The following is a 123,442-nucleotide window of genomic DNA, read 5'->3' as shown; positions in this document are numbered from 1 at the left end:
GGTCTCCAGCCTGCCTGTGGTTGCACGAGACACGGGGGATGCACGATGCGACGGGAGCAAACACAATCCGTGAGAGATCCAATAGAAGGCACTAGTTGGTGGGACGGTTGGAGCCCAGGATCACTAACGTGGCGTTTAGGTCAGGGCTAAGGGTGGAATCGAGCCGAGCCTCGACTTTTTTCGAGCTTTCTTCGAAATCAATATATTCGTATTTATTATAGTCTCCCGCGTTGTTTGATATGCAACTTCAAATCGAGCATAACGAGCCAAGCCGAGCCGAGCCTGCCAAAATTGACTTTTGTTCCAAATCAACTAATCTTTATTTTAAAAAAAGAACGAACGTAATCGGAGCAATTTTGAAACGAGCCACCGAGCCAGCTTAACGAACTTTTTTTTCCAGCCCTAGTCAGGGCCCGGGCTGGCAGTGACCAGTGTATTACTGCGTGGGTTCAATTTTTTTAATAGACGTGAGGTTTTATCGATAAATGGATGGATGCATGGCTGTAATTTCTACATGATTTTACTTCACAATTCTTACGAAAATAATATCAAGCTCATATCAGAAAATAATATCAAGTTCATAAAAACTCAAGGACAGGGAATTATGAGAAAGAAGAAGACGTGTCATCTCAATCAAACTAGGTACACACTGTTACCCAGACATACAGCCGCTTTGATAGTGGTATTAGGGGAGACTACTTCCATTTCATTCAATAACCATCCAATTCCATGCACCTTGTCCCTAATTTTCAGCTTTTGCTACGATTTAGAGGATGCATGATGCATATTTTGCCTAGGTACTAAGGATATGTTTAGATCCAAAAAAATTTCAGCGCTACAGTAACTTTGAACGTTAGAACACTAATTACAAATACTAAATATGGATAACTGACAAAACCCATTTCATAACCTCCGGGTGTAATTGCAAGATGAAACTTTTAAGCATAATTGGATTATGATTAGACAATGTCATGCTATAGTAAACAACCTCTAATGACGCTACAACGGATTACTTAGGCTTAATAGATTCATCTCGCGATTTTCCGTCCATCCGTGTAATTAGTTTTATAATTAGATCATGTTCAGTCCTTCTAATCTTTTAGTTTGAAAATGCTACAGAAAATTTCTTCCAATTTTTTACAGAATCTAAACATACCCTAAGTTTTGCAACGGATTAAAGGATGCATATTTGCTGCATATTAGACGACGCATATTTGAAGTGCATAAATTTAACCTGTCAGATTCTGTTCAAAAAAGAATGTCAGAAATTTATTTACGGTGCACTTGAAGTACTTGGCCAATTCTTCGAGCACTATTCAATTACGTTGGACCCCCACAATAACTCAAATTTTTCATATGAAAAATATTTAATATTTTATTACACAATTTCCAAATTGAAATTAATTGTGTCTCCAATTAAATGAGGTTTCTACAAAACGTGACAACAAGAATATTAAGACGATCCTACTATGTGATTTTCTGAGGTCTACATATCACTGCCCCGATCCGGAAAAAAAAATATTAATTGGATTCTTCATAAAATGGAATGGTGCCTGCACAGACAGATAGCTAAACACAAAGACATAAAAAAAACGAAGCAACACACTACTACACCAGCACGTCCACTGGCCACACGCGGCAACGCCGCGACCATTTCTAGTCTTCTATAACTAAATCGGGTGTATTTCCCTACACCAGAAGGTGGTCAAGTAGGCCAGAATTCCTCAACCGTTGGATAGGCTGATCCGACGGCTAGAAACCATTGGAGATGTAAATTTTACTAACATACCTTAAACTATATCTTAAACTTTAGTGAAATCAATATGCAGTCCATGGATGACAATTTTACAAAAGAGGCATTGGACTTTGTGAATGTCAATTTTACAAACTACCCCTTGAACTTGAACGATTTTGTGAAAAACCACCTAAACTATGGCAAAATCAAAAAGACCCCTGAACTTTAACAAAATCAACACGCACTCAATTGATGGTAATTTTACGAACCCCCCCTGAATTTTGGCGAAACCAATCTACACTCCAGGAACATCAAATTCACACAAAACCCGTGTATCGATTACGAGTTGAATCGCCTCGCACATTTGCACATTGCATATACTGCAGCATTGACATCTATGATGACCGCGACATACAAGTTTTTTCGCTACGGAGTACGTACGCATGGACGATCCATGGACATAATTCAATGGTCCACACCTCACAAATATATTTAAGAACCCAAATCAAATTTGACCGAGCCCACAACACAACTCTATAAACACGGATCCATACGTCGGTGACGGGCCTCTTGGGGGCGCTAATGGCGCAACATTTTTCTAGTCATTCCCAAATTCCATCACGGGCGGCAGTCGTCTCCAGTGGCCCTAGCTTCCTGGCACTCTTCGACGCTCTCCCCGACTTGCGGCTACTCCACGGCCGCAACACACTAGACGCCATGCTCGTTTCGCTACTGGCCGCTCCGGGTTCAGGGCATCAGGCCGCACTACCGGAATCCCACCTTTGTCGTGTGCCAAAGGCATATGGCAAAGGCACTTATACACACGGCAAATCGTTTGTCATGTGCTGCACACGGCAAACAGGCATTGGCAAAGAAGATCTTTGTCGTGGGTCATTTTGGGCACTCGACAAAGAGTCTTTAATGTGTGTTAAACTGACACTCCGCAAAAAAAAATCAAAATAAAAAAGCCAGCATGTCCGCCGCCGCCGCCGCCACTGCCACACCACCGCCGCCTTGCAGCCGCCCTGGTCGCACCCCCGCTGCCCCGTCTGTGGGCCGTAGAGGGAAGGCCGGAGCCGCGCCGTCGCCGCTGCTCTCGGGGAGAGGCGGTGCTGCCCGCTCCACCGGAATCCGCCGCTCGCCGTGGCCATGGAGGGAAGGGTGAAGGCCGCCGTGTCGGTGTTTAGCTGCCAAGCCTGCTCAGGGATACCCTTAGCAGTAGAATTGTAGGCACAGGATTAACTAGCTCTGGAAACCGATGGTGCAAGAAATACAAGAATTTCGGTAGGTTTGGGCCGCGAGGTGGGCATACCCTACGTCCTGTGTGGTTGCTTGTATTGCCTTAGATTTGTTATGTTTCGAGGGGGTCCCTACCCGCTCTTATATACTTTGGGGGGGATAGAGTTACATGGAAAGTCCAAGTCGAGCACTGTTGGAGTCCTACCTCAACCTGGTCGGGTAGTTTCCTTGTACTACAACTAGTCCTACGCCTATTCGGGTAGTTACAAAAGAGATAAGGTATATCCATGCGCTATCCCTTACTCTAGAACATTCTACGCCTGTAAGCAGTCCCGCTGCCCCGGGTCTGACAGCCGCCGAATCCGCCCGCTCCGCCGCCCGCTGGGGATGGATCATCCTTCACCGGGGTCGGATCCGCCCGTGCCGCCGCCCGCCGGGGACGGATCTTCTCTCGCTGGGGTCGAATCCGCCCGCGCCGCCACCACTGTCCGCGATGTGCGGGAGGAGCTCCTCCAGGCGGCCGTCTTCCACGGCGGCGTGGACGCGGCGCCAGCTAGCTCAGGCGGCAGCCATGGCATGCGCACGCGGTGTGGACGGCCAGAGCATGACGGCGGCAGCGAGGGGTGGCGCCGGGGCATGGCTGCGACGGCGAGGGGTATCGGGGCGACGTATGGAGGTGGAGAGCACATGCGGCAACCATGGCGGGCGGTGGTGGCGAGCGTAGGCGCAGGCATCGAGGTGGAGGCAGGCTGCGCGGAGGCGAGGTGGAGGCGGCGTGGCGACGGTCCGATGCGGCGGCGCCATGGATGCGGGGCCTGTAATAGAACCGCCCAAATTAAACCGACTTAAGTGCGCTAACTATCATCTTTAGCATAAATCAAGTCACCGCGCACTTAAAATGGTGTAATCCGACAGCCTGCGCACGACGACGAGCATAAATGATTACAAGCAGACAGTGGTTTCAAATTTAAAATATCAAGTAGAGCTTTTACAAAGAAAATTTAAAATAATTATCAGAGTTCAACATGCAGCGGAAATTAACTAAAAGCTTAGTTTGAAAACGATGATGTCTATGAAGTTGGGAGGACGTCACATCGAGCACACCGATATGAATCCTGATTAGCTTCAACCAGCAACAGCTACCTGCTCCCTGTGGCCCTGCTGGTGCAGCCGCACATCTCCCTGCACTGCCTTTGCCATCACCACTGCGTTCGGGGCAAGGGAAAACGAAGCGCCATGGCACGCGGGTCCGAGGAGGCCATCGCCACGAACAAATCTCATCTCTAGCATGGGTTTTATGTAATATTGATGCTTGCTTCTTCTTCCTTAAATGACATCACGGCGCTCCCGCAAATATTTTTTTTTAAAAGGAAGATTTCAATTGGAGCTCCTGAAGTATCCGAAAGAATGGAGCTCCTGGAATCGCAGGGGTTAGTTATTACGATTACAAAAATATCCTAAAATCCATCCAGGCCCTGTTCTCAGTTGTGAACACGTACTGCAACCGGCTGGCCCACTGCTCAGTCAAAAGTCTTCTGTAGTTCTAGAGTGATTTGTTTTTTTTTTTTGGACTGATGGAGTATGTTACAAGCGTCTTTTAGAACCAGCTATATAGACGATGAACAAAAGGATATGTTACAAGCGAGCTGGCAAATGGCAGGAGACCCGTACTTTTCGTGTTCTATTCGGATTTGAATGGCGGTTTGGTGGTGCCTTGGCGCTGACGGAAATCAACGTAGAGCACGGCGCTAGCTCGCCCTCTCTCCACGAACTCTACTTCGAGTAGAAGACGCATTTTGAACCCTATATATATCTGGAGGCGCCCCATCGCCGGTGCCATATATATACTACCATCTTTCTCTCGGCGTGCAAGGATCCATCTATCCGTCTTGGATCATGGCTGCGGCGGCGGTGACGACAGCCCGCAAGCGTCCGGCGGCCGACGTTGCCTGTCCCCCGCCTGCAGCCACCAAGAAGCGGGCACGCTATCAGTTCTCGAGCATCGACGACTACGACAAGCTCGAGGTGATAGGGGAGGGCACCTACAGCGTCGTGTTCAAGGCGCGTCATAGGCGCACGGGCGAGAAGGTCGCCGTCAAGTACATCCACGGCGGCGGAGGCGGGCCCGACCGCGCCGCCGTCTTCCGTGAGGCCGGATGCCTTGCCGCGTGCCGAGGCCACCCGTCGATCGTGCAGATCAAGGATGTCGCCACCAACGAGGAGACCGGGGACCTGTTCATTGTGATGGAGTTCGCCGGCTCCAGCCTCCGCGACTGGCTCACGCGGCCCTTCTCCGAGGATCGGACGCGCGCGTTCATGCGGCAGCTTCTGGACGCTGCTAAGAAGTTGCACAGCACCAGGACGCTTCACCGTGACATAAAGCCGGAGAATGTCCTCCTTGTCCCCGGCGGCGTGCTAAAGATTTGCGATTTCGGTTGCGCGACGCCAATGAAACCCGCTGGGACGCCGTACCCCGAGCGGTGCGTGGGCACGACGCAGTACTGCTCGCCGGAGCAACTGATGGGCAGCAGGTGCTACGGGCCTGCAGTGGACATGTGGGCGTTGGGGTGCGTCATGGCGGAGCTGCTGGCTGGCCAACCCCTGTTCGAGGCCGACACGGAGGAGGACGTGCTCCAGCAGATAAAGGACCTGCGAGACGAGTTCAGTACGACAGGATTGCATGTGTTCGACGTCCTACCGGAGCTGTCGCAGGCCGGGCGCGAGGTCCTCGCCGGCCTTCTGAGATTCGACCCCGACGAGAGGCTTACCGCAGCGGACGCGCTCAAGCACCGGTGGTTCACGGAGGATGCCAAGTCCCCTGCTGTCGTAGAGGCAGAGTACCCTGGCTTTGTTCCTCTGTTCTCCGTAGCATAGTAGCAGTTGACTCTTTGAGTCTTGACAGCTTTGTTCCTCTGTTCTCCGTAGCATAGTAGCAGTTGACTCTTTGAGTCTTGACAGCGGTGCCAGATGATTACTGGGACAGCGTCTGGCCCAAATTCATCCCGCCTTGTTTTGTTTAGATGCAAAAAGTTTTGGGTGTAAAGTATTGTAGTATTTTCGTTTGTATTTGGTAATTATTGTTTCGTCATGGGTTAATTAGGTTTAAAAGATTTGTCTCGCAAATTATAGTCAAACTGTATAATTAATTATTTTATTTAACTATATTTAATACTTCATGTATGCGTTCAAAGATTCGATGTGATGAGAAATCTTATAAAATTTTGAGTGCATCTAAACAAGACCCATTGCTAGATTTTGTACCTTCAAAGCACTGTTTCGTAAATCCGTCCTTCCGTTCCCAGGTATCTGGTTTACTTGTCAGGAACCAGAAAAAGGAAAATGCATTGTTGCTCCCTTGCCATGAGCCCAATGGATCTGCGACATGGAATGGAAATCTATCTGCCAGTATGATAGATAAGCTTTGTATTTGCAATGTATGAACGCGATGATCAGTTCCATTGTGTCTTTCCTGCTTCATTCAAACATACAAGACGAGATAGAAATTCTGCAATTAAATAAGAAAGACGTGTATTAATGTATTATTTTTTTTTTATACACATATTTTTCTTTGCACATATGTTAACCCATAATTCATGTCATTTTTTAGAATGATAATAATTGACATCATTGTTTATAGAAGGAAAAGAAAAACATGTATTATTTTTAGAAGAAAAATAAATGGCATGTTGCTTGATGGTTTTGGAAAAATATTAATTGGCATCATTGTTTTTTGGAAGGAAAAAAAGATGTGTATTATTTTTGGAAAAAAATAAATAATATTGTTGCTTGATGAAAGAAAAAATAAATGCGTACCTGTGGCATTCTGTACCGTATATTTTCTCGACGCATGCGGCAAACGGCAAACGTTTTCTTTACTGTGTGTCCGATATAGTGAACACGGCAACTATGCCGTTTCCGGTAGGGCGTGAGGTGGACCGCTGGAACGTGGCACACTCACGAGCACGAACGTGGACGCGCGCCACGCGACAATCTTCACATCCTGTCCAAACTGCTTGGACCGATAGACAACAAAAATGCGGTGCATTAATCGGGGCCGGTTCTGGCCAATCAGGTCGTTGGTTAGTCTCTCGGTTTCAACGGATTAAAGGGGCCATGTGCGTGCGTGCATGGCATCCAATGGCACGACAGCGACCGCGCACCGTGCCAGGCGCTCCACATCGTTACCGTTTTCATGTTTCCGATCATCCTCCATGCAGATGCAGCCTGCAGGTGATGTAACTGAGAAACTGAGGCTGAATCCTTTCCGTCCAGCACGTTTCGGTCGGACCAGCGGGTCAATGACCTGGCGACTCAATTCTGGGGCGAGTTGGTTGCTGGTGTGTGGTCTACTAGGAGTGCCCTCTGAACCAGACAGGAACGAAACAAGCGGATGATCAGTGTTGCGATTGCAAGCTCAAGCAGAAATTTCTTGGAATCCTGCAGGAAATGCTGGGCCGCAGGGATCGCAGTAACCGGCGCAGAAGGTAGGGGGCTGATGACCCTTCTTCCTCCTTAATCTCTCTTCTTTCATCAATGGCCTCCAAAATTTTAGGGGGGAGGGTGCTGTGGGGGGGGGGCTCCATGGCATTTTGGGCACTAGGGGGGCTGGAGCACCCCCTGGCTCCGCCACTGGCTGTGTTTAGTTCATGAATTTTTGTGTTTGGGTACTGTAGCACTTTCATTGTTATTTGGTAATTAATATTTAATTATGGACTAATTAGGCTTAAAAGATTCATCTCGTCATTTCCAGTTGAACTGTGTAGTTTTTTCAACTAGATTTAATGCTCCATACATGTGTCCAAAGATTTGATGTGACAATACTGTAGAACACTATTAGAAAACAAGCCTTAGATCCACCCCAAAAGTACCAGTATGAAGATGAACAGATACCAATGGTAGCATAGGTACCAGTTCATCTTCATACCGGTACTTTTGTGGCGGATGGAATCTATGAATGAGCCTTAAGTACCGGGTGGTAACTTTTACATTAGTACCGGGTGGTACCACAAATCGGTACCTATAGACGAGGCTTAGTTACCGGTTGGTGTTACCAACCGGTGCCTTAGACTCATCCATGTGTTACTTTAAAAGGAAAATATCTTCTTCTCAATTAGAACGGTTGCGTAGGTGAGATGGTAAAAAAACAATATGCAAGACTAGAGGTTGTGAGTTCAAATCCCAACTAAAGGATATTTTGGTACCAAAGGAGCCTTAGGTACTGGATATTTTGGTACCAAAGGAGCCTTAGGTACTGGATATTTTGGTACCAAAGGAGCCTTAGGTACCGGTTATTTTACTCGGTAGCAAAGACTTGAGCTTTAGATATCGCTTTCGGGGTACCGATTCTTGGTACCGGTTCAAGAACCGGTACTAAATGGCACTTTCAACCGGTGCCTTAAACTTATTTTCTAGTAGTGGAAAAAATTGTGGGAACTAAAAAGGGCCTGAATTCTATGGCTGCATCCATGAAATAATGTACTAGTATTTCTGTAGTATCGCAGAAGCATCTTTAAACGCAAGCATACCTCTATCTCTCCGTGGTGCAGATGCTGCAGCTAACGAATGGGTATCAAAATAGTCTTTTGCCATTTATGGTGTGTTTAGATCATTTTGTATTTTTATGTTTTTTTGAAGAGAATATTCAATATTTGAAGTATTAAATGTAGACTAATTACAAAACTAATTATAGATCGCGTCTGTAAACTACGAGACGAATCTAATGAGTCTAATTAAGCAATCATTAGATTATGTTTACTGTGCATTACTGTAGCAATTTAGTGTCTAATCACATCATAATTAGGCTCATTAGATTCGTCTCGCGATTTACAGTTCATTTGTGTAATGCGATTTATTTTTTGACTATATTTAGCATATCATGAAAGTGATTTACAAAAAATTTACATTTTGTGTTTTAGATCTAAACAAGACCTTACACGTGGAGTGAAGAAGATACGCAAACGCTCGCATGCATCTGGCGCCCTACCTCAGAATTTCGCAATCCACACTGGGTGTGTTTACATGCCCCAAAAACTCTCCCAAAATCCAAACTTTTCATCACATCTCCATCACATCCAAACATTAAATATAGTAAATGACCCATGCATAGAGTACTAAATGTAGGTAAATAAAAAAACTAATTGCATAATTTTGATGTACGTTGCGAGACGAATCTTTTGAGCCTAGTTAGGTCATGGTAGGACAATATTTACCACAAACAAATGAAAAATGCTACAGTGTCCGATGTGATTTTTTCTCCCACTTTTCCAGATATCTAAACACAGCCACTGAAGTCACCGACCAGTCGGAGACATGCAAGCACACAAGAAATCTTTAGGCGGATACGTCATTCGTACATGCGACGCAGTACGCGTGTCGTGGGAATTTGCTCAGCGACCATGCCGACGACGTGCGCGCCTGCCGGTGACAGTGTGCGACGCCGTCGGCCGTGGACCTCGCGCCGACCGGCGATCCCTGTCTCTCTGTCCCAGCTGCTGGGCTGCTGCAGCCAGAACAGAGTCACCGTCGCATCATCACAGATTGACAGATGAGTAGATGACGGCCTCTGCCCCACCTCAGCCAGAGCGCCAGAGCGGGGATTTTTTTTTAATTTAATCTTTTTAATCTAATATTTTAATAATAACTCATACAGATCTTGGTCAAGTATGATTTTTTTCATTTGAGCTTAAGGACCATGGCCTTTGATTGTATCTGTGTTAATCATTTTGAAAAAAAATGTGATCTTTGATTTTTGTTTGTTTTTTAAATGTAGATGCCACAGCACCCATGGTATCCCCTCCTACAAATGGTTTATGATGAGCGGCACCGTGGCAAGATACTAGAGGAGCGTACGGAGGTGAGGTGAACTTGTGATTGATTTTTTTGTGTGAAATTACTAATTCGACTTTAGTTGATTACAATGTTGACTGATATATTTGTAGGTTTTGAGGCATCTACGTCCCCGCCTTCACAAGACTCACACTTGGAACGATAGGTACGCACCGTACCTTAAACGGGCTAGATTCCTCCCGTTGGCGTGGTTGGTCGAGGATGGGCTCCCCAGGATGGATAATGCAGCTCTGACAGCACTTGTTGACCGATGGAGGCCTGAGACACACACATTCCACCTTCATGCCGGTGAGATGACCATTACACTACAAGATGTGGCTATGCTCTTTGGACTTCGTATAGATGGAAGAGCTGTGACCGGGAGCATATGTCCAAATGGATGGAGAGATAGAGTGGAGTTGTTGTTTGGAGTGCACCCACCTGAACCACCAGAAGACACGAAGGACAAGAAGCCTACAGGAGTGACGTCAGCATGGTTGTCCGATCATTTTGGTACGCCACCTCCAGCTCATGCTCCGGCAGGGGTGGTTGCTAGGTTCGCCCGAGCGTGGCTATGGCAATTGGTCGCAGGGTTTCTATTCCCGGATTTGAGCGGGAACACAATCTCGTGGATGTGGTTAGAACTAATTGGTCAGGAATGGGACAACATTGGCAGTTTCAGCTGGGGAAATGCAGCACTTGGATGGTTGTACCGTCAGATGTGTGATGCGTGTAGGCGGAGCGGAGATAATGCAAGCCTTGGGGGTTGTGCTTACCTTTTGCAATTGTGGATGTGAGAGCGCATTCCTATTGGCAGGCATAGTATTGGGGTAAGGACCTGATTTGTGCAGTTGTTTGGCTGTTGTCTGCTTCATATAATCTTGAATATTGGATAACATAATAACTTATTGTCTTCAATAAGGTTGTTCCATCATACGAGGAAGAGGCGGTGGGTATTGTGGGTTGGCAGGGTGGCATGACTCTTCATAGAGTCGCGCCGACCGTTTTGGCGTGACTCAATGAAGAGTCACGCCAAGCCAAATGGCGCGACTACTTCAGTCACATTTGACCCCCGGCAAATCTGGTTTGGCTGGTATACTGGCGGGAATTTCATAGAGTCGCGCCGACCGTTTTGGCGCGACTCATTGAAGAGTCATGCCAAGCCAAATGGCGCGACTACTTCAGTCACATTTGACCCCCGGCAAATCTGGTTTGGCTGGTAGGCTGGCGGGACTCTTCATAGAGTCGCGCCGACCGTATTGGCGCGACTCAATGAAGAGTCACGCCAAGCAAAATGGCGCGACTACTTCAGTCACATTTGACCCCGGCAAATCTAGTTTGGCTGGTAGGCTGGCGGGACTCTTCATAGAGTCGCACCGACCGTATTGGCGCGACTCAATGAAGAGTCACGCCAAGCCAAATGGTGCGACTACTTCAGTAAATCTGGTTTGGCTGGTAGGTTGGCGGGACTCTTCATAGAGTCGCGCCGACCGTTTTGGCGCGACTCAATGAAGAGTCACGCCAAGCCAAATGGCGTGACTCTTCACAGAGTCACACCAGATTATGTTGCAGACCAGACTTGCCTGGGGCCAAATATTGGCCAACTAGTCATGGCAAGCATAGTACATAGTTTGAAAGATACAACAACATAATTGGTAGGACATCACAGAATAGTTGATAATGCATCACAAAGAAGTTCATAGTGCATTACAACATCGTCCAAATGTCTAATTGTAGTAGTAACATTCCATGCCTTGAAAATGCACATTAGGTACAAGTAGTTAAGATTACAATATTGCACACATTATTCACGTACACCAAAAGCCGTTGTCATCACTTAGTCGGAAATGCCGTCATAAAGCAACTCGTCATCACCCCAGTCATCATCATCATCATCAACTATACAAATAATAATAACCTAATCTGAATCGTGGTCAATCGAAAGCTCATCATCTCCCCAATCATCATCGTCTGCATCATCTTTGTTTATGGGTATTTATGCAGGATTTGCCTTATTTGCCTCAACTTGTGAAGCAATCAGCTCTACTTCCGCTCCATTCATTGCCCACCATTCATCGTCATCATAATCATAGTCATTGCTACTTTCAATGGCTACTCCCTTTCTTTTATCGTCGACTTAGGATTTGCATATGGACAATTCATGAACTAGTGCCTTCTTTGCCTCCGTCTGAGCCTCCCTTGCCGTCTTGTCGCTGCACATCTCCGATTTCACCTTTCCATGCCCTAAGACACCTTGAGCACCCACAACATCAGATATGTCAATAGGCTGGTCACGAACTAGTGCCTTCACGGATTCCATTTGAGCCTCTTTTGCCATTCGACGTGCACTTTCCAAATCAATCCCCCTTTCTCTTGCCTCCGTCAACTGGAAGTATTCCTCCCATGAGCCTCTATGATATACCTTCGTAGGATCAAATTGATAAGGCTGACGAACTTCCATGCACCTCAATCTTTCTGCCTCTTGCTTCCTCCGCTCCTCCTCCTTCTTTTGCTCTTGTTGCCTCTCCTGCTTTGTGAGAGGTTTAGGATACTTCATTCGGTTCTTCCTCCAATAGGAAATGAGTTCTTCCTCAAACGCCATGCATGTTTTGTCGAACCTGCGCGATCCATATTGGGAGACCATATCTGCAAATATGGGGCCCCACAAAGTGTTATGGTCTGGAATTGGAACATCGTACTTGGACCTTATAGTCTCTTTTTTCTTGATTGTTTCTTCTATCTTCAATGACTTCGAGCACCGGGCCAACTGTATCCTCAGCTCTTCTCTACCCGGAAAGGTCTCCCAATCACATGTCCTCCCCTCCTGCAACATGAACATGATATTCAACCAAAAGTATGCACAATATCAAAGTTTTTCCCGAAAAATAACAATGCAAATAGTACAAATTGCTTACCCAATAGTCTCCGTACGAGTTTCCACAAAATCAGCCATAGCCAAGCTCCGTCGGGACCACACCCCTACGAGCCAAGATGCCACACTTGCACCGAGGCCGAGGAGTCCTTTCGCATGGTCATTTCTCTTTCCCACTCTCGAATGCTTGCACTTCCTCTTCGGTTGGCCAATGACTTTTCGGACCGTAGATGTACTCTTCGAAATCACATAGTGGCCACCCGTCCTAGAGCGGAGTTAGTATTAGTAATGCAAATTTGTGAAGAAATAGGACAACATGGTAATGACACAGGTAGCAGACAAATCTTACATGTGTTGTTAGTTTGCAACGGAAGAACGGTGTGAACTTAACAGGTAGTTCAAGGTTAGGTCTTTGAAGCTTGCAAGGGACTCCACAGTGGCACAGTGGCCGATTTGTAACACGGATGCTTGCAGCCTCGGCCTTTTCTTCCGGCGTCATCGAAGGAGGATTTGGTGGAGGAGGCACCCATCGCTTGAACTCATGGTATGGCTTAGTTTCATTCTCATGATAAGGAAATAAACAAATTCTAGGGTCAAACTTCTCAGGTCCGTCAATCCATTGAAAGAAGTCGCATGGGTTACACGTGATCGGACACCCAAAACACATGGTCACACTCCACTCCCGAGAGCACGTGTAGTAAGGTCTTGCAGCTGTTTTCGGATGCCTTGATTGCTTCACCTCTGCTGGAATTCCACATTCACAATTCGGGATTGGCAACGAGGAAGGCACGGGGGCATTCTCATCATATTCGGAGTACACAATTTTACGCTTCCGTGAAGACAACATTCTGCAAAAAGGTAGGAAATAATCAGAATACTACTATTTGAACATAAACAATATAAAATTACAGGGGTTCACACGGTATGAAGCATTAATCAAAACACCTTATTATGTACAACTATTTTCTTACCACGGCTGAACTATTTCTCGACACTCTATTTCTTTGGTTTTTGGGCAAATTTTTTGGGCCCTCCTTGTGCTTCTCCATTCGGTGACCCACTTTATGGCAGATGCTACACCAAACCTTCGAACTTTCTTGGTTGAAATCACCATAACCATAGATATCATCACCGTAACCACTAATTTGATCCATCTCATTACGGAGCCGTTTTTTCTTCCTCCTTCCAACCTTATCTTTGAGCAATCTACAATCTGGAATGTACTCAGCACCATTATACTCGGGCCAATGTGCCGGATCAAGAATCGGTTCAAATCTAGTTTCCCATGTCTTCGAGACAGTGTTCTTAGAATATAACATTGACATGTATGCTGGTGATAGGTGGGACACACCTCTAACGCGGCATGCTGCAATCATATGCGAGCATGGTACATGCAACAACTGTGGAACACAACAGGTGCAACTGACGCTTGTGAGGTCCACTTTGTACATGCGGCCACCAGTCATCTCTCCTCCTACAGTCAATGCGGTTGCTGTCCTAACTAAATACACATATGTTGTCGGATCAAACAGCTCAGCTGACATGCTTGCAGCTGCCTTACCTGCTTTGGTTAGGAGCTTCTTGGCACTTTTCCCCCATAGATCTTGGTTGGGCCTAGAAGTTATTTGTTGCCTTGCTTTCTCCCATATATGCACAAAGTATGAATTGACCATGTAGAAGGTGTACTCCACAATGGCAGAAACGGGCATAGCACGTACCCCTTTAAGAACCTTATTCAACACTTCTGAGATATTTGTGTTACATACACCATATCTAACCATCAACATAGGTAAGAGCCCACTTAAACTTATTTTCCATTTGGTCCTCCAACCACATTGTTGCCGGTTCGTTCATCATACCCCTTAGTTTTGCAAGCCTAGTTTCAAATGTCTTCTCCGCCTTTGATGCACATACTAACTTTAGTTGTTTTATGACCTTTTACTCTTTTGTCTTTGCCATATATTAGCGGCAAAGTGTCTCATACACCACCTATGCACGACTGGTTGGTACCCTTCCATATGGTACTCAACTGCATTAAGAATTCCTTGATGCCGGTCCAAAATAATGCACACCTTACGGTCCGGTCCAACAACATCTCTACGGACCATATGCAAGAACCATGACCAGCTGTCATTGTTTTCACCCTCAACCAACGAAAATACCAGGGGGATCAAACGATCCTCGCCGTCCATGCCTGTTGCAATCAACAATGCCCCTCGGTACTTCCCGGTAAGAAACGTGCCATCCACACTTACAACAGGTTTGCAATGCCAGAATGCCTGTACACATTGCGGGAAGCACCAATATGCACATTTCATTATAGGCTTCATGGAACCCTTATGCATCTCTTGCCTGCCAGTGGTATGAGAGCACCACTTTGTCCCCGGGTTGAAGTGTGCAATTGCACTTAATATTCTTGGAACTCTTCCATAAGCTTCCTTCCAATCGCCCCATAACATTGCTATAGCATGCTGCTTGGCCCTCCAAGTCTTTCCATATTTTACCCGATAATTTGTAAAACCATGAATAGCTTCAATAATAGCTACCACAGAAACATCAGGGTCAGCATGAACCATTGCGGCAATGCGTCTCCCAATGTAACGTGCGGTACATTGGGAGTGCTCTTGAGAAACCTCAGATGTCCCACATGTGTGAGGTTATTTAATATTACTGAACCTCCATTTCACCCTATCATCAGCGACAAGACGTGCCCAAACCTTCCAAGGACACCCCTGCTGGCAACGAACCGTGTACCTCAATTTAGCCGACGAATGCACCACGTCGTACGGCCCATGGTGCCACACAGAGTAGTCCCTCAAGAAAAATTTAAGATCCTCAAGGCTATCAAATATCATTCCCTTCTCTATCAACTGCTCACCACTATCGGGCTCAATACATGCATGACGCAGACCCAAATCACAAAAACCCCCTTTTGGTATAGAATGAAAAATAGGGACCTCTGGAACATCAACATGCACAGCCTTCAACTGCCTCAACTCAACTGTAGTCAATTGGGGTATACGTCTTCCAAACATTGTTGATCTATATTCTCTAACTATCTCTTCTGCCATTTCATCTCCCATTGGTGTTCGTGCCACGAATGGAGTTGCTTCGATTCTTCTTGAAACGAATGCAGATGCTTGGGACACCCTAACCGACAGCAGCCCATGTGTTTGTTGCCCAATATGTGTCACATCTGTTTCTGGAAGTACCATATCATTGTCGTCTTCACCACCCTCATTTTCTTCCGAGCCCTGAGATATGTCATCATCATCGACCTCCTCATTGTCAAAGTCGTCTTCATCGAAATTATTGTTTACACGGCATGTGTCAAACCCAATTTCATCACCACTGTCATCATCATCTGAGTCATGAGAAAGATCATCACCATAACTTTTATCTTCCTCCTCGGGTGCATCGGAATCATGATCCGCTCAAATGGCTTCTTGAGTTAAATGTTCAATGGGGTAATCATCACCATCTTTAGCAGGGGCATCCATACTACGATTGCACAAATCAACCACTATCTCTGCACAGCTCACTTGCGAACCTCTGACCAACTCTTTGTAAAACAACCAATCATTCTCACAACCAATTGGCATCATTACATAGTGTGACCTTTCCTTTCCAGCATCAAACCTACCACAAAGCCTTAACCCCATACGCTTATTTTCTACTTTGAATAATGAATTTACTCGACACATTATATCATCGAATGAAGGTGCCACATCAGATCTTGCTACTCCTTGCCTCATTCTTGCAAACTCTCCATTTTCTTTAATCGTCCCACCCGAAAATAAACGAACTAAACGATCCATCAACACATATACATATACACAAAATAAAGAAGATAATATAACTATATATGGCATTACTTCATTATAAGTACCACACACTTCATTACTTCATACATGATTAAGATAATATAACTATATATAGCATAGCATAAGAATTTTTACCAAAATACACATAAAATAGATTTGCTACTATGACGATTATTCACACTTTATAGCTCTTTGTAACAAAAAAATGTAAACAACACTGTCACCTCCAAATTGATACATGCAGCAATTATTACACGATACAAAAGTGTCACCATCGTTCAATTGCACGATACACCACAACTAATCCTACCCGATTCGTACTCAATCCCCCATATCAACTCAAACCCTACCTAAACTCTAGCCAACTCAAACCCTAACAAAACCAAGAAATGGAGGAAAACCAATCGGATAGAGTGGAGGAGCTACGTTCAGGGATCGATTTCCCTTCGTTTCCCCTTTGAATCGGGTGGAAGATCGAGTGGATCTAGAGGGGGACCGCGACGGGCGGCGCCATGGAGCTCAGGTCGGGTGGGGAGTGAAGGAAAAAAGAAAGGGAGGTGGAGGAAGAGGCCGTCCAGCGAGTGTGCCTATATTGAGCTGAGTCACGCCACGGCGCATGGCGTGACTCAGTCGCGCCAACGCATGTGGCGCGACTCAGTCTTGCCACGTCAACTGCCTGGCCGCGGGCGTTCAGCGTGGCAGCTTAGTCGCGCCAAAGCATGTGGCGCGACTCTTCAGGGAGTCGCGCCATGGAGCTTGGCGCGATCAAAAGGGATAGTTTTTGAAAATTTAGATCTGCCTGAGTTATTATTAGAATATTAGATTAAAAAGGATTAAAAAAATTCCAGAGCGGGGCAGCAAAAGGTTTCTGGTTTTCCCCTCCACTCCACGCCGCAGGCCCCAGCGGCCAGCGACAGTCCGAGAATCCAACCGGAGATATATTTCCGGCCGGCCAGAGCCTACAGAGAAAGGTAGCTGACAAGCCCAGGATAAAGGCGTAAAACCCGTCGCTCTCCTTATTATAAAGCTCGCCGCGCCGGCCCCTCTCCGTCCGCCACCCCAGTCACCCACCACCAAGGCCCAGCCAGCTCGCCACTGATTCCTCACTCCGCAGCGCCCGCGCAATGGCGGCGCCCGAGCCGCGGCGGCTGCGCCTGCTGCCCCTCCTCGCCGCGGCCGTGGCGTGCTGCCTGCTGCGCGCGTGCGGCGGCGGCGCCGCCGCCGCCGGGGCGACCACCGGCACGCTCGGCCTCCGCCACAAGCCGCCGAGGCAGCAGCACAACAGCACGCGGCACGCCGGCGGCGGGCGCCCCCGGGGCCGCGCCGGCGCAGCAGGCGGCCCCGGCACGGGCATGGCGTCTTGCAACCTGTTCCAGGGCGGCTGGGTGTACGACGACTCGCTGCCGATGTACGACGCGGCGGGGTGCCCCTTCGTGGAGCCGGAGTTCGACTGCCAGAAGTACGGCCGCCCCGACAAGCAGTACCTCAAGTACCGGTGGCGCCCGGCCTCCTGCGAGCTCCCGAGGTACGTGCGCGCGCCCCCGTCTATCCATCTATCATTCTATCTGTGCGGAGCAACGAGTGCCGCGCTGAGACCAACGGCGGCGCGCCGCCATTTTCGCCGGCGATGCCGCAGGTTCAACGGGCAGGACCTCCTGAGCCGATGGAAGGGGAAGAAGGTACTGTTCGTGGGGGACTCCATCAGCCTGAACCAGTGGGAGTCGCTGGCGTGCATGCTGCGCGCGGCGGCGCCGGCCTCCAAGGTCGCCTACACCAGGGGCAACCCCGTCTCCACCGTCACGTTCCAGGTGCGCACACGTACCGCGCCTCCCCCCGCCGTCCCGCCCCGTGCAGCCTACTATATACCGGTACCCCGTGTCTCGTTTGGATCAGCGCGAAATGGAAACGAAACCACAACGGCTGGACCCAGTACAGTTCCATTCCGTTTTGCTTCTCCTCATTCCATTTCAGTGAGAGTTGCACGGATGGAATGGATAGCCAGGCCAACGTTCCGGCAACTTTTTGGGCGAAAAGAGAATGTATGGGCCGGAAGGTTTTAATTATATTTGTTAACGGAGCTTGTGTTTATCAAGTTATTTAATGGCGGCGCGAAATAGGCAAAGGCGCAAGCTTTTGGAAAGGCTTCTTTGTGCCTCTCTGCCTGTGGCCTGTGCTGTCCTTTTGGGAGCTCCGGCCGCAGGTGTTCGGGCGATACCGGTATGGCTGGGCGTTCGGGTTACCCGAAAAATTCGGGTCGGGTTTTTCGGGTTTGAAAAATTTCGGGTTTTGAAAACTACAACCCGAAATTTGCTAAAAATAATCGAAACCCGACATTTCGGGTACCCGATAATTCGGGTTCGGGTTCGGGTTTTACCCGAACAACCCGAACTATCCTAGACTCTGCAATACACCGCGGCTCCTCGCTCGCGGTTGACCAAGCAGGCAGGCAACCCGCGCGGCCGGCTCGACGCCGTCCCTCCCTGCGTGCGTTGCGGCCGATTGGCGCTCGCGGAGGGGGGGCGCGTACTCGGGCTGTTGCCGCCGCCGAAGCCCCACCAGCTCGCGGGACTGCATGAGCAAAAGCTGAGGGGCGTGGAGGAGGCAGATCTGGCGAGGGAATCGGAGAAGGACGCGAGGGCGAGGAGGAGGAGATTGGAGAGGCGGAGGAGCTTCAAGATGCGCCTGGGCGGTGGGCGCGGTGGCGGCGGCCGGCGTGCGCCCGGGCGGGGGGCGTGATGGAGGCGGCCGGCAGGCGCTTGGGCTGGGGCGCGGTGGCGGCGGCCGGCGGGCCCTGGGCGGTGGCGGCGGCCGGCGGGCCCTGGGCGACGCCGGGGAGAAAGGACCCTCGCCGCCTCGAGCTCGGGGGCCTGCACGGCTGCACCTGCACGCTCGGTCGCTCGGTGGCGGGCGGTGGCGCGGTGGGCACTGGCGCACTGCCGGTGGCGCCGGGCGGTGGCGCGGGGCCAGCTGGGCGACGCGCCGTGGTGTGGGGGCGGCGGCGGGGCACTGGGGTCGGGGGGTGTCGTGCTGTGTGCGTGCGGTGCGGGGGCCGGGGTCTTGGGCTTGGGGCGCTAGGGTTAGTAGCCTGGTGGGCTGGTGCCGTGGCCGTGGTGGGCTGGTGGCCTGTTGGGCTGGGCTGCCTGCAAAAATGAACAAACATATTTGAGTTGGGCTGTTTTTCGGGTAGTTCGGGTACTGTGGCCCAATACCCGAATTACCCGTAATAATTTCGGGTACCGTGGGTTAGAACCCGAATTAAGGTTCGGGTTTTTCGAGTTCGGATTTTTCGGGTTCAGGCTCAAGTTTTTCGGGTTCGGTTTTCGGGTTTCGGGTATTTTGCCCACCCATAGATACCGGTGGAGCGGCGCTCTTGTCTGGCGCGGATGGAGACGGGTGCCGCCAATGGCACCGCGCCACCACCACCCACCGGCGGCGGCAGAGAGCGCTCGCGCTCACATCCGGACGCGCGCGGCTGCTCGCTCATGTGCGCGGGAGGTGGCGGCGGCGGAGGGGGGGTGTGGATTGGGCGATCATGGGCGCTCGTGGGGGGTCCGTGACGGCAGAACACGCCATGGCCCCGGGGGGGACAGCACCGAGCGGCGCATGCGCATCATTGCCCCGTGCCGCCTTTTTCGCCTGACGTTTTGCTGATCCGTGATCCGCGAGCAAGGGTCAACCTGCTGGATGATCCTGCGTCCTCGGTCCTCTAGTTGCAGCCTGTTTTTATACATGCGCGTGGATCGAGTAGACTAGCTGCAGAGAATCGGCACAGGGAGTTCATCGGCCGACCAGATTGGTTGAGCAGGGTGCGTGCTCTCTGGATGTTAGGCCGCTTTTAGTTTGCGAAAAGTTGGGTGAAAAGTCACTGTAGTACGTTTCGTTGCTACTTGACAAATAATGTCTAATCATAAACTAATTAGGTTTAAAAGATTCATCTCGTGCTAATTAGTTAAACTGTGTAATTATTTATTTTTTTAACTACATTTAATACTTCATGCATGTGTCGAAAGATTCGATGTGACGGGTACGGAAAATTTTTGGGAACTAAACGGGGCCTTAATATAGACTTGTTTGGTAGCAGCAGACATGGCATCTGCCCTACTTTAACCGGACCGTGTTTCCATCAAAGCCAAGCACTACTAGTAGTGCACTGCCGCAGTGAACCACCATATTGCACGCCGCACTGGCCGGTGATACACGGAGCGACAGACAAAGCAGGATTTATGGATGGAGATGCCTGATTGTCTGAATCGTAGTACGCCTAAGGGATGTGATGTGCAGCGGTGACTTTCGCTGGGGAGCCTGCAGTTTCTAGCTTGTGTCCAAAAGCAGCCAACCAACCCATCTAGACGACGTGGTACCGAAAGTAACCGGTGCCGCGCTTACATCGTACTGGGGATTCGTATACTTCGGTACAAAACCGAAGCAAGTAGCTGATCTTGCAGGCGTTGCTATGAACTAGAACTACCCTAGAGAAACATTGTAGCCCGCGGCGTCTGTTCATTGCATCGGACGTCAACGTAGTAGCATTTTTCAGATGGCCAGGACAGCTCAACCACTCCTTCCTGTCTAGTGGGATTGCAGTCGTTCGTCCTCTCCCGCCAATAATCTCACATTCTGACCTGCCTTTTCCTATCATGCCTAGCACACTATTCCTTTAGCGCACGCAAGCCGAGAAAAAAAATTTCCATGAAGTTCATAATAAAATTTATTTGCAAAATTTTTTTAGTGATGGGTATATTTTTTGCAATGAATCTAATAACGGTAATTAATCTAATAACAGACAGTAAAAAGAAATGAAAACAGAAAATATAGCAGTTCTCCTGCCACTTCGTTTCAAAAAAAAATATAGCAAAGCTCAGTACGGCCATGCGGGCCTCACAGTTCCTTGCCATCTGCCGTCGCTTGGCCCCATCCGGGCATCATCGCCGTGCTACGGCACGGCAGCAGTGACGTCGCATCCGCTGCTCCAGTCCGGCGACGCACAGTTTAGTAGCCGCCGCAGACGCGGACCAGCAGAGATATTTCTCGCCAACGGCTGCAGTACTGGACCAGCGCTCGCACCCGCCAGTGTCCGCTGCACCGGCGCCGACACTTTGGAGCTTTGTGCATGCATGCCGATCGGTTCGGTACGGTGCTCCGGCGACGTACACGGTAGGAGAAGATCGGCGTCTCAATGCGGCGCGCACGGCGGCGGCGGATCCGGCCAAAAGTTCGCTCGCCGATCGGCGATCGCCGGGGCCGCACCGCACGCCAGCTAACGTGCGGGTGTCTGGTCGCAGGACTACGGGGTGTCGGTGGCCTACTACCGGAGCACCTACCTCGTGGACATCGCCGAGGAGCCCGTCGGCCGGGTGCTCAAGCTCGACTCCATCACCGCCGGCGGCGCGTGGCTCGGCGCCGACGTCCTCGTCTTCAACACGTGGCACTGGTGGACGCACACCGGCAGGGACCAGCCGTATGTGGATCGAGGGCACCCCCCTGCTGTCATTTGAGTTTTCTTTCTTTCCTTTTTTTTTTTGTTTAGAGAAGAACTGTACTGACATTTGCCATCGTTCTCATGGTGTGATCATCCAGGTGGGACTACGTGCAAGACGGAGGGCAGGTGATGAAGGACATGGACCGGCTCACGGCCTTCTCCAAGGGGATGTCCACATGGGCCAGGTGGGTCGACTCCAACGTCGACACATCCAGGACCAAGATCTACTTCCAGGGCATCTCTCCGACCCACTACAAGTAAGGAACCCATCAAAGCCCAACTCAACATCGAAGCCCAAAACATGAATAGCCCAGCTGGACCGACCCCGACACCGACGCGCTGTTTGTTTGTTTGCAGCGGAGCCGACTGGGGCGAGGGCTCGCGGAGCTGCGCGCAGCAGACGCAGCCGGTAGCCGGGTCGTCGTACCCGGCGGGCCCGGTGCCGGCGCAGGCCGCCGTGAGGGCGGCGCTCGGCCGCATGTCGAAGCCGGTGTACCTGCTCGACGTGACGCTGCTGTCGCAGCTCAGGCGGGACGGGCACCCGTCGGCCTACAGCGGCGGGCACCCGGGCAACGACTGCAGCCACTGGTGCCTCGCCGGCGTGCCCGACGCGTGGAACCAGATCCTCTACGCGTCGCTCCTCGTATAGGACCCCCGGGAAGAACAGAATCGCATACTATACCGGCTGATCCAATTGGTGGCGCAAGCTATATAGCCATTTCCCATTTTCTTTTGGTGCCATTATTGTTTCATAATCTTGTTTGGGGAGTATTTAAATTGGCGATTCAGCATCAAAGTCATGTACTACTACAGAGGATGGATTTTCTTTGCTCTTCGATAGGACAACCGAAAATGAGATGTCTGATGGCAGCAAGTGGTCACGACTTACGGACAGGCAAAATCCGCTGAACGTGACGAGTTATGCCTGAAGCTCGATGCAGCTCCAAGACAATATTCAGAAAGCACTGAAACTGAGCACATTTCCTGGATGTGAATAGAATCTAACTAGCACCATATAAGAGGCGATGACACACAAATAGCTTCAGGGTTTGTAGAGCTACTAATCACAACTTTTGATAGAAACAGGCATCACATTCAGAGGAATGAAAAGATTTCTCAAAAAAAAAAAGAACAAAGGCTGCCCATTAGCTACAGTACCGAAGCATTTTTACAGCAGAATTGGCATAATCCTCGCAAAAAGGAAGGAAAAAAGAGCAATCAACAAATCATACTATGCCGCTGTGGTGACGACGAGGTGATGGGTGTGTGTTACACACACATCGATCAACCATACGAGGACGTAATGCTCCGATGTTCAATTCCTAGCAACGAGCCTGTGCTGCCGCAGATGACGGTTCTGGCTCTGCCGTTGCATCCGGCACATGGACGCCTTCTCCTTGAGCTCCTGGAAGGCTCGCATGGTGTCCACGTCGAATCCACCCGCAAACTGCACGAAGCAAGGACCAAGGGAGTGTGGAGTGTTTTAGTGCGGCTGTAGTGATACAAACATTGATGTATGAATTCTTTTTTCTGGTATACTGCAGTGTGTGTGTGTGTGTGTGTGTGTGTGTGTGTGTGTGTGTGTGTGTGTGAGAGAGAGAGAGAGAGAGAGAGAGAGAGAGAGAGAGAGAGAGAGTATACTGCTTATTACAAGAACCAAGCATGCATGTTACCTGGTGTACTCTGAAGGCGAACCGTACTCCTTGCAGCATCAGTTCCTCCTCTTCGGGGCCTCCCTCGATCGCCTCGAGCTCAGAGGAAACCCGTTTCAGGTACTTCCTCGCCAGCTTCACCGACTGGAGTTTGATCTGCATGCATATCACAGTACGCGATCTATTTGGAATCATGTGGCCACAATAATAAGCCCGGAGTATGCCCATGTGGTGCAAAAACAGCAGCAGCTACGAAATGAAACTCTTGGCCATATTTCACCTAGCACCATACTGCACGTTCAGTCAAATGCAAAGGCAGCATGCTGAACTTGCAGTGAGATGCAAGACAGGAGAGTACGCCCCATCCACGAATTCATTTTGGGTCTGGGAGATGGTCCAGGTCGAGTGGAAGGAAGCAGATGCACAACTACCCGGCGTAAGTACGGCGCAACCAACCTAATTCAGTACAGACGTACAGTGGACCTGCTGACCATGCATCACTCCGGAACCCGGGTGCAGATCCAAGGGGTCATTTTTCTAGTATTTTCGTTGATGAATCGAAGGGTCACGGCACCGCACGACTTCACAGCACACGCAGCCCATCCAAGCAAACAGACCAGAGTCCGTGGCACACCAACAGCTGACGCGGTGGCAGGGGCGCATGCCGCGCCACCGCTGTCCATGGCGCCCTGCCGAGCCCGGCAGTAGCAGCGGACTGGAAACAGCAGGGCGCGCCGCCGAGTCTCTCTACTCTACCACCGCTACCGCTAGGCGCTAGCGCCATTGGCTGCGCATGGCTCCTTCGCCGGCCGCGAACAGATCGGGCGGGGGCCACGTTTGACGAGGCCCCCGATTCCCGCACCCGTGCCCCGCCCGCCCCAGCTCAGCCAGCCGAACCAACCGACGCCGCGCGGAACGGACACGGCCGACGGATCCCGCGGCGTGGCGGGCTTTTGTTCCCTAGCTGTTGCCGCAGCGGCAGGCGAGAGGCGAGGGCGGAGCACGGGCGCTCGGCGCGGCACGCTCACGGGATGCCGCCGCGCGCGGCTCACGTGCACCGTGGCACGCCCCCACGCCGGCCGAAAGCGACCACGCTTCCTCCTGCTGGCGCCCGGCCCCGACGGGCGGCCCTGGCCCTGGCCGTACGCGAGTGGGGAGAACCGGAGAATGCCGACGCATCCCAAATTTCCACCTCGTGTTGCGTCTACGGGCACGTGAACCAGCAGTAGGTAGCAGAGGCGTGCTGGATCACGCGCGGGCGGGCGATCTCGCCGCCACGACGCTACTTGCGCGTACGTGACACCCCGACATACATGTGCGGGCGGCATCCCAAAGGAAAAGTTCTGTGCCGCGTAGTACTAGCTTGTGTTTGTCCTCTCGAGAACGTAGAATTCACTCTCCAGCGCGCTCTGCGCTGTACTACAGTGTCTACTGCGAGGCTGCCCCACGGCGAGTAAATGGGACGACGGGAGGAGGTCAGTTACCTGGCTGACGATGCCGGCGTCCTGCTTCATCCACTCCCACGGGATCTGGAACCGGGCGTACCGGCTCGTGGCGGCGTCCCGGATGCGGGCCAGGTTGTACACGCCGTGCTCCAACCTGAGATTCATTCAATCAAAGAAGAGCATTAGAAGAAGCGAAAAAAACACCGTGGCGCCGCCGCCGCGATTCGTAGCTACGGTAGCTTACTTCTCGAAGAGCGCCTGCATCTTCTTGAGCGCCGCGGCGCAGGGCTGCCGGGCGTCGTCGCGGAAGGCGGCGGCCTGCCCCTCCAGCTTCTTGAGGTCGCAGTAGCCGAACGCCGCCTCGCGGAGCGCGTCCGCCTTGTGCTCCGGCCACTCGAAGTGCTTCAGCACCGCGCGCTCGTCCACCTGCACGCGCGAGTGGATCAGCAACCGCCGGCCGGTGGAAGGATGATTGCGCATCAGCCCGATCGCCCGGGCTGATGATAGTAAACGCACCAGGCGCGAGAGCTCGTCGTCGAGCCACTTGACGAAGCTGACGACGTCCTCGATGTCCACGAACGCCGCGCCCTCCACCTCCTTGATCAGGAACCGGATGAAGTCGCCCTGCCTCTCCACGTCCGACTTGATCTGCCGAGCAAAGTCAGTCACCGTCAGTTCCCCAGCATTTAGCACTGGATCGTTTTCTACGATCAGCTTCGAATCACTAGCCGCGTACTGCTAACTTCATTGAGATCCAAGTCAGCCGGAGCGAAGCACTAATGCATGGCAACACTTGAGTACGATTAACCTGAGGCCGTATCTAACGCATCTAGGCCTCGTTTGGTTCGAGCTAGGATTTTAGTGTGGTAATGAATAGTGACATTTTGACTGTTAATTATGATGTCAAACAAAAACAGTTAAAAAACCAACTCCAGAACCCCCACGCTAGTGACCATGAAGAATCTAATAAAACCTTTGACCGCGCAATTAGAGGATGGTTACTGTAACATCACTATAGCCAATTATCGATTAATTACCGTCATTAGATTCGTCGCGAAAAATTATACTCATCCCTAAAAAAATTTTACAAATAGACTTCATTTAGTACTTCATACATGCAAGATTCTATTTTCGGAAAACTTACACGCTATTTTTGTAGAATGACAAACACGACCCTAGTAAGCTCATGCTCATTTGAATGGAGGCATATCCGGTGCAATCACCGAACTGGTGAAAGCACCGTGAAAGCAAACTAAAAAGGTCTTCAAAAAATTCTGAAAAATCATGAATGTACATCTCGGTCTACCCCATCTACATATAAATTTCCACGATCAAATTCATCTTACACTTGCAGTTACAAAAAAGACAAATTTTCTGACAATCATTAACGTTCAAATGCAGTCCAAATTTGTCTTTTTTGTAACTGTTAGAGTAAGATGAATTTGATCATGAAATTTTATATGTAGATGGGGTAGACCGAGATGTACATTCATGATTTTTTTCAGAATTTTTTGAAACCTTTTTAGTTTGCTTTCACGGTGCTTTCACCAGTTCGGTGATTGCACCGGATATGCCTCCCATTTGAATGATGCAGACCAAGCCTTCACGGCGTTCCGGTTGGCCCCACCTGGCAGCATGACCCGTCCACCTCAGGTTCCGTACACCTGTTCCTGCTCCAAGTTTAACTGCTGCCTGTACTCTACTACTACTACCACCACACTACCACACTAACCATTCCTTCAGACATTCAGAGGAGCTCGCCATCGCTGCTTCATATCAGCATCCAGCGGGCAACGCCACGTCGCCAATGCAGCCTGGAGGGCATGGGCATCAGAACAAAATCTAGGGCTCTTGCAGTCTCGCCTTTGGAATTTCTGACATGGACATCGAGGATAGCTCGACAGGGTGTGAGAAGAAAACGGGTGGTCTCCGGCTCTCCGTTTCATTTGCTGCATGGATAAAGTCCTAAAGATTTGGCAGGAATGGCAGAGCATGCACGCGCTGCGTTCACCGCCTAGGCTATAACTAACCGTACCCGCCAACCAAACCGCTTGTAACCTTGCAATTAACGACGGAGAACGACGCCTCCACTGTTGCATGACTGTGTTACCAACCAGTAGCCTCTCCTCCTGTACCACCACCACGAAGCATCCTTCGAGCCGTTCCAACAGTGGTTAGCCGCTGGGGAGGACGGCAACCTAATGCATGGCTTTAATGTAGCTGCGTACCGGTGGTTGTCGCGCGGTTCTTATACTAGAAAGCGAAAAAAAATGCAGAGGTGATGCTTCAGCTGTACGCACCGCGAGGAGGTGGGCCGACCGGTTCTCGATCTCGCCGATCATGTCGCGCGCCGCCGCCACGCCGCCGCCGCTCGCCGCGTCGCAAGCGGCGGCGCCGTCCCGCTTGGACTCCCTCCGCATCAGCGAGTGGTAGAACTCCACCACCTCCGGCACGCGCCTCACGCATTGCCCCGGCGACGCCCCCGCCGCGGGCGGGAACGCCGCACCGAGCGGCCTCCTCGCCGGAAGGGGAGGGGGAGGGGGAGGCGGGGGCGGGGCGGCGGGTGAAGAAGCGGAGGGCGAGGGGCGCTTGGTCGTGCCGCGCGGCGGTGGAGGTGGAGGAGGAGGGCAGGGCGGGGGAGGCGGGGGTATCGGGGGCAGCTTCGAGAGCTCCGGAACGCGGGGTCGCGGCGCGGCCGCTGCGTCCGAGGACGAGCGGGAGTACGATGATGGCGAGGCCGACGTGGAGGACGACGGCGAGGGTGGCGACGAACTTTCGGGCGAGGGGGTCGACGAGGCCGAGAAGTAGGACTTAAACGGCGGCTGAGGCGGTGGCGGGATGCACGGCCGCTCAGCTGCCGGTTGAGCTAAAGTCGCGTGACGTGGCGCGGCGCTGGAGGTCTCGAGATGCTCGTTCGACGCCGAAGCGGACGAGGAGCAGTCATCGGCCACAGCCGCCGCTGCCGCTTCTTCCTGCTGCCTCCTCAGCTCGGCCACCTCCTTCTCCATCTCGACGATCCTCTGCTTCCTGCTCGTGACCTCGAGCGCGGCGGCGTCGAGATCGGCGCACAGGCGCGCGTTCTCGGCCTCGAGCCGGTCCGCGGTCTCCCTGCACCTCTCGAGCTCGGCCCTCTTGGCCGCGAGCTCGGCCTCCAGGAACGGCACGACGGCGACGGTCTCCTTGAGGATCTTGTGCTCCAGCAGCTCGACGCGGAGGCGCGCCTCCCGCTCCTGGAGCTGCTCGATGGCGCGCAGCAGCTCGGCGACCTGCGGCGGCGCGCGGGCGGCGGGGCGGACCTGCGCGGACGAGCGCGGGAAGTAGGAGCCGAAGGACCGCGCGAGCGCCGACGCCTTGGACGGCGCCGGGCCGCAGGGCGACGAGGGCGCCCGCGACGGGGACGCCGGCTCCGGCGACTTGGGGCTGCGCTGGAAGCCCATGGCCGCCTTGACGCGCCCGGCCACCATGGCGGCGAGCGAACGAGGACGCGAGCGCGGCGACTGTTCAAACCGTGCAGCACGAGACGTGCGCTGGTTTAGTGCTGCGGCGGCGGTGGCGGTGCTGCTCCGCAGGGTTACCGCTCGCCGCGGGGTATAAGCGGGCAGGCGCGGGGGCTCGGCGTCCGAGGAACGGGCCTTTGGGTTGGGTTTGGAAAGGGGGTGGCGCGGGTGTGAGCGCGAATACGCAGCAGCGGCCGATGCCCGATGGTGTATCTGTTATCTAATCCGCCGGGGACGGGCATGTGGAGGGGACCAACGGACCAGCGTGAGCGGAGCGAGTAGGGACGCAGGAGTGACAGCGAACGCAGGCTGCGCGCCGCTACTGCGCTACACGTCAAACGTCCGTCGACGCGCGGGCATGCATGCGATCGGTGCACCTCCGCCGTGCTGAGCACCAAAAGCTCTGAAAAAAAGGAGAAAATTTCGGTATCAACAAGTCGATGACACTGCTATCTGTCTCCTAATAAAGGCCGGTCGACCAAGCCCAGCAGCAGGGTCCAAAAGGAAAAAGGACCAGTGCACTGTGCACCTTAGACCTTGTTTTTTGTTTTATGTATTATCTCGAAGAAAAAAGAGATGTGGTTGCATGTCAGACGCTAGCGGATGTGAGAGCGCCGGCCTCCGCCATCGAGCATCGGATTTGGCTAGTTCACGGTCGACTCTAAGGAGAGGTTCGTTACGGGGTCGACCTTCCGACCATTATTTTTTTCTCTTTTTATTAAGTTTTTTGTCGTTTTGTGATAAAAAAATTTAAGAAAAATTTTCAAGGAAAACTTGAAGGGGCAGAAAAAATTTCAATTTTTTTTGGAGAGATAGAAAATTTTTCAAGAAAAAATTAAAAAATGGTTGACAAAATTTCAAGAAAAATTTGAAAAAGATGGAAAAGAAAAAATGACGGAAGAAAATTTGAAAGAAAAAATTTACGAAATAAATTGAAAAAAATTGAAGAGAAAAAATTTGCATAAAAAAAAGAAAAAAAGGGGGAAACCTGGATCTCGCCGCCGCCGGCGCTGGGCGCGAGCGCCGGCCTTCCCCGCCGGCGCCGGGGACGAGCGCCGGCCTCCCGCCGCCGGCCCGCCGGATTCGCCGTGCCGGCCCGCCTCCGGTTGCCATGGAGCAGAGGAAAGGATGGGAGAGAGGAAAGAGGAAAGGGAAACGGGAGAGAGGAAGGGGGAGGGAAAGGGAGCCGCACTGCCGCCACTCTGCACCGCCTCCCTGCACCGTCGCGCCTCCCGGCCATCTACCCACGACGCCATGCCGCGCTGCTCCGGCCTGCCGTTGCCGCTCCACACCTCCCCGCAGCCGTGCCAAGCTGCTCCGACCTGCCGTCGCCGCTCCACGCCTCCTCGCAACCGCCGCCGCACCGCCCAGCATTGGCGGACCTATAGGGTAGTCCATATGGGCCTTGGCATACCCTAAAAATTAGGTCAGGTCCATGTAAAAAAATCCTATCTTCAAACCCATTAGCCCACTATAACTTAGCTGGCAAAAATCCTCTCGTGAGAACTGAACTCCAGTCTCCTCCGAGTCACGCATGACTCGTTGAATGGGTATTTTCAGCTTGAGTTTAGTCAAAACCAAGAACATGAATAAGATTGGTGATAATATTTTGGATGATTGTCTTGTCACATTAATTGGGCTGGATATTTTCTTTGAAAGGGATGAAGATGATATAATGGAGACTTTCATGGCCATGACATTGTAGGCTGGATAGGCACAAGTAGTACAATATTAAGTAGTATTGGAATCTTCTTTGGACTGCTTTTACTTGACGAATTCAAGACAATTTGTTATTTCTTACTTGTATTCCGAAATGCTTGGTGAATTTTTACTATCCTTTACCGAAGTAGAAAATGGATTATTCTGTTTTGTACTTGAAAATTTGGGCACGGCATACCCTATATCAAAAGCCTAGGTCCGCCACTGCCGCCCAGTTGCCGCGCACGAGCTCCGCCAACGGGATGCAGCAGTAAAACAAGGAGACGGAGGAAGGAAGACTAAAAGAGAAGAGAGAAGGATGAAACGAAACAGAAAGGAAAGAGGATATGGATGATATGGGGCCCACCACGTGATCACCTCCGCACAGCGCGATGGAAAAAATCGACCGTGAGATGGCTTAGGGTCTGTTTAGTTCATTTTGCAAAATAATTTTGGTCATTTGAAGTACTAAATGAAGTTTATTTGTAAAACTTTTTGCATAGATGGGTTGTAAATCGAGAGACGAATCTAATGATGCTAATTAATCCATGATTAATTAATAATTAGCGGATGGTTACTGTAGCATTACTGTTGCAAATCATGGATTAAATAGACTCATTAGAATCGTCTCGCGATTTACAGCCCATCCATGCAAAAAGTTTTGTAAATATATTTCATTTAGTACTTCAAATTAGCAAGATTCATTTTCACTTTAATGCGTTTACGGCTTTTTTGTGTTTATATGTAAAGAACTAAACAGAGCCTTAGAAATGTTCAATGGTTAGGTGCATAGGAAGGTGGTAAAAAGAGTCACATCGGATACTGTAGCACACTGTCGCACTTTTCGTTTGTTTGTGGTAATTGTTGTCCTACCATGATCTAACTAGGCTCAAAAGATTCGTCTCGTCGTGTACATTAAAACTATGCAATTAGTTTTTTTATTTATCTACATTTAATGCTCCATGCATGAGGCAAAAGATTTGATGTGATAGATGAATAGTGAAGTTTGGATAGTGAAATTTTGGAACTAAACACAGCCGTTGGATCGCACATCCACGCTGAGACTCGACAGCTCTATCCAGGCTACTACATGGAGATATACTGATATACTACCTCTGTCCCAAAATATAAACATTTGTTGACTTCTCCTGATCATGTTTGACCATTCATCTTATTCAAAAAATTTATGAAAATATTATTTATTTTATTATGATATGTTTTATCATCATATATATTTGAAGTATATCTTAATTGTTTTTAGTTTTTCTCAAATTTTTTAAATAAGACAAATGGTCAAACATGATCAGCAGAAATCAACAAATACTTATATTTTGGAATGGAGATAGTAGCAATATCCGGTTCCTATAGTACACATCAACTCGCAGTTCATACGGACAACTATATTACTATACTGATGCACTCGTTCCTACAGGCACATGCTTATTATATCAAACTTAAGCATCCCAAGTGCACCAATTTGAGTCTTGATCTAGGAACCCTAGGCCTTCAACCACCGCTACACTTTGGGTCTTTGAAGAAGCCACGGAGGTTTGAGCATGTCTATAAGGTGTCCTCCCTTCGTGTCCACGGGTTAACATGTCCCTGAGCACCTAGGTCATCAATAGAGCAGTCGAGTCACCCTGTGAGTTCGTGTATGACGTTGGAAAGATTTCTCCAATGCTCTTATCCAAGCTCAGACCTCCCCTGCCTGTGTATACCTACAAATACTCCTACATGCTGCGCTTTTCTCCTCTGTGCCATCCAACTAATTATTAGATACTGGACCAACATGCACAAAAGCGACAATCAATCTGTTCGCTGTGCTGGTGCTGGTGGCTGGTGCTGGAGTGGTATGAGAGAAAAATATTGTTGGCTGGAATTGTTTCCACGTCCCACTTCCGTCTTCAAATTTCAGCTCCAGCTTGAATTTTCAAGCTTAGTTTCAACTCTGATGAGGCTCGTGTCGAAACTTGCAGAAACCTCATCTCAATAAAGCAATACCGTTGCTAAAAAGAATAAAGCAATACCAGAAAAAGAAACTGAATTCACAGCAGATAGCGCCGGAGGCAGTTCCATCCTGCCCCATGCCCCCATGTAATGATTGCATCATGGTCCCTGCGCCCGGTAATTAGGACGACGACGTCGCGCCAGGTTGAGTCGAAAAATTGACACTGGCACGTTGGATGGATCTCGTCCTGTCGCTTCCTCTTGGCGTCTCCCCTTCGTGGGTACAAAACGGGTGGACTGGAGGAGGCACCGGACTTTTACAGGTATGCTGAAACCGGGGACCATGGCAGACCTCGCCGTGGAGAAACGCGAGCACTTCCGCTGACACGACGACCCTGTAAAGTTCTGGGCCCGCAAATCAGCGTCAAACATTTTCATAGCCCGTGGACCCTGGAGGAGACACACGTTCTCTCTGCACGTGGGGCCATGGGATCTGCACCAGGTGCCGTGGACCAGGTGAGTGACTGCTGCTCGCCTGCCTACAACGCTCGCACCGCTCGAGTAAATGACTGTTTGGTGATAAACGTGACACGAAGCGCTCCCGTTCCAAAAGATCTTCTGTCTCTCTCTCTTTTTTGCAATGTGCAGTTCAAAACGAAAAATGAAGACCAGTAAAGAAACGAAAAATGAAACAACATAGTATTCAGAGGTTCAAAACGCCGACTCCATACGGCGTTTTCAACCACCACCTACTACTCAAGTCAGCATACAGCAATCTAGACTCTCAAGTCGTTGTTTTCGTTTTAAAGGACAATAAAACCGTTTGGAGCGCAGTCGACCGTCCATCAAAATCATCGAGACCGCGTCGAGATACGGTCCTCCTCGAAATCAAATTCGGTTCAAAACCGGGGCCGGCGACGCGCACGGACGGAACGGGACGGGACGCGGGCGACGGATGGTCCATGCACGCGAGGGCCCCGGAGTTCAATGCCACGGCGGGGCGCAGGCGCGCCGTACTGTCATCGGCTCCTAAGGGCAACGCCGTGTACTGTCATTGGCCCATCGCGCTGCAGGTGCTGGAGCGGTGGCGCCCCCGGTCCGGGCCGGCAGGGAGTCGATCGTGGCGGGTACGCTTGACTTTTTGCGAGGACTGCTGGAGGTGGAGCCACGATCGGCGCGCCCCGGCGCCGGCGGAGGCAGAGCCCGTCCTCGCGAGGCTGGATTTGGAAGCTACGCCCCGGCCGCTCATCGGAGTTACGCTCGCACCCACCCGCCAGCACGCCGTCCTCGGACGCCGCTGGCCGCTGCTACCGCGGGCGCGATCTGTCCCTTTCCGTGGCCGCGCCGCCGTGAACGCGTCGTGTGCGGCGGCAGCGTAAGCCCGGGGGCGCACGCGATCGGTATCGGTCTCCAGTCCTGTGTCGGCACTCGGCCACCGGCCGGCCGGTGCGCGAGGAGCAGCGGAGGGAGATGTGATAGCGTAGCCTGAGCCTTCAGCAACCAGTGACCGGGAGCCGGAGGGAGGGGGTACGCATCGCCCTGGCTAGGATCGCGTAGGCCAGTTCACGAGCCCGGTACGCGCGAGGCCGCGCGGCGGATGGGTGGAATTCATTGCGTCGTTGGGATCGACGGAGCGGAGGGGGGAGACGAGCCGAGCCGGCGAGGCGAGAGGCGACCGCAGCGCCACCATCAATGCGGGCGCGCATCTCAGATCCGTCAACGTGGTGGCGCCCATCCGTGGACGCGACGCAATGGCTCGCGCGCGTGGTCAGCCCCACCCACCGTACTGAATGTGTACTGACGACGCACGCGGACGCATACGCACAAGCACACACACAGCCGCGCCCGCGCCACGGCCGGCTGCGGGAACAATCTTGCTGGATCGATGCCGCCTTGTTGCCGAGCCGGGGGCCTTCTTTTCATGGGCACGCATAGGGCCGATCTTTGCAGCGGAAAACGACACCGGATGACGATGGTCCGAGTCCGTCTGGCGGGCCGGAGGATGCAGCCGAGCTCGTACTGACACGTGGGCCCGGCCGGATTGTCTTCGACGCCCAGCGCTGCCACCTGCCCGTCCATTGGTCTCGCTTCCCACGAGTCCCGGAATGAACTTGTTGGTACCCATGGTATGGCCGGGCCATGGCAGCGCTCGTAACAGAAGGCTTTGGCTGTCGAGGGGGACCAGCTTACGCGCGCGCGCGTGGCTCTGACAGGTCAGGGAGCCACGAGACAATGAAACGAACGTGGCACCATTTATACTATTTCAAGTGATTTTGGTGATTGAATGACAACGCAATCAATGTGACTAATGGTATTGTTAAGTGAACATTTCTAGATCTCAGGGATGAAGTAAAAAGGCCATGCAAAGCAAAACACGAAGAAAGAACTCAAAGAAACGCTGAATTGGACGAGTTCTACTGAAACCAGTAGCACCGGAAGAACCGATGCCCCTAGCATCGGTGCATCCGATGGTTGTCGGAAGATCTGACGCCCTGCTGTGTGGCCAAGTCTGTGCGCCTCTGGAGATTAAGTGAAGCAACAAGTGAAGCACCGGATGAACGGATGTTCCAGAGATGATGTCAAGCGCGCAGGAGCCAAGTCTTCAGCACCGGTTGAACCGGCGATGCATCGGAGCATAGCACCGGTGTAATGACGCCAGCAGAAGAGTTGAGTGCTGTGAGTGACCGGTTTAACCGACGGCTAAACATCGGATGAACCGGTGGTCACTGTGGCAGCTGACAGAAGCTCAACGGCTACTTCGAGTCTGAGAGTGACCGGATGAACCGACGCTACCCCAGGCAGAGGCATCGGTTCATCCGGTGATACGCAGATTTTCTGCTGACCGTTGGAACAACAGCTACAAGACTTGGTGGCCTATATATACGCCTCACCCCGGCCATTTGAAGATTGCTGGAGTTGCTGGACATCCCACACACACCCAAGAACATCTCCAAGCCATACAAGAACATCAAGATAATATCCTTAGCCCTTAGCACACTTTGAGAGTGTTGTGTAAAGGATTAGCTCTTAGTGAGTGAGATTGCAAGGCTTCGAGCCTTTGTGCTGTGGTTCATTAGCGAACTAAAACAAGAGTTTGGTGTGCCGGCACCTTGGAGCGTGAAGCTCGCCGGCAATGTCATCGACCCTCCGACTTGGTGTGGAGCGGCGACGACATCTTTGTGCAGGGGACGTGGAGACCCACATCCTTTGTGGAGAAGCTCCTTAGTGAAACCCGGGGCCAAGGTGACCGTGATTGTGTTCACGGAAGAGACTTGGTGGCCGAGTAGCAATACTCTTAGTGAGTGCTGCAACAACGTGGATGTAGGTGTGCCTTTGTGGCTAACCGAACCACGGGATAAACACCCGCGTCAAGAGTTTGCTATCTCCTATCCCGCTCTTTAAGCTTCCGTATTTCATACTAGCAATTTGTATGCCTTTACTTTCATAGAGTAGTTTCTTGATAGGAAAGGTTATAGGTTGCTAAACTCTTTTGGGATAGAGGTTTCACACTAGAACAATCTAGTTGCACATCTAGATAGCATGTTTTAGTTTAAGTTTTGTGCAAACTAGTTGGAGCGATAGATTTGAGTTTTTATTAGTGCTTAATTTACTCCATCTTCCTCTTAGTCTAGAGTTCCCGATCACTTTCAGACGAGGGCAGCGGAGGACGGTCGATTCCAGCTCGACGTGAGGTGCGGACGTGGGATCTCACTGCCTCAGTATTCTGTAATCACTCGTAACCAACGCCGCGCGGGAGCGGACACGTCAAGGACACACCGCGCGGTTCGGACAGGCGTACTGGACGCCGGGGATTCCCTTCCCTTCCGGCCGGCCGGCCGGTCGCATCACCACCACGTCCGACGCCGCGGCGTGCGCGCGACCGGCGGTCACAGGGCCGGCCCGCGCGATCGCCGCCCGCATGCTTGCTCGGGTTGCCAGTTTGTCACGGCTCGCGAGCCCCGACCGGAGGCGCCGCGTTCTTTGCCGCCAGAGCGGACCAGCGGCCGAGAGCTCTCGCTCGGGCGCGCGGTGAACAGGACGGAGACGGAGCCCCCCACCCACGCAACGGTTGTAGATGAGACCTGTGTGGTGCTGCCGAACGTGGCACCACCACGAAATGCCCCCCAAGATGAATAAACTCCGCGCGCCGCTCGTGCACCGGCGTGGCCCTCCAGGATGGCAGTACCGTGCACGCCTGCACCGTGGGCACGGCCGTCCTAGGGCCCCGGGAGGCAAGATGCTCTCTCTCTCTCAGCACGCCGCCAACAGATCCCAGAAAGGCGGAGGGGGACACCGGCCGGGGTCCGTGGGGAAGGGGACGAACAATCGATACGGCCCCCAACACCAACACGAACCGCACCAGCAGAATTGGCGCACCCTTTCTTCTCAACGTGGTGCCAAAGTCTAGCGCTCTAGGCTAAGCTGGGGCCAACTTTTCGCCTCCTTTTTCATCTTCGGGCAGACACGCCGAACTTGTACGTGGCAGTAACAAACTTTCGGCTGCCTGAAACCGGCGAGCGCGCGTGGGCGACTGTCTGCGCGTCCTCGAAGTCGAAGCAAAGGATCTCGCGATCTCTTTCGTGCGTGTTGCGCTGCCTAGCTAGTAGCTAGTGAGCTGCATCCATCCGCGCATGAGAATCTGCGGCGTGGAAGTGGCTTGACGCCGAGACCGGCGGTGGAAAGGGGAGCAGAGCTTTTGCCTCTTCGAGATTGGAGTGGCTGGGCCGGTTGAGTACGAGTTGGTGCCATTGATCCTGACGTGGCCACCGCTTCTCAGGAATGCAGCTCGCTGTTTGCAGATGTGCAGGCATTATGTGGCAAGCTGCATCGTATAGCTGCAGATGTTGCCGATGTACAATCTCGCAGAAAAATGTTGAAGCATTGGACGAAGAATGCAGCACACCGGCGGTAGCCTGGTAGGTAACTAAAACTAAAAATGCAGGTTGATCTCCATTCTCGAATGTGTTTTCAAGATATTGTTGGTCCTGCTCATTTTCAGCCCAATACCTCGTGGATCAAAGGGTCATCTTGGGCACTGGCGGAGCTAAGTGTAGACAAAAGTGGGCCATGGCCCCTCTTGTCATGCAAAAACTCCATTAGATGAATAGTAATTTTAATATTTTTTATTAGCTTAGCACCTCAATTACCAAGGCTACCCCCTAATTCTCAGGTCTAGCTCCGCCACTGATCTTGGGCTCAGTAACACAACTCTTTCTCTTACTCATTTCATAGCAGCGATCGGGGAACCTCATAAGAGTGATTTTCCTCCTTTTTTCTCAAATAGTCGGCGGTACTTCGGAGGCCTTTTACCACAAGATAGAGGTGTCTGTCAGTAGTTGATTGAGATGATTTTCGTAGAAATTATTTGGAGCAAAATCGTTTCTACCGTTGGTTTGCAGTGAAATTGTGTTTTTCTCCTTATTTTTTAAACTTTGTGATTTTACCCTTACGATTTCAAAACGAAGGCTGATTTTACCCCTGGTCTGTTAAGTCCCTCTAACGGTGTTAATTTTTGGACAAATGGACAACTTTGCCCATGCGTTTTTACCTCTATTTCTTATGATAATTGAATTTTTACCCCTATATTAGATCAGCAAGTTGACATTTCGAATACGGGAATCGTAGAAATTTTCGACAACATTTCAATTGACAATGCATACAAACATAATTAAGTATCACACAACAAATTAATTTGACAAATATTACATTAACAACAACAAACAAAATACAAAATCCATATAATATGCCATCTTGGTATCATGTTTGATGACAACATAAAGGTCTAGAAAATATATCAAGCACCAACACGTAGATGCGCTCCTTCCTGTTCCCCTTGCTGATGCAGATGCACTTTATATGAAAAAACAATAGAATTATGTTAGTAAAGTTACTAAAATAGTAAAATATGTAGTAAACAAAAGCGGGGGGGGGGGGGGGGGGGGCACGGAAGAATTTCAACCTGTTTTCAGTGCTTACCATGGCGTAGAGGTTGGTGAATCTGAGGACGAGGGTGGGGAATTTGGTGAAGCGCTGCTGGAAGGTGTCGCTGAGGTTGTGTGCGGGGTCGGTGGAGATGACGAGCACGGACTGGCGGACGGAGGCGAGGAGGACGGAGAGGATGGAGCTGCAGGTGGTCTTGCTGACGCCGCCCTTGCCCCCGACGAATCGGCAGTGACACGGACCAGCGTTGGCCGGGTGGGGCCCAAGGCCGACCTCGCCCAGTCGGCGACGACGCACGGAGGTTGGGCCCCCCGTCCTTTCCGCGAGCTTTGCACTGGCACTGGTGGCGCCTGGGGAGGGGTGCGACGCCTGGGCATCGTCCTGGCCGCGCTAGCGCCTGGGCGGCGGCCACGCGAGTGCGACAGCGCCGCCGGGTGTGCGCGCCGGCTCCTGGGCCCGCGCGTGGGAGGGGCGCGACGGCGCCTTGCTGGCGGCCGCGCGCGGGAGGGGCGCGCGCCTGGGGATGGCCGCGACGGCCGTGCGCGGGGTGGCGCCGCCGCCTGTGCAGTCCTCCAGACCCTATCTCAGACCAGGGTTTTTTTATCCGACCGACCGGACCGAACCGCCGGCGCCCGGTTCCGGCTAACCGGTCCGGTTTGACCGGTTACCGGTAAAAACCGGTCAAACTCAAATTTGAATTCAAAACCCGCAGTTATACCGGTTTCGAACGGCTAACCGGCCGGTTAGACCGGTTTACCGGTCCGGTTTGACCGGTTACCGGTCGGTTTGACCGGTTACCGGTCGGTTTGACTGGTAACCCGCTAAATTCAATTTTTTTTTCTTTTTTTGTTTAAATTCAAATATCCGCAAAGTATACTAAATGAATGTTTGTATAACATGTTTTATTCTAAATGAACCCTCCAACTCTTTTTTGTACTACTTTTACATTGTATTTGTATACTTTTGTATGCACGTTTTTTTTGTTTAATTTCAAATGCTCGCAGAGTATACTAAATGAACGAATATTTGAAAAAATTTGACATCATTAAATTCGTCACAACTTGAAGTATTTTTAAGATTTTTTGGGGATTTTTCCATTTTTTAGAATTCAAATTTAAAATTTGAATTTGGGCTCGGTTTGAACCGGCCGGAACCGGAACCGGTCCGGGCCGGTTAGACCGGTAACCGCGGTAACCGGTCCGGTTCCCAGCGGTTTTTTTAACCAGGTTTCTTTCAACCAGGTGAAAGAAGATAAGATAAGGGGTAGTACCGTCTTTTCCTGTATTTATTTTTCCTTTTGCATTTTTTTCCTCCCATTTAATCCTTGCAAATCTAACGACCCTACAAACTAGGGGTAGACGGCTCGTTCGTTTCAAAGTTGCAGGGGTAAAAACACAAAATTTATAAAGAAGGGGCAAAATCACCATTGATGTTTAAAATAGGGGTAGAAATGTTTTTTTCTCAAATTATTTCGACTGTGGTCCCAATATTGGGTACATTGCCTTCTTGCCCTTTTTACCCTTGTGTAGCAACGCAATAATTTCATGGAAAAATCTTACCTTAACCAGCTAAGGGGTTGTTTGGTTCGAGGGGCTAAACTTTAGACTATGTCACATTCAAGAGAATCTTGATATTTATTAATATTAAATATAATCTGATTACAAAACTAACTGCAGAACCCTGGAGCTAAATTGCGAGACGAATCTAATGAGGTATATTAATTCGTAATTAGCGGATGATTACTGTAGCACCATTGTAGCAAATCATGGATTAATTAGGCTCATTTGATTCGTCTCGCAAATTAGCACACATCTGTCAAAAAAATTTTATAAATAAATTTTATTTGATATTGCTAAATGGTAAGATTTTTTTTATGTGACAGGAGCTTAAAGAAAGCTGATGAAAACAAATAGAATCTAAAATTACCATGCTGCATTATCTACCCGCAAGTCACCAACCAAAAGTCATCACATGGCGAGGTTACCCTCCTCGTGATCCTGCAAGACCCACCGCCCGCTCCCGTCCTTGACCATGCCCTTGTTCCCCTCCACCCACCACGCCGCCGGCACGGGGTACTCGTCCGCGAGCGCGTCCACCTCCTTGTTGACCAGCGCCAGGTCGCGGTCCACCTCCAGGCGGAACCCGGCGGCGTCGCCGGCGCCCTGCGTGCCCGCGACGGCGTGCAGGTAGCACTCGAGGTTGTGCCACGCGCCCGGGCCCGGCCCGGGCTTCTTGAGATACGGCGACTTGCGCGTGTCCAGCAGCAGCTCCACGCCGACGTCCTTGTAGAAGGCGGCCGGCAGGATGGTGGGCACGACGTCGGGCGCGTTCCGGACGCGGAGCAGCCGGGCGCCGGGCGTCGACTCGAACGCCTTCTGGAACTGGTCGTCGCCCACGCGGGGGCTGCCGAAGACGATGGCCGTCACGGGCACCGTGTCGTTGGCGCCGCGGACGTTGAGGCCGTTGCCGACGATGTCGATGGCGGCGAGCGTCGAGAGCGCGGCGCCCAGGCTGTGGCCGGTCAGCGTGATGCTGCAGTTCTCGCCCTTGTACGCGTCCAGCAGCCTCCTAATCTCGGCCAGCGCCTGCGTGGAACGATTTAGGTATACATAGCTTGCTTGAGACTACCGTTAACCGTTGCACTTGAGCAGAGTAGCTGAAACAGATTTGAGCAGGAAAAAAATAAACAAGAAAGCTCTGAAGTTGGGCTGTCAGGAAGCGGACAGAGGAAAGAGTGATTGGGCTGTTCGGCCCGACCCAAGTTCATGTCTCCTTCCGTTCCAATCAAAGGCCGGTTTGTCGTATCGTGTGCTTCCTTCGAAAATTCCTGTGAACACCAGATGCTCCAAATCCTACGGACTCTATTCTAGCTATCCTAACTAGTTAGGCCCTCTTTAGATTTACCCGTAAATCCTTAAACACGAAAAAAACATTACATCGAATGTTTTAACACATGCATGGACTACTAAATTAAGTCTATTTATAATTTTTTTTGCATGGATGGGCTGTAAATCGCGAGACGAATCTAATGAGCCTACTTAATCCATGATTTGCAACAGTAATGCTACAGTAACCATCCACTAATTACGAATTAATCATAGATTAATTAGCATCATTAAATTCATCTCGCGATTTACAATCCATCTGTGCAAAAATTTTTGTAAATAGACTTTATTTAGTATTTCAAATTAGCAAAATAACTGAACACGACCTAACCAAACAATAACACAAAATTCCCTATCAACGTGGCTACCGACAATGCAGAGTAAGCCGACAAATCATTCGCCAATCCCTACAGTGTGTGAAACACGGAAGCGTGTCGCTACGCGTAGCACACTGCAGTTCCGGGACCCTATTTAAATCTGCTCGTGTCGGTATCTTCAGGCAGGAACATAGCGAGTACCAGCTAACTGCCTGTACCGTCGCAGTCTACACAATTTATTGTCAAGGACGAAAAAGGTCCAACATTTGACGTATCCTCTTGCAAATGTGTGAACGGGTCGCGCCAGAGCGGCACACGCAGCAGCATATTCAGAGTGCGGCGCAGCCCACAAGCAGTCATTGTGATCTACGTCAAATAATTTTTCTCGAACATGCAGGAGAGCTGCGTATCATTACACTGATATATTAGAAATCTGCGACAAATATTCAGTATCCTATTGTACGCTGGAAAAATAGTACTAATTAAATAATTAATAATATTACCATGGAAGGACACGGAAGCAATGCAGATTAATATAAGTCAGGAAATGACATGAGATCGAGGGGGGGGGGGGGGGGGGTGTCAAAGCTAGATTACCTGTTCCCTGGCGCTCTGTTTGTTGAACCGCGACGTGGAATTCCGGGACGTGTAGACGGACAGGAAGCCCCGGTGCACCGCCGGCTGCGACCACCCGGGGCCCGGGCCGACGACGCCCGCCGCCGGCACCAGCGTGATGTCCAGGTCGTTGGCCCACTCCACGGCGCGCTTCGTCCCGCGCCAGGCCACCACGATGTCCCGCCTCCCGAGCGCCGCCGCGCCGGCGTCCGTGGCCACGGCCACGTACCCCATCCAGTTGGACTCGGCGCTCCACGCCCCCGGCGGCGCCGGCCGCGTGAGGAAGCCGTCGGGGAGGCGCGCGCCCGACGTCGCGTACAGGAACCTCGTGACGCGGTACGCGCCCGCGCCGGGCCCCGCCTGCGCGCGGCGGAGGAACGCCCCCGGCGCGTACCGCGACGCGCCCGCGTAGGGCGACGCCGGGTCGGCGATGAACGCGTCCGAGGTCGCCTGCGCCAGCTCGCCGTACCGGATGACGGCGCGGCGGAGGTCGGCGTCGAGCGGGTCCAGGAGGCCGTCCCAGTTGTCCCGCCCGCTGAGCTCGGCCCATGACCTCTGGCCCTGGGCAATGGCGGTGTCGGCGGAGAGCGAGGTGGCTGCGACTGCGACCGCGCAGACGAGGAGGAGGAGAAAGGGGCGGTGCATTTTGGAGACTTGTGCTTGCAACTGCTGATTGAACTGGATGTCGCCGATTTATGGAGCTGTGTGGAGTGTGGACATGTGAATGGCAGCGCGTGCTGCAGGGTGGACTGCATGCAGCGGGCTGCAGGCCAAGAGGTGGATGCAAAAGCTACAGGTGGTGGAAAGCAATAACTTCTCGAGGGCGAAGGTGAGAGAGAATCAAGGAAGGAATATGTAACATGAGACAAAGCTATCTAGATAATTTTTGGATTAAGAAACAAGAAATCAGTTCTCACGACCCAAGTGATGACCTAGCACATCTCTCTTTACGGTGTGCATACCGAGCACTGCAAATAAATGTTGAGCATACTGAGGGCTGCTGCTGTAAGAAACCTCGAAGTGAGAGTCACAGTGGTGCCACGCAGCCACAGGCTCGCTGTTTGAGAGCTCGAAATCGTGAATGGATTTTGTAAGAAGGGGGCAAAAAAAAAAATCAAACCATTGTCATGTAAAAATGTTGTGTTTTATTCACCGTCAATGTTTGAATAACATGTTCCTATGCATGTCTCTTTTATTTCACTATCTGCGGCACGTGCACCATGCTTAGCAACATCAGTCCGCCAGATGCTAGAGTAGCAGAGCTTTGCTAGACTATCTCCAGCGACATTCGTTCCACGAGGAGGAAATGTCCGTAATTTGCGGAGCGACGGTTTTGGCTACTCCGAAGGCGATCTCGACCCCGACCTCGTCCTAGACCACCGCCGCCGGTGATCTGGACAGCATACGCCGTCGGCCATCCGGCCTCGGCGTCCACACCCCGTCACCAACACTGCAGTTGGTGCCGGCCACCGCAATCGTCGGTTAGCCGTTCCTGGCGCCGCCGGCCACAGACTGCCCCTAGGGTTTTGCCACTTAGGGTCCTAGGTCGGGTTTTCTCTGGTGGCTGTGTGAGTTGAGGCATAGTGCATCTTGTTGTTTCTCCCTGTTGATCTGCCATGGCGACGACATGTGCTGGCAATGAGGGGATGGGTCTGCGAGCCCTAACCCGAGTGTTGTGGAGATGCTCCAGAACCTCAACCTCACGGCGGAGGAAGGAGCGGTGATGGATTTTGCCGATGATGAGGAGGAGGAAGCCCTAGCGCCGACTGAGTGGGCGCTGGTTGGTAAAATTCTTTCTCCATCGCCGGTTCATATTGACTCCGTGCGATTGGCGATGCGACCTGCTTGGGGGAATCCAGTAGGACTTAAGTTTCGATCAATTGGAGAGAAAGGCGATAATCTGTTTGTAGCAGAGTTCGGTAGTGGCCGTGACAAGGAGAGGGTTCTGTTAGGCACTCCGTGGCTTTTTGGGAAGTATGCTGTTCTAATTAAGGAGTTTGATGAAACCCTCAGCACCTCGGAGATTGTATTTGATCGTTTGGAATTGTGGATTCGAATTCTCAACCTTCCCCTAGGGTGGATGAACCGCACAAAGGGTGCCAAAGCCATGGGTTTAATTGGGAATGTTTTGAAGATGGATGTTGATTCTGATGGTAAAGCCAGTGGTGCTTTCCTGAGGGCGCGTGTTGCTATTGAGGTGGAAAAGCCAATCCGGCGAGGGGTTCTCCTGCGCATGAATAAAAATGAAGAACCGAGGTGGTTCCATGCTCAGTATGAGAAACTTCCAGACATTTGTTTTGCGTGTGGCAAGATGGGGCATTCGGAGCTGGAGTGCCCGACTCCGGTGGGACGGGATGATAAAGGTAAACTCCCATACGGCGTTCAACTTAGAGCACCAGATGAGCGCCGGCGGAGGATTCCGTCTTTTGCTGCTGCAGCTGCTGAGTCGTTTGGCAGCGGGTCTTCTTCGGTACCAAATCCTCCAAGGCACAACAGCCGTTTGGAGGAGAAGGGATCTAAATCCGGTCCTCGTCGGTCTGATAATCTTGTTGACGAATCGGAGGAACCGGAGGTGCAGTCCCCTCTCAAGCAGAACCTGAAGGATGATGGGATGAATATTGAGGTGATAAAGGTCCCGGGTGCAAGCAGATGTCTTAATCTTGATGGTGAGAGCGCAGGCTCTCTACAACAAGCGAGGAAAAGGAAATCGAAGGGGGCATCCCTAACCACGCAGACTCCAGACCTCAACATTCCTGTGGGGGAATCGAACGCTATCGTTCCCTCGGGCCTGGTGAGTGCTCAAGTAAATCAACTTGGTGCAGGGGCTGAAAGCGGTGGGAACAGTATGAGTGAGCTCTTGAAGAAACAAAAGAGGGGCAACTCTCAAAATGACATATCGGCAGCGGCTGCGGATGGCAGTCCCCGCCGGGCGCCATGAATCTTCTCAGTGTGAACTGCCAGGGCTGCGGGCGGCCCGAGGCAGTTCAGGAACTCCGCCACCTGGTGGAGGAGAGGAGACCCAGTGTGTTGTTCTTGATGGAAACAAAGATGGGGGAGGAACGTGCTCTTGGCTTGAAGCGTGACCTTGGTTTTCTGAATGCCATCATCGTCAAGTCGGAAGGCTTAAGTGGTGGTCTAGCGCTGCTGCGGCACCATGATGTCACGGTGGCTGAGGTAAGCAAGTCGAGGTCGCACATTGACGTCATGTTGTCGTGTGACCGGTTGAGAATTTCGCAGCTGAGGCTTACAGGTTTCTATGGGGAACCTAGACGCGAACGGCGAAAAGAAAGTTGGTACTTGATGAGATTCCTCCGAGCACAATCGTCGGTCCCTTGGCTTTGTGTAGGGGACTTTAACGAGGTACTGTTGGTTGAAGAACAATTTGGTGTCAATGAGAGGGAACAGTGGCAAGTGGCTGCTTTCCAGGATGCAGTAAATGATTGTGGTTTCACTGACCTAGGTTTCCATGGCCTCCCTTTCACTTGGGATAATCGCCAGGAAGGAGACCGAAATGTTAAGGCTCTGTTGGACCGTGCTCTGGGAGACAATAGGTTCATGGCCAAGCTGGGGGACTCTGAAGTGTTCCATCTACCGCTCGCGGAATCGGACCATGCTGGTCTTCTCGTGGAGGTGAGACAGCGGGAGACGTCTGACCGCTGGAGTCGGAAACAACCCAAACCGTTCAGGTATGAGAACATGTGGAAATCCCATGGTGAGTATACCGATTTTGTTAATAGTTCCTGGAATCCGGGTCCTGGACCTGCTGATCTCTCTGCAGCTGCGAGAGCCCTTACTTCTTTGCAAGCATCCTTAAAATCTTGGGATCATGAGGTTTTTGGATCGGTTAAGAAGCAAATCAAGCAGCTCAGGAAAGAACTAGAGGAGGAGAGGGGGAGTACTCTGTACCGAGGGCCTACAGTCAAGGAGAGGGAGATTATGGCAATGTTGTCAGATGTCCTTGCTAGAGAAGAAACAATGGAACGACAACGTTCGCGTATTTCTTGGCTGAGAGAGGGTGATCGGAATACAGAATTTTTCTAGGCCAAAGCGAGGGCAAGAGGAAGAACCAACCGCATCAAACAGCTAACAGCTGAGGATGGCCGGGTATTTACTAAACAAGAAGATTTGGAGAGGTTAACGTGTGACTTATATCAACACTTGTTCATAGCGCAAGATGCTCTGCAACCGGAGCTTATTTGTGCTCATGTGCCGAGGAAGGTCACACCTGAAATGTGTGATTCGCTCACAAGGCCGTTTACTGAAGAGGAGGTGGAGACTGCTCTCTTCCAGATGGCACCGAGCAAGGCTCCGGGGGTTGATGGTTTTAACGCCGGGTTTTTTTCAGACACATTGGAACTTGGTGAGGCCTAGTGTGGTGGCGGCGGTGTTGGGTTTCCTGAATGGGGGCGAGCTTCCTGAGGAGGTGAACAAGACTCTACTTGTTCTCATTCCGAAGGTGTGTAACCCACAGAATTTATCACAATACCGACCTATTTCTTTATGTAATGTCCTCTATAAATTGTGTTCCAAGACTATGGCAAATTGTCTTCGGTTAGTCTTGGATGAGGTGATTTCAACTGAACAAAGTGCCTTTGTACCCGGTCGGCTGATTACTAATAATGTGTTGATTGCGTATGAATGCATCCACTACCTGAGGAACAAGAAAGGAAAAACTGGAGGATGTGCAGTTAAGCTAGATATGGCAAAAGCCTATGACCGAGTGGAATGGCACTATTTGGAGAGTATCATGAGGGCGCTGGGGTTCCCTGAGTCTTGGTGCTCGCTTGTGATGAAGTGTGTAACTTCCGTCTCCTTCTCGGTCCGGGTAAATGGTGTTTTTTCAGAGGAATTTAAACCATCGCGTGGTATTCGGCAGGGTGACCCCATATCGCCGTACTTGTTCTTGCTTTGTTCAGAGGGCTTGTCTTGTATGCTCAAGAGCATTGGTCCTCTGTATGTTTCAAGGGGCGTGCGGGTCAGTAGATACTCGCCTTGGATATCACATCTTTTGTTTGCTGATGACTGCTTGATCTTCACACAGGCTTCGAAGAGGGGTGCTGACAGGGTGGCGACTATCCTTGAGAACTATAATCGGGGGTCGGGCCAACTTGTCAACAAAGCTAAATCAGCCGTCTTCTTCAGTCCGAATTGTGATCAGCAGTGTAAAGTGCATGGAAGCCTTGGTATTACTACTGAAGCTTTGGGTGAGCGCTATTTGGGTTTACCCACAACTGCTGAGGGAGGCGCTGCTGATGTGTTCAATTATGTGCCGGCAAGAGTGCGCGGTATGGTGGGGGGGGGGGGTGGGCTGAAAAGAGCTTGAGCTGTGCGGCAAGAGAGTTTTTACTAAAGGCCAATGCGCAGTCGGTGCCCACATACTCTATGTCCTGTTTCAAGTTGCCTCCTGCGGTATGCAAGAAACTTACTTCGGCAGTGTCAAATTATTGGTGGGGAAGCTCTCTTGACAATCACAAGATCCACTGGATCCGCTGGGAGAAGCTAACCAGGTCAAAGAGGGATGGAGGAATGGGTTTCCGAGATTTTGCTCTTTTCAACAAGGCAATGCTTGGGAAGCAGGGTTGGAGGTTGATCATGAGGCCGGACTCACTATGTGCCCAGGTGCTGAAGGGGAAATATTTTCCAAACTGTGATTTCCTCTAGGCTACCAAGAAAAGGCGTTGCTCGGCCACATGGAGATCAATTTTATTGGGGAGAGATGTTCTTGCCCAGGGGCTGATCAAAAGGGTTGGACTGGGTGATATCAGTGTATGGAAGGATAACTAGATTCCTGGTGTGCGCACTCTTAAGCCCTTGGTTCGGTTACAGGGGGCAAGGGTAGAGAGAGTGCATGAGTTATTCTTGCCAGGTATTCGGATGTGGAATACAGAAGAAGTCTACAAATCATTCTTATTTCTGGAGGCGAGGGAGGTGCTAAAAGTCAAACCTAGTTCCTTCTCAGAGACGGATGTCCTGGCATGGGCTTTTGAGAAACATGGTGTATACTCGGTTAGATCGGCCTACAGATTGTTGAAACAAGAGCAGATGGAGAAGGCACTGAACACAACCAAGGAGGCCTCAGGATCAGAGGACAATCATGCCTGGAGCTCTCTTTGGAAACTTGAGGTGCCACCTAAGATACGAGTTTTCTGGTGGCGAGTGCTGAACAATTCATTGCCCTCGAAGTCGGAATTGAAGAGGAGACATGTGGCTAGGGAGAGTCAATGTGAGATGTGTGGAGGTGAAGATGAATCGTTATTTCACATTTTCTTTGATTGCCCGTTTGCGAAGCTCTTTTGGAGAGAGGTCAAGAGGATTATGGGAGTTAATGTCCCTGATTTGCACCCGGCCTCATGGGCCTCGGATATTCTCCATCCAAGTGTGTGCCCAACATCAACTGTGGCGACGGTCATCTCTGGAGCTTGGGCGCTATGGACAGGCCGCAACGCTCGTCGTCACGGAAGGAAGGTGTGGGAACCAGGTTCTGCTACTCGGTTTATCTCTTATTTGATGGAGGATCTTATCTCGCTGAAGCAGCCGGCAATGCCGAAGGCACAGGTGTTGAAGGCGAAGTGGGAGAGACCGGAACCGAAATGGTTTAAAGTTAACACGGATGCGAGTTTTGATCAAAGTTCATGTACGGGCAGTGTTGGTATAGTCATCCGTGACCATTCGGGCAAGGTGATTGGAGGAGCGGCAAGGTGGTTTGATGATGTGCCTGATGCCTTGACGGCGGAAGCCTTGGCAGCAAAGGAGGGGCTTGAGCTTGCGGCAGAGCTTGGGCTGAACAAGATCCTTCTGGAAGTTGATTGTCAAGCTCTGTCAAATTTTCTGCAGGGGCCGCAGCCGTTTACATCCTCTATTGGGGGTCTATGCTTCGACATATTAGAGCTAGGCAAGAGTTTTGCTAGTTTCAGTAATAGATGGATTCGTAGAGATGCGAATTCGGTGGCGCACGCTTGTGCGTCTTTAGTCTCGGCCGCCGAACGAGCTTTCTTTTGGATTGATTGTATCCCGAACTGGCTAGTCATGCTAGCAGCTTCGGATTGTACTCTTGCTGGAAATTAATGAAAACTCTGTTCTCAAAAAAAAAAACTATCTCCAGCGACTAGACAAATACCATATCCGTATATCTGGCTAGTTACTCCTTAAGATCTCATTTCTCATATCTATATTTATACACTCCAGTAGACTAACCAAATCTCTCTCACTCTCCATATCCCATCCATCTATACTTGATTGATACACGATATCTTTAACAGATATTATTTTTATAGCAGGATTTTGTCACATGCACAATAGCACCGATAATCCACACAATTACTCCATATATATTTAAATAGAGAAAAGAAAAATAATGAAAAGAAAACAGAAAAAAATTGATATGGCGTTTCTTCCATATATTGGGCCATTGGCCCACTCAGCTGCTGAGTGCTGACCAGTGAAATGGGTAACCCGTACCGTACCAGTGCGAATTTATTTCTATACGCGTGGGATGCGTTTGCCAAATTTCCGACCGACTAGCCAAATTTCCAGCGGACGTGTTTTTTCCCGATATGGTAAGAATTAAGATAGCATGGAGGATAATGACAGCGAGCCTTGTGGCACCGCCGCTGGAGATGCTCTTGCATAATGGGTCAATTGCAAAACTGCTCTTATTTTGAGCTGTAACTGTACGTTTGCCCATATTTTTTTAACTTTGCATGTTTGCCCTTGTTTTTTGAATCTAAAGACTCCAGTTGCCCTTGTTCCGTGAAGGAGAGCTAACGGTGTTAAATACAAGCTGAAAAGACAGAAATGCCCTACATGTCAATTGCATAATTGCCTTTATCTTGAGCTGTAACTGCACGTTTGCCCTTGTTAAATGCTTCTAAGCTATAACTACACGTTTGCTCATATTTTTTTTAACTTTGCAGATAATATATAATCATAATATTTGCAGACAATATATAAGCATAATATTTTTTTAACTTTGCAGACAATACATGAAGAGAGATCCAGATAATATATAAGCATAATATTTGCATCATAATGCAAGAGTTGACAGTAACCACATTAAGTTTCTCATGTCTCGATCACAACTAAGCACACCAAAATAAAGGCAGCACATGCCAAGAACATGTCCAGGGCATACATGCACAACAAATCAGTGACTAGTTATTACATATCCCAAGCGGTGGTCATTTCTACACATTAAGCAAAGCAGCAAGCCTTGAAGCACCTCTACCTCTACCTCTACCCCTCCCCCTCCCAGTTGGTGGTCTTCCTCTGCCTCTACCTCATTTGTATCATAAGAACAATCAATATGTGCAGTACTCGGAAGGTTCCGAACACTAGGGTGAAGCCTGCGCTTGGTCGGTGAGAACTGCAATGGCCCTTCAAAGTCATTGATTTGACCAACAATATGGACTTCCCCCTTGTCTTTGTTGAGCTCAAACCACTCGGACAGCAGTTCATCAGATGTAATCTCAATACAATCATCCTCCACTGCCCGCCACAAAGAAATGTATTGCTTTGAACCCCATACAAAGTTTTCACCAATGAAATCTAACAACTTTAGCAAGCTATAGTCATGGCGGTCAACAGTTGTAGTCAATGTTTCCCTCTTTCTATATGTCTTTGGTTCCCCATCCGGCAAGCTCCAATGTGCCCGAACCATAACAACAAGTTTTATGTGATTGTCATTTGTCCTACAAACCAGAGCTTGTTCTATAAGCTAGTTCATCCTAAAGATCTAATCAAACAACCTAATTTGTCTACTGCAGAAAGGATGAAGTTGAAAAAACTTACCCAAGCTGTTCCATGGTCGCCGAGTCATCGCGTCGGTCTCCTGGTTGGCTCGCAGGCACGCAGCGCCCGTCACCGGCTGGCTGCTGGGGCCGCCTGCCGCTGGGGCCGCCCGGCGCCGGTCCCCCTGTCGCGGCACCGCACCCGCCCGCCCTTGGGGCCGCCCGGATCTGCGGCCACCGATTGCAGCACAGCGCTGCTCTGCCCAGCGCCGCGACCCGCGAGGGGACCCGCGCCACCCTCCCCCTGCAGCCTCACGCCCAGATCCGCACCATGAGGGGATCCGCGCGCGCGCCCTCCCCCTGCCGCTCTCCTGCTGCCGACCTGCCTCTCGCCGCCCTCCTGCTGCCGACCTGCCTCCCGCCGCTGCCAGGGAGAGAGTGAGAGAGAGGGGATAGGATGAGTGGAGGAGGACCCGCCAGCCGGCCGCCGCCAGCACGCCGCGTCCCCGCACCCGCCAGCCGGCCGCCGCCAGCACGCCGCGCGCCCCTAACCCTAGCGCCGCCCGCTCCGCGTGCGAATGGGTGGGTCACGGGAAACAGAGGGGTCACGGGTGCATGGGGGGAGTGTTGTGTGATTTGGATAGGGGGTAGTATAGTCTTTTCCGCTTTTTTCTTTTCTTTGCGAAATTTTTTTTGGGACCATTATTGAAGTCCAGCTCACGGTGTTAAGAAACAGGGGCAGACGACGCCTTCGATTTCAAAAACCAAGGGCAAACATGCAAAGTTAAAAAAATAGAAGCAAACATGCAATTACAGCTCAAAATAAGGGCAGTTTTGCAATTGACCCTTGCATAATAGTTCCACTGAAACCAGCTCATGCTGCCTCTCTATTGTTCCTTTAGACCTCGAGGTACATCCACCAAACTTTTCAGCTTGTTTTTCCTTTTGCCGAGCCGAGCCTGTGCGCCTCGCAAGCTCTGTTTCTGCGCTAGGAGTACCCTCATCGGAAAAGTGCAGGATAACCAATCTGGGGCGCGATTAGCCATAGCCAGAAGCGATGGAATCCATCCCTATCATCTGAAGGATCGGAGTTAATTGGACCGTTTTGTGCCCAATTAACTAATTCCGCTTTAACGATTGTATGGATGTATATCAAGCATGCTTGCTTTATAGGAACGATTACGAATCCACGGTACTACAGGAAGAATAGAGATTGCATATATGCATGCAAGGTAAAGACATAATTGACGATATCATCATGCATGCATACAAGCGCAAACCTAAAAAAAGTTATAGATCCTAAACTAAGAATCAAAATTAAATTTCAATTGCACTATTAAGTTTCTAGCAACAAGATCTTTAAAATAAGACCACACTTGTCTATATTTGCTTAATTTTTCTATAAAATATTTTTAATATTAAATAATTAAATTCGAATACGGGAATAAATAATTATTTTCTATGAACAAAAATTAAACATGACGAACAAAATAGTAATTTATTATGAATAAAAAATTAAACATCACGGACATTTGATTGTATAGGATAAATAATGAAAAATGGATATCGTGAACAAATGAGTAGGCATCATCGAACAATTTAGGCTACAATAGGAACAAATAATTTGATATTATGAACAAATTAGATACACACGGATAGATAATTTTACACAAAGAATTACAAGTATATACTCATATGAAATGAGAAAAAACTAAATAAATAAAAACATTAACTAAATAAAAAATGGGGAAGTAAGAAACAAAAGAATGAAATGAGAATATCAAATAGGGAATAAGGGGCAAACCCTAATAAATTATAAGAAAGAAACATTAAGTATCATTATATTTATCGAGATATCAAAAAAAGAAAATAGAGAATACGGACGAAAATATTAGCAGATATAGAAAATAAAATGAAAACAAAATATCTACCAAGAGCATGGCAAATAAATAGTAAAAAATATACGAAGGAAATTATTATAAATATAAAAAAAGAAATAGAAAGAAAGAAAAGTCCGTTCGTTTGCATGCATGTGGACACCGCATGCAGGTGGCTCAAACACCTTTGCATGCGAACGTGGTAGGAGGAGGAAATCTATCTTCTAAACAATTGAAATTAACATGTATCAAAATTAGTTTACCCACTCACCTCACAAACTACCACTTTGAGACCCATGTATAATAAAGTACAAAGTTTGACAGGAGAACCTGGTGAACGGATTTTCATCATCCCACGTCAAAAAAATCCCACCCAATCTTATAAATTTTTTTCACCGCGCCAGAGTTACCCGCCCGCACGTACCCCACCCAATTCCGCCCTTCCACCTCCGCAACCCCCCCCCCCCCCCCCTCCCCCCATCGCCTTCCTCCCTTCCGCAGGCCGCAACGCTGCTCCTCCCCTCCATCGCCTTCCACCCCATCGGCACGCCGCCTGCTCCGCCTCGGCGGACGGGGCCGCAACTGGATCCCCCCATCTCGCGCCGCGGCTTCCTCGTCTCACACCAACAGCGGAGAGAAGCGACCGCGGCCGGCGCGGGCTGGTGGAGCGGGGAGCGCGCCAGCGGCGAGGGGTGGTGGAGCGGGGAGCGCACCTACGGCGAGGTGCCACGCGCCGGCCGACGGGGGATAGGACGGGGTCCATTGGCGTGCGGGGATTTGGATCCTAGAAAGCGGACTGGCCCATCTTCAGCGTTCGCACGCCTGCCTCCTCCGCCGCACCGCGCGCCCCTGCCTCCCGTACCGCCACGCCTGTCTCCTCCGCCGCGGGTCGCGCCCCGATCTCATCCGAATTGCTCCGGCCCGATCTCGGCCGACCTGCTTCGCGTGGTTCGGCTCCGCCCCTATCTGCGGCCGCTCCGAACTGCCCCGCAAAGTTCTTCTCCGCCAGATCCTGGTCGGCCGCGTGGTACTCCGACCACGGTGAACTGCTCCGCTTGAACCCGCGCGGTAGCCTGCAACTCCAACCGCGGCCCTGACCAAGGTAATACTACTTGTTCTTCTGTTGTTGGTTTACCAATTTTATCATGACTGCTAATTGACACAGTGTGGTGAATAGTTTAGATTCAGTTCCATTTTTGGTGCAAATTCATGAATGTGATAGTTTAGATTCAGTTCGGTTTTCACGCAATAGACGCGCCATTCCTTGCCCTCTTCATGGCTTTCCTAAATAGATGCTGGAGTACATGCTTCATCTTTGAAACATGACATGGGACAAGGACTGTTCAACTAATTATGTCATTAATTTAAAACCAGTTACATGCTTTAGAGTGCACATGAAAAAAAATTCAATATATACGTTTCAGCTGGGATAATTAAGAAAAGTCTGAATCTGTTTTGAGAGAGTTTATCAATCTGACATGTATATATTATAAAAGGCACCAGCAAATTAATTACAACTTTATGAATTGTTTGATGAAGGATAGCTTCTGATTGCAGTATTGCGCCCATCCTGCCTGTTTTCTTTAAACTTCCTCGACACAAACAAGTAGGTAGCCCCTCCCGCCTGTTCTCATTTCGGTAAATAATGAAATAAATGAAGGGCTGCTCCATGTGTATTTACTGATCGTTTTCTTACAAGCCAGTGGAACTTGACTGTGGATATTTCTGGTTCTAAATAGGATAGGTCTGTAAAGATCAGTCGACTGAGATATTGTGACTTGCATCTCTTTCAGGAGAGTGATCTGTATCTTCTATATGTTCGTTTCTTCTATTAATCATATATATTCTATAAGCCTATCATTGTCACCAGGCGGGCTGCTTTGCTTGGTCGCTGCTGCCCTGCATCGGTGGACGTTTAGTTGCCATTGATCTTTATTCACAGCATGGTTTTTTCTCCTCCTAAGGTGCAAATATTGTTGATACAGACACGAGTTTAATTGAAGATGCCCGTCATCGTAGAAGAGTACGGGATAGAGCCCGTGCTGCCTTGATGACACTATGACAGATGAGCAAAGGGAGGAAAAGAACAGGAAGCGGCGTGAGGCGTATAAGAGGAAGCAGTGTCATGCGCACAACAAGGAGAATGTAGACCACTATTTCCAATGTTGTCTTCTGTAGTTGTTTGTTGTTGTCCCATTCAAAACTACATCATCTTTCTTTCGTGTCGTAGCTGACAAACATGGTGCACCAGATGAACATGGTGCACCCAGCACCAGCGCTCCTTCAATCAACGAACATCTCGACGGTATGAACAGATTAATATTTATGTTAGCTGTTTATGCAACTAAATATCTATTCCATCTTTTTTTCCCCATTTGGTGCTAAGTATCGGTTTGTCCAGCTGCATCTGATTTTTGTACTATTGCGGCACTCCATGTCACATTAATTTGATTTTCAACTGCAGCGTGCTCGAAATCAGTTGGCACATACTTATACGGGCTTTAAAGAAAGCAAAGCTTTTTGGTATTTCCGGTATTACATATTTTGACTCAGGTTTGTTGTTCTTTTATTGGCCAGGCCTTACGTGTGGTTTAGTCTTATTTTTGTATCGTAATATATTTGATTTTGGAATGATGTATGAGTTGTGGTCAAACCAAATTTATATTTTTTTTCTCGGGGTTATAGTTCATGGTATTTAATCTTTATTGGTTGTAGGGATACTAAACAATCTGAATATGTGATATTAGATTTTATATGTTAAAATAAGCTAGCAATGTGGGCTTGTATGTAAGAAAAATGACTGAGGAATGGCTGTCTTCTACCGTTGCTGTTTGAATGATATAAAAAACTAAGGTCTCAAGCATATGCAGATATGTCTCATGATCTTTCAGCTTGTTTCATGGTTTTGTGTAGTGCTTCTCGGAATTTACATTGATAGGAAACGATTTACATATTCTAATCTGTTTAATCTTGTTTCCAGGAATCTTCTTTACCTTCCTGTGAACTTGCTGAGAAGGTGATAGGCGTGTGCAGTGAAAAGCTACAGTATTTCTTAATCCTTCAAAGAGGACACCCAAATTGTGGCATATGAAATGGAAAAACAACATTACTGGTCCATCAAAGGGAAACTGGGGAATCAGGATGTTAGCCGTCCTGAGCAAAGATGGTTCTTTCTATAATTGGTACTAGATGTACTGTTATTGGCAATGTTGCAGTCCCAGCTCATACTGACGACTCTAATCATAAACTACCTTCCACATAAGATAAGCTCGAACAACCTTTCTGTGCTGAAAATGTAGTATGTACTGATCAATTGAAATGTGGCCACAATGAAAGGGGCATAGTCCATTGCTGCAAAGCCTAAGAAGAAGGCCGCCGTTGATTCAGACAAAATTCTAAGCTCAATCCTCCAGACCTATCTGAAGCAGTTTCACATTGTGATGCTGATACTGAAAAGGAAAGTCTTGTAGAATCTTGAGAGGAGACCAATGGAGCACCTGCTGATAAATTGAGGCCTGTTTATATTACACCTGTCAAACAAAAGCGAAGCTGACCTTTTGGGCCAAGTCATCATATATAGTTTCTTAAAAATGCTTGTTGCAAGTAAAATTTAATGCGATTGTTTTTTTTCGTAACATTATTCTTTAAACATGTGTGTGCCGCACGTACATCCTACTAGGCATACGTAAAAGGAAATTGATGTACACAAGAGCCAATGCTTCTTGTTAACAAGGCTGATCTGTTGCCGTTAAATACCAGGTTTACCTTCTCCGTGTGATTTGATTGCATACTACCTTTATGGGTAATTGCCTTATAACTGACATCATTACTAGGTTTATTTTTTAAAAATATATATCATTGCCACATGTCAACTTTTACTATAACTATCTGGATTTTTAAAATATGTGCGTGCTGCACATGGGCATCTGCTAGAGTGCTAGTAGGATTAAAAAAAGACACCAAATAGTCCATACCTAACAATAGCTATTGGGCCGAATAATAACGGACAGTCCAAGAGGAGGGGGTGGGGTCTTCAGCCAATGGTTCCACTTTTTGCAGCGCCGGCGATGTGCAGCTCCAGCGACCAATCTGTTTCACATTAATAAATTCGCAGGCCATAATCACTTAATCTTCCTTATTATACCGTGTAAAACACAACGATACAGTCAGTATTTTAACCACTAAGCTGCCCATAAATCGATCCGGCGCACGGCCCAAAAAGAAATCTGGCCTGCCTACCGGCCTCTAGCTTGAAGCTACTCCAGATGGACGACGGATCAGATGCTTCGCGGTGCTCCAAACCATGGCCACCAGCGCCGTGGTCTCCTCCGTGAGGCGCACGTCCGTGCCGGCTCTCACGAACGGCCCGAAGAACATCTCCGAGATGGTGACCACCATGAACACGGTGACGAGGAGGTACGCCGCCGCCTTGGGCGGGCGCCACAGCCCGGCCGCCCTGGCCCAGCGCTCGGCGATCTGGGACGCGGCCTGGAACATGAAGAAGAGCAGCATCTCGCCCGTGGGCCGCCGCAGCGTGAGGTACCAGTAGAGGAGCTCGTGGAGCAGGCCCGACATGAGGAACGCGGCCAGCACGCCGGCGTCCCGGCCCCACCGCGCGCGCACGGGCTCGTACGCCGACGCGCGGAGGAGGTCGACGGCCATCAGGTTCCACTGCCGGCCCCAGAAGTCGTTGAGCGACGTGACGGCTAGCGGCGCGCTGAAGTGGCGCTCCATGCTGGCGCCCAGCACCGCCGCGGAGGCGAGCGCGACGGAGGAGAGCACGAGGTCGAGCGTGAGGAAGATCTGGATGCAGTAGAGGTAGTGGAGCGCGTAGAGCGGGAGCCACCCCGTGTAGGGGTACGCCGCGGCGAGGCAGCCGAGGAGCAGCGCGCTGCGGGAGCAGGGCCTGAGGAACTCGGCGACGGGTGGCGGCGGCGGCGGCGGCTGCTTGCCGGCGGGCGGGCGGCTCTGCACGAGGCGGACCTTGATGGGGAGGCCGGCGCAGAGGACGAACGGCAGCAGCGGGAGGCCGGGGTGGAGCGGACCGCGGTCAAGAGCGAGGAGCACGAGCTTGTTGACGGCGAGCCAAGTGTGGAAGAAGGTGGAGAAGAGGCGCAGGTGGAGGGAGGCGAACGTGCAGGGCAGGTACGCGAACACCGGGAACGTCGGGGAGAGCGCGGCCAGGCGCGGCAGGCCCGGGCGGAGGCGGCGGGCGGCGAACCGCGCGTACGCCGCGCACGCCGGGGTGAGCAGCGCCGCCCACGCGAGCGCCCGCAGCTCCGACTCCATCGTGGGCACGGGGAGGCGGCCTTGCATGGGCATGGCTGGCGCACGCGATCAAGCAGCAGCCGGCCAGCTCCCTCCAGAGCGCCACGAGCACACACATATATATACGCGCCGCGCGCAAGAGGCAGAGGAAGTTTGCGTTGCGCGGCGCGCGGTGTGCGGGGTCATGTGGATCGCGGCAGCGTTTGGATTGAGAGGCAGGGGCCAGAGCAGGTTGGAAGGGGATCGCGGGGACACGCCACGCCACAAGCGCCTGGATCCTGGAGCGCGCAATCGCTCACGGAAATGCCGTGATCGCAGCCCAGAGACACTCCCAACAGGCAACAGGCATCAAGCACTAACTTCACTCTGAACGTATGTAGTATTAGCATGATGTTTCTGGGTATCGTATCGACCTTTTCGCCCCTCCAAAAACACACATATTACAGACGCAAACGCTCACGGAGTCATGGATCACATCAATCAATCTTTGTACTGCTACAAACCCAAATTCTCACTGTACCACTTCTGTTCTAGTGAAATCTGTCAACCTTAGCTTACTGTACCCTGTCCCTGAGACCAAGTTGCCTGTAACGTCATTGCAGCTACACACGTAACTCCGATGTGTTACCATTCTACAGCTTAATAACAATGGATCTTGTAATAAGGATCAGCGGACCACCCGGAGACAGAGAAGTCTGCTTCGATTGTCAGCAGGTCTCGGTGAGAGGGACCGGGGACGCGTACGGTCCGTGCAGCACCCCGTCGGCGATTACCTTGTACACCGCCTCCGTCGGGTGCGTGCCGTCCCAGGACCCGTACGTCGACGGGTCGTCGCAGACGCGGCACCCGGGCTTGCCGCACGGCACCGTCTGGTTGCCGCAGCAACTCCGCAGGGCGTTCGTGAAGCCTGCAGGCGCATCCATTCACCAGCAGTCACAGCATCAGTCATTCATGGCATGTGGTTTCCCGTTTCCTACTCCACTTTGTTTGGGACCGTTAATCTTTTTTTTAAAAAAATCATGACCGTTATGGTGGCCTTAAAAAGATGAGAGCTATTATGTTGGTTGTCCTGTGCTAATATTTGGTTCATGACCCAATTAAGATCTGTACCAGGCCCAAAACAACTAGCTCTTGGGGCTTGCTAGCTGCACGTGAACCCATCCACATGGCCTAGACGCTCCTCTAATTTTGTTGGCACGTGCAGCAGCTGAGCTGGTGGTGGCCACAACTCCGCAGAGCCTTTTTGCCATAACTGCCTAACTCGCCCCAGTAAGGACAACCCTGTCCCTGTGCTCGCCTTGCCTGGCAGTGCTTCCAATGGAACAGGGCCCTGGTGTACTAGTACGTGCCAAGACACTCCGACAGGAGGTGTCTCGCCTCGCCGACCGGTGCGCCGTCGCCGTCGCCGCGACCGGAGCCAGAAGGGCAGGCAGACCGTGCCGCGGGCGGTGTCGCTCGGTCGGATGAGCAATGAGTCTGATGTGCAGGGGGCGCGGCGCGGCACGGCACGTACCTAGCTCCCGGGGTGCTCGGAAGATGCTCATCATGGCGCCGTACCAGTCGGCGTAGACGATGGTGACGCCCGGGTGGCGCCGCCGGAGCCTGTCCAGCTGCTTGGTGAGCACCCGGTTGTGGTACTCGGCGAAGCGGTTGAACCAGGCCAGGCACCCCGTCGAGGCGTCGTAGTCCCAGTACCCGGGGTCGCCGCCGAACCGCCGCAGGTAGAGCGGCGCGCAGCCGAAGGGCAGGTTCCCGGGCACCACGAACGCGCGCGCGCCCATGCCGACGAGCTCCTCCACGGCCGCCGCCAGCTTGCCCACGACGGCCGGCACGAAGCCGCGCACCGTGTCCCGCGGCACGCCGCCCAGGAAGGCCAGGTTGTAGTCGTTCCCGCCGATCTCGCCCAGCGCCACCAGCGCGCCGCCCAGCAGCGCGCCGGTGCTGGCGTTCCGCTGGTGCCCCGGCCCCGCCGCCGCCGCGGCCTGCGCGAGCTCGCGGAGGTGGGTCCGGAACCAGAGCATCTGCGTGTCGAGCGAGAAGGGGTTGATGTTCATGCCGTTGCCCGCGAAGAAGGTGCCGTTGTTGGCGGTGGCCGAGATGATGGCGAAGTTGGCGCCGTTCCGGAAGTCCGCCGGCGCCGTGCCCGTCTGGATCGCCGTCACGTTCGCCAGCCCGAACTCCTCCGCTGCGGCGGCGGCGGCACCAGGCAATGCAACACAGGAGAGAGCGTCCGGTTAGTTCGTTCGTTGCATTGGCTACAGTGCGTCGTCGTCGGTAGAATAGAGAATGGAATGGACTGCACGCAGTTCGCGGCGGCGCCACGGCGATCGATTCCATGGCTTTCGGTGACCGCCTCCTTCGCTTTCGGTGACTACTATGCGCTTCAAAATGCGCGCGCGGCGCGGACTATTAGAAAGGGGCAATAATGGCAGGTAAACTGCTGCCATTTTGGGGATGTCTACAGGAAAGCACACGGGTCAATGGCTTGCAGTTGCAGGTTTGCGATAGGTTCATGGATGGCAGAAGCTTGCACGCACGTACAGGGCCGAGCTGATCTCGGCACCGATTTTCATTTTTCTAACCTTTCCCCTGACTCCTGTGGAGGAAGAACCTGACGACTTTCTAGTGCCTCTTTAAGTGAAATAGCACCCATTTGTATAAATTTTTTTTATAATTAGGTTATAAATAGTAAGGTTCTCTTTAATGTGATACACCTGTTTGGCCCCGGGGCTTAAGCACTGGATTTATAGTGCAGGAGTCCACGTACCGGTACAGCTACAACTGGTACAGCTACATCTCAGCCTTGTGCCTGGACTAGGGGACGGGACAGAACTCAGGTAAGATAAAAGCGCCACGCACGCACTCGCCCAGAAAAAAGCGAACTGGACTGGCACGTACTCAGATCATAAAACCATGTTGTTTCAGGGGTTCCAGTTCATATGAACACTACTATACTATTAGATAGAGAAAACCAAATCAAGAACATGTTTACCATCAAATTTGCCATTGACTCTTCCATTAGATGAAGAATCAAATCGAGAGCGTGTTTACCATCGAATTTGCTTTGTACACTTGCAGACACCCACCCAGCGCACTACATGAGTTTTACTCTACTATGGCTTTCTATAACAGCTGTGCTCAGTTGCCCCTCCCAAAAAGAGGGCATTTACCACGTTCATTTGAGCGCGGCAGGGCAGCAATGAGTTCTGACGACAACCGTTCCCTTTCTTGTATTAGAAAGCAGTAACCTCCGGGCATTTCGGCAACCCGTAAAGGTCGCCCATCATGCTGCCTTATTACTGAAGAACAACAGGATGGCAATTCGATCGGGGTCGACACTGACGTTTCTTTTGAGGTTCAGCGTGCCAAACAGAGAGGAAAATGCATGCTCGGGCCAAGCGCTGGCAGGCAGGCAGTGTGTGTGCTCACCGATGAAGTCGATGACGAGGCGGCCGTCGCTGGCGCGGCCGGTGGGGCGGCCGAAGAACGTCCGCCCGTACGGCGGCGCGCCGTAGGGGCTGTGGCTCGTGGCCGTCAGGCGGACGTAGTTGCCCGTGTCCGTCAGCGAGTCGCCGAAGCTGAAGATGCGCGTGTAGCAGCCGAGCGCCGCCGCCGGCCCGCCGCCGCCCCCGAGGACGGCGGCCAGGAGCGCGAGGGACCACCGCGCCGCCAGCGAGGGGGAGCAACGGTTCCTCGGCAGCCTCATGGTCGTGCGAGCTAGGCACCAATGCGCACGAGGAGTGTCTGATGGAGGAGCAGAAGCAGAGTGGGAGGGAGCTCGCGTACGTAGCTAGCTAGGTCTCTTAAACGGACGAATGGAGACGGCGGTGCGCGAGACACCGGCCGCTCACCGAGCTCTGTGGTGTGCGATGGGCTAACGGGGTGAACACTCAACAGCCAGCCCGCCAGCAGGTATTTCTTGTTGAGCGTCTGTGGAGCTCCGATCCACGCCCCATAAATTCAGTCAGGCATGGGTAGCCCCGTCCAAGGATTTTGCGAGGACACTGGGCAACAAAGGTAGCAGACACAGGCACACACAGCACTGTGCGCGTGTGCTGTTCACACAAACTACAGCCACCACGCCTGTGAAACCCTGAACTTACCTGGTATGGTAGCAATCTTTGCTTCTGAACGTCCCTGTAACAGTATAGTAGTACCAGACCAGCCAGTCACCTCGTTTTCACCTCACCTTTTTTCTTCTTTTTACCAGCACGATGTTCGTGACTCGTGAGCCAGTAGATCAACGTAGCAGCAGCCAGCAACAGCTAGCATCTGCAGCTCCGGGAACTTCCAGGCATGTCGCTGGCGCGAAAGGACCCCGCGCGTTGTGCGTACTTGGGAGCCGCTGGGCCCTGCAAGAACAACGTGAGAAACCGGCCAGAAGGGCATGAATGCTCGAAGCAGATTTGGTGTCGTCCCTGAGATCGGTAGCTCGTGGACTCTAGCCCTCCCCCCGGCCGTTGTATCTTGCTCCTGTCCGCGCGAGGAGATTACCGCCGATGTGGCGCGGCCGCCAAGCACACACATGATGCCCCGGAATGCCAATGGGGTCGCCGGCATTTTCCGTTGTCAGTTTGCTAGTCCCCGGCGCAAAACGGCATGAGCGGGGTCGTTTTCAGTGGAAATGTGCTAGATTCTCTGCACTATAGATGTCCAAATGGGCCGGGTTAGATGGGCGGCACGGAAAACGGCACTAAAAACACGACACGAACATGGAACGACACGGTGGGTTTAGTGTTAGTGCCAGCACGACACGGGCGTAGTGTAGTGTGTGGGCCGTAATCCCAGCACGCAGTGCTGGCACGGGCACGATACGGATAATGGGCCGGTACGGATCTGGCACGGTACCTATTTGATATTAGCCGTTAGACCTGATCTACTAGTCGTTAGCCTTACAGGTTTACTGGACCGGGAGCCCATTTAAGACCCGTTACAGCGACCAGCGTATATATGCCACGAACGACGCCTCTAACGCTCACCTCTCGCCTCTTCCGCTCCGGCCGCTGATCTGCGCCGCCGGCCGCCGATGGTCATTGTCCTGAGCCATTTAGTCTTCCTGTGCTACACCTTGTCCTCCCGCTCGACTCCCCTTCTCTTTTCGTCCTCCTGAGCCTTTTTGTGGTGGTAGTGCCTGGGCCGGCACTAGCACGGCGTGCTAACCGTGCCACCGGCACGACACCGCACGGTTAAATATCTATAGTGTAGTGTCTGGGCCGAGTGGTCAGCACGCAGTGCCGCACGGCACGACCAGGGTTTTAAAATCCGACCGGTGACCGGTAACCGCCGGCCTCCGGTTCCGGTATACCGGTCCGGTTTGGCCGGGTACCGGTCGGAACCGGACAAATTCAAATTTAAATTCAAACTTCCTAGTTCAACCGGTTCGTACCGGTATATCAGCCGGTTAGACCGGTATACCGGCCGGTTTGACCGGTAACCGGTCAAATTCAATTTTTTTTGGTTTAAATTCAAATGCCCGCAAAGTATACTAAATAAATGTTTGTATAACATATTTTAGTCTAAATGAACCCTCCAACCCTCTTTTGTACTACTTTTACATTGTATTTGTATACTTTTGTATGCACGTTTTTTTTGTTTAACTTCAAATCCCCGCAAACTATACTAAATGAATGAATTTTTGAGAAAATTTGACACCATTAGATTAGTCGCATCTTGAAGTATTTTTAGGAATTTTTTGAGAATTTTTCATTTTTTAATTCAAATTTAAATTTTGAATTTGGACCGGTTTCATACCGGATCAAATCGGAACCGGTCCGGACCGGTTTGACCGGTTACCGGTCAAACCGGACCGGTTACCGACGGTTTGGTGAACCCTGGGCACGACTAAGGGTTAGTGTCGAGTAGTGTAGTGCCGAATAGTATCAGTGCCAAATAGTATTAGTGCAGTGTCGGGTCGGGCTGCACGTTTGGACATCTATACTCTGCACCAAGGGACTCTACTATTTCTTGTGGGAAATGGGGAAATGTAGCGCACAAGGACCATTTGTGAAAGAAAGTGCCCCGAACACACAGCTGAGTGAACACATCGACCTGCATAACTCATGAGCTATTATATTTATATATATGAAACAATTATATTTTCAAAGCAAATCTCTCCCTCATCAATTGACCGAGAAGTGCTGACTTTTTCTGTGGGAAATTTATGTTTATGCATAGTTTCAATTGCACTTTCGTGATTTGCTATTGCTTTACACAAATTTGGTTCATGCCAGTATATATGATGCACCAATGCCGTCACAATCAAATTCTTCTGAGCAACAATGGCGTGATTAAGGTTAATAAAGTCATAAATGCCTAATTCATTCGGTCAATGGGCTACCACGTACGGTGCCAAGGGCTAGCCAGCGACTTCACTTTTGAAGGGTAATAGTAGTGCAGGTTGGGGTCAGCGTAGAGAGAGATAGAGATAGATAGATAGACAGAGAGAGAAGGTTGGCAGCAAATCTCACACTATGCGTAATAGCCAAGGAGAGGTGACTGAGGGTATTTTTTTATTTTAGTTTACTCTAAGTTAAATTTCTCTAAATTTGAACAAATTTATAGAAAAAAGTATATATAAACACAATTTACTTTTATCACATCCACCATGAATTCTTGTTGAGGTACAGTCGTTTGGAATTGTAGATGAGATTGTAAATTCATACAAATATAGTAACTTTTAGTATGTTTATAAATATATTATAACAAAAAATGGGGTCAAAGTAGACCATAAAAATCAGAAGTGCATTTGCTTTTTTTTTTTGTTTTGTTGGGGGGGGGGGGGGGGGGGTATGTGACCTAAGCATGAGCATCTGAGAAAATGTATTGGAGATATCTCTGAAGATGAACTCAAGTCTCAAGTACAAAGGTGCTCCCTTATAGGAGTGATGATGATATACATCGCTCATGCCCTAAGTCATTCTTACTCTGACCCCCTGTTTGTGTTTAAATGGCTTCATGAAATGTATTAATCGACTTTCAATCATGTGAATACTATGTTTTTAGAATAACAGGCAAGATTGCCCAGCTCCATTCAAAAGAGAACAAAGCAACATAGTTTTAGCGTGTTTTCAGCACCCTTACATTCTGAGACAGCCACGCAGCAACACCAGACTACCCAACGACAGGCTAATGCTGAGGCGTCGATACAGAGTTTTAAAGCAGAGTACGATACAAAACAGGACACACACCGAAAACAGCCAAAGCTCCTAGGACATGTCTTCAGTACATCTTGCAATCATCATCCAACTTCTTCATGATCACCTTCCTTGCTATCAGGCAATTGCCAAGGGGGTCTTTAGCTGACCCTCCAAGAAGCTGCAGCAATGGGTAACTTGTTCTGCCAGTTCCTGCTTGAAGATTGGCATCCAGGTTTTCATGCTTGACTAAACTCTACTCACCACCATGTTGATACCCTGCCACTGAAGATTTCAGAACACAAAATCATTTCTCATTAGCCATAAGCCCCACATAACTCCTGTAGAGATACCATTGACCATCTCAATTTTTTTCTCATTAAGCCATCTACTAGCTAGACTAAGATAATCATCAGTTACCAAACCAAAGAAATGATAAACTAGGTTCCACATATATCTAGCCACGCACAATAAAAAAAGAGATGCTGCAAGAGGCTACAACCCACTCATTACATTCACATCAAACTGCAGCACCTCCGTCTGCAAACACACTCATAATGTTTACAAAAGTAAATAGGAGACACCAACAAAGTTCACATGGGAATTTATTAAGCAGCAATCCTATTGCTAAATCTCCATCCATGGTTGGCGAAAATTTGCATAACCGTTGTCTACAGTGATCGGCATGCATCCTTCAACAAGTTGGTGTCATCATCACACTTTTGTAGCAGCGACCATATCCGAAGCCAATGTGTGGCCCTGAACAATACCTGCATATAAGTTTTCATCGGAGAATTATAAAAAACAATATCATTTCTGCTCAACCATAGAGCCTAGCAAAGCGCAGAAACTCCACATAATAATTGTGCTTTATATTTACAGTCAAAGCGAAGTAGCCAATCATTATAGAATTGAGCAACACTCGTTGGTGGTATAAAGCCAAAAGTGAACTATACCACTCCCAAAGAAATTTTGCAAAATGACAATCAAATAATAGGTGTTGGATAGTTTCATTATGTGAACAAAAAACACATTTCTTGCTACCATTCCAATTACGCCTAGCTAGATTGTCTTTAGTTAGCACAACTCCTCTATGCAAGTACCACATGAAAATCTTAATTTTAAGGAGAATCTTTGCCTTCCACAAAGTCGTATTCTGCCTTACATGACCATTACAAATTAAAGCACTATACATTGAATGGACAGAGAAGATTTCACTTTGGTGTAAACCCCATTTAAAGACATCTTCCCTCTCATTCAATCTTACTTGAGCTATCCTAGCAACTAGGTTATACCATGATACCAAATTATTCCCTACCAAACCCCGTCAGAAAGAGATATTTAAAGGAATGGAGTTGAAAACCGTTGCAATAGAAATATGCTTTTTTCTTGCAATGTTATACAGAGAAAGATAGTGTTGACTAAGAGTGAAATTGCCCAGCCATTTATACTTCCAAAACCTAATGTTCTCACCATTATTTAGTTGGAAGCTACCTAAGTTAAGGAACTTGTCTTTAACCTTCATTACCCGACCAAAAATGTGAGTCACCTGGTCTTTTTTGAACTTGTGCAATTGGTTTATCCTTTATGTATTTTCTTTTTAGGAGATTTTGCCAAAGACCATCCTCATTGATCAGTTTAAACAACCACTTGCTTAGCAAACATTGGTTTTGAATGTCTAAGTTTTTTATGCCCAAGCCCCCTTGATCTTTTGGTTGACACAGATGCTGCACATATTCATGTTCAGTACAGAATTGACATTCTAGTGGCTTAGTTGCCCCTCTCTTCAAGAGGTTATCGATTGTCATGATCTTTGTTCTTGGCCAGCAGCCAAAGGAAAACTTGAATATGAGGGGAGACAACAACCTTCCAAACAGCCGGAACATACATAGGCTGAACCCCTCTGAAGTTTATTACTGCATACTAGTAAGGTGCCCGTGCTAACGCCACGGATAAATTTCAAACGTACACCAAACAACACATAATTCATAGTCTAAACTGAGAAATATATGTTTCACACAAAGATGTAACAGAGTTATTATGTTGATTACACAACCATATTCATAGAGCAAAATCAAATTTAATGCCCATACTAACGCTACGGCGACATCATATAATCACCCAACCAAACCAAAAGATGATATATGTTATGGTAATCAGCCAACTTCTAATCATAGAAATAAGCATAGTGACATCAACCAAAACTGAATTCCCCTCTTTTATGAATGGAAGTGATGCAATATAATATTCAGATTATATTGCCAAGGAACATATTTTTGTTGACATGCCAATTATGGCAGGAAACATAATTGTATTTATCCCCTCTTTTAGTGAACAGAAGTGATGCAATATAATGTTCAGATATTGAGCTGCAATATCTGAAGGTTCCTACCCTGCATTTCTTTAGCTCATTTTGTACTGCTACCTGCCTTCTCTTCAACTTAATCATGCCTCTTCATCATTGTGCTGCTTCAAGAATGACCTGACAAGAAAAATGAAGAAATTTAATTGACTTGATTTAATTGAATCTGATGGATGTTGTAATTTCACCGTTTCATTGAATTGCTGGAGGGCTGCTCCCATCCGTGCAGGGTGTGCTTCTCTGCCGCACCGCATGCAACCAGCCTGCAGGGAGTCATAGGCGGAAGAATCTTCATTTGACCATTCAAATTTTAGAGATGTAAGCATTTGCAGATGAAGCTAAAAAGAAGCTGTAAGCAATGCCAGCCTTATAAACTGTAAGCATTCAAATTTTAGAGATATAAGCTGTAAGCAATGTCAGCTTTATAAAAAAGAAACTGCGTACAAGAGAAGGAATCAGTGATTGGGAATGGAATCAGTTATCAGCAAGCCACCATGAAGTTGCCCCTCATCATTTTAGAGATGTAAGCATTTGCAGATGACGCTAACAAATGTCAATAAGACCATAGGCCTAATCTTTTATTGGTCTACGAAGTAACACTTCATAACTACCTTGTTGGAAACATGTGGGGCAGACAGGCAGCTACACCTCAAAGTAGGCAGCTACACCTCAAAGTATATAATCTGATTTCTGAATTAACCAATCTGAAAATTGTGCACTCTCTGCTTCCTTCCTAAGACAACTAAAAGTTTCAAAACTAATAAATGTGAACCAGACCACACAATACACCTAAATGTGCAAGTCAATGTCCACAGCTAGTTTAGAGCAAGTATTATGGATCCTAGTCAGCAGGCTAAATAGTTGTCCATGTCACAGAAATCCTAGGTGGAAGAGAGAGAACGGAAGAGAGAGATGAGGGCGGGCGACTGCTTACTCGCCTGCGTAGAGCAGCGTAACCAAGAAAATGTCTCAGCGCAAAAAGCGGGTACCATGCATTTAATAGGCAACAGTGAGCGATTTTATTATACAAGCATCCGTTTGCCGCAGGCGTTGAGTGACGTGGCGTGCCCATGCGCCGGCTGCCAACTATTTCTATTATCCTTGCTCTTATTCTACAGCAGAGAATCAACGACAACCAAGAAACTTAACCAATAACTCAGACCCTTTTAGGACCCTAGCCCCCAAGCAGTCCCCTAGAACTGAGCACACAATCCTTCACCTCCCGAGGATTTTAGCGATAAAACATTCGGCACTCAAACCTAATAATGTATCATTTTTTCTTCAAAGAATGTTTCTAAAATTCCTGCATAAAACCAGCTGTGTTTTCATTTCTATTTTTCACAGAAACTAAATTTTGAGAACATATTAATCCAATGTCGTACTGGCAAAAAATATACTTTTTTAAGGGAACAGGGAGAAACATACTATGTAAAGAAGACTTAAGCCACAATGAACTTAATGGATATTTTACTCAGACCATTTCAAGGAGGTGCCTTTTGATCTCTTAGTTATCAGCTAACGGTGAAAGGAGAATCTACAACTTGCCCTAATAATCTGTGGCGGGCACATCTCATTTGAAGCAGACACTACTTGAAATAAATGAATTTCAAGTACAAGCTGTCATGACAGCAACTTTATTCATAAATTTAAGATGTCTTCTGTTTCACAATAAATTTGAGATCAGTTAACCATGTCATGATAGGAACTTACGAATGAACTTGGTTGCAATGTGCAGCTGAGTGAACCATGTGCAGATGAGTGAAAATTCAGTAATATTAGAACCAATGTGGCTTAACACAAGGCATACCATTTGTATGCCAGCAGCCAAGTAGTAAGCAAAGATCCATTACCACACAAATTGGTAAGCCTGCAAGAGAACAACACAAATATCAAAATACGAAATGGAAGTTTAATAATTCCCTCTATGCATGTAACGAGAAAATTGCCCATGTTTAACTGCAGTCAAGAGAACAACACAAATATCAAAATATGAAATGGAAAGTTTAATAGTAGGAGTTCACAGATATTGCTTTGATTATCATTATCCTACCTGACAAGGAGGTAGCTAGAGGCGCAGCATCGTGATCACTGATCAGCATAGATGTCAGAAACGGCAGCATCTACAGCACTGCCGCCACCCGCCGCCCAAAATAGATGATCAGATCGACAAGCAAACGGTCGGCCTTCTTCCTAGACCGGGTCAGTGCGCAGGCCATGATGTAGGACGAACGTACCTGCACCGGCGGATGCTGGTTGTTGAGTGCCCCAAATCTCCTCAAAAGGGCACATCGCGACCGGACCGGATCCATGGCGGGGATGGCCAGGACAGTCGGTCCTCCGCGGGAAACCCCATCGCCGCTCGACCACGTCCCCGCCGCACGGTGGGGCGTCATTCGACGGGACCATCTCCAACTCGCCGCGTCCGTGGCCGGCGCGCCCCCGGGGACGGCACGGCCATCCGCGTCGCGCCCCATGGCGGATGCGGTGTTGATGGCCCAAAGGAGCGCAGCAGCCGCCGGCGGCTCCACGGTTGCCTCCTTCGGGGGGACGGGGGCAGTCGGCGCTGGCCGCCGGCGCCGTGTGCATCCTCCTCCTTCGCAGCGCGAGACAGCAGGCGTCGTACCTCGACCAGGGCGGCGGTGACGACGGGAGAGAGAGAGAGAGAGAGAGAGAGAGAGAGAGAGAGAGAGAGAGAGACTCGGGCGCTGATTTCACTTTCACGCACCTTGGCAGGCGGCGGCGAGGTGGGCGCCCCCGGTGCGCAGCCCCCCGCAGGCGGTGTAGAGCGCGAGGTTCGAGGGCTCGCACGCCGGCTGCGCCATGGCCCTCGTGGCGGCCGCCGCGGCCAAGGCGAGGAGGCCGAGCAGCAGCGCGAGGCGGCGGAGGGGGCGCTCCGACCAGATCGGGCAAGGTGGCGGCCGGATCCGGCTAAGGGGCCCCGGCGACGACCGGCGACTGGCGGCGGCAAAAAACAGAGAACGCCGAGTTTTAGAGGCTGGGGGAAGAGAAAGGAAGCGAGCCGTGCAGGCTGCGGGCCGGCGGCGGCGGTCGCAGGAGGCGGGAAACTGGAGTGAATGGCCGGCGATGAGAGAATCGCGGACCGAGATCCAATGCAGTTGCTATGGAGACTGTAAGTTTAGCAGTCGCTAGTTCGTAGCCATTCAAAAAACCATCCAACGACCCATATGAGTTGAGTACTACTTCTTGCTCTCCTTCCCTGAGGTCTTGACAGCAGTTCAGCTATAAGCCTTTGCGCGCAAATGGAAAGAGAATCTGCATATCCGCACATCGGCTCTTGTAACGATGATAATGCTCATTATCCTTTTCCTTATTTATTTTTGATAATTCTAAAGCTCTTTATTTTTGTCGGTACCCTGTAACTGGGCACCCACTCCTACTGTGCCAAGACTCGCGCACTTATCCGTAACTACACTCTAAGGAGCTGAGCAGCTGAACCCCTGGGGTCCGACTCCATCTCACCAGACCAACGGTCCCGGACCCGCTTCCCGCTCGGGGACGGGTCCGGTGTCACCACGTGCGGGGGTCCGGGACATCCACGTGCCATCCGGACTCCCGCAGATGGGTCCGGGACCTCCACGTGCCTATCCGGACCCTCGTGAGCTCTCGGCTCAGCTAACTGCTCGGGAGGGGTCCGGAGCCGCCACGTGTCATGCAGACGCGGGCGCGGGCGCAAGCCTTCCGCTGGAAGCTCCCTCACCCACCCGCATTAAGTGCGAGTGGTTGAGGCGTGCTCTGCTGTCGCTGGGTACGTGGCAGCTTTTGTCAGTCCACACTGTGGATCGCCAGTTACCGAGGCGTGCGGTCAAATCCCAGCGCCACACATGGACGGCAAGTCATGATGACCTACTTCTGACAACTCGGTAACAGTACGCCGCAACAGTGACAGAGAGGGTAACGCGGCGCTGCACCCTACCCTCTACGTTCGTAGCTGCCTACACCGACAGGACAGCTCAAGACCATACCCAGTCGGAAGCTACGCACGGAAGCCGCCGACGAAGATCTCCGGATCTGTAGCATTTAAGGCTCTGCTGTGTACAATATCAAATATATCGCCGAGCCCACCTGTCGGGGCCCCGCTCAGTGTACGTGCTCCCCTTGGACATATAAAAGGGAGAGCACGCCCGCTAGAACTCACACTGAACTCAGCACTAGACACGCCAAGACTCTCAGACTCTCTCGAGACTAAGGGAACGCAAGCAATACACACACAGTGGACATAGGGTATTACGCTCCGGCGGCCCAAACCACTCTAAACCAGTTGTGTTCATCGTGTTCTTCCACTAAGACCGAACTAACCCTAGCTAACTCCAGAGTACTCACCTTTTGGGTTTAGTCGGGTGCACTACGCCACTCGGCTGTGGGTTTGCACACCACGACAATTTTGTTGCTGGTTGTTACAAATGCTTCTTGCTTTATATGGTTTGCAAAAATAAAACAGAATTAGAATATAAATGGCAAAACAAGAAAACATCAAGATGCCATCCGACATCAAGAGAAATTCAACTGATTCTCCAAACTGATAATTTTGAGCATCTAATATGTACGAGCATGATGAAATTGGAGGAAATAATTGTGAGAATAAACTGATGATGATGATTTCCACTGTACACATATTAACGTTAGTACGTTACCGGTTACCATCTGTAACCACTAACCAAATTCCATCCTAATTTAGAGCAGAGCCATAGCAACATCGGCCCGCAGCCCGCTCCAAGAAAGGGCACCTTCCACCTTGACCTTGGTTATCCAAGTGCTGAACTGCTGTCAAGATCTCGCGTGAGGAGAGCAGGAAGTAGTACTGAACTCACATGGGCCGTTGGATGGTTTTTGAATGGCTACGAACTAACGACTGCTAAACTTACAGCCTCTATAGCAACTGCACTGGATCTCGGTCCGAGAATCGCTCCCGGGTCGCCTGGGAGGACGACCGAGGTTTGGAGGCCGGGGAAAAAACTGCAGCCAGTGGGAATCGAACCCTGGTGGCGGGCTGCGGGGGTGGGGGGGCGAAGCGGTACGCGTTGAAGCCGCGAATCCATATAACGTGGACCGTCCGATCGTGTTGATTCTTAGCTAGTTTAATTTTGAGCCATCGATTTCAATGATGTAGGAAATCTGGGTGCAATTTGTTGGGTTGAGTGGTCCCAGGTATCTCAGCGGGGGGGGCATTTTGTGGGTGGCTCTAGCATAGATTTTTTGGTGCTTTAAGGGCAGAAGAAGAAGAAAAGTGATTTGGAGGAATAGGAATACTCCCCCTTAGTCTCGTAGACCCAAATTAATCAATCTCCATCTAAATTATATACTACTTGCTACTTTGCTAGTAACTACTGTTATGAAGAAAATAGTAAATTAGTGCAATTATTTTTATAACTATATAATTAGTAGTCAAATGGTGCGGCCATCCCAAAGGAACATGTCCTTTGAAATAGTGTCCGTTAGTCTTGTATATAAACAAGAATCAATTAATGAGAACACAAGGATTCACTCCATTTCATTCTCTCCTCACTTTTACTCTGCAACACGTTATTAGTCACGTTTGTCTCTTCACTGGGCGCAAGAACCAAGCGTCGCCACCGCAAAGAAGAACTCGCCGAGTTGCTCTCTACTGGGCAAAAACGAGAAACAGGACTCAACTCGCCGGAATCGATGAGTAGACAAGAACTCTTGCAAAGAAGATGCTCTGCACCATCACGGGAACTCGACAAGGCCTAAACTTAACAAGTAAGACTGCGTGCTCTTACATTTCTTTGCAATCGACGATGGATTTCTGGCCCTCCTACTGCATGGTCGCCACCACCGAACCAAGGCCAGCGGCCTGGTCCCTTGCCGCCCTTCTGCAACTCGGGTGGCCCATCGCCGGCGGCCGCATCAGCGGCATTGGGGGCGCTGACTTCGTCATCCCCGGCAAAGGCGCCCTCGCCGAGCGGCGGCTTCCGCCCGCCGCCTTGGTCGCATCGTGGCCATGCACCACCATGGTGGGGCTCTCTTCGGCCGGCGGTGTCCGGCGACCAATCTTGACCGGCGCTAGAGGCGCGCAGGTGGCGGCGCACACCGGCAGTGGCCGGCGGCCGGCGAGGAGCGGTGCATTTGAGGGAGTAGAATCGAATCAGAAGAGAAGAAGGGAGGCGGCGGCGCACTTGCCAGGGGCAAGCAGCGGCAGTTTCCAGGAGAGGCGCTCACCCCTCTGCCCTTCTACGGGCCAGTCACGATGGACTGGTGTGGGCCTTGCAGGCCGGATTTCATTTTCCTTTTCTTTTACAGAAAAGCTTCCTGAACTTTATCTTAATTATATGTTTATAAGTCTCTAGATTGTTCAACATTGATGTATTATATTGTACATTACTTACTAATACCTTCAGTATTGGAACAACTATATTATACTAGATTTATTAGTATTGAGCATTTTGTGATCATCAGATCCTATATTTGTTGTGCAAATTTTTCCCCGAACAATCTAACCATGTGCCATTATTTCTCGGTATATTTCAATTTGTCACTTGCTATTCTACATCAGTAGAATATTTATACAAAAGGGCCCCAGATTATTAAATATTTACATGTTTCAATATATATTCAGTACCACATGTTTTAATTTAAGCCCTAAATTGTTCTATTTTAATCTCCAGACTATTCTGAATTTGCATAATTTTTGAAAATTGCTATATAGACTATCAAGTTTAGAAATTAGCACCAATATAATATAGATGTTACAATTACCGCAGTAATTGTACATATATGATTCGCAGATCTCATATTGGTTATGCAAATATTATTTGAACAATCTCTTTATGTGCTATTTACTTTATTTGTATCTTTACAAATGTAGCACTTAATTTATATTCTACATCATGTAGAGTTATGGAAAATTAAAATTAAGGTATATAAATATGAATTTTGGAAAACACAAGGTAATAGAGACCTAGACATCGGCTGCGATAAATTCTTTACGAATTTATTTGTCATGAGACCATGCTTTTAGGCAGCAAGTTACTTCCCATTACTAAAGGTCTACATCTCTTGATGATTACCTATAATGTGTATATCCAAAATATTCTACACAATTAAATTTGTATAAATATGACTATCAATTCATTTATTCCCACAGGAATATTATAAAAAATATAATTACACTATTCAAAACAATATACCTTAAAATTATGATTCAAGAATCATCTTGATTTCAATATTTTGCATAAATTTACACACAATAAATTTTAATTTACCACAGTAAATTAATTTTATATATGTTATTTCATATAGAAAAATGGCTTACCTAGTCAATAAGGATTTCACTGAAATTGCAGCAGATGGTCACAACTATCTGCTCTGGGCCATAAATATCAAAATAATGCTAAAGGTTTTATTGATGATATCAATAAACCTAATACACAAGCTCATATTTCAGACACAACTAAATATAATACATTACTTCTTGAGACATCATCTTCACGTATATCTCCAGATATTGGTAAAGAATCCACGTAAATTTTGAGTTGCACTCAATATATACATAGAGCAATCATTTTGCCAGAAGCATGGCACGAGTAGTCACTACTTCGCCTTATAAAATTCAAATCTATCGCAGAATCCAATTCTGCAGTATCAAAGATTTGTTGCAAGCTTCAGCTTTATGATCATTATAGATGATGTAGAAATAATTGAAAAGTCATTATCTATATTTTCTCTTTTTTAAATAAGTTATTGCAACAGCAATACCATTGGTACAACTACGCCAAATATTCTGATCTCATACTTGACTTACTGCAACGTCCCGACTCGGGATAACGGTTAAGATTCACTTTACACATTGAGTGAACCACACCTGCCAATTAACTCTCTTGCGCTTTCGTCCTCGTTTCACACAAAAAGTTGCAACCGGAGTTAATAGCCTTCCCAGGCTCAGCTATTTAAGCTGGTCTGCCTCAGTATCGGTAACCGAAATGGCCTCAGTATCGGTAACCGAAATGGGACTAAGCCTCGGGTGAACAGTGTCCCGCGCAGCTACAGTACCCCCGGCGTGCTACAATACCTGAGCTACAGTACCTGACATTAGGCCCGGCCCAATTCGGCGTCCCTGCACTCACAGCTATAGTAACCCTGCTTGCTACAGTATCCGCGGCCCAACACTATTCAATTTGGCCTACTGGCCCACTTAACAAGGCTAAGATGTCACATTTACTCCAAGCAGAAAATCACTATAATGATCAGAATACCAAAATAAAATTTTGGTGGCATGAAATTCTAAATGAATTTCAAGGGAACACAAAGGATCATCATAAAACAAGAGTCCTATCAAAGGCAAAAGCATTTTTAGAAAATATTCTATATGACAACTTTCAAGTTTATCAAAGGTGTGATTGTCACAGTCACTAAAAGTGAAACAATGCCAAATATTTGGTTAATTTATATCTAAAATCGGTTGAAAAACATGTTTAAGGGGACAAGTTTGAAGCTCACTTCAACAATCGACCTATAAATATTAGTGCTCACAAGATGGTCCTACGGAACACAATAAAGATGTTCTACAGAACATGATAATGAGGAGATCCCAATACATGGAACTACCTATTGAGCACTGACGACATGGTCATGAAATTTCAATCCAACGACATATTTTGGAGACACAACCTGATCTCCATAATCCCCAGAAACTTTATTATCTAGCCAAATTTATATTGTGTTGTGAATATTTGTTGTCAAGGATTATCCTACAGGAACAATCCAAATCAAGGAAGGAATCCATTTAGTGGACATGGTAATACTAACACTCATACTTAGGGAAATTAAATACTTCCAAACTCTCACAACGAGTAAAGGAAATTTCACACAAATCGTATACTACAATATTGTGATCAATTGATTTTTTGGTCGAGGCACATTAATTTTCCCTATGGGTACCCAATTAGCAATTGAGGATACACTCTTATATCCCAATTCAACTCGTATCGTATTGAGTTACAAAAATATATCCATCACAATAGTTTCCATGTGGAAACATATAATGACAACAATGAAGAATATCAATTCATCTTAAAAATGACTGATATATCTTGAAAAAGAATTCCTTCAACATCAACGGGATTGTATATTACATACATCAAACCCAAATGTTGCGTACATGATAATTTTCAGAATCTTGATATCCTCAAAATATGGTATCATCGTCTTAGTCATCCTAGGATATGGGTGACTTCGAAATTATCAGCAATTCAAATGGTCACCACATAAATAATTCATAATTTCTCAAATATTTAGACTTTATGTGCACCACATGTGCCATAGGGAAATTAATCTTGAGAACCTCTTATCTTAAGATCAGGGCTGAACCACTACAGTTCCTTGATCAGATTCAAGAAGAAATTTGTGGTCCATTCATCCATTAGTCAGACCAAATTGGTACTTCATGGTACTTATTGATGCATCAACCAGATTGTCCCGTATGTATTGTTATCCACAAGAAATCATGCTAAGCATGATTATTTGCTCAAATTATAAAATTAAAGAGCATATTATCTGGAACCCACAATCAAATCTATCAGGATTAACAATGCCGCTAAATTCTCCTCAAAAGCCTTCAATTATTATTGTATGGCTCTAGACATTAATGTGGAATATTTTTGTACATACACAAAATGGATTAGTCAAATCTCTTACCAAGAGAATAACTTACTTGATAGACCATTATCATAGAATTGCAGTTAACATCATGTTGGCATCATACGGTCTTACACACCGTAAACTTAATTTAAATTCATATAACTGCAATCAAAACGGTACCCCTCGTTGCAGTAAGTACGTGGAATCTTGGCCTCAGCCAAATATTTCCCATCTGCGTGTCGGTTATATTTCACACATACCGATATCACCACCGCAGCATACATCCATGGGCATTAACGATCCACATAAAATATTTATCAGTCACTCATAAAATATCTTGGATCACTCATAAGGGATTAATTCATTCGTTTACAAGCCCACATGCTGATTACATTTTTGAGGAAAATTCCAGACATTAGGGGGAGATTAATACCACACATAGAATGCCAAGAATTATTAATTATAGAAGAATAATATCACATTCGATCCTCATATGTACGTATATACAAATAATATCTGAACCAATAGTTCAGAATATCTTTATTTGCAACACATTGCAAATAGTCTGCCAAATGCATTAATACATGACTTCTATGAATGATTAATTTATGATTCATCGAATCATTGAATATTATCTATAAATGATAATTAATCTTGTAAATTTACTAGCTCATACATAGCACAGCTCCAACGAAATGCCATTGGACGTGAATTAAGAATATCTTCAGATATTTCCAAGGCACAAATGATCTTAGTTTCAGCTAAGACAAGACCATAGTTGGTTACACTAATGCTGGCTAGATGTCCGATCCCCATAATACTGGACCTTAAATAAGTTCTACAATTTTACATTGTGGAACAACTACATATTAGAAGTCATCAAAGCCGGCTCTTGTAGTTACATCCACAAATTATTCTGAAATAGTTACATTTATATGAAGCTTCACGTGAATCATATGGCTTCACAGAATGATCAACCACATACAACAGTCATGTAGCATTGGTTCAATCGTGAAACCAATAATTATCTATGAAGATAATTCACCTTGCATTTGTACAGAAGAATGCAGGATATATAAAGGGCAAAATCATAAAATACATTGCTCCTAAACTATTTTATGGGGAAATAGAAACCTTGCAAACCAAATTATGAGATTTGCAAGGCTCAGGGGGAGATTCTCTCTGAATCATAATCATACAAGCAACCATAATCATCAGATTATATAATTGTACTCTTTTCCTAAATGAGTTTTTCCTATCAAGGTTTTTCTCATATATATGGGTTTTAATGAGGCAATATTTTATGTCATATCTCTAATTTTCCCCACCGGGGTTTTTAAAGAGATATTCGAGACATGTTAGATATATCATATCTTCTATTTTCTCATTAGAGTTTTTAAGAAGATATTTAAGATATAATTTCTCCTCATATTTTCCCACCGGGTTTTGGGGGAGAATTAATTCAGATATGATCCACAGATCATAATACATTCAAATTTACTTATGAGTTTTCCCTTTTGAGGTTTTCTCATATAAGTTTACAATCAGTGATATTCCATATCATTTTCTCCTTATATTTTCCCACTGGGTTTTAAAGGAGTTTTAATTGAATACCAACACATATATGTCATATCAATATTTTCTCCTATTTTCCCAAAGGGTTTAAAGAGTTTTTCCATGACATATATATATATATACACAAATTGGTTTCTCCTCAGATTTTTCCCACATGATTTTTAGAGGAGTTTTTCCATATAAAGATCAAACAACGATTGATTACAAGACCACAAGAAGAACACATTGATTACAAGACCTCAAGAAGGACAAATTGATCAAGGGAGAGTGTTATGAAGAAAATAGTTAATTAGTGGTCAATTAGTGTAATTATTTTTATAATTCTGTAATTAGTAGGCAAATCCCACTTGGAGAACTTCCACCCCAAAGAGTGCCTTGAAGGGGCCATCCCAAAGGGACATGTCCCTTGGAATGGTGTCTCTTGGTCTTGTATATAAGCAACAATCAATCAATGGGAACACAAGGATTCACTTCATTTCATTCTCTCCTCACTTTTACTCTACAACAACTACTTCAGATAATTCAAACCATCTTTCCATCATTCTGGGGCTAAAAGTTCTTCCAAAAGTTAACTTCACCTCTCGGCCATCCCAAACCTCAGCTATGGTCTTACCAATCTGATCACAAATGCAGCACAGATCCCAAAACTGAACTGCCAAATGAATGTGAACACTATGTTTATTTACCATAACAGTATGCAAAAAAGCATTTTCGAGGCCTTTATATATATGTTGAAAACATCAGGGCAAGATGCGCAGCAACCCAAAACACAATTCGCTGGCATGGCGTGGCGGGTCTGGACGACGTCCAAATCATTTTTGTTTCTACAGGTTGATGTTGTCATCCTCCTCCTCGTCGTCGTAGTCAGGCTCATGGTCCTCCAAGACCCACCTTCCGTCGGGCCCCTTCACCATGTTCTTGTTGTGGTGCACCTTCCAGCCCACGGGCACGGGGTACTCGTCGGCGAGGCAGTCGTCGAACTTGTTCACCAGCGCGACGTCCCGGTCCACCACCAGCTCGAAGCCGCCGCGTTCGCCCTGCCACCCGGCGATGCCGTGCAGGTGCACCTCGAGGTCGTGCGACTGCGACTCGTTGCCGTGGGGCTTGAGGAACGGCGACCGGCGCGTGTCGATGAGCAGCTCCACGCCCACGTCGGCGTAGCCCACGGGCGGGTAGTGCGGGATGCGGTCGGGCTTGTTCCGGACGCGGAGCATCCGGAGGTCAGGGAGGCGGTGGAAGACGTCCCGGAAGTCGCGGTCCCCCGTGCGCGGGCTGCCGAACACCACGGCGGTGACCGGGGCGCGGCGGCTGCCGTCGAAGCCCGGGGACTTGTTGTAGGCGTTGGCGACGATGTCGGCGGCGTTGAGCGTGGCCAGGGTCGCGCCCAGGCTGTGGCCGACGACGGTGATGCTCGTCTCCTCGTCCTTGTATCTGTCCATCAGCCTTGCGATCTCTGTTAACACCTGATCACACAATAACTTGCTGAGTGTATTCAGAAAAAAGAAATGGTAGCTAGAAGATAACATCCAATTCTAATCTAGCCTGAATGTTTGATATTCTGATAAACCTGATTATTACTTGCAGAGTAAATCTAGATCGATGTTCACCAAGTAATAAAAACACGCAATTATTCAGACAAACAAACCCAGCTTCCATCTTTTGCCTGACCTCGCTGCAACTGCAACCTTCCTCAATCACCAATCGCTTACATTGTTAATCATAGTACAGCTGCTAATAATCTTGCCACTTCCTTTGGGCAACCGCTACAATCTCCTGTAAGACGGACATGCACTGCCTATCTGTTTCTTCAACAACAGTCAATAGCATCTACTCTGAAAAAGAAAGGAGCCAATTGCATCGCAATCATCAATTTAGATCCTTCACCATTCTCTTCTGCTATGTCCCCATCAAGCTAAAACCACCCAATGTTCTCCTCTGGTCGCTGTGTTATCAACCACACTACCCACCTTAACATGCCATGCCTGCCTTGACACACTACCCCAAAGTACTACAAATCAAGAGGGCATATTTATGGTTCAGAACCTTTTGGATTGTACAGTGTTCACAGAGGACGGGCCGGGGATCCCATTCCGTTTCTATTGTAGTTGAGGATGCTGTTAGAAAAGGACCTTTATTAGCTAAGGGTCACTGCTAGCCCTACCAAAAACATGGCATCATGTGTACTATAGCAATTCATCCAGGCTGTGCAAGAGTCCAACCAATGCATAATGCATTGGATAACCCAAAAGGCTGAATCCATCTCTTTTATCTAAACAAAATAGAAAAGAGGAAAAAATAGCACAGTATTGAAGTTTGTGTTTAGGCTGCAAATATGAATCTTCCAGAGTTGCAGTGAATTTGAGATTTTAGGGCTCATTTGGGCATTGGGCGCCCAAATCCAGGCATGGACACCGCCACGATCCTTGCCACCTTGTAATAAAGCTTATAAAGAGTAAAAAAAATTGTATATGACTATATAATACTATCACAAATAATATTGAATTTTATGGAAGAAAGCAAGTTTCAATAATTCAATGTATTGAAAAAAATAATTTTCCAAGAAATCTACAAATATCTTTAATAATTTATTCAATTGTTCGCTGTCATCAGATTGCTTTGCCCTAGATACCTGATGCATGAGCATCTCAGGCAGTATTTGATTGATGCTGTCATCAGTTAGCTTGCTCAAAGAACTTGTACTTAAAGGAAAAGCATCACATTTCATATTCAACTAAGAGTCTAAGACACATGACGCAACCATTGAGAACACCAATCCACTGGGCAAGCACATCTTCCAGGATACTATAAAAGCTAGATCGCACCTTATCTGGATGGAAGCTTCTTAAGGCAAGCAAAACCCCTGTCATGCTTAGATAACTTCCAATGCATGTAAGGGCCGTAAGTTGTTGAGATCATGAGGCATTATACATATGGCTGACTTCATCACCTAGACATGCTTTGCTTCCCAGCTTGGTCAACTGTAAATCATCACCAATCTGATTAAGACAGTAACTATATCTATGTTGCATTTTTCTCCTCTCCTCTTGAATTGAAAAAGCAACGTTTAGTTGTGGCCAGCGGCACAGGCATCAGGACGCTAAAAATTGTTTCAGTGTTTCTCTTACAAAAGGCAGTGATCTTCCGCGGGGAAAAAGGCATTTTAAGTGGAAACGAACTGGGAAAATAAATCAACTAATCAAGTGCAGGAAACTATAAACCCTCAAGTTCCAGTTGGAATCAATGGATACGAACCACAATAAAACAAAATGTACTAGTTGCAGTCTTGCTGCACACAAGGATGAGCCTGACTGGACTGCAAGAGAGAAAAGAAGAAGCGGAGTTCACACACACCTGCATCCTGGCGCTCTGTTTGCTCAGATTGGAGCCCTCGTCCGCCGACATGTACAGCGACAGGTACCCGCGGTGCACCGACGGGTCGGATCCATCGGCGCCCTCGGGCCCGAGGATCCCCGCCGCGGAGGCGAGCGCGAGCTTGAGGTCGGCCACCCACTCGAGCGCGCGCTGCGTGCCGCGCCACGCCACGACGATGTCCCTGCGGCCGAGCGCGGCGGCGCCCTCGTCCGTGGCCACGGCCACGTACCCCATCCAGTTGCACTCCCTGGCGCGGCCCCGGCGGCAGAGCGGGCGGAGCAGCACCTTGCCGCGCACCTCGGCGCTGGCCGTGGCGTAGACGTACCGCGTGGCCGCGTACCACCCCGGGTGGGACACGTCCACGCGCCGGAACAGGTCGGCGCGGCGGTACCGGCACATCCCGGCGTTCGGGGACCGCCCCTCGCCGATGAACGCCTCGTACGTGGCCATGATCATCTCGCCGTAGGCGATGAGGCGGCGCCGGAGGCCGACGTCCAGCGGCTCCAGCAGGCCCTCCCAGTGCCCGCTGCCGTGCAGCTCCCTCCACCGCCCGGCCATGTCGCCGCCGGGGGTCATTGCCGCTGCAGCGTGGCTGTCGATCTGATGAACTCCGAAAGCTGTGATCCTCTGCCTCCCTTTGGCCAGCCTGTGTGGCACTGCAAAGGTTAGGGAGGGACCTCAGAGCGAGCTAGGTGTACAAGTGGAGCATTCTTTTGCTCACATGGCGCATGGAAGTGTGGCCAGTGGGATTGGAAGAATTCAAGGATCTAGAGCGAGCTGGGACCATCTGAATCTGCCTGTATACGCTGTCATGTACTCCAGTATGGGAGCAATATGTTGCCAGACAGAATCGTTGACTTGATACTCGCATAACCTCTAGGTTCCAGTTTCTGTAGGAAGTTTCTTTATTTTTGAAGGAAAAGTTTCTGGAGTAAGTAGCAGTCTAGGAGTACGATTTAAGGAACATGGCGCGGCGTATTCAAGATAACAGCTTTTCAGAAAGCGAGAGTCCTAGATCTATCGTACCAACAAATGCAGCAACGGGAGGACGAAAGGAAATGAGACCAGAGGGCTACTGGGGGTGGGGGACAATTTTATCGCAAAACGATGCATGTGGAACGCCCTAATCCAATCCAACCCTGGGAAGAAGGTGATCACCTCCGGTTTGTAAGAAGCTGTTGGGGCCTTGTGGGGAGAAGTGGCAGCCTGTCAAATCCACCTGGCCGCGGAGGAAGGTGGCGATCGCCGGCGATGCTGATCCATCAGTACTTCATGGCAGAGGCCAACATGAGATCAAGAAAAGGGGAGAGATCAGAGATGGGCGGATCCGGGAGCCCGGCGGACAGCGACAAGGTTTTATTGGTCGCTAATGAATTTGAGTAGAATTGACATGGCCATTTTCCCCATCTTTTTAAGTATCTGACTTACTTGGTTTGAAGTCTTCCCTTTATAGAGTTTCCATCTAGCTTTTTCCACAGAATCAATGCATTAAAAATGTATATAGCAATACGTTACACCATTTATATCGACTACATTACTAAAAGGATGAATAAGTTTGGCCTCAAAAAAACTTTTCAGATCTAGCAAGCCTTACTTTTGCCTCGCTCATATAATATGATGAAGCTGTCTAATAAAAATAATCCAAGCATTACATAAAGTAAACAAAGAAAAAAGAATGAGCTAGGTTGGGCCTAGCACCACTTATCCATGAGATTTTTTTTTGCGAGAATAATCTTTGGAACGGAATCCAGACACAGATCAACGATTCAAAACTGTATTTCTTCTCAAGGGTTCACTGCTCAACAAATTTACAATTGATAAAGTCAATAAAACTCATGATTTTGAATACAGAAATTTGTCAAATACAATTTCAAACATAATAAGACACATTCCTTAAGCCTTAAACAGGACACACAAAGTAGTTTCCATTAGTTTGCCTTTTGAGCTCGTGAATTGTAACTTCTTGTCTTAATGAGCTAATTAATCCATCAAAACATACAAGCACAGCTGACCCTGTAACAAACTGGTAAATGATGAGTGCCAGGCTACATCAGTCATCATCCTCGTGGTCGGCCAGATGCCACCGGCCATCCTTGCCTTTCACCATACCTTTGTTCTGTACCACCCACCATGATGATGGAATTGAATACTCATTCTTCAGTGCATCTTCATGTTTGTTGACCAAGGCAATATCTCGATCAACCAACAACTTGAACCCTCCACTGCTCCCCTGCGTCCCTGCAACACCATGCATGTAGCATTCCATGTCATGCCATGTTAAGGGGTTTCCAGGGGCCTTCAGGTAGGGTGATTCCCCTGTGTCGATCATTAGCTCTGTACCGACATCATTGTATCCTAGCTTTGGCCATTTCGGGACCACATCAGGAGAGTTTTTAACTCGGAGCAATCTCAGATCTGTTTCGCTGTCAAATGTTTTCTGAAAGTCAGGGTTGCCAACTCTAGGGCTTCCAAAGACAAATGCGGACACAGGGCAGCTCTTGTTGTAGCCATTGGAGACGATGTCAATGGCGTTGATTGTGGCAAGTGCTGCCCCAAGGCTATGACCTGTTATGGTGATGCTAGTCTCCTCGTTCTTGTACAAATCCTGTATCCTTTTGACCTCATTCAACACCTGCTATTTTTTTGTTAGTTTGCTCAACACAGGATTATTCCATATTTTTAACAAGCCATCCCTTTTAACAAACAATAAAAGCAAAATGAAGGAGCTATATCAGATGTGCACAATCAAGGAGACATTGATGCAAACAGGGATGACATACTCTAGGTCTAGTTTGTAAAAACTAATTCAAACATTTTTGTTGTCTTAAGAGTGCACTAGCTGTGCCATACTTGTCTTTTGGCGGGCTAAGCTCTGGATGGCTCACAAGTGGGACCTTCTCCCACCTGAGATCATCATTTCGAGAATTGGAAGTTTTCTTAGGTGGACAGACCACCAATCTTCAACCCTCCCTGTCAAGGCACATCAACTGATTTCAACCATCATACATTGAACCAAACTACTTCTGAACTAAAAGGTGCATTTTTAAAACAGGGATTTATTCATTGTCACCATGATAAGTTCCCAGTGCTGAAAGGGGTGGGGGTGGGGGCATAGTCACCGGGGAACGGGAACGGCATTCCAGGACGGGAACATTTTCGTTTCCGCAGTGCAAAAATATATACATCTCAAGTGTCGTTCCCCGTTCCACGATCCGTTGTCCGGGAACTTCGGTGACTATGGTGGGGTGTGGGAGGCAACTACACCACCTGGGTCCAATCACCGAGGTGACAGAGTGGGTGGATTTACCTAATTGAAAAAGAAAAATAGTCCTGCTGATTTCTGAGTAGCCTGAATTGCTGAATGTAATGTCTCACATACTACTGCTCAACTAGAGAACAGCTACCTAGTTCAAAAGGCAAAGCAGTACTTCAAAAGCACACCCAAAGCAGTTCATTTTGCAAAATTGTGTAAAGATGTAAAGAGGGCATTTGAAGTACTAAATGAAGTCTATTTGCAAAACTTTTTGCATAGATGAGTTGTAAATCGCGAGACGAATCTAATGATGCTAATTAATCCATGTTTAATCAATAATTAGCGGATGGTTACTGTAGCATCACTGTTGCAAATCATGGATTAAGTAGGCTCATTAGAATCGTCTCGCGATTTACAGCCCATCCATGCAAAAAGTTTTGTAAATAGACTTCATTTAGTACTTCAAATTAGCAAGATTCCGTTTCACTTTAATGCGTTTACGGCTTTTTTGCAAAAACCTGTAAAGATCTAAACAGGGCCTTAATACTCTTTACTGACAACGTTTTGTTCTTTCCTTTGCTTGAACTCTAATAAAAGAACATGTGAGCCTATGAGCACGTGAATCTAGACACACCATTAATTGGTCCATAAGACAATAGCACAAGTCATAGCTTTTCAGGTGCGTACATACCTTGTTCGGCAGAACATGCTACTTGAACTGTCCAAATGCGTGCTCCAGAATATTGAGCAAATGCCTTTGGCTCCATGTGGACCCTCCGAGTACAAGATTACATGCCATGTCCAAGTATCATGCTTTTCCAAAATACCCTGAACTGTTGAGATCTCCAAAGAAGTAGAAAATTGGACTATCATTATTCAATTATGTGAAACTCATATATCAATACCCACTTTATTATCATGACAGACACTGAACTCAGACATATCATTTACTGAGGAAACATATGTTTACCTTCTAGATGAATCCACACAGAGCAAATTTTCCAAGAACATATGAAAGAGAAGATATTACTACCAGAAATCCCCACAAGAACATACCCCATCTTCAAATATGTGAAACCGGCGATTATCCCTGAGAACCACAACCCTTCCTGTGCACTTAGTTAGATACTTAATTGCATTGTGGCAATCATCACACACACGCAGATTCTTCATAACTCGGATTGGCACACCTTCTGGAACAATTAAAAGACCTAACCCAATTGCTAGTCTTTCGCTGTGATACCTCACTGTTGCTTTCTTCTCATCCCCATCCACATCCTTAACCACTGCACTAGTATCTGCCACATAACCAGCTGCCTCCATCTTCTCACTAACTTTCTCAAGCACCCGGTAAATTTCCTCACTTCTTTGGTGTCTCCTGCAGTTCGACACAAAGGTATGCACCTTCCCTGCAGCCTCCAGCCAGCTAAGTCCAGTTTCTTTCTGTATACCTGCATCACGCATAGCTTTCCTAGCAAGTGCTGCATCAGCATGCCTTCCTGCAGCTGCGTATGTACTTGACAAGAGCATATGTGCACCAGAGCTGCGAGACCCAGTTTGGAACAGCCTCTGTGCTGCAATTGCTGCAGTATCAGCATCCTTGTACATACGGCATGCCATAAGGAGTGCACCCCAAACAGACTCAGGTGGCTCCATAGGCATGGAATCAATAAGGTCAAATGCTTCTTTTATACGTCCTACACGACCAAGTAGGTCAACCATTGCCGCATAGTGTTCAGACTGCGGTTCAATGCCGTACTCTTTCATAAGGGTGAAATATCTCTTCCCTTCATCAACAAAACCAGCATGGCTACAAGCAGTGAGCAAGCACAGGAAGGTAATGTGGTTGGGCTGGAACCCAGCGCTCTGCATCTCCATAAACCTCTCAAATGCGGCTGATGTATGCCCATGCTGAGCAGATGCAATTAGCACTGCATTCCAAATTCCAAGGTTCTTCTCAGGCACTTCACTAAACACCCGGTAAGCACACTCCACGAGCCCACACTTTGAGTAAAGCGAAACGAGCGAGCTACCCACAAAGGGTGACACATCAAGCCATGTCTTTATAGCCCTGGCATGCACCTGGGCTCCAAGCTCAAAGAGTGTTGCTGCAGCACATACACGGATGATGGACGAAACTGTGAAGTCATTCACCACAACAGCCTCCTCAAGTGCCAAGCGGAAGATTCCCAATGCTTCAGGGTGCATCCCAGCATCAGCATACCCACATATGAGTGCGGACCAAGAGACAACATTCCGCTCCGGCATTTCATCGAATAGCCGGCGGGCGTCTGCAAGATGCCCGCACTTTGCATACATATCGATAACCGCCGATCCAACAAACACGTCGCCTGCGAATGGCGTCTTGGCGGCGAGACCGTGGAGCGCGTGAGGGGCAAGCGTCGGGCGCGACGAGGTCTTGGCGGCGGCGATGGCCTTCGCGGCCGAGGGGATGTTGCGGTCGGTGGCGGGGACGCCCGCCGCGAGCATGCGGCGGAACGCGTCGAAGGCGGACGCGGGGAGGCCGTTCTGGGAGAAGGAGGAGATGAGGGATGACCACGCCGCTGGGGAGGGCCGCGAGGGGAGGTCGAGGAAGGCGCGGTGGGAGAGGTCCGGGAGCGCGCAGCGCGCGTACAAGGTGATGAGGTGGTGCCCGAACAGCGTGTGGGTGGAAGCGGTGGCGGGGAGGTGGCCGGCCTTAAGGAGGTGGCCGTGGAGCTGCTGCCCCTTGGGGAGGGCGCGGGCGCCGGAGAGCGCGACGAGGATGTCGGCCAGCGCCCGCGCGAAGGCCGGCAGCGGCGCGCCGGGCGGCGGCATCGGCGCAGTCATCGCGGGCTGCCAGCCTGCATCTCTAAAAGACGAAACCTGACCCTGTAATCGGGCCAAAATCCAGCGTTCGTTAGGCCACGTCATCTCATTTTCTCGACCATTAGATCGTTGCTTCTGTTAGATCGGACGGATGTAGCAATAGCAAGGCCAAAGGACTTGTAGTCCAGAAGATTCCCGAACACACCCGTGGTATGCCTTTGCTGTGACAGAACCGCCAAGTTAAACTGGCTTTGCTGTGACAGAACCGCCAAGTTAAACTGGCTAATTAAACGTAATGACCATTATTTGAAAACATCAGACACATTAGTTTAAGTAGACGTAACTTGATAGCCTGTGTTTAAGCCACAGGCCGACCGAAACACACCAGAAGTCTCGCACGACGGCGAGCGCATACGGTACCAGCATGTTACAATTTAACAAAAATGGTAAATAAAATTAATATCTTCACAAAACAGCTTTCTACCTAGAATTAATATAAGAAATGACAGCAGCGGAAGAAAATCTAAGTCGATGAATATTTTTAATAGAGAACAAGTAAAACAAAGACAATATATCAGAACTATGGAGACGTGAGGACATGACGTCACATCGAGCCCACCGATGAGAGTCTTAGTTAGCTTCTATACCTAAAACAGGGTAACACAACAAACCCTGAGTATACTAATACTTAGCAAGACTTACCCGACTAAGGGTATACTTAGCCCAATATCTAGACATGCAAGGCTTTCTGGCTGGTGGTTTGTTTGCAGAAAAAGCATCTAAAAGTGAGTCCTTACTTTCAATATTTTAGCTCACGATTTTTCTTTAACCTAACCATCAGCTACATTTGCATAATAATTAGAGCAAACATGGTGGAGCATTAATTAACAATTCAAACTAATCATCAACATATATTATTAATATTCTATCTCATTACTACGATGCGGTGCTGCGATCAAGGTGCTCATATCCGAGAGCGACCGACGGCGAATCGATTCGATTTAACCTTACAAGGTGGACCTAACCAACACGGCACGTAATTGCCCCGTCGGACTATACGAGCCAACCATTCCCCTCCCTGCCTCGAACTATAGAATCGCCCCACCTACATATAGTCAGCCGAGCCATACGAGAGACCGCTAAAAGTAAATACATGCATCTCAATTCTTCGCGGCCACTCGACTACCCTAAGGGGTGGTGATGAAGTTCTGTACTTTCAAAGCAAGCCAGTACTAGGCTTACCGATTTCGACTACCTCCTACTCCCGGCATGCGGTGAGTACAGTTCAAACTCGATCAACAGGGCCAGACAACGGACGGTCCTTAACCGACACAGACGGGGTTAAGACACTTAGAAACCCTGTCCTGCTGCCATATCCTACACCTCAACATCATTCCCCGTCCGGTCTCCATTTTCATTCTTTTTCATATCTCACATATTGAAGTATAAAGACAATTATACATCTCGCGAGTAACCGGTAATTACTCGACTTCTATAAAATCCTATATCTCGCGAGTGACAAGAAATCACCTGACTTCTACCGAGACCTATTAAGCATGGCATCGCTATCGTCCTATACATACTAGTATAACTCAAGTGAATCTAAGGATCATGCAACTATGGTTCCAAATAATTTCTAAAACTTAATGCACAAGTACTAAATAAACATATATATAGTGAATCATAATTTAAAATAATAGAACATGCATCGGGGCTTGTCTGAGAGTAACACTAAGTTAGTGTTAATACTATCAAGGCCTTGGGCCCTTCCGACATTGGGCCGGGTCTTCGGTTGCTCGAGCAGACCCTCCCATTGTCTGGATGTGTCCACCAAACACCGTCTTGTGGTTCGGCTCCAACTTCGCGTGCTTCACGTCCATACGTTGTACATCTAGTGCATCTACATGAGATGCATATGATATGCCAATTAATGCAATGCAAATGTTAATACATATCAAAACAAAGCTAACCCAATTGGTTTTACATTTACAGCATGTCCCTAATTCCAGTTATGCATTTAACAAGCTATAAAAGTATTTCATTTAGCATAACTAAAACTGCATAGAAAAAGTTGTCAAACAATACATTTTATGGTTCAATCATATAGAGCATGAAGATACGAAGCTGACAAAATTAGTTTTGCATTTTTCTGATTTTTCTACGCATTTTACAAGCTCTGCTGCGCAGTGCTGATCGGAAGTTCCAACCAGTTCCGACCCCTATCGGAAGTTTTGAGTTTCTTCCGACAAGAGGCGCTCGGCCAAATCAAAATAAATGTGTAGGAAGTTTTGACAAAGTGTCGGAAGTTCCGATAATTGTCGGAGGTTTTGGTTTTCTTCCGTCAAAAGGTGCTCGGCCTACCCAAAATAAACGTGTAGGAAGTTCCGACAACGTGTCGGAAGTTCCAATAAACACGTTTTCAGCCAAAAATAGAAATCCTTATTGCGGGAAAACTAACCAACAAAAATCAAAACCCCTTTAGATCCTAGTGAAGGGATGCATATAGAGATGATTGACCAAAGGAAATCACTTAGAACCTCTTAGAAAAATAGATCATGCCGGTGCAAGTTTGAATACCTAGAACGAGATTTCTTTGCACAAAGAACTTGAAATCCAAAGTACCCTTGGGAGGAGCTCTTGGGGGAAAGGATTCTCCACGCCGATTGAAGCTTCTCCAACCTTGGAATCAAGTCGGAATGAAGGATTTTGGAGTCTAGGGCATCATGGAGTGGGAGAGCTTGTGAGGGGGAGGGAGGGCACGGTGAGGGAGTGAGAGGGAGAGAGAGTGAACGTGAGGGGGGGAGTGGCTGGTGAGGGAGAGAGTGTGCGTGATGGTTTTATTTGTTATTGGTCAAGACAAATGGATAAGATCGTGCACAACCGGTCAGACCGGTCGGTCACACCGATCAGACCGGTACTGACCGAGTCAAATTCAAATTTTTGTAACCTTTGTTCCAATCTTTGCAAATTCATATCTTTATCATTTGAAAGTTGAAACAAAATTTTGAAGCATACTTGAACTCACCATTTCATGTGTTTAGACGTTTAAACTAGGACTCGATTTGATTTCTTTTGACAACTTATTTAGCTATCCAAATTGAGTCACTTGGTATTTACAACTACATTTTTGGTTTGAATTTAATTCTCTCCATGTTTACGCATTTTAAATTCTATTTGATTTCCTAAATGGCTCAAACCCCTATTGGAAAACATTTTAAAACAATTTTCTCGTCACCAACACGAAAACGCTAGAAAAATTTATATTATGGTTTTATTCATGCAGATTTAATGCTAACGATCATGTTAATTCCATGATTAAACTTAATGACAGGTGATTAACACCTGGGGTGTTACATTTGCCTCCACGGCTCACCACGCGGCGATGCTCGCCTGACTCGCCGTCTACACCGGCTCGAGTGGTTTTCCCATCACCGAGCTCCAGACGGCGGCCCAACGCGGTGCCGACCGGGCTAATCACGCAGTGCCGAGAGCCATAGTGCGGTGAGGAGAGGTCGAGAAGCTGGGGGGCTGACCGATGCGCAAAGTGCGGTGAGGAGAGGTCGAGAAGCTGGGGGGCTGACCGATGCGCATCGCCTCTTCCATCGGTTCGAACTCCCCCTTCCAAACAATTTCCTTCCCTAATATACTCCAATAGTTTGGCCTTTGTTTGGCCTTAAGCGATTTATTTTAATCCAATCTGATGTCGTGCTCTAAAAGTCTTCTGGACGGTGCAATGACTGAGCGATGTCATCTCTCCCCTAGATGCTGCATCGTCAAAAAAAGAGTTAACATCAAGGTGAAGAGCGCCCATTTCCTATCTCATTTTCCCCATGTTCTGTATAATATTTGACAGAAAAAAAACAAAGATTTATGCTTTGTATTTTGGTCTGCACTCTCATATATATGCAGAGATCTGTTCTTCCTGCAATGCTGGGCCGACGTCAGTTTACTTTACAATGCTCATAAATGATAATGGTACATCCTTCAAAAGGATAGATAATGTTAAGTATGCATGGGTACAACCACCAGCTTTCATACACTTCATACCCTCTGTTTGGAAAGTGAATGCTCCCCCAGGTGCAAATCTTTCTTTGGCTTCTTTCATATAATAAACTAATGACTAAGGATAACCTCTCGAAGAGAGGAACTGAAAAAATCGAAAGAATGTCTTTTCTGTTCAGAAGAAGAAACAATATGCCACTTATTCTATGGTTGTGTTGTCGCTAAGTTTTTGTGAACTTGTGTGGCAGACTTATGTAATCTTGACACTACCTGCTATTTGGATCTAGCTGCTAGGTAGCTGGATACTAAAATGTTTAATCTCATTAACACCATCTCTGCATGAGTTTTATGGTGCATTTGGCTAACCAGAAATGACCTTGTTTTTCATAAACAACAATGGATGAACATCAAACCTGTTCCGAAAGACACTTTTCAGATACTACTGGCTACTATGTTAACCTAATTGCTTGATATGGTTGTCATTCGTATCTCTCGTAGTTATACATTAGAGCCTCCTTCATAACATGGATCAGACAAGTTTGTGTCATGGAATTTCTAAATTTATCCAGTAGACTACCATTAATCCATTATAGAAGCTATGACAACAATAGGGATATCTACTTAAGAAACAACATACTCTCTCCGTTTTTGTTTACATGTCATATTACGTTTATCCTAAGTCAAAGTTAGCTAATTTTGACCAAATCTATAACAACGACTATACTACCTCACATATGCACTATCAACATATATTTTATAGTAGATTTAATAAAACAAATTTAATATTGTAAATATTATTATTTTTCTCTATAAATTTGGTTAAAGTTGGCTAAGTTTGACTTAAAAAAATTTATGTAAATTGAAACAGGAGTATATACGTAGGATAAATCTAACAACACAAGGCTATCGTTGGCCATTTACTTTTAATATTTCCGCTACCTGCGGGTGGGGCTGCACCACAACATATATAGCCGTTTGGCTAGCTGTTTGCTCAAGAGATGCTAATAAGTCGCTGCTGAAACTAGCTGCAGCAAGTTGCTACTCCAGAATCACTTCCGAACACCACTTTTATTTATTTCGATGCCGGTTTCTAATAAAAAATTGTTACTCCATAATTACTAAAAATATCTCAAATGTAAAGTCGTTGTTACCTAATGGTTGATATGATTTAGAAGGCTCGTACAAAGAATAAAATAGTATTGTGATGCTTGCTGTTTTTTGACAGTACAAACGCTGGCTCAGCTAATCTCAATGCATGGTTTCATTACAGTTACCTAGAGCAAAAAAAATAGGTAAACAAACCGGATAAGTGTCATGATGATAAAATTTATCTCACATCCCATGAAACTCTCTCCTTAATATATATTCTACCACATCAACAAAATTAAATAAACTCCACTGAAACTGATCCAAATCAACCCGAGGGCGCGACAAAGTCGCGCTATCGCTAGGTTTCTAGTGGGGCACGAAGTCGCAGCGGGGGATTGAAAAGGCACCAAGTCGCAGCGGGGGACTGAAATATTTCGGCCTTTGGGCTGGGCGGTGACCTGGCCTTTGGGCTGAGATAGAGTTTGCAACCAACCAACCTTTATCTTTTTTTTTTGGAAAAAGTTCTTTTACCTCCAATAATTTGAGACAAGCCCGTATTTCCTACGTAGACAATAAAACCATCGCGTGACCTTCCCTTAATGGTTTTTCTCCTTTAATTCTATGTTTATTTTGGATGATTCTTTGAAAAATTATAGTAAATTACAAAAAAAATCATAAAATAAAAAATTCAATTTTATTGAACTTCACATGGGTAGATCTATATAGTGAACATATGATATGATATATTTTTGTTATAAAAATTTTACTATAGCTTTAGATATATATATATATTCTGTAATTAATTCATAGTTACAGTTCCGTGGTCCAATTATGGTGAAATTTTTATGGTGGACTAATCATTACAAGCAATGCTTGAGCTCTAATAAAAATTTCATGCTCAAGAAAGATCAGAGCCCAACGGAAATTGATAGAGTGCTTCATTCAAAAGAGAGACAGAAAAACATTATTGCTTCAGAAGGCTATCACAGAAAGTTCAAAAAAAAGCTTCCAAGACTCTTCCGAATATTACCGCTTGCTCATTGATCGTACTTGGTTTTGTCATCGCTTTGTTGGATAGGGGAGTTGAACCTAGGGTGACTGATGAGCCAACTCAGCCTGTCAAGACCAGGGTTTTATTTCCCAACCGGAAACCGGTTACCGCTGCCCTCCGATACCGGTTTACCGGACCGGTTAGGCCGGTAACCGGTGGAAACCGTTGAATTCAAATCCAAATTCAAATAAATTCAAATTTTCCCGTGCAACCGGTTCCGACCGGTTTACCGGCCGGTGTGACCGGTTTACCGGTCGGTTTGACCGGTTTGAAATTCAAAAGCTCCCGTGCAACCGGTTTACCGGCCGGTTTTACCGGTTTACCGGCCGGTTTGACCGGTTTGATCGGTGGGCCTTCATGGGCCGGCCCATTTTTTTCTTTTTCTTTTTTTATTTAACTTTAAATTCCCACAAACTATACTAAATGAATGAATTTTTGAGAAAATTTGACACCATTAGATTCATCACACCTTGAAGTATTTTTAGGAATTTTTTGGGAATTTTTTCATTTTTTGAATTCAAATTTAAAATTTGAATTTTGGCCGGTTGGGTACCGGCCGGAACCGGAACCGGACCGGACCGGTTTGACCGGTAACCGGTCAAACCGGACCGGTTCCCACCGGTTAGGTTAACCTTGGTCAAGACTCGTCTAGCTGAAGAACACCCTGAAACTACCAACGTATCCCTGCCAACATATTTGGACAATATAAAGGCAAGGCAACATGATGTTATGTTTTGGTCACTGCCTCACTGGGGTATTTAACAAAGTTGTTACCCTCACTCGAGATAGCCTTCTTTGTTTTTTGAAATGATACAAATTTTGATTTGGCTAAATATCATAGAGCAGAGTGACACCTAATAAGGCTCCTTGCTTCCCAGAATCTACCGACATTATTTCTGCGAATTCAGGTGGACAATTCTCCCTCATCTACACCAAGAATTACTCCTAGCAACTTAGCAATGGCGGGTCGGCCAACGGGCCGTTGAACATCGGGGAGGCTATTCATCGCGCGCGCGAGTGCGACGCGACGCATCGCAGAAGAGGCGCTGCGTCGCTGCAGGTGGGAATGCGCACTGTGCATCTTCAACCTTGCGCTCGCGATGGTTGGGGCCGCCGGCGAGCTAGGGGTGGGGGAGGGGGTGGCCGGCGAGGGGTGGGAGGTGGGCGGGGCGGCTGCCGGCGGCCGGGGTGGTGGCGGGAGGCGGCGGAGCTTTAGGTTTCGGGTTGCTGGGGGCGGGGCGGGCTCCATGGTCGCCGGACCTAGAGGAAAGGCCCCGGGGGGGGAGGGCGGCCCAGTGGCGGTTCGGCCGGTAGAGGGCGCGGCGGCGTGGGAGCGCCGCCGGCCGGCCGGGGTCGGATAACTGGTGGGTGGTGGCCGTCGGCGGGGGCGAGAGAAGGCGGCGGCGGTGCTAGATAGACGGTGCGGCAGCGAGATTGGTTAGCGTGGCGGTGGTGGAAGGCGGCGGCGGAGGCAGCGGAGGCCGCCGGAGCCGAGGGAGGCGCTCGACGGCGGGGGCGGGCGGGGGTGCTCGTCTGTCGGCTCTCTGCGATTGGATGAAATCCAATCACAGAGAGTGATGAATAGACGCCCCCGTTGAACACTCCCTGGGCGATGACCTCGTACGCCATCTCCGTCATGTGCACGCCATCCCAGTTGGCGAAGTAGCTCGGGTTGCCCCAGACCTTGGCCGTCCTTTCGCACGCCGCGCCTGTGTGGTACGGGCCGCCGCCGCCGCAGCACGCGACCAGGGGGTTGCCGATCCCGAACCTACCCGGGTTCTTGACGAACTCCATGGCGGCGCCGTAGTAGTCGGCGTAGATGAGCTTGGCGCCGGGGTTGCGTGCCTTGAGCCTGGCGACCTCGCCGCGCAGCGCCTTGTTGTGGCGCGTGGAGAAGTCGTTGAACCACCGGAGGCACCGGTCCCCGTCGAAGTCCGTGGGGTCGCTGCTGGGGAACATGCTCAGGTACGACGACACGCAGCCGATGGGGAAGTTACTCGGGATCAGGATCGATGTCGCCCCCAGGCCGATGAGCTCCTGGACGGAGGAGCCTATGTACGCGACGATGTCCGGGATGAACCGGCTCGCTTGCTCGCGAGGCTTGGTTGCATCGCCGAACCAGAACCAGAAGTTGTAGTCGTTGCCACCGATCTCGCCCAGCACGATCAGAGATTCGTTCAGAAGCTGCCTGATCTTAGCACCTGACACGGTGAATGAATCATGCGATGAGCATCATCGATCGACCGAGCAAGAACTAAGAATGCACACTTGTTACAGGGGAATGCGGTATGTATGTGTTACCATCGTCGTCCCCGGGAGCTAGGTGTTGCAGCATTTCCTTGAACCAGCCGATCTGCACGCCCAGGCTGTGCGGCATCGGCACGCTGTGGTTCCACCTGCGGTAGTGTAACACCCTGCCCGAATATTCCGACCGTAAGCCCGGATACTCCGAACATGGAGTTCCTAGTTCATGTAATTTTTATCCTCTAGGCCCCACAACCATTAAAAACCATCTCACTCTCTTAGGGATGAAAGCAGGAACAGAAAAATCCCGTACCAACCGACACCGTATACCACATATACCGATCAAATACCGTTTTTACAGAAAAATTCGAAATTCAGGAAAAATCCGGGAAATTCCGGTAAATACGGAAACGAAATCGGGTGAAGCCTTTTCCCGACCGAATTTTCGGTTCCCGTTTTTTACTCGGGAATTCCCGAATTCTTCCCGTTTACTCATAGGATCAGTAATGTCGCTGGCCCTCAGTCTAATTTATTAGCTCACAAGCGCGTCCTGTATTGCTCCCTGGCCAAGGCGGGACTAATCGTGGTGCGCTTCTGCTGCTAGCGCCGTGTGCTGCACTGCCAGCCTTGCTGTCCACTCCTGCATGCAGTTGGGCCAGTGGCCACGGCCTGCTAGCCACACTAGGTAGTACTCAAAAGCTATGGGCCAAATAGCTGGAGCTCGTGGTATGGTTCAGGGTCTATGCATAAGTATTATACTACTATAACAAAGGAAATATATGTTATGATAATTTAATATGTATAAAAGGTAACATTCGTAGTTATATCGATTCCTCTAGTGCCGATATGCATGACAATAATTTGAACCATGTCTGATGTATATCATATTCTTTTCTTTAATTGTTGTATCATATTCTTATGCCCTAACCTGTGAGCACTAATGCCCTTGCTATGTGAACTCTATTGTGGTGTTAATTTATTTACTTTGGACTATGGTACTATTTTCCTTTATATTATGTATGGTTGTAACCGTTGTGTCAAGTCAAACATTCGAAGGGGTTACATAATTCGTTATTCCCGCTTTTGAGTATCGATTTCCGACCGTTATCGACATGATTCCGATCGAATTGTACCGTTTCCGATATCCCGCATAACCGATTTCGTTTTCCCGACCGAGCTTTCCCGTTTTCGTTTCCGTTTCCGAATAAAAATGTGAAAACAAAAATGGTTAGGGTATTTTCCCGACCGATCCCGACCGTTTTCATCCCTACACTCTCTCTCTCTCTCAACTCATTCCCTGTCACCCGTTACTCTCTCTCCCTCTCACTCCCTCAAGTGCCCTCCCTCTCCCCAAACCCTAGAACTCAAAATCCCCCTCCCAAATCAACCCCAAGACCAAGGAGGCTTCAAATCCACCTGGAGGACCATCTTCCCCGCGTATTCCTCCCCGGGGTGTCTTCATTTTCAAGTTCTTCACGCGGGAACAGCTCATTCAAGGTATGCTAATTTGTGCCGGCCCAATCTATCTTTCTAGGAGGTTTTGAGTGGTTTCCTCTAGTCAATCATCTCCTTATGCATCCTTGAACTAGGATTCAAGAGGGTTTCAATTTTGGTGGGCTAGTTTTTCCACCATGAGAATTTCTGTTCTTGGTAGACAAAAAATGCCGTCGGGCCCGGAGACTCCGGGTATAAGCCCGGATACTCCGGATTTTTAACATTCCGGGGAAAACTCCGGGTATAAGCCCGGATACTCCGGACATTGGAACACTCCGGGAGAAACTCTGGGTATAAACCCGGAAACTCCGGACTTGGGAGTCCGGATACTCTGAGCAGGTGTCTGGATACTCCGGGTTTTTGGGTATTTTTGGGTGGACAAGAGCAATTGGGGTAGATCCTTAGTAGTTGTACTCGGTCGATGGTTAATTGTAATTATAAAATCGTATTTGCATTAACTCATATCATATGCATATGTGTAGCAGCCGTGGCAGAGGAGGTGGTATACGAAGTGGTTGCGGAGCCACAGGAGCCCCAGGGGCAAGCCCCGCAGCAGGAGGCTCGCGAGGAGTCGGCCCAAGGCCCAACTCACCCTAGTGCTGAGCAACAGACTCAAGGCAAGCCCCGGTGCATGTCTTATTATTTCAAATTATGACACCTATATATATGTCTCTACTACTTGTGCATTAGGTTTAGAAATTATTTGAAAACCCTAGTTGCATGATCCCTAGTTTTTCCTAGGCCTTATACTAGTATGAGTAGGTCGTTAGCACTGCTATGCTTAATAGGGCTCGATAGAAGTCGAGTGATAGTTCTGTCACTCGTGAGATATAGGATGTCTCTATGTTACCTTATGTGAGTACTATATTCAAGATGGAAAGAATGGGATGGGAGGCCGGATGGGGGAATGTGTAGCCCCATCTGTGTGATTAAGGACTGTTCCGTTGTTGGTTGTGCTGATCGTGGATTGAATTGTACTAACCGCATGCCGGGAGTAGGAGGTAGTCGAAACCGGTAAGCCGAGTACTGCCTTCCTTCGAAAGTACAGAACTTCATCACCACCCCTTAGGGCGAGTCGAGTAGTCGCGGAGAAACGGGATGCATATATTTACTTTTGGTGGTCTCACGTTAAGCTCGACTGACTATATGTAGGTGATGCGGTTCTGTAATTCGAGGCGGGGAGGAGAAAGATTGATGCGTGGGGTCCGACGGGGCTTTTGCGTGCCGTGTTGGTTAGGTTCACCTTGCAAGATTAAATCGAATCGATTCGTCGTGTCTCGCGGTTATGAGAACCTTGATCTCTTGGTCACATCGTAGAAAGAAAAAAATGGAATAGAAAGGAGATAAGATGCAATGAGGGCTGTGATATTAAATTATGATTGCTCACCTTGAGTGTTGTAGAGTTGCAAATCATAGATGATTAGTAAATTTATTGTTATAAATGGGAGCAAAAATTTGGAAGACAAGGACTCACTTGTAGCGTTTTTCTGCAAAACTAACCACCAGCCGAAAAGCCGTGCATGTCTAGGTATATGGGCTAAGTTATATCCACTGGTCGGGTAAGTCTTGCTGAGTATTAGTTGCTCAGGGTTTGTTGTCACACATTTTGTCATAGGACACCCGGACGTTGACTTCTGCCCCTGCTACGTCAAATTCATCCACCGAGATGCAGAGGGGTGAGAAGTGGTGGAGAGAGACCCTTAGATTAGGGATTTGACGGGTTGCACGCTTGAGGACAAGGTGTGCAACCCTCAGTTTTGTTTCAACCGGTGGTTGGTTAGGCCAGGTAGCACCGGTCTGACCGGTGAGACGTACTGATGTGACCGGTGGTGTTAGAACTGAACTAGTGAAGTAATGTAGTTGTATGTTTTTTTTCCATTTGAGCTTGGCTACACTATGTAAAAATTGTAAATTATGTAAATTACGTGAGCCTGTGTTTTGAACTAAATTTGTAAAATTCTCGTTATCGGTTGTCATCCTTGTATATTTTCAAGTATTTTGTCGTGCTTGTACCATCTGCGCCCGCCTTCGCGTGAGACTTCCGATAATGTTTCGATCGGGCCGTGGGTTGAGAAAGGATCGCTAAATTAAAATATTAAGTTAATACGTTCGATGTGTTCAAATAACGACCATTACATTTAATTTAGAGTTTTAATTTGGCGGTTGCGTCACATGTAGTAGTAGGCCGGGGGCATCGCCGTGGCACCGGCCACGGCGAAGTTGGCGCCATTCGGGAAGAGCCCCGAGTCCTGCTCCGGCAGGTTCGGTGGTATCATCGGCAGCTGGAACGCTTGCGCTGAAATTTCGTTGACGGTGGTGAACAGAAATGGAACGCCCAATCTGCTGGCATGGTTTATGCCGGAGAAGAAATGAGATTAGTATCCATGCAGCCGCAGTGCTCACCGTAGAAATCAACGAGGACATGCCCGTCGCAGATGCGGCCGATGGCGTTCTTGAAGAAGGTCATGCCGTAGGGGAGCTCCTTGTACCGGGACGAGCCGTTGCCGGACATGTGGATGAAGTTGCCGGTGTCGATGATGGAGTCGCCGAAGCTGAAGATGCGCTTGTAGCAGCCGCACAAACCTGGGGGGAGGTTGAGCAGGAGGGCGGCGGAGACGAGCAAGCAGGCGGACAGGCACTTGAAAATCCCCATCTCGATCTCAACAGCGGATTCCCCGCTGAGAGCAATTTCTCCTGGTGGTATGTACTTGCTTATTTTCGCCACCTTAATTTATAGCATTTTTTTTGCTCCAACTTAACAAGAAACATCAATATAATGTGATGTGAGCTATACATATATGTATATCTAGCAGCACACTAAATCTCTCCACAGGTACATATACGGTTGGCATGAACTGTTATGCAGTGCTTTCTGAAGGACCGATTTGAATGCTAGCTCGTATTGGCTAACGTTACTGGAACATTTATTTCCTGCCGATATTCACCGCGTTCAGCAGGCTGGAGCTGGAGTGGTGTTAGAGGGAATTACTGTAGGACTGGAGCTCTACCCACCAGCCGAACACGGTGATTCTGAAGAACAAAATTTGGAAGGTATGTATACATATGCTATATATGGAGCCAAAGCATGCATAGGTGAAAAATAATTCCAGAATATATGAATCGATCAGAGTGGCATGCATGGCAACATATGAATATTTGCCAACTGAAGTACTGAAAACCTTGACCGTACCCTTGAATTAGAAACTGAATATTTGGCAACATACTAAGGTTCAGGTTCCACTGTACGAACTGTAAGAATTACAAAAAGTTTACGTTCACTCGAGTGGTGGCTAAAAAGCTTTTCACAGCTTTCGGTAAATATATATCTATAGTGATCAACATCTTTCGTTTAGGCCGGAGAATAAATTAGACTAATCTAATTAGTTTTGTTCGTCACCTTCCTTGAATCAATGTTATTTGCTGAGGAATGACATGGATACTAGAAGGGAGAAAAATACAGGGTTTTAGCACACTGCACACACGAGCTAATTCATTTCCTCTGTTTTACACCTCTATTCCTGCAGGGGAATTGCCGGATTGGGCTTGAATGTATATTTTGAGTACTGAACCTTTGCATTGTCTGTTGCAGGCGAGCGTAAAGTATCGCATAACCTTTTCATCATGAGCAATTCAGGAGATTCTTCTTGTAAGTAGTGAAACCCTTCATTTTAGCATATCTCTTGTAGAAGGTAAAAGTATCATCTATAGTGCAAAAATCATTCCCTTCTTTGGCTCAGCGGGTACCAAGTCTGCCTCTGCAACTTGGTTATCACAATCATCTTCAATCTCCTCAGTAGCAAATTCATTGTCATTCTCAATATTTTCTTCTTGTACGTCATTGGATGTTAAATTACTGGACATTGCCTATGAGCAACAAAAGATTATATCAATAGCTATAACCTAACTAAAAAAATAGGCAACACTTTGGTTGCAGCAGTAGTGTCATCGACTTACAATGGAAGTAGATATAGTAGCAAAGATATTGGATTGGTTGAGAAGCATTCCAATAGAGGGATCCCTCCAATAGAATCAGAGTATCACTACTGTTGGATTATTGCAATGTATAGGTACAAGTGTTAGATCGGATAAGAAAGTAGAAGCAGTATATAGTATAATTTCAAACTAAGAAAAGCAAAAATTATGAGATGCATACCTTCATGTGTAAATCATCACCAAACAAATTAGTGCCTGAGAATAGATGGAGAGAAATATTTGTTTTTGGGGTTCAGATTAATGTGATAAGGTAGAAGGAAATCCAGGTTGTTTTGAGCGGAACTTTGGATGGAATTGGAATAGAGCAAAACAACCATGCTTTTATTAGTGATGGGTCTAATTATCAACATAACTAATAATCGATTACGACAGAAAGGAGGACGCCCCGGCATGGTCATGGACATGTGCGAAACTTTCTTCATAGCTGCCTCATAAAAAATCATTAGTGTGCAACTGTGAATAGACTTTTCCTTGTCACTTACAAGAAAATAAGCAACGTCATACTTAGATACAAGTACTTCTTTCTGATTCTAACCTAAGTCAAACTATCCTAGGTTCAATCAATTAAATAAAGAATAATACTGGCATCTACTGCATCAAATAAGTAAGTTTGTTGTTAATATTATTGTTATATAAATTTGGTCAAACATAGGCTAGTTTGACTATAACAAACTCATAAATTTAGGGAAGGAGGAAATAGACAACATCTCCACTGAACCAGCCAAGATGATCAAATAATTTGTACCCTTTCCTTATAATAATGGGTTATGTGAATAACTGACAATGGCAAATTGTTCACCACTCATCCAATCAGGATAGCAAGTTGTTAAATACTCCCCTTATAACGGCTAGCTCTAGCTCTATACAGAAGCGAGGACGCTTAGTGCTAGTAGTTCAGTACTACATATATCAAATCTAAAACGACAAAGAAGACAACTTGAGCAGCAGTAAAAGAACAATGGTAAACTGTGACTAACAAAACAAAAGGTGAAACAAGACCCAACCAATTACTTGGGCAACAGCTGTGAAGTGCAGTACAATATCGCGGCTCTGTAATCAGGCAAAAATATCAAAATCATTACATCTTTAACCATACTGTCTGAATCCAAAAAATATTTAAAACACATGTATTTCTGTAACAGTCAAAACTGAATGTAGCTACAGAAACTATAAATCGTAGAGAACCTTGTATCCAACAGAGGAGGTCAGCTCAGTAAGCTTTGGACACGAACTGGTGGTGGAAGCAATTGACGGTTGTGTGTATGTTCCTCTAAGGAGGCCCATTGCAATGGCCTTGTATGCAGCTTCCGATGGATGGAAACCATCCCATGAGCCATACTTATCTGGGTTATCACACACCTTGTATTCCCCATATCCACAGGCTACAGCTGGAGACACACCATAGGTTCCTTCTCCGCCGCAGCAAGCCACCAAAGGTTCCTCGATACCTAAACCCCAGTCATGGCAACGTTAACCAAGGCATCACCAAGAACTCAAATTGTTTTTTTCAAAATTATACTGCATGTTTTTTAATGACACTATGCCTGGATTTTCTAAGGCATATACCCTAGTTTATTTAGTGAAACCAAACTTGTCAAATCTGAAACTCAATTTATTATGTTTATAGGTATTGCACATACTGTATTTGAACCATTAACAATGCAGATATTGAGTAAAAGTTGAAGAGAATGCTAAATGTTGTTAACTGATACAATCCACCTGTGTTAGCTGACTAATTCAAGTTGTACATGATAACACATGATGGAAATTCAGGTATTTCACTAGAAACCTAACTATACAGGTTTGTTGGCCGTCAAATTGCATTTTCCCCATGGCTAGATTTTTGTATTTGTGTTAGTCAGGAGATTGGATTCTTTTTGGAAAAGCATAAGCAGGAACCGAATAGTCTACCATCAACTTTCCACACAATTCCAATCTGAAAAGGACGTTTTGTTCTTTTTATGAACATAGAAAATGCATTGCATTCTTAAAATGCATCAGTAAGAAAATCGCTTCCTAGTATACAAAAACAGATTTAGTAGTAGGGAGTACAAGACAAATATATTAACTCACCAAATCGTTCAGGGGAAAGGAAAATTTCCATTGCAGCTCCATAATAGTCAGCGTAGATGATAGATACATCAGGATGAACTTTGCGCAGCTTCTCCAGCTCCTCCACAAGAAGCTTGTTGTGGTACTCTGAGAACTCGTTCATCCACCTGAGGCAACCACTCTCTGGCTCATAATCTTCTTTGTTATCACTCTTGAAAATCGATAGATATCTTGGGACACAGCCAATTGGGAGGTTCCCTGGAACCACCAGAGTCTTTGCTCCTACCCCAATCAATTCCTGCAAACTCCACTCATTTGCATAACTATCTATAGACGATGGTCACAATGTCAGATGGAACGGAATCTACCGAAAGTCAGTAACATAGATGCTCACGGTAATTGTAGAAGAAATTTTGGCAACAACACTTGGTGTGAAGGAGCGGATCTTCTCAATCGGTACTCTGGAGAGAAGAGGTAGGTTGTAATCATTGCCCCCAATTTCTCCAACCAAGAAAAGGGATTGGCTCATCATGTCTGAGCAACCTGTGCAGTAAACAGGGTTCAGAATTGGCATGTAAAAATCACACACTATAAAGAAGGTCCTAAAGAAGAGATAGAATTAAAGCATCTTGTAGTAGTTGAGCATTGACATGGTTGCAGCAATTTACTATTCTTTTGAATTTTGGTAGCATTACTAGTCAGATTTATCGAAGTAGTTGCACCCGTTAGCAGAGCAATCGATTGCTTGTTCTAGCAGGCTATGTCACATGAAAGTAAACGTATTTTGCTGGATGGAGTTGATAACTGTGACTTTATTCAAAACAAGTAACTAATAAGCAATTTATTTCAGGTTCTGTTTGCAGCACATTGCTTCCAGAGACTAAATAAGTTTATTTCACAAAATATCCCATTTCTAACCACAGTTATCATTGGGGAACCGTAACGTGATGATTATTTGAGGTGCCAAAAGAAAATGAAGCAACAGAATGTTTCCTCACGTCTCTGCTAATAGTACTACTTTTGGCTGCAATTTCAGGTTCAGGTTTTCGACAATGACTGATATGGACAACCCAGTTAGTATTGAACTGATACCATCCAACTAATCTTCTGTTTGTTATTGCTGGCATCAATGATGACATTCCTAGTGTTTCCTATCCCATTCACTGGTCAATTTATTCTTTTTGGGTTTGAAAGCATAGTTTTGTTTGTCATAAATCAAGCTGCCGCAAAATGACATTCCTAGTGTTTCCTATCCGACACCTTTGCATCGCACGCGCACCTTTCAAGCGCACCATCGCCAAATCTCTTTGCACCGCACCTTCTAGATTTGTAACTTAAATTTTGTTAGTTTGCTACATGCTACTTTCCCCATTTACCATTAGAATTTGGTAGCAGCGGAACTGAAAAGGCCAGGTCAAAGAGAGGGGATGGAATTGGTAAAAGGGAACAGACATACCGGAGCGGCCTCCGGGGCAGAGGAGGTCGAGCAGGTCGCGGAACCACTTCATCTCCAAGTCGAGGTGCACCCTCCCGTCGCCGATGTTGAAACCCCTGTCGCGGAAGAAGTCCGGGCCGAGCGCCGTGGCGCCGCCCACCGCGAAGTTGGCCCCGCACGCGAAGTCCTCCGCGCGCCGCCCGCTCAGATACGGCCGCGCGAACGGGAGCCTCATCGTGTCCGCTGCAATCGCACGCGAAATCCAGAGCCCCAAATTTCAAATCGGTACTGCTACTACTACGCAGGATAAATTGATGGAACGATCAATCGATCGGCATGTATAGCGTACCGATGAAGTCGAGGATGAGGCGGCCGTTGGAGAAGCGCCCGGTGGCGCGGCGGAAGAATGTCTCGCCGTAGGGCGGCCGGAGCGCGGGCTCGCCGGAGTTATTGCCGTAGTAGAAGGGGAAGTTGCCCGTGTCGGCCAGCGAGTCCCCGAAGCTGAACAAGCGCAGGTAGCACGCCGCCGCCGGCTCCGCCCCAGCAAGTACCATTAGCAAAACAGCCGCTGCCACCGCCGCAAGTGAGATCACCCTTCTTCCTGCTCTCCCCGGGGCAGAGGAAGCCATGGGCTCTCTTTCCCGGGGGGTCTCCTCGGTCCGCGCTGATCGAGGTGGAGGCGGCCGCAGAAGAAATTGAACTCAATTTTCGAGAAGTCTGATTTGGGAGAGAAGGAAGAAGGCCCTCTGCTTTTATAAACGTCGTGAGTCGAAGCAAACGGATGGACACGTGGCGGCAATTTCATTAACCGCTTTGTGGGCTCGAGTTGATCTGTGGCCCGCAAGGCAGTGGGGGTGGGGCGTCTCTCGAGTATAGATGTCCATTCGGGCTGCCCGGCCCGGTCCGCGCCCAGGCTCACCCTGGCCCGGCCCTACTTCTTAGCGGGCCGTGTCGGGTCAGCCCACGGACTGTGCCAACGGCCCAGGCACGGGCCCACGGACCAGTTTCGTGCCGGGCCAGCACGCGGAGCCCGGCCTGCTTGTCGGGCTCGGGCCCCTCGGGGCCCACGAAGGGGACGTTGCCGCGCCGATCTTGTCCAGTCGCCCGCGGAGGAGGGGCGGCGGACCGGCGAGGCGCGGGTCGCCGGTCGCGGGAGGAGGCGCGGGTCGCCGACTCGCCGGTCGTGGGAGGAGGCGCGGGTCGCGGGAGGAGAGCAAGAGGCGAGGAGAGGAAGTGCGGCGGCGCTAGATCTAGGGTTGCAGTGCGGGGCAAAGGGGCGGCGTCGAGGAGGCGGCGGCGGCTGGCGGGGCGGAGACGACGAGGCGGCGGCCGGGAGGCGGAGCCGAGGAGCGGCGACCGACGGGGCGGACCGGAGACGAGGAGGTGGCGCCGTGGCAGGGTGGAATCGCGGTCTTGGCCGGCGTCTCGCCCTCTCGCGTCGACGCGGTCGCAGTCTCCGGCCTCGGGGGAGGGCGGGAGCGGGAGGCGGGGGCGCTGCGCAAGAGAAGGGAGGGGCGGGGGCGCTGCGCGACGCGAGAAGGGATGGGTGGAGTGTTGCTGGACTGGGTTGTGTTGGCCATTGGAGTTAGCGGGCCAATATTGGGCCGGCATGCTAACTCCGTGCCGGGCCGTGCCAGCCCCATGGGCTGACGGCCCAAGCCCGGGCATGGTTTGGACCGGGCCGCGTCGTGTTTGGGCCGGGCCAAATTGATCGTGCTTCGGGCTAACGGCGGGCTGTACGGGACATCTATACTCTCGAGTGCCGGAGTATTCCGAGTGCCGTGCCGTTTCAAACTGGCCGGCACAGCACAGCACAGATCTACTCATGATGGGTAGCAATATTCGTAGATTAAAATGATCGACTAAATTAGTCATTGCGGGTTACTAATGGTACTTGGTCGTCGCCATGTGTTGGAGTTAGGGATAAAGTTAGATAATTTTCGCCGTGTTCAGTTGGAGCATGTAAAAATTTGCATGTAATTTTTTTGGCGCTTTGACCACTAATTAAGGGTATTAAATGAAGGCTAATTACAAAACCAACTCAACAATTATGGTACTGTAGCGTTTACTATAGCTAATGATGTCTTTGACCGTATGATTAGGTGTTGTTACTGCAGCATCACTGTAGCCAATCATGGTGGAACTTGGCTCATTAGATTCGTCTCGAAAAGTTACACCCATCCATGAAAAGGTTTCGCAAATAAACTTCGTTTAGTACACTATGCATGCATTCGTCTTTTTGTGTAAAATTTTACTGAACACGGGCTTTAGGGTTATTTGATCAACCTAAAAAGTTGATAAAATAAACTAGAATGATATACGTAAATAAGTTGGAAAGAGAAATGAACAAGAGTTATTACATGCTATCTTACTATTATTAATTGGAGGCTTCTTTGAAACCTCCACGTGAAGCCACCTAGAATCCTAGGTGGACACTCTAAAAAAATAGAGAAGTTCTAGAAATTCCCACAAAAAGCAGAAACATCTGACCATCCATCTAACTACTCTAATCATAATAGTCATTAGATATGTTATCTTTTTTAATAAATTACCCACCTCTGCTATTATAAAAATAGATTAAAATAACCCCCTAAACCTAAACATGTATCTAAATTACCCACATCTGCTATTATTAAAAAAACAAAAAGTAACCCTCTAACCTTCGTGTAAATTACCCACCTATATCATTAAAACAATAATGCAAAACAGCTCTTAATTTGTATATAAATTATCCAACTATGTTATTATTACAAGTTAAAGTAACCCCTAAATATATGAATCTAAATTATATAATTATAATAAAATATTAAAGTATATCAATATAAAATTCTAAATTAATATTTCTATTATTATTGTATTATTATGTATATAAAAATACTACTCATGATAAGTGTCACTGTGTATTCATGTACGATGAAAGAGATAATAACACTAATTCATAAATAAATAGTTTAATTAAATATATATATCAAATACACATAGAGATGTGGTGCAAAATAAAATCTATTGCAACTATATTATGATAAATATATATTTTATAGTATGATAAATCTATTGCAACTATATTATGATAGAATATCCAATAGATGGGAGTGTGTGAGATAGATAATTATAGTTATTAATTATATGATTTATTTTTAAAATAACTCTAATTAGTCCGTGCGGAAGCACGGGTTGATAGACTAGTCGTAATTAATTAGCTGTTTCAAAAAAATATTATTGGGTACCCACTTGCATTCTTAGTTGGCGTGCACGTAACATACCTTATTTTTGGCACCCAAGATGTGAGACCAAGTTTAAGGGCACCCGCAAGGCCGATAGTGCTCTCTATAGCAGAGCCACGTCAGAGATAGAAATGAATAGATAGAAGAAATTGTCGCTAGACATAGTGAGTAGGGATGAAAGCGGTGAATAAATAGTAAAATGGATATATGAGATATCCAAATCTGTTTTCATACGTATCTGTAACCAAATCCGTTTCCATAAGTACTAGTGAAGAAGTACATGATAGTATAATAAGTACTAGTGAAGACTGAAGACATGCTAATGTTTGATTGATAATGGAAATAGATTTCGCCACAGCAAACTGATTACTTCAGTTATTTCTGATCAAACAATGTTCAAAAGTATGTATTGGCCATTCATTCATCTTAGAAAATATTGTAATTCTCCACCAGTTCAATGACATATTAAGAACATTTCGAAACATGAACTATTGACATAATTTTTACATTTAACGTATATGTAATTTGACTAATCATTAGTCCAAACTAATAATATTTGACCTTTTCAAGTAGTAAAAATAAATGTAGTTACACAATCATTACAGGTCATAGAGGGGCTTGGATTCAACAGAAGATCCCAGCTCCGCAAGCTGTGGACATGAACTGGTGATGGAAGCAATTGACGGCTGTGTGTATGAACCTCGTAGAAGACCCATTGCAATTGCCCTGTACGCAGCTTCTGATGGATGGAAGCCATCCCATGAGGCATACTTTTCAGGGTTACTGCACACCGTATATTCTCCGGATCCACAGCTTGTAGTTGGGGAGACACCGTACCGTCCACCTCCACCACAGCAAGCCACGAGTGGATCTTCGATCCCTGAATCATAGTCATGACAATGTTAACTAGGGCAATTGCCCTGCCAAGAAGGGGGGGGGGGGGGGGGGGGGGGGGGGGGGGGGGCTTTTCTTGTGCTACTCGCTGCTGGTATTCATGAAGTTCCAAGCCTCTAGGCAGTTTACCGAATGAAACAAATAGCATGATAACTCTGAAGCTCAACTTAATTGATGTGATGCTCGTAATATACAAATAATAGACTTACTACTGCAGCAATAGGAATATCCAGCTAATAAAAGTGGGGAAATAACAAGGCTATGTGATGTAAGCTGATATCTGTTAGTTCATTACCAAACAAACTCCATTGTGAATGATAAATGAGTGATGACCAACTTGACCGAGCTACTATAATTGTACAAGTGCTATCCTAAAACATTGAAAGTATGGTAAAATTATAACATAGAAGGAATGCTTATTGTGCCCATGTGGATAAAAAGGTACTGATGTTAGATTAGTTATGCAGATAAAGTGCTCTAAGAAAATAATCAAAAAATCAAGTTAAACATCATAAAATCTGAAATCCAGTTTATTGAAAGCGCATTCTGAAATCTGAACCGCCAAACTAACCATATAACTTTAATCTAGAGAAATATAAGTAGCTTTTGAAAGTTCGATTGCAGAGATTCTAGTCTGTCAAAAAAAAATGTAGATAAGTACACACTAAATCTATTATCTTATTATTTGGCCAACAAACGGAGCCTCCACGTTCGTTCTCAAGGTCTAGGAATTCTCACGTTAATCGGAGAAAAATAGAAAAATAAAAATTACCCACCACTGCCATTATGATAAAAATTAGACTAAAATACTCCTGTGCCTAATTAAAAATCACCCACCAATGCCATTATGAAAAATTAAATATAAAATACCATATTATTTGGTCAACAAACGGAGCCTCCACGTTCGCTTTCAAGGTCTAGGAATTCCCATGTTAATCAGAGAAAAATAGAAAAATAAAAATTACCCACCACTACCATTATGATAAAAATTAGACTAAAATACCCCTGTGCCTAATTAAAAATCACCCACCAATGCCATTATGAAAAATTAAATATAAAATACCATTTAGCTATGGATCAGTTACAAACATATACTATTAATAAAAACTAAAGCTAACAACAATCAATCAAAATAAAGCAAAAATAAGAATAATTATATGCATAATATTATTAAATCTCAACAAATCGAATTGTTATTATAGGTAGATCATATTTGAATTTTTTAGCTAACAATAAAACATAATTTACAATAATGAACAGGATGATGATGATGTATGGTAAAAAATAGTATAATCTTTAAGTAAGGATACAACGACATATAAATTTTTGAATTTTCAATACTAGCCGCGCAAATGCGCGGGCTATACACCTAGTTTCTTAGTAAAACGAAAGGCAAATATTCAAGCTCTCACCATATTGTTCAGGGGAAAGGAAAATCTCCATAGCAGCTCCATAGTTATCAGCATAGATGATGGTTACTCCAGCATGGAGCTTGCGAAGCTTCTTAATCTCCTTCATAAGAAGTTGGTTGTGGTACCGTGAGAACTTGTTCATCCACCTAAGGCAACCTGTCTTTGGTTCATAATCTTCTTCCTTATCGCTCTTAAATACCATCAGATATTTTGGGATACACCCAATTGGGAGGTTCCCGGGAACCACAAGAGTCTTGGCTCCTAGCCTAATCAATTCCTGCAAAACTCAACTCATTGCACATTGCTACCTATATAATGTCATCAGCTACAATAGCTACAGCAAAACTGGTGCTCACAGTGATCGTGGATGAGATTTTGGCAACAACACTCGGAACAAAAGAGCGGATCTTCTTGAAGGGCACTTTAGAAAGAAGAGGGATGTTGTAGTCATTGCCCCCGATTTCCCCAACCAAGAAGAGAGATTGGTTCATCATATCTGCGCAACCTGTGCAACAAACAGGATTATCTAAATTGTAGAGATCACATCATCATACAAAATAAGGGTGCTGAAGTTCCTGCCTTCCATGTTCTGCTCTTATACAAGTCAAGATTTATCCTAGTTACCTGTTTCCCAACACAGCAACAGATTTCTTGGGCACATCAGGCGAGTGAGCTGAAGTAAAAGCAATGGATGAACGGAGTTTAATTTTCTTCTTTCTCGTTGATTTCGCAAAGGATGATGATTGTGACTCCATTCCGAATGAATTATGAGCACAACTAGTTATAAAAAGAATGATTTCTGACCCAGTAATATCTTGTGGTGCCAAAACTCAGGAGAAAATGGAGAAGCAAAATATACTCTCAAATCTTCTGCTAAGTTGCTACGACAACGGCTGATATGGACTGGCTGGCTAGTTGCACACCTCTGTTTCTCTGCTTTTCCGCGCCCAGCACTCGCATCGCACTCCACCTACCACCTAGTAGCCAGTAGGTCGCACCTACCGCTGTCCACTCGCATTGCTAGTACGACTCCTCCCCACCTCCCACCCACCCACCCCCCACCAAAAAAAGAGAGAAGAAATTACAAGAATGAGCAAAAGTCAAAAGGGAGGTCAGGTCAAAGGAGGATGGAACCGGAGGAGAGGTAAAAAATGGAAGATACATACCGGCGAGGTTGCCGGGGCAGAGGCGGTCGAGCAGCTCGCGGAACCACTTCATCTCCATGTCGAGGTGCACTCGGTCGCCCATGTCGTCGAAACCCCTGTCCCGGAAGAAGTCCGGGCTGAGCGCCGTGGCGCCGCCGACGGCGAAGTTGGCCCCGCAGGCGAAGTCCACCGCGCTCCGCCCGCTCAGGTACGGCGGCACGAACGGGAGACCCAGCGTTTCCGCTGCGACCACGCGAACCCCCAAATCAGCACCGCCCCCGCCGACGCGGGCACATTGATCAATCGATCGTCGATTGGTAGCGCAGTTATTGCTTACCGATGAAGTCGAGGACGATGCGGCCATTGGAGAAGCGCCCGGTGGGGCGGTGGAAGAAGGTCTCGCCGTAGGGCAGCCGGAGCGCGGGATCGCCGGAGTCGTTGCCGTAGACGAAGGCGTAGTTGCCCGTGTCCGCCAGCGAGTCCCCGAAGCTGAACACGCGCGGGTAGCAGCCCGCCGCCGGGGCCGCTCCAGCTAGTACTAGCAGCACCGCAGCCGCCGCTGCCGCAGGCGAGGGGAGCCCTCGTCCTGCCCTCCCGGAGGCAGAGGAAGCCATGGCGCCGTGCTCGGAAGCGCTGGAAACCAGGAAGGATCAGGACGTCGAAGAAGAAACTGAGCCGGTCCGGTCGGGAAAGACGGCCGACCGCTGACCTACCGTACTTACTTGAGCTACAGGATGAGAGCCACCAACCAAATGGCGAAATGGACATTGCAGCCAGCTTCTGCTACTGACTTGCGGGCCAGTCGTAAGTGTTGCTCTCATGGCACGTACTCCCCCGTCCTGAAATATAAATTATTTTATTTTATTTTAAGTCAAAATAGTTTAAATTTAACCAAATTTATAGAAAAAAAATATTAATATCTAACACATCAAATAAGTAAATTAAGAAAGTATATTTCATAGTGGATCTAATTATTCTCATTTGACATTCAGAATGTTATTATATTTTTCTATAAATTTGATCAAAATTAGAACAGTTTGATATAGAACAAACTAAAATGCCTTATATTTCAGAATAAAGAGAGTACGTGTCTAGCTCGGTACAAGCAATGTCCTACAGAAGCCGCCGAGCCCAATAATCTGTGGATCTCGATTACACATTTGCGCGCAGCAAGGTCCTGCTCTAATGCCCACGAGAGAGAGAGAGAGAGCTCGCAGATGTCAAGCTTATGTAGAAAAAGATGACGTGATCCGTCGCCTTCATATTCAAGGGGAAAAAAGAAATATATCCATTGCTTGTAAAAAATTAAATTCCCTTGCAAAAAGATGGCACACGCATTATATCTTTTTCTTTGGGAGGACACCATCATTCATCTTTTAACCACACTTAATTATTTTTCTGGTAAACACAACTAAGGGTATGTACAACTCCAATTAATGAGCCGTCTGTATCTAGTTAATTGGGATTATCGAAGCTAATTATGAGGTGAACCGAGTGCTACCGTCGTCTCATGAAAGGACGGAACCAGCTCATGCTTTGAGGACCTACTCACAGCTCCTCGCCTGTTGTAGGAGCAGTTGCGACTCAGCCACAACGGAGTGAGACCCCATGCGAAACTGTAGCACACCTGCATCATCGGCCACCGGCGCTATGCCAGCCACTGGCGCCCGCCAATGCCGAGCCATAGTGGCAGCAATCCACGGTATGAAGTCGAAGCTTGCTTCCATCATGCCGCCACTACGTCGCTGGCGAAGCTTGCTGCCGCCAACCGTGAAGCTCGCTGCCGCCAACCGTGAAGCTCGCTACCACCGCCACCATCGAAGCTCAAGACCGCCTGCCCAGCTTGGTGCATCGCCGGTGAAGCTGGCTGCCGTCACGCTGTTCACGAGGCTCACTGCTGCCCGCCTCTCTCTGGGGCGCTGCTAGGAAGAACCCGCCCGGTTAGCTCGCCGGCAAGCCCCCCCCCCCCCCCCCCCCCAATCAGGTCAGATACGAAGCATTCTTTCATATATGCAACAAAATAGTCCATAAAAATCTATTGTATGCTTGATTACCTTATTTTATGTGCCCAAGCATGGACAGGGCAATTGTTTGTAGACAAACTAATAGAGCCCGCTATACAAGTTGTCTGTTCTGCTATTTGTGTGTTGTGTTCTAGATAGTTACAGATGATAGCTATCTGTAGGGTTGTACATGCCCTAAGGAGGTATTTGGATCCAAGTGCTAATACTTCCAAATGCTAAAATTTAGCACTGGTTCATCCAAACAGGAGTACTAATTAATGGGATGTGCTAAACTTTAGGCATGACTAAAAACTTTAGTAAAATATAATTGCTGATATAAGCTAAAGTCTAGCACTCAACTTTAATTCATCCAAATAGACCCTAAATATAAGTATGTAACTGTGTAATTACAATCGGTAATGCTAGAATTAGGGTGTCCGATGCCTAGAAAAACCCAGACGCCCTGACAATCCAGCGTGCTGATGTTGTGGTGGGAAGTTTTTGGACATAATTTTGTTACAATAGGTACGAGCTGATGCAGCAGGAGTTGAAAGACACTCCAACCTCAACGGGAGATGTTATGGTGGACTTCTTATATATAATTTTTATTGCGATAGAAATACGATGATATTGCGGTAGGAATTTAAGTTGATTATTAATATTACGGTGGAAGTTTCAATTGATTTTTGATGTTGTAATAGTTGTTTTAAAATTATTCGATGGGTCGATATGTGATCATTGAAGTGGTCATTTTTAGTATGTTTGAGATATGAGGTCATGTTGCAAAACCTATTTTAGAGTGTTGCATAAATTTATTATATTTTAATAATTAATTTTTCATGTTGCATATTTTTAATCTAGTCGGCTAATTCTATTTATTTTATTTTTTAGGAAAAAAACTATTTTTTGGAATGTTGCAATTGTACTTCAACAATATGTAATTATAATTTTTAAAGTTTGCAAATAGTAAGTGTCGATATTATATATAACTCTATTTCTACGTATTGTCATTCTCATTGGATATTGCATGAAACATAGAGTCATGTTGTAGTGGGAATTTTCTATCATTGAATCCAATGACCGTGTTGTTTTTATATGTTTTTGAAATATTGCAATAGTGATTTTAAATGTTGCAGTAGTTAATTTTTTATGTTGCTATGGAGCGTTCAATAAAAAATCTCTTATCGGACGTCCGAACGTTTGCAGCTCCGAATTACAATTCTTATAGGGGTTTATATTCGATACTAGAGCCGAGCTCAGTAAGATGTGTACATGAATTGGCGGTGGTAGGAATTGGAGGCTGCGTGTATGAGCCTCGTAACAGGCCCGTTGCAATTGCCCTGTACAAAGCTTCTGTAGGATGCAAGCCGTCCCATGATCCATACTTTTCTGGATTACGACACAAACTGTATTTTCCTCGTCCACATTTTGCGCTTGCAGCCACACCGTAGGGATGCCCTCCACCACAGCAAGCCACCAAGGGATGCTCAATTCCTAAACCGCAGTCATGGCAATATAATGTTAACCAGGGCATTAGCAAGAAGTTCTTGTGAAGGTAATATTTGCTTTTATCTTCCCTGTTTCTAGACAGTGTATCTATATATTGAATCCAAATTGACAAGATGTTAATACCACACATAACATACACTCGCAAAAAAATACCACACATAACAATAAAACAAATGAACGATATAATTGCAATACAGATATATGATAAAAAGTAATTTGTCAAGTTTTAGTGCTTATGATATGTAATTTAGTGATACTATTTATTATGTTTCAATTAGGAATGTAAACAAACATCCTCCATTTCTGACCTTATGAATTCTTAGTTGCTTAATTCGATCCACATTTCTTTGTTGGCCCGAGCTATTGCCACTTTTGTTAAGTCGCTTTCGCTTCCTACTATGAAAGGTTGGAGCATGAATAGACAAATAACCTACTACCATCAGCGGACTTGTTATCAGCGCACCACGTTGTGAGGTGGACGTGTTTCTAATTGATTTCTCTCCGTGACAGGATGAAAATGGATTAATTAAATTGATATTATCCAAGGACACGATGAGATCATCCTGTCATTGTGCTTTGAAATCATCAATTCCTACCAAAAGTTGTAGCAAAAATCAAAAGGCCGCATATGTACACAAACTCACCATATCGTTGCGGGGAAATGAAAACCTCCATGGCGGCTCCGTAGTAGTCGGCATAGATGATGGTGAGTTGGTGACGCCAGGATGGAGCTGGCGCAACCTCTCCAGCTCCCGGATCAGAAGCTTGTTGTGGTAGCGTGCGAACTCGTTCAGCCACCCGATGCAACCTGTCTCTGCCTCATACTCTTCTTTGTTATCGCTCCGGAAGACGAACAAGTAGTTGGGGATGCACCCAATAGGCAGATTTCCTGGAACCACCAGAGTCTTGGCTCCGAGCCCAATCAGCTCCTGGAAACTCAACAATGCGCACACATTTGGGTAGCAATCCGTGTAAAGATGCCAGCGAAAACGACGGGCGCAGCAAAACTGGTGCTCACGGTGATTGTCGAGGAGATTTTGGCAATAACGACTGGTGCGAAAGCGATGACATCGTCTAGGGGCAGCGCTCCTGCGAGAAGAGGTAGGTTGTAGTCGTTGCCTCCAATTTCTCCAACCAAGAAGAGGGACTGGTTCATCACGTCCGAGCAACCTGCAATGGAGAACAAACATGGTTCTTGTCTTCTGAATAAGAGAAGCATTTAATGATGCCTCGTCTGCTGTGAGGTTCCCGAGATTTTCTTAAGCCTAGGTCAACATCGTCAGTACTTCCACGCCGCCCTCGGCACGACGGGTAACTTCAGAGTTGACTTCCCGCCGCATTAAACCCGGAGATTATCAGATCATACTAGAAAAGTACTAGGCGATTTTGCAGCACAGTTTTGGCAGGATCTCATGAACAGAAGGAAGGCCGGATCTGAGGAGAAGTGAAAGTAGCATACTACGCACCGGCGATGCCGCCGGGGCAGAGGAGGCCGACCATGTCCCGGAACCACTTCATCTCCATGTCAAGGTGCACCGGGTTGGTGCTCATGTTGAAGCCCCTGTCCCGGAAGAACTCCGGGGCGAGCGCGGTGCCGCCGCCCACCGCGAAGCTGGCCCCGTGCGCGAAGTCCTCGGCGCGCCGCCCGCTCAGGTAGGGCCGCACGAACGGGAGGCCCAGCGCGTCCGCTGCAGGGGAATCAGCTGCTCGTCGTCAACTGTCCAGTGGATACGTATATTGAGGGGGGGGGGGGGGCATTTATTTATGTCCTACTATTACCCAGGAAGTCGAGGACGATGCGACCGTTGCTGTAGCGGCCGGTGGCGCGGTGGAAGAAGGTCTCGCCGTAGGGGAGCCGGAGCACGGGGTCGGAGTCGTTGGGGTAGACGAAGCGGTGGTTGCCCGTGTCCGCTAGCGAGTCCCCGAAGCTGAACACGCGTGCTACGGTGCCGCCGCCCCAGCCCAGCCAGCGCGGCCGCCGCTGCCACCAACGCCATCGGAAACAACAGCCGTACTCCTCCCCCGCCGGATGGAGAGGAACCCATGGCCTTGCGCCCTCCTCTGGACTCGTCGTCAGCCTCTCCCGGCGCTGCTCGAGACGGGCGCCTGGAGAAAGAAACTTTTTTTTTCGAGAATACCCAGGAGAGCTGCGTATCATTGCATTAAGAAAAAAAAGATTGTTAAAAGCTTACAACGCGGTCCAAAAGGGGCGCACGCACACCTCAACCGAACTGACTATACGGCCCTAGGAAACAACCGAAACACCCGACAGAAACGGGCAACTAGCTAACTAGAGGTGACGCTCCCCCTAAAGACAACTGCTGGGGCCAGCCGATCGCAGCAAGTTTCATCGCACCGGTCTGAATCCAATTGCTTCCCTCGGCGATGATGTCAGACAACAAACGATTTGGGGTCCGCTCGGTGTAGTTAAACACCCTGGCATTCCGCTCTTTCCACACCATCCAAGAGACGAGCATCACAGCTGTATCTAGTCCCTTCTTCTGTTCGTTGGACAAGTCTTGGCGCAAGGTAAGCCACCACTCCAGGAAGCAATCTACAACAGGCGGAGGGTTTTGGTAACCGAGCGCAGTGAACAGGGAGTGCCAACCTGCTTGGTGAAACTGCAGGTGCAGAGGAGATGATCGGCAGTCTCGACTTCTTGGTCACACAAACGGCAGTCTGTATCCGTAGTTAGCCCACGACGATGCCTGCGGTCCGCTGTCCAAATACGACCTTTGACTGCCAGCCAAGTAAAAAAATTAACTTTCATGGGCGCCCAAGCCTTCCAAATCGGTGTTGCTCCCTTGAACTGAATTCTCCCATGGAAGAAAGCCTGATAGGCGGACCTAGCTGAATAGGTGGCATCTGTAGTCCATTTCCAGCGGATAGTATCCTCCACGCCCTGCCTCAAATGCACGCCTTCCATAGCCTCCCATAACTGTAGTTATTCAGAGATAGCTTGAATGGTTAGCGTGCCTGTAATGTCTTGGATCCAAGTCTTTTCAACCATAGCAGTGGCGACTGTTCTTGTCTTCCGCATCTTCGGTTTAATGAGCTTGCAGAGTTCAGGTGCTAGCAGGCATGGAGACTTCTGGCCAAGCCAATGATCGGACCAGAAAAGGGTTAGATTGCCATCCCCCAACTCAAAGACTGTGGATGCATTGAACATCGCCTGCACAACCGTATCTTTGCCGAAGTCCAATTCCAAGTTCTTCCAGGGTCTGTTAGTGTCTGTACACTTGAGCCAAAGCCACCTCAAACGCAGAGCATAAGCAGCTAAGCGAAGATCCACCACGCCCAAACCTCCAAACTCAGCTGGCTGACAAACGAAAGGCCAAGCCACCAAGCATTGCCCGCCATTAGCTTTCTTTTTTCCAGACCAAAGAAAGCTCCGTCGCCTTTTGTCGATTTCCTGGAACACCCAGTCAGGCACCTTGAGAGAAATGAGTGTGTGCACACATGCAGCAGACATTGTGACTTTCACCAAGATTAATCTCCCCGCTTTATTCAGAAGTGAAGCCTTCCAGGTTGGGATATAAGCTGCCACACGGTCGACCAGTGGCTGAAGATGAGCCTTTCGCAGACGTCCCACTGTCAGTGGTAGCCCAAGGTATTTTACAGGAAAATCAGCAATCTCAGCCGGTAGCAATTGGCCAGCAAGGGCGACTTCACTGTCACTGCAAGCAACGGGCGCAATCAAACTTTTCTATAAGTTTGTGAGTAAACCAGAGGCGTCTCCAAACAGTGCCAGTATCTCCTTAGTGGTGATCAAGTCTTGGGCCGCCGGTGACACAAATAGCACGACATCATCAGCATAAAGGGAGCACTGATGCTGGATGACATGGCTAGCAGGTGGAGACAGAACACCCAATGATGCCGCTCGCATGAAGAGATGCTGTAGCATTTCCATCACCAGTATGAAAAGCATCGGCGATAGCGGGTCACCTTGACGAAGGCCCCTTGCATTGCATATTAATCTTCCTGAAACACCGTTCAGGAGCACCCTAGTTGAAGCAGTGGAGACGAGTGATGCAATCCAGTCTCGCCAGCGTGTGCCAAAGCCAAGAGCTTGTAGCACCTGCAGCTGGAATGGCCAGGACACAGTGTCGAACGCTTTAGAGATATCCAGCTTGAGAAGGAGCGCCGGTTTCCTTTTCCTGTGCAAAAGCCTAGCAGCTTGCTCCACAAACTTGAAGTTGTCATGGATTGAGTGCTTCTTGATGAACGCACTTTGATTCACTCCAACCAGGTTGTCCAGTTCCGGTGCCAGGCGATTGGCTAAGCATTTAGCAACCAATTTCCCAAAACTGTGTATCAGACTAATAGGCCGGTAATCACTCGGCCGTTTCGGATCTTGGCATTTTGGCAGCAGCGTGATAAGTGCTCCATTCAGTCGCTGCAGTTGCGTTCGGTTGGTGAGGTAGAATGATCCAAACGCAACCAAAATATCAGCCTTGATGATAGGCCAAGCCGACTTGTAGAATTCGGCCGTGAACTCATCCGGCCCCGGCGACTTGTCCGGCGGAAGGGCTTTGATTGTTGCCCACACCTCCTCTTCTGAGAAGGGATACTCCAAATGCTCAAGGTTGGCTGCCTGAATACCTAAAGCCTGGAGATCAATAGTGAAGCTGTAATGAACATGGCACCATTTATGCCATTTCGAGTGATTTTGGTGATCGAATGACAACACAACACTTGGACTAATATGATTGTGAAGATGATCATTATCAGGCTTTTAGGTTCAAGTGATGACGAAGAGAAAGAGAAGATAGGCGTAACAAGGCCCGAAGCTTGTCGGAAGAACCGACGCCAAGGGCATCGGTGCATCCGACGCTTGTCGGAAGAACCGACGCTATGATATTTGGTGCAGGAGGGAAACGACGCCAAGTCAGCCTATAGGCACCGGTTGGACCGATGGTCCAAGAAAGGGCATCGGTGCATTGGGCGTCCTATGTTCCAGAGACGATGTAAAGTGCCCAGGAGAAGTTTCTTCAGCACCGGTTGAACCGACGGTGCATCGGAGTATTGCATCGGTGCAATGACGTCAGCGCCCAGAAGAAGATTCTTAAGCACCGGATGAACCGGTGATGCATCGGTACAAAGCATCGGTTCAACCGGTGGTCTCTGCGTCAGCTGTCAGGACTTCAACGGCTACTTCGAGCTATGAGTGACCGGATGAACCGACGCTACACCGCCAAGAGGCATCGGTTCTTCCGGTGATACACAGAATTTCAGCTGACCGTTGGAGCAACGGCTACAAGACTTGGTGGCCTATATATATGCCTCACCCCGGCCATTTGAAGATTGCTGGAGTCCCAAGACACCTCATACACATCCAAGAACATCTCCAAGCCATACAAGAGCTCATAGATCATATCCTTAGCTTATAGCACTAGCTTTGTAAAGTGTGAGTGCTAGATTAGCTCTTAGTGAGTGTGATTGCAAGGCCTTGAGCCTTTGTGCTGTGGTTCTCTAGTGAACCAAAACAAGAGCTTGGTGCGCCGGCACCTTGGAACGTGAAGCTCGCCGGCAACGTCATCGACCCTCCGACTTGGTGTGGGGTGGCGACGACACTTTGTGCGGGGGACGTGGAGACCCCCATCCTTTGTGGAGAAGCTCCTTAGTGGAACCCGGGGCCAAGGTGACCGTGATTGTGTTCACGGAAGAGACTTGGTGGCCGAGTAGCAATACTCTTAGTGAGTGCTACAACAACGTGGATGTAGGTGTGCCTTTGTGGCTAACCGAACCACGGGATAAACACCCGCGTCAAGAATTTGCTATCTCTTATCCCTCTCTTTAAGCTTCCGCATTTCATACTAGCAATTTGTATGCCTTTACTTTCGTAGAATAGTTTCTTGATAGGAAAGGCTATAGGTTGCTAAACTCTTTTGGGATAGGGGTTTCACACTACAACAACCTAGTTGCACATCTAGATAGCATGTTTTAGTTTAAGTTTTGCTCAAACTAGTTGGAGCCATAGGTCTAAGTTTTTATTAGTGCCTAATTCACCCCCTCCCCCTCTTAGGCTAGAGCACCCGATCACTTTCAGAAGCTCCGATCTGGCGCCGCGCCAAGGATTGCGGAAAAATGCCGATGAAGCATGTCGGCCTTCTCGTCATGCGTCAGTGCCGTCCCAGAGTCATCCTCGAGCTTGGAAATAAATTTCCTCTTGGTTCTATAGCTCGAGTGCAGGTGAAAAAACTTTGTGTTTGCATCTCCCTCTCGGAGGTATGTGATCCTGGAACGTAGCCTTGCTATGGTCCGCTCCAGAGAAGCAAGGCCCAGACACTTGCATTTCATCTCCTTTCGCAGCAGGTGCTCATCTGGAGATAGCTGACGTCGATCTTGTGCTCTATCAAACTGAAGCACCACCTCCTTTGCGACGAGTAGTTGGAGTTTTATTTGCCCAATGCATCGCTGGCTCCAGCTTTGGAGTTCCTTGGCCGTGTTTTTCAGCAACGTATCAACTCTTTGAAATGGGTCTGTGATGTTGTCAGGGAGTTGCCAGCCCTGCTCGACGGCCTCTAGATAACCTGGGATTTTGAGCCAGAAGTTCTCGAAATGGAAGCGGCGCTTGGAGTTGAATGCAGCGTTTAGCGCAAGGTGAAGAGGGCAGTGGTCAGACACATCCGAGGAGAGTGCCTGCAGAAAGCAAGACGGGTAGCGGATTTCCCAGTCCACATTGACCAGAACTCGATCAAGCTTCTCAAGTGTCGCATGTTGCCTCTCATTGCTCCAAGTGAAGTGACGGCCATGAAGTGGCACATCTTTTAGTTCCATTTCATCGACAAATCTACGGAACCTCCCCATGTTCCGTCGATTAAGGTTCAGATTATTCTTGTCTGCGGCGTCCAGGATGAGATTGAAGTCTCCGGCGATCATCCACGGATGGGAGATCATCACACGTACTGAGCGGAGCTCCGTGAGGAATTCGACTTTGTCCACATCAGGATGCGGCCCGTAAACGCTGGTGAGGCACCAAGGTTCAGACCCATCGTTGGCTTGCAACAGGACGGAGACCGAAAATCTCCCAACATGCAACGTCGTCATGGAGAAATCAGGATCGCGGCACGCGATCAGCACACCCCCACTGGCGCCAGCCGCCGGCAAGTAAGCAAAGCTCAAGAACCGAGTTCCGAGCATCTCGTTGATCAAGAAAGGAGAAATTACACTCAGTTTAGTTTCTTGGACACACACAACAGATGCATTGGCATCTTGCACGACCCCGCGCAGAGCATCACGGTGGGCACCACTGTTAAGCCCCCTAATGTTCCACACGAGCAGGTTGTAGTTCGGTTGATTCATAGGAACTAAACAACCTTGGATGCCACCCAGACGACGCCTAGACGATGACTAGGTCCGCATCGATCTGCATGGCGGCGGCCGAGAGCACCTCGTCAGAGAGGGCCTGCGCGGCCGGGAACAGATCACGGATGGCGGCCAGGTGCTTATTGGACAGAGGCTTGTCGAAGAGCTTGCAATATTTGTTCCTCGCCTCGTCGGTCACTTGGTGACCATCAGGAAGAACACCAAGCTTGCGCATGAGGACCGCCTCGCCGCGTTTGGATGGACGCACCGCCGAGTTCTGGTTGGCGATCCGGGAGCTGCGTCGCTGAGCCTTCAGCAGGGATGCCGGCGTCGAGGAATGCCGCGCACTGGTCTTCTGGGCGAGAGGGGCTTGTAGTGCTCTGCGCATACTTGAGATGAAGTCCGTTGTTGCCGCAGTGACACCAGCTAGGCTCTGATCCTGGTTGTCGATAGGGGTGTGCCTGGAGGCCTGAGCACGCGAGGTAGATGGTGTGGGACGAGTAGGTGTCGGTGTAGAGTAGCCCATCATTGAATGGCCAGGCCTACCAGGAGATGGGCCTCCAACGGTTGGCGGGGAGGCAGGCTCCAAGTGCCCAACGGAAGACAGCTCGAGAGGAGGCGCCCCAGC

The 123,442-nt window shown here is 48.1% G+C and overlaps 10 protein-coding genes and 4 long non-coding RNA genes across 23 annotated transcripts; 3 read left to right on the top strand and 11 right to left on the bottom strand.

The window, feature by feature from the left end:
• Positions 1-4,870: 4,870 nt before the first annotated feature.
• LOC120674888 (putative cyclin-dependent kinase F-2) lies at positions 4,871-5,848 on the top strand. Its single transcript, XM_039955989.1, has one exon. The coding sequence runs from the start codon at positions 4,871-4,873 to the stop codon at positions 5,846-5,848; it is 978 nt and encodes a 325-aa protein (XP_039811923.1).
• An 11,692-nt stretch (positions 5,849-17,540) lies between these two features.
• Positions 17,541-22,844, top strand: LOC120674104 (protein trichome birefringence-like 38). Its single transcript, XM_039955219.1, has 5 exons — positions 17,541-18,020; positions 18,132-18,303; positions 21,778-21,953; positions 22,073-22,231; positions 22,332-22,844. Exons 1-5 carry the CDS (start codon positions 17,620-17,622, stop codon positions 22,621-22,623), a joined length of 1,200 nt encoding a protein of 399 aa, XP_039811153.1. The 5' UTR covers positions 17,541-17,619; the 3' UTR covers positions 22,624-22,844.
• Positions 22,845-22,990: 146 nt separating this feature from the next.
• On the bottom strand, positions 22,991-28,775 carry LOC120674103 (protein CHUP1, chloroplastic-like). The gene is made up of 6 exons (XM_039955218.1): positions 27,372-28,775; positions 25,588-25,719; positions 25,316-25,497; positions 25,111-25,225; positions 23,648-23,782; positions 22,991-23,421 (listed from the first exon to the last, which is right to left on the bottom strand). Exons 1-6 carry the CDS (start codon positions 28,533-28,535, stop codon positions 23,290-23,292), a joined length of 1,860 nt encoding a protein of 619 aa, XP_039811152.1. The 5' UTR covers positions 28,536-28,775; the 3' UTR covers positions 22,991-23,289.
• Positions 28,776-37,841: 9,066 nt separating this feature from the next.
• Positions 37,842-38,737, bottom strand: LOC120672053. Its single transcript, XR_005673948.1, has 2 exons — positions 38,190-38,737; positions 37,842-38,063 (listed from the first exon to the last, which is right to left on the bottom strand). It is a non-coding gene; the product is annotated as an uncharacterized LOC120672053 (long non-coding RNA).
• A 1,231-nt stretch (positions 38,738-39,968) lies between these two features.
• LOC120672027 (phospholipase A1-II 3-like) lies at positions 39,969-42,830 on the bottom strand. Its single transcript, XM_039952318.1, has 2 exons — positions 41,953-42,830; positions 39,969-40,738 (listed from the first exon to the last, which is right to left on the bottom strand). Exons 1-2 carry the CDS (start codon positions 42,613-42,615, stop codon positions 40,121-40,123), a joined length of 1,281 nt encoding a protein of 426 aa, XP_039808252.1. The 5' UTR covers positions 42,616-42,830; the 3' UTR covers positions 39,969-40,120.
• Positions 42,831-53,043: 10,213 nt separating this feature from the next.
• LOC120672001 lies at positions 53,044-54,552 on the top strand. Of its 5 annotated transcripts, none has more exons than XR_005673931.1 (3): positions 53,044-53,675; positions 54,131-54,179; positions 54,277-54,552. It is a non-coding gene; the product is annotated as an uncharacterized LOC120672001 (long non-coding RNA). The 5 variants fall into 5 exon arrangements; XR_005673930.1 differs by having other exon boundaries at positions 54,273-54,552; XR_005673929.1 differs by having other exon boundaries at positions 54,118-54,179.
• A 554-nt stretch (positions 54,553-55,106) lies between these two features.
• LOC120671999 (probable long-chain-alcohol O-fatty-acyltransferase 5) lies at positions 55,107-57,999 on the bottom strand. Its single transcript, XM_039952281.1, has one exon. It carries the CDS (start codon positions 57,893-57,895, stop codon positions 56,819-56,821), a length of 1,077 nt encoding a protein of 358 aa, XP_039808215.1. The 5' UTR covers positions 57,896-57,999; the 3' UTR covers positions 55,107-56,818.
• Positions 58,000-58,189: 190 nt separating this feature from the next.
• On the bottom strand, positions 58,190-61,776 carry LOC120671998 (GDSL esterase/lipase At1g28600-like). 2 transcript variants are annotated; one of them, XM_039952280.1, is made up of 3 exons: positions 61,271-61,769; positions 59,355-60,026; positions 58,190-58,748 (listed from the first exon to the last, which is right to left on the bottom strand). In XM_039952280.1, exons 1-3 carry the CDS (start codon positions 61,545-61,547, stop codon positions 58,549-58,551), a joined length of 1,149 nt encoding a protein of 382 aa, XP_039808214.1. In that variant the 5' UTR covers positions 61,548-61,769; the 3' UTR covers positions 58,190-58,548. The 2 variants fall into 2 exon arrangements, with proteins under 2 accessions (XP_039808214.1, XP_039808213.1); XM_039952279.1 differs by having other exon boundaries at positions 58,190-60,026; positions 61,271-61,776.
• Positions 61,777-65,322: 3,546 nt separating this feature from the next.
• On the bottom strand, positions 65,323-70,050 carry LOC120672000. 4 transcript variants are annotated; one of them, XR_005673927.1, is made up of 6 exons: positions 69,571-70,050; positions 69,387-69,464; positions 68,005-69,203; positions 67,525-67,599; positions 67,367-67,456; positions 65,323-65,744 (listed from the first exon to the last, which is right to left on the bottom strand). It is a non-coding gene; the product is annotated as an uncharacterized LOC120672000 (long non-coding RNA). The 4 variants fall into 4 exon arrangements; XR_005673926.1 differs by having other exon boundaries at positions 69,047-69,203; positions 69,571-70,048; XR_005673925.1 differs by having other exon boundaries at positions 69,144-69,203; positions 69,571-70,045.
• An 8,918-nt stretch (positions 70,051-78,968) lies between these two features.
• Positions 78,969-87,994, bottom strand: LOC120674090 (putative pentatricopeptide repeat-containing protein At5g52630). Its single transcript, XM_039955200.1, has 5 exons — positions 86,269-87,994; positions 85,670-85,690; positions 83,748-83,797; positions 81,878-82,479; positions 78,969-79,989 (listed from the first exon to the last, which is right to left on the bottom strand). The coding sequence occupies exons 1-5, from the start codon at positions 87,978-87,980 to the stop codon at positions 79,351-79,353; spliced, it is 3,024 nt and encodes a 1,007-aa protein (XP_039811134.1). The 5' UTR covers positions 87,981-87,994; the 3' UTR covers positions 78,969-79,350.
• A 7,367-nt stretch (positions 87,995-95,361) lies between these two features.
• LOC120674887 (GDSL esterase/lipase At1g28570-like) lies at positions 95,362-100,492 on the bottom strand. Its single transcript, XM_039955988.1, has 4 exons — positions 100,243-100,492; positions 100,014-100,135; positions 96,403-96,502; positions 95,362-96,302 (listed from the first exon to the last, which is right to left on the bottom strand). Exons 1-4 carry the CDS (start codon positions 100,490-100,492, stop codon positions 95,362-95,364), a joined length of 1,413 nt encoding a protein of 470 aa, XP_039811922.1.
• A 539-nt stretch (positions 100,493-101,031) lies between these two features.
• LOC120673480 (GDSL esterase/lipase At1g28600-like) lies at positions 101,032-106,061 on the bottom strand. 2 transcript variants are annotated; one of them, XM_039954326.1, is made up of 8 exons: positions 105,669-106,061; positions 105,341-105,562; positions 104,279-104,427; positions 103,906-104,182; positions 103,018-103,280; positions 101,993-102,882; positions 101,794-101,882; positions 101,032-101,703 (listed from the first exon to the last, which is right to left on the bottom strand). In XM_039954326.1, the coding sequence occupies exons 1-6, from the start codon at positions 105,946-105,948 to the stop codon at positions 102,805-102,807; spliced, it is 1,269 nt and encodes a 422-aa protein (XP_039810260.1). In that variant the 5' UTR covers positions 105,949-106,061; the 3' UTR covers positions 101,032-101,703; positions 101,794-101,882; positions 101,993-102,804. The 2 variants fall into 2 exon arrangements, with proteins under 2 accessions (XP_039810260.1, XP_039810259.1); XM_039954325.1 differs by having other exon boundaries at positions 101,794-102,882.
• Positions 106,062-108,936: 2,875 nt separating this feature from the next.
• LOC120673651 (GDSL esterase/lipase At1g28650-like) lies at positions 108,937-112,693 on the bottom strand. Its single transcript, XM_039954601.1, has 5 exons — positions 112,332-112,693; positions 112,016-112,237; positions 111,206-111,354; positions 110,850-111,126; positions 108,937-109,423 (listed from the first exon to the last, which is right to left on the bottom strand). The coding sequence occupies exons 1-5, from the start codon at positions 112,606-112,608 to the stop codon at positions 109,143-109,145; spliced, it is 1,206 nt and encodes a 401-aa protein (XP_039810535.1). The 5' UTR covers positions 112,609-112,693; the 3' UTR covers positions 108,937-109,142.
• On the bottom strand, positions 109,721-110,501 carry LOC120673652. The gene is made up of 2 exons (XR_005674713.1): positions 110,308-110,501; positions 109,721-110,114 (listed from the first exon to the last, which is right to left on the bottom strand). It is a non-coding gene; the product is annotated as an uncharacterized LOC120673652 (long non-coding RNA).
• Positions 112,694-123,442: the final 10,749 nt, after the last annotated feature.

This window comes from Panicum virgatum, chromosome 5N (genome assembly GCF_016808335.1).
Source record: "Panicum virgatum strain AP13 chromosome 5N, P.virgatum_v5, whole genome shotgun sequence".
In the NCBI taxonomy this organism is placed as follows: domain Eukaryota; kingdom Viridiplantae; phylum Streptophyta; class Magnoliopsida; order Poales; family Poaceae; genus Panicum; species Panicum virgatum.
Note: the sequence above shows the minus strand (reverse complement) of the source record. Positions and strands in the feature narration are given on the sequence as shown.

Bases quoted from the DNA above. Each gene is read 5' to 3' on its own strand.
- LOC120674888 (XM_039955989.1), top strand. From the start codon at position 4,871: ATGGCTGCGGCGGCGGTGACGACAGCCCGCAAGCGTCCGGCGGCCGAC.
- LOC120674104 (XM_039955219.1), top strand. From the start codon at position 17,620: ATGGCGGCGCCCGAGCCGCGGCGGCTGCGCCTGCTGCCCCTCCTCGCC. The intron at 18,021-18,131 runs GTACGTGCGCGC...GCGATGCCGCAG, and splicing joins GCCTCCTGCGAGCTCCCGAG to GTTCAACGGGCAGGACCTCC. The intron at 21,954-22,072 runs GTATGTGGATCG...GTGATCATCCAG, and splicing joins CACACCGGCAGGGACCAGCC to GTGGGACTACGTGCAAGACG.
- LOC120672027 (XM_039952318.1), bottom strand. From the start codon at position 42,615: ATGCACCGCCCCTTTCTCCTCCTCCTCGTCTGCGCGGTCGCAGTCGCA. The intron at 40,739-41,952 runs GTAATCTAGCTT...CGTTCCACGCAG, and splicing joins AACAGAGCGCCAGGGAACAG to GCGCTGGCCGAGATTAGGAG.
- LOC120673651 (XM_039954601.1), bottom strand. From the start codon at position 112,608: ATGGCTTCCTCTGCCTCCGGGAGGGCAGGACGAGGGCTCCCCTCGCCT. The intron at 112,238-112,331 runs GTAAGCAATAAC...GCGTGGTCGCAG, and splicing joins CATCGTCCTCGACTTCATCG to CGGAAACGCTGGGTCTCCCG. The intron at 111,355-112,015 runs GTATGTATCTTC...TTTGTTGCACAG, and splicing joins CTGCCCCGGCAACCTCGCCG to GTTGCGCAGATATGATGAAC.
- LOC120674103 (XM_039955218.1), bottom strand. From the start codon at position 28,535: ATGGTGGCCGGGCGCGTCAAGGCGGCCATGGGCTTCCAGCGCAGCCCC. The intron at 25,720-27,371 runs GTGCGTACAGCT...TTTGCTCGGCAG, and splicing joins GGTCGGCCCACCTCCTCGCG to ATCAAGTCGGACGTGGAGAG. The intron at 23,422-23,647 runs GTAACATGCATG...TGCTTCGTGCAG, and splicing joins TCGCCTTCAGAGTACACCAG to TTTGCGGGTGGATTCGACGT.
- LOC120671999 (XM_039952281.1), bottom strand. From the start codon at position 57,895: ATGCCCATGCAAGGCCGCCTCCCCGTGCCCACGATGGAGTCGGAGCTG.
- LOC120674887 (XM_039955988.1), bottom strand. From the start codon at position 100,492: ATGGGGATTTTCAAGTGCCTGTCCGCCTGCTTGCTCGTCTCCGCCGCC. The intron at 100,136-100,242 runs GTGAGCACTGCG...ACGAAATTTCAG, and splicing joins TGTCCTCGTTGATTTCTACG to CGCAAGCGTTCCAGCTGCCG. The intron at 96,503-100,013 runs ATGTGACGCAAC...GTGTTACACTAC, and splicing joins TGCCCCCGGCCTACTACTAC to CGCAGGTGGAACCACAGCGT.
- LOC120673480 (XM_039954325.1), bottom strand. From the start codon at position 105,948: ATGGCTTCCTCTGCCCCGGGGAGAGCAGGAAGAAGGGTGATCTCACTT. The intron at 105,563-105,668 runs GTACGCTATACA...GTGCGATTGCAG, and splicing joins CCTCATCCTCGACTTCATCG to CGGACACGATGAGGCTCCCG. The intron at 104,428-105,340 runs GTATGTCTGTTC...TTTACTGCACAG, and splicing joins CTGCCCCGGAGGCCGCTCCG to GTTGCTCAGACATGATGAGC.
- LOC120674090 (XM_039955200.1), bottom strand. From the start codon at position 87,980: ATGACTGCGCCGATGCCGCCGCCCGGCGCGCCGCTGCCGGCCTTCGCG. The intron at 85,691-86,268 runs GTGCACAGGAAG...AAGAGTATTAAG, and splicing joins GCAATTAAGTATCTAACTAA to GCCCTGTTTAGATCTTTACA. The intron at 79,990-81,877 runs GTGTGTGTGAAC...TTGTGTGATCAG, and splicing joins AACAGAGCGCCAGGATGCAG to GTGTTAACAGAGATCGCAAG.
- LOC120671998 (XM_039952279.1), bottom strand. From the start codon at position 61,547: ATGAGGCTGCCGAGGAACCGTTGCTCCCCCTCGCTGGCGGCGCGGTGG. The intron at 60,027-61,270 runs GTGAGCACACAC...CCGCCGCCGCAG, and splicing joins CCTCGTCATCGACTTCATCG to CGGAGGAGTTCGGGCTGGCG.